This window comes from Diceros bicornis, chromosome 5, assembly GCF_020826845.1.
Source record: "Diceros bicornis minor isolate mBicDic1 chromosome 5, mDicBic1.mat.cur, whole genome shotgun sequence".
In the NCBI taxonomy this organism is placed as follows: Eukaryota; Metazoa; Chordata; class Mammalia; order Perissodactyla; family Rhinocerotidae; genus Diceros; species Diceros bicornis.
Genome location: NC_080744.1, coordinates 18,176,943 through 18,321,121, shown reverse-complemented (window position 1 = coordinate 18,321,121; position 144,179 = coordinate 18,176,943).

The following is a 144,179-nucleotide window of genomic DNA, read 5'->3' as shown; positions in this document are numbered from 1 at the left end:
TGCATGCCTTCTGAGTTGAAGTATATAATATAGGCCAGCATATACACAACACTTATTTTCATGATTGTGTTTGGGGAGGCATGAATTATTTCAAACTCTGTACTTATTATTATAAAATCATAAGTGTGCTGATTTAGGTTTATTTTACTTTCTGGGTGAGTTCAAAATTGTTACTTTCATTCCAAAATTACAAGTATCTTTTATGTTATAGGCAATGTACTAGGTTTTGCGGATCTAAAGGTAAAAGGATCCAAACCCATCTTAAAGAAGTTTACAATCACATGAATGAACAAACTCTCCCAACCAACAACAGAAGAGGTAAATGCAGCAGTGGAGGATATACAAGTTGCCACCCGTACCCCAGGGGCTAACAGGGCAGGCTTCAGAGAGATGTGGAAGTCAGAGACCGGATGTAAATGATGAGCATCTCACCAAGCTGACAATGAAGAAAATGTCATCACCCAAGGAATAACAGTACTAAAAACAAGAGCAGTGAGAAAATTCAGGAAATGTCCAGTGGTCTGGTTTGCCTAAAATAAAGGGTGTATGATGTGGTGATAAGGAGGTGGCTTTCCAGGAGATAAGACTTGAAAATTATGCAGGGCGAAGGGGTAGTTTATGATGTACTTTGTACATTATATTAAAGATTTTAAATTGTATATGATAGACGTTGGGCTGCCACTGCCTTTTTTTAAGCAGAAGAGTGACAGATTATATTTGCTTATGAGAGAGATCACCTGGAAGTCTTATGAAAGATAAGTAGAAGAAGGACACAGCTGGAGGCGAGGGTGGTTAGGTGACTGCTGCAATTGTGATGATGAGAGAGCAAGGCAAAAAGCTCGGGGCCAAACATGAAGGGATGGATGGGACACTTAGAAGAGAGACAAGCTAAAGTTCGAATTTTAAACATAGATAGTGGACTGTGCCCATTCAGTGTGTATCAGCTAAAAGAAATGTGCAGACAAAACATCTGTCCCAGAGCTTTCTCATGTATCTGGTATGTTCCAATTAAGCAATAAGGATTCCTAGAACATTATTGAAATGTCATAGTCTAGAAATGTCATTATTTCACAACAAAAAGGAGAATTGGAGTCTAGCAGGTTCTTCTCTTGTCTCAGAACCAAACTTTGTTTCAGAGTTTATTTATACATAGAATAAGAATTGGGTTATTCACACTCATGTAGCAAGAGGAAAGTAGAGAAGAAGGAAACCTGATGACAAGAGATGTGGTGACATATGTTGGGACGAGCCCTGCATTCTAATGACATCTTTTAATAGTGCACTTTTATAGCAGCACACTTGTACCAGCTGTTGAGAGATTTTACTTACATCCGTTTTAGCCTGTGCATTTAGATGGCACATACCACCAAGTGTCCTATCTTTAGAATACTATTTGGGCCTGTAAGTTATACAATATTCTGAAGTACGTTATCTTCAACATCAAGAGCAAAGACCAATGGATGGAAACTATTTCTTGCAGCTAGTGATTTAGTAAGTCTCTACCCAGCTCTTGAATTGAATGCAGCACTGAAATCCAGATAATATAACAAAACCATGCCTGATTCTCAGACATGTGAGCTTAGGGAACACGCAATCTAATAAAAAGACAACTCACGCATCTGCATTTCCTATAGGTGGCTTGACAATAAACATGGATATATTTTCCCCCCAACTCTTTACCTATCCCTATCCAAAAATACATTTTAAAATGTTTTTTCTTATTTCTTCTTAACACATTTCTTTGTGGCCCTGTAGAACTAAGGGGTAAAGATGATACGTAAGTGAGGAGAATGCGAGTTAGGCAGGAAAGACTAGCAGTGAAAGTGCCGAGGGAGGTGGAAAAATAAAGAGAAAAGACTATGTGTCTCTCCTTGAACAAATAAGGGTGCTTACAGGCCAATGCCCACAAGTTCAACATCTATATAGAAAAATTTCCAAAGAAGAGACCAATCAATGAGTCACTACACTGGAAAATATTTGTGGAAAGTCAGCCAGAATAAATAAAATGCCTATTACCTTAAAAGGAGACAAATGAAATGGAATTCGAAGTACTTGCTCTGTGTGGTAAGCCTCCAGGAGAGCATGAAAGAAAAAGGTTTGGGGGCCACAGAGGCCTGGATTTGAAACTTCCAGTCTTCCTCTTACCAGCAGGGTGATTTTAAGCAAGTCATTTAGTCCTCTAAGCCCTGGGTGTTTCATCTTTTACATAGATATAAGAATACCTAACTCGGGGCTGCGGAGAGAACTAGATTATATAATGTTTAGGAAGCGTTTTGTATGTCACTAGTGTACTACTAAATGGTCACTGTTAGGCAATAGGTGCTGGTGCTGACTTAGCCTCCCCTGTAAACTCAATAAGACATGAGCAAGCTGTCTTTGCAGGAGTTGTTCTAGGACAGAAACCCAAATGGAAAAGGCCATAAATGTCTATGATTGGATTAAAACATGAAAACAAAGAGAAAGTTTATGCTTAGGATAAAAAAGAGAAGCATGACATCTGGTTAGTAAAAGCAAAGTCAGTATTGTTTTGTGAGGATAAACGCTCATTATTCCTCTAAAGCTGTATGAAAAAGGTGTTTTGCCCAGTTGTTCTGGACAATGTCAGATATTGATATGGATGGTTTCTCCATCATGACCTGCTAGACATTTCTAGAGAAGTTAAACTACCCAAGCCATTTTCACCCATCTGTCTTTTTCCCTTACTCAATAAATATGTTAGGTGAATGAATGGATCAATCAATCAATCAATCAATGGATCAATCAACTAATCAATCAATTCCTACATTAGGAACCCAAAGCACCGCCCCCTCTTAATGCATAGAATAAAGTACAGTGTTACTTTATCAATAAAACCACTGGACAAAGAAAGTCACACCTATTAGGCATGGCATTTTTCAACAAGCTACTCTGAATTAAATGAGTTCTATTTTACTTTGGCCTGTTATTCAAATAAGCCATAAACATATGCTGCAAAGTGCCCAAAAGGCAAATAACTTTCACTCTGTGTCTAATGGTTACCATTCATTTTCTAAAGCTATGCCAACAGCAGAGATAATCACCCAGCCCTTGGTGACTTGGAAGCCCTCCAGGAATCAATTTGCATTAGCAAAGCGTTGCCTCAGGTAGTCCGCTTCTTCTCAAGAAGATATTGCCCTGATTAGCAATCCACTTCCCCACTTCTTTTGGTATAAATCTGATCCCAACTTTCACATTTCTTCTACTCCCTCCCCCAAAACACATAAAATGACTCTATCTGAAACATGATGAAATGTTGTTAGAAGACTCTTCACAATGCCAAATTTGGTTACATTGAATGTCAAGTCACAGTATGTCAGGATGGGAAAAGCATTGTTAGGCATGCCATCCTGTTCCCTCCCACCCGTGTTTTAATGAGGTCACTAGCTAATGCGCTGATGATCTAAAAGATCTCAAAATAGCTCCCTGTAGTCCAGAATTAATCAAGACACTGTCATTTTGTGAGCAGGTGGCCTCCATGTTTGATCACCAAATACATTCCTAAACTCAGGCTCCCTTCTGCCTAACACTAATCCATAATGGTAGTACTAGAGACCAACTCTGCCACTTACTAGCTGGGTCAATGTAGCAAAGCTATTTGGCCTCTTTGTGCCTCAGTTTCTTCATTTATAAAACAGAGATAATAAGACTACCTACCTCTGAGGGTTGCGGTGAGGATTCAATGAGTTGATACTTACGAAACCTTATAACAGGGCTTGGCACATAGTAAGAATTCTAGAGGAAAACAGCTGTGAGGAATTTTGAGTTCTATCTAGTTGGAGAGCCACATTTGGTTGTAGGGCTACTGCCACTCACGCTTAATGAATTCTTTGGCTCTGAAGTTCAGCTTACTTAGAAAGATGCATGAATCAAACCATGTCATCTGCAGCCTAAAAAGAATGTGGTAGGGTGGAGAGCGACATGTATTTCGAGCAGAATCTGTAAGTATTTATTATCTGCCAGGAAGTTGTATGCCACCAGGGAGCACTGACATTCTTTCTCTTCATTGACGTTGGCAGAGCTTGAACTTTCAAACCGCTGGCCATTTTGTACCTTGGTATTGATGTCACAGCCCAGAGCTGTGAAACTATTTATTGTTGAAGGTGGGTTTGCATGAGCCTTAGGTATGGTTCCCAAAGCCTTGCAACTGGCTACATGAGAGTCATTTGCAGCTCTTGCTCAACATATAGATCCTGAGCCCCATTTCTCTCTTGGGAACTACCAGGACAGAGTTATCTCTGTCCCACCAAAAATGAACGATGAAGCATTTAACACAAGACTGGATGCTGTTGACAGGAGTCGTGAAATTTTGAGGGAAGCCAGCTTTACAATGAAGCCAATACTGTAGAAAATCAAATGCAGAGATAGAAACAACTCATGTCCCAGGTGACATCACTTAGCAACTGGATCAAGTCACACCTGAAGCTCACCTTACCATTGAACATTTTAGATATGTGAACCAAAAGATTTCCTCTATTGTTGAAGCTGGTTTGAGTTGCATTTTCTAGTCTTTGAAGCCAAAAGCATCTTTACTGATTCATAGCCCATAACAAATAGTTCAAAGCTTCATAATGTTGGTCTTGCTCTAAACATCACAGTCAACCCAAAAGCCCTTATAGTGAAGAATATTAGCACATGTTATTATTTTTTTATTGATGTCATAATAGTTTATAATATTGTGAAATTTCAGTTGTACATTATTATTTGTCAGTCACCATATAAAGGCGCCCCTTCACCCCTTGTGCCCACTGCCCAATCCCTTTTCCCCTGGTAACCACCAAACTGTTCTCTCTGTCCATGTATTTGTTTATCTTCCACATATGAGTGAAATCATATAGTGTTTGTCTTTCTCTGTCTGGCTTATTTCGCTTAACATAATACCCTTCAGGTCCATCCATGTTGTTGCAAATGGGACAATTTTATCTTTTTTTAAGGCTGAGTAGTATCTCATTGTATATCTATACCACGTCTTCTTTATCCAATCATCTGTTGCTGGACACTTGGGTTGCTTCCATGTCTTGGCTATAGTGAATGATGCTGCAATGAACATAGGGGTGCATAAGCCTCTTTGGATAGTTGATTTCAAGTTCTTTGGATAAATACTCAGTAGTGGGAGAGCTGGATCATAAGGTACTTCTATTTTTAATTTTTTGAGGAATCTCCATACTGTTTTCCATAGAGGCTGCACCAGTTTGCGTTCCCACCAGTCGTGAATGAGGGTTCTCTTTTCACGACAACCTCTCCAAGATTTGTTATTTTTTGTCTTGGTGATTGTAGCCATTCTAACGGGTGTAAGGTGATATCTTAGTGTAGTTTTGATTTACATTTCCCTGATGATTAGTGATGTTGAACATCTTTTCATGTGCCTTTTGTATCTGTATATCTTCCTTGGAAAAATGTCTGTTCATATCCTGTGCCCATTTTTTGATCGGGTTATTTGTTTTTTTGCTGTTCAGTTGTATGAGTTCTTCATATAGTACGGAGATTAACCCCTTGTTGGATATATGATTTGCAAATATTTTCTCCCAGCTGGTGGGTTGTCTTTTCATTTTGATCTTCGTTTCCTTTGCCTTGCAGAAGCTCTTTAGTCTGATGAAGTCCCACATGTTTTTCTTTTATTTCCCTTCTCCAAGTAGACAGGGAATTCAAAAAGATCCCTCTAAGGCTGATGTCAAAGAGAGTACTGCCTATATTTTCTTCTAGGTGTTTTATAGTTTCACATCTTACCTTCAAGTCTTTGATCCATTTTGTGTTAATTGTTGTGTATGGAGAAAGATAATGGTCTACTTTCACTCTTTTGCATGTGGCTGTCCAATTTTCCAAGCACCATTTATTGAAGAGACTTTCCTTTCTCCATCGTATGTTCTTAGCTCCTTTGTCAAAGATTAGCTGTCCAGCCCATCTTATTCTTATAATTCATACTGAGGTCTGCAACTCTGATCTTTCCAACGCCTTAGGTTAGGGTTGTCTATTGCCTCCTCAGAGACAGTTAGGGTACCACATTTAGTTTTCCTCCTACCTTACTGGTTACTCCTTCTTGGGCTTCTTTGCCAGTTCTTCCTCTTCCTCTCATGACCCCCAAGGTTCAGTCCATAGATCAATTCTCCCCTCTGTCATCACTCACTTCCTCAGTGATCTCATTCAGCCCCATTTACATGCTGATGACTCCTAAATGTATAACTCCAATCTAGATTGCTTTCCTGAACTCCACACTCATACATCAAATTGCCTACTTGACATACATGCTTGGATGTCTAATAGACACCTCAAACTCAATGATACAAAACTACTGAACACCTGATCTCCTTCTCCCCTCCACTCCTGGAAATATGCTCCATTTGAAGCCTTCTCCATCTCAGTTGATTGCAATTCCAGTTTTCAAGTTGCTCAGGTCAAAACTTTGGAGGCATCCTAGACTTCTATCTTTTTCTCATACTCTACACTTAGTGAAGTGAGTTCTGTATGTCCTACCTTCAAAATCAATACAGAATTCACTTCTCACTACCTCCACCGCCACCACCCTGAAATGAGCCAATGGGGAATCCTCTAGCTAAAGTTGCCAGTCAGAGGAGTCCTGTATCTTCCAGGAACTGGCCTATCAGGAATAGACTTACTTTAGTTATTGTGCTGTACTTTTTGTTGCCTGGAAATAGCCTGTCCAAAAGGTGGTGTTGGGGAGAAAGTAGCAAAGGATTTTAGAATGTGTAGCTGAGGCAGTCAACTATGCTCCCTGCATCCAGAGACTGGAGAGGTGCATTTTTTATGGCCACCACACCATTTTTCTTTTTGTCTTTTCATTTGTTCTAGCGTTATAGACTTATTGTCATCTATATACCTTACCTGGTTTATTACCTTGATCATACATTAGCCTCAGAGGCCTGTTGACCTGGATGAGAACTTCCTTCTCTGGTTTCCAGCCTGGCCAAACCTCGCTCTGTGACCAGTGAACATGAGGGTGAAGTTGAAAGGAATAAGGCTTAGCTCTCTTCTACACATGAGGAAATAGGGGCCCAGTGTCAGGGGAAGAACACTGAACTAGATGTTAGTAAACCTGCCTCATTTCTTACCTACCTGGTCTAGTTCAGATAAATAATTTAACCTATATAAGCCCCAGTTTCCTCACCTGTAAAATGAGGGTAATAATATCTTTTTGTAAAATAATAATAATAAAATGACATTTACCAAAACAAATGGATTGCTACCAAGATCAAAACAGCTGCTATAATAAAATGAAAAATGTTACACAGATGTAAAAAAGAACTATTCAAAAATGCTGTATAAATAGAAGAAAGGACTCTTTTGTTCTAATGATAGAGTTAAAAAAATATTTTTAGAATTCATGTCTTCATTCTTAATTTTGCTCCCCAAATTACTTAGTATCTTGTACTTTTATTTAAGCATATCTGAGAGAAGATGTCAAAATCATATGTTCATATTTATCTGTTTCACTTTGGAGAAGAATTCCATTATGGGTATACCAAGGTATATGTGTACCACATGTTTTTCTAAACTAAATTTAAACTGAAAAAGTTTGCTTACAATTAAATTTTGCAAAGAATAAATAAATGGTCACTATTGTTATTTCTAAATGATCACCACCAAAGCCTATCAGTTGTTTTCAACTGTAGTATGCATATGTGCAAGAATGCATGTGTGTGTGAATTTCCATTTGTCCAGGAAAGCAGAACATCTGCTGTTTGTAAGACAGAAAATCAGCCAGAACTCTGACTTTTGAGATCAGCCATATAGTCCTTGTGGTTTGTGGGTTTTAACTCTTTAACACAAATTGCAGCTGTTCATATTTGGTGCCGTATATCAAAATATATATTTATGTGATCAAATATGATCGTTGAGATGTTTTTGAACTTTGATAAGGCACTGAGTGGATTCTCAAGATTTTATATGCGGGAGACACAATTCTAAATGACTAGAAAATGGTCCCCAAACTAGATATGGACAGAATTCAGATTTCCGACCTCTCTCTCCAGTTAGTTTTATCTCATAACTTGGTAGTTAAATCATCCATTAGAAAATATGAGAAGCATATTTTCTAGAAAATCAAGAGATACTTTATTTTCTAATTATTTATTTATAACTTGCCTTGTTCCAAAAAGTAATACGTGATGACTCTGAGAGGATCACTCTGCTTATGCCCTCAGATTAGTATATTTGGCATTTACGGCGGATAATATTATAGCCTATGTGCAAGTTATTTTGAAAGGAGAGGTGAAATAATTTGTTTTAAAGGAATTTATGTTACAAAATAATTCACCTCAAACAAATTGAAATTTTGATTATTTACACAAAAATTTCTTTATACATAATTATCCAGAGATTGGTCAGACGCAGAATTAGAATTCTACTCTCGGAAAATATATCTATTAGTCAGGGCTTAATTAGGAAAACTGAAGCCACCCTAGGTATTTTGATTAGATAGAAATTCAATACAGAGAATCACACACTTCACAACTATTGAAAGGGCTGGGGGAGTGAAGGTGAAAAGGTTGTTTTCAGAAATTCTAGAAGTGACATGATCACAGGGAAGCTGGAGCTGTCTGCAACAAAAATGAGGGATTCTTAGGAGAAGATCTGAAGTCAAAGAAAACCATCACTGATTCTCATGCTTAACTGCTCATAGCTCTCTACTGAGCTGAGCACAAACCAACACAGAAGGGAATTGAAAGGTGGTTACGGGTGCACTTTTAGCCACTTTGCTTAGGAAATCAAACGGTAATGCTAACAGATAAAATTACGCATTTTCTAGGACTATGGCCTCACTTGCCATGGATGCTTTTTGAAGTTCTGCATCCCATGGAAAACTGTACAACTTGATGTGACCTTGGCAACAAATGAGCTTGTATTGTACTAAGCGGAAAATCCTGTCTTAATCAGATCTGAGCCAGATGATCTTGTTGTCTCATCATGATCATTTGGATTCAATTTATTCGCCTCCTGTCAACATGTGCTCAATATTTCCAAAGCTAGCTTATGTCAACCTCACTTCAGGATCCTTTCTCACTTCAGGATCTGTTTTTCCCACATTTCATGATCCCTTTAATATCTCTGTAGCTGGACCTTTTTGCCTTACTCCAAGCTTGACTTTGCTGTCTGTTCCCATGTGCATGAGGATAAAAAAAAAATGCTGATGGCTCAATATTTTGTGTATGCCGTGCAAATTTATGTGTGACAAATCCATCAGGGACTGCAGGCAGGGGATGTGATAAAAATTCTCATTCCTTGAATCTACTAAAGCGGAAAAAGTACCAGAATGTGGCAAATAAGAGAAGCCACAATAGTTAATTATCATGACACACAGCTCATCTGTAATTAATCCTTTTCTTCAGCAGGATTCTGCAACTGTAGCATAAAAAAAAAAAAACAGGTCAGATGATGCTTTAATTAAGGCTGTACAGTGTTGTTGCTTCTACAGCAACAAGAACTGTTTTTTGTCTATAGGTGTGTGTGAAGCACTACAAATATTTTCTTAACATCTTTAGAGAGTGCTGTTTAAGCATCTTTGTTAGCATTATGTCTGGAGACAGAATGATTACAATTCAAAGGAGATTTTCCGTTCTCCTCACACCCATCTTAGGAGCCACTAAAACAATCTAAATGTCATGCCAGTGGGAGGAGACACTCTCACCAAGGAGCTAGAAATGAAACATGGGGTGCCATTGCAATTGGGAATGGCACTGTCTTGAAATTTACAACCCTCTTAAATAGCTACCCAGGCTCAGATCAAGGGCCTGTGGTGTATGCTCACTTGACAAGATCTGACTGGTAGTGAATCCACTACTAGAATATTGATCCCCAGCTGTGATATGCAGTGGTAGAAGTATATTGTGAGAAGGTAATACAAAAGGAAAATTTTACAGTCACCCTATTGTGTCTGCAATTCTTTTACAAATTATTACATAAAGTAAGCCTGGCAGTATGCCCTAGCTAGATAGCATAATAAAAAAAAAAAGGCTTGTCCTATGTTTACAAAGATATTACTATTGTCAAAGCAGAGAATTGCACTGCGATGGACAGCTAGTGCTCACCATTATCCGTGTTCTTTTCTTTGGTGAATAGTCGCTCACATTTCCAGACCCACTGCAATTAGACAGGGTCATGTGACTTGTTCTCACAATAAAACCTGAGAAGAAGCAATATGTGTCACCTCCATAGCAAGGCAGTTTAAAATGCTTGTGCCTTCCATGTTCTCTTTCTTCGTTAGTTGGCTGATTTGAGAGGATCCCATGGAGTACTGCAAGGCCCTAGAAGACATGAGAAGCTTCTGTGGAAGACCCCCATCCACTCCACCGACTTGCATTAGACTATGACTTGCACAAGTAATAAGTCTTCATTGTGTTAAGTCACTGAGATTTGGGAGTTTTTGTTATAGCACTGCACCTTGGCTAACTGATACATATACTGGATTATTACATGTATTTGTATTAATCCCCTAGTTCCTTCTGTGATTAGTAGTATGTATTTGCAAGACACTTGGTTAAATACCAGGATCTGCTGTGACTTTTGTAGCATAATTTGTGTGAATACCCTTTTTCTCTGCACTATGGCAAGCTAATTACATTGGTCTTAAACACCTTAGGTTTCCCTTGACCAAGGTAATCAATTTGAAGAATCTAACCAAAAAGTGACCAAGACCTGTCATTCAGCAGTCTATTTCTAAATCCTAGGAAAAATACCTAACTCAGCCCTGTAAACTTCAATACATTTACAGGTAAACTATGCTGCTCCATCCAGGATTGTGAAGCAGCCAGAAAAAGTCCTCCTTTGTTTGGAGAGCTCGGGAGATGGTCGTTGTGGGCCTGTCACCCTATATTGCCTACAGACGGTGGGCAGTCATTCTCCCAAGAAAAACTGAATTGTAAATTGCATAAATTATAAAATGCATATGACTTCTACCTGCTTTCTTTGGTGGGATGATGTATCTATAAATCATAAACCACTTGACAAGCAATGAGAGAGGAATTCTTTGTAAATTATGCTCAGTATAGCCTATAAGCAAAGGAATTGGCCTTCTGCTTGCCCCAAGAATATGATACTCTTCTCCTTAGTGGAGATCTCTGAGGTTCTGGTGAATGACTCTCTGAGATGGTATTTTTGAAGCTCTCAAACAGGTCTGAATACTTCTGTACACACAAATACATTGTAAATATCAACTTTCTGGAGAGGCAAGGGTGAGGGGTAAGGCACTGGAGGGACGGGAAGGATGAGGAATAGACATTAAAGCCTTGATCTTTTCCATCTTATCTCCAAAAAAACTGAATTTAGCTAAGGTAATCCTTACCAGATTAGTTCTATTTTTGTACCGTTTATGGTACATGGTGATCACCCCCTCGATGCTGTTACTTTCCTTCAAAAGCATTTGGAGCCCTGGGATATAGAAATTTTCGCCAGCCTCTTTTAGTTCTTTGCGTCAGATCTCATAATAATAGGGAGGCTGCTCTGAGAATCATCAGAGAAGCAGAAACCACAAGAAGTCCTTCTCCTCTCTACCCACTCCACCCCTCTAGGCCCTGCACCTGGGCAGAAGTTGATGCAGGCATATGACAACCGGCTTCCCCACTGAAAGTACACGATGTTATGTTTCTTAGAAGACTTACTGCATCAATTTAAAATCAGAGCCATTTTGGGGCTGGCCCCGTGGCGTAGTGTTTAAGAGCGTGCACTCCGCTCGCTGCTGGTGGCCCGGGTTCGGATCCCAGGCGCACACCAACGCACCGTTTGTCAGGCTGTGCTGTGGCGGCATCCCATATAAAGCAGAGGAAGATGGGCACGGATGTTAGCCCAGGGACAGTCTTCCTCAGCAAAAAGAGGAGGATTGGCGTGGATGCTAGCTCAGAGCTGATCTTCTTCACACACACAAAAATAATAAAATAAAATCAGAGCGATTTTACCATTCATCCCATGGTGGGTATGTGATCTGCTTAGTATGCACAAAACAGCAAGGGCCCTGAGACTTTGCCTCTTAGCCTTTGATCCCCCTCTTAATGGACTCTGAAAGAGTAACATAAGTGGGATGCACAAACTAGAAAGGAAAGCCCTGTTGTTAGTGTTAAACTGTTTCAGGCCCTGGAAATTGACTTATTTAACTTTCTGTGAATGTATGTAAGGTCATCAATGTTTTGGCAAAGCCCACATTTCTGCCATGCTGTGCCATATGGGAAATGTGCCCACAGCACTCAGGCTGTCTGCTGTTGGTAAACAGAAGCTATATCATAGCACTTTCTATAGTGTGTGGACTGGCCCGTGGTACTCCAGTGTTAGGACAGTGTGATGTTAGTAGCTGCTGAAATGGAGGCGTGGGAGCCGTAAGGAATGTTTTCTCAGTTGTCATCATGACAGAGACTAGCAGAACTGGCCCACTTGTGACATACACACCTCTTCCCAACTCCTCCTCTTATCCCCCACCCCGAATTACTTTTAGCAAAGGAAGGAAGCACTGAACTGGTTCCACCAATTGGATAGTCTTGATTTTCTTTTTTCCTTCTCCTTTTTGTTATTAACAATAATAAAGCAAGTTCCTAAACTTGGAATTAGTTATGCAAATATTTTGTGCTACTTTGTTTAAAAATTCTCAGCAGCTGCTACTAGGATGGCAGCATATAAGTAGTATCAGGTGTGTATTATTATACCCAGCTGAACAGCTGCAGTATTTACATTTGTTATAATTCCATATGTTTACATAACACTTACCTCCCTATAATGATAGTAGTTCTTGTGTCAAGTTTTCATGAGGTTCTCTCCCAGAGCCCTTGCCAATAGTAATAAAGAATGCATGGGTAATTGAAAAACCACAGAGACCTCAAAAATCTCATTCTAGGCAATGATTTCTCAAATTCACTTTCATCAAAGAATGGACCAAGAGACCAGGTGATCTTTTCTCTGTCTGTCCATTGCCTGATGGGGAGACTTGGAGCTATAAAATAAGTAAAGTGGTAGAGAAAGAAGAAAAAGCAAGAGATCCAAATACAGTAGTCCACATTTTAGATAATTACTCCCTAGATGATAAAATCACCAATGTCATCCACCAATCAATAAACATTTTCATTGTAGAATACACTACAGAAAAAATATGGCATGGACCATGCACACTTAGAGCTGAATATCTGGTTGGAGAGATGTTATTAACATGGAAGAAGTTATTTCGGAACATGTAACTTTGATGGCAGTCAAAATTCACAAAGGTGAGAGATGGTTGTGTGCCAGCATAGACATTTAAGTTAGGAGTTTGAAGGGTAATTTTTATGTTAGTATAAAGAAAATAGTGAGTTAGAGTTCCTGCAAGTCTTCCTCCAAGTCATGTGATTACTCCATGGAACCGTAAGTCTAGAGCCTAGAATTTAAAGTCCCCACAGTGGACATAAGGAAATATTTCCTCAACTCAGAGAATATGCTATTTGGGGCCATCTTGTCTTGTCTTAGCCTTATTTGGAAAACAAAGCAAGTTTTTTGGGAGGATGGCAAAAAGGAGGTTAAATTATGGCTTCTAAAGTAAGAAGAACAAAAGGAAAAGGCTTAGTCATCGTTTCTGCTCAATAAGCCAGGTAGAAAAAGAAGGTCCATTTGTTGGACGCCTGCTAAATGAGAGGCCACATGCTGAGAACTTTTCTTGAGATGCCTAGTTTTTTCCCTCATAACAACCATCTGAGATAGTTACATAGTTAGGATGTATCTAGGCCAGAATACCAGTCCCCAAAGCCTGAGCCCCTTCTAGAACCCCATGCTGTCTTGTCTGGACCACATATTGGTCTATCAACATTTGAGCTGCCTGGTAGAACTAAACAACAGAGTAAATTAACTGAGGGTACAGTTTAGTCCAGCTTTCCTTTGGCCCAGCTGCAGATACTTGGAAATGCCAATAGTATAAATGAACAATTTGCCTAAAACCCATTTTATTATATATTAATATTATTCCCATTAAATTTATGAAGCTATAGCACATAAGGCTCATCATCCACACATATATGCACAGACACACACACACACACTCATATACTCCGCACACACACCATCACTGCCACCTCGACCACACCACACTATACACACACAATCCTTTGATTCTCACTCTTCCCTAAAACTGTTCAGCTCCAGGTACATTGCCAAAGATGAAGCTGATTATTTGGAAATTGAGGTAGTTTAGCTGAGTCACTTTAAGGGATCTGATGCCTTAGAAATTGTCTACTTAATTGGCCCCACTGACTTCTTAATTCTGTAGGTGGTGCCTACAAAGAAATGATCAGGTTTTCCACGGCTGTTTTACAAACACAAAATGATAAAATACAGGCAAACATCACAAAGATCATAAGAACCTGGGACACTGGACCCACGCTGCAGGCCCCCCTCACTCCCACTCTGGTTGCTGTGTTCTCTCCTGGGCTTAGTTCCCATGCAAACATGTGATTTCCCTGGGCCTCTGGCAGGGTGAGGGGTAAGTCATCATGGGCCTTGAGAGAGGCGCATCCTTGAAAGTAAGGGCAGGTATAGAAGGGTTTGGGGGGATTTGATAGGTGGGTTGTTGTTACGTGCTGATCAGACCCAAGATCAAGCAAACTTATACCTCAAACTTCAGACCAACCTGCCTGGACATTGACTGAGAATGTGGAATTGGGATCCTACCTCTCCTTTCTTCCCTAGAACCCCACAAAATAAAAAAATAATACACTCTGGTGCCTTTAGACTTTTGACCCTTTCAGCTCTGGTTTCAAAAAGTTTTCTTCGTTTATAAAAGCAAGTACTAAATCTAAGTGTGAGCTTCAGGCACAACCTTTTTTCAGCCTAATTAATTTGCACTGCCGGATTTGATCTCACTCATTCTGTGTGAGACTCCCTCTGCCCCTCTCCTGAGGGCAGGTGCACACTCGCTCTCCCTCTTCCGCTCTCAGGGGCTCACTTGCAGAGATGCTTTTGTCATCTGCTGGAATTTGAGGTTTAAAAGGGTCCCTGAGATTGAAAAAGGACACTTAGGGGCAGTTCTTGCACACACCTTACTGGGGACGGGCTATAGGAATCCTGCATCCCTGAGCTGGGAGCACCGACGCTTGGCCTGGATCTCTGGACCTCTCATCACTGACTTGGATCTCTAAGTCTCTGATCACGTGGAAAGTGGATATTTCCACCTTCTTGTGGCCATCCATAGAGGCTTAGGAGGAATCTGAATCATTTCCTGATGAGAATTATAACACTAACATAGGAGAGGGAAAACTAATATTTAAAATATTCTCACAATAAAATCAGAGTTTTCCTTTTGGTGTTTCCAGATTTCTGTTGACCTCTAACTTTAATTGTAAACTGAATAAAAATTGTTTTAGAATTTCCTGCCCCTGAGTGATGAGTTTTTCCCTTTTTGTCATTCTACTTATTCTATGTGGGGGGAATGGGAGTTGGGGGGAGTGGTGGTGCTGATGCTGAGTGAAAATTAAGTGGCCTAATGAATTGCTCTGTTAGTAATGTCTAAGGTCTCTGCCAGGTAATATCCATTTTCATAGAAATTTTCTAGAGGCAATGCCTTAACCAAAATAAATGATTCCAAAGATTGTACTACAGTAGGCCAGCGGGGGAGAAATTTGGGGACTTTGTAGTGTACTTCAAATCCTACCATATAGATGGCAACATATTGCCTATGGATAAGCCAACTGTGTGCTTATGCACACAGAAACAGAGGAGGGAAAAAATTTCATTAATCTCCATGTTGAAAGCTTGTTAAAAAAAATCACTGAGTATTTAAATGATTCATTCCACTGAATGCTAAGTAAGAGGAAATCAACCTAGGTTTTTATGGTCTTTGCTTTTGATTTACATCACAGGCTGTAAGTTTCAAGCCCTTCACACCCTAACTGAGGCTATACTTGGCGTTCGCTCATCTCCTGGGTAATGTGATCCAATTTAGGCAGCGGCTGTTTACAACTGGCCCTTTGTGACAAGCTAAAAAAGAGACGATGGACCTAGATCACTAAAACGGGCAATCAGCAGGCTCCAGGAATAAAGCAACACGGCCTCTTTGTTGGTTTGAAAGCCCACATTGAAATAGGATGATTTCACCTGGTGCAGCAGCCCCCAAAAGATAGCATCTCTGCCTCCCTGCTCACGCTCAAGTGTCTGTAGATGGGATTAGACTGGAATGTGCCAACACAGAAAGGCATGACCACACAGAATTTACAGATTTCAATAGATGAAATGTTGTGAGAAGCAAGTAAACTGATACTATGTGATGACAAGCACTGCCCACCTAGACCTGATACTCTGGTTGGGGAAACATGACTCACTCACATGCAACAACTGGGGAACAACGCAAGAAAATCTAAAAACAAGTAAGAGCATTGTATGGCAATCGACTACACACTATTAGAGAAATTTAGGGACAGCTTTGATAAGTAGATAAGATTTGAGGTAAGTTCTGATCTTGAAAATGGAGAGATCCTCTGGAAAGAGGCAGAAGGCCGGCTTGGGCTGGACCAAGTGAGGCCGATAGTTGAAGATGCTTTATTTTCAGTCATTCTATTCATTCAACAAATAAATAAGAGAGCACTACATATCAGGCAGTGTGCAAGGTGCTGAGCATACTGTATGGAGCAAAACATAGAAACCCAGGGGAAACAAAGAGGGAAATGAGAGAAATTTAGGTGTATGAAGTAAAGAAAAGATATCCGGAAAACACTCTTTCCTTCACCAGTAGAAGTCTCTATGCCCACTCTATAAAAAGAAGATTGCTACTGAAAAGAACATTTGTCCCAGTTGTAAACAAGCAACAGAACAACGAACCAAGGTGGAATTTTCTTCCTTAGCACCTTACATTTTTTTATTCCACAGTTAACAGAACACTTCTTTATTTCTAAAGTTATTTACTAAGTAAATAATCACACAGCACTTGAATTCAAATCTTTGATCTAAATTTCACACATTTCTGAGATAAAAATGTTTTCAAGAGGAGAAGAGCTTGAAATGGCATATAATATGAAGCATTTTGTTTATAAGTGTATGGTGTAGTGGAGAGAGTTCAAGAATCGGAGTCAAGGGGGCTGGCCCCATGGTCTAGTGGTTAAGCTCGGAGTGCTCCACTTCAGTGGCCCAGGTTTGGTTCCCGGGCATGGACCTATACCACTCGGTGGCGGCCACACTGTGGCGGCAACCCATATACAAAAAATAGGAAGATTGGCACAGATGTTAGCTCAGAGCGAATCTTCCTCAAGCAAGAATAAAAAAAGACGAAGTTTGGCAACAGATGTTAGCTCAAGGTGAATCTTCCTCAGCAAAAGAAAAAGAATTGAAGTCAAAAGACTAGCTTCACATTCCATTGGTACCACTTACTGGCTGTGATCTTGGGTAAATTACTAATTATTTCTGAACTTGAGCTTCCTCACCTTTAAAAAGATCCAAACGACAGGGTTATTGTGAGACCCAAACAAGATATTGTGGGTCTGTGTGTCATGAACTACAAACCACTATACCAGTAGTAATTATTATTATTGTTTTCTTTGTAATAAAGAAGATGTATATTTTGTTATATCCTGTTTTGGGTTTTTCATCTTTTTGTTTTTTAAAGATCTCTTTCATTGCCCTGCACAATGCTTGGCACATAGTAGATAATAAATGTTTGATGAATGAAAGAAAAAATAAAAAGATAATGCTTCTGACCATCTTCTTTACTTTTAATTAAAGTTGACGTATACCATTATATTAGTTTCAGGTGTACAATATAATGATTTGATATTTGTATACATTGTGAAGTGATCACCAATATAAGTCTAGTTGCCAACTGTCATCATACAAAGTTATCAGTTTTTTTCTTGTAATGATAACTTTCAAGATCTACTCTCTTAGTAACTTTCTAACATGCAATACAATATTATTGACTATAGTCATCATGCTGTGCATTACATCCCCACAACTTATTTATTTTATAACTGGAAGTTTGTATCTCTAAGTCTCCTTCACCTATTTCACCTGCCCCCTGACCCCTCCCCAGTCTAGTATCCACCAGTTCGTTTCCTATGAGTCTGTCTCCATTTAGGTTTGTTTGTTCATTTGTTTTGTTTTTTAGATTCCACACATAAATGAAATCATACAGTATTTGTCTTTGTCTGACTTATTTCACTTAGCATAATACCCTCAAGGTCCATCCACGTCATTGCAAATGGCAAGATTTCATTATTTTTTATGGGTAAGTAGTATTCCATTGTATATGTGTGTGTGTATATTCATATATATATACCACATCTTCTTTATCCATTCATCCATCCATGGACATTTAGGCTGTTTCCATACCTTGGCTATTGTAAATAATGCTGCAATGAACATAGGGATGCACATATCTTTTCAAATTAGTGTTTTCCTTTTCTTCCAATAAATACTTAAAGGTGGAATTGCTCTATCATGTGGTAGTTATATTTTTAATTTTTTGAGGAACCTCCATACTGTTTTCCATAGTATGTTTTCCATAATGGCTGTACCAATTTACATTCTCACCAACAGTTCACGAGGGTTCCCTTTTCTCCACATCCTCACCAACACTTGTTATTTCTTGTCTTTTTGATAATAGCCATTCTGACAGGTGTGAGATGATAGCTCATTGTGGTTTTGATTTGCGTTTCCCTGATGATTAGTGATGTTGAGGATCTTTTCATGTGCCTGTTGGCCATTTGTATGTCTTCTTTGGAAAAATATCTATTCAGATCCTCTGCCCAGTTTTTAATCAGACCATTTTTTTGGTTATTGAGTTGTATGAATTCTTTATATATTTTAGATATTATCCCCTTATCAGATATATGATTTGCAAATATCTTCTCCCATTCAGTAGGTTGCCTTTTTATTTTGTTGATAGTATCCCTCACTGTACAGAAGCTTTTTAGTTTGATGTAGTCCCAATTGTTCACTTTTGCTTTTGTTGCCATTGCCTTTGGGGTCAGATCCAAAAAACTGTTTCCAAGAGCAATGTCAAGGAGATTATTGCCTATGTTTTCTTTTAGGAGTTTTATGATTTCTGGTCTTACATTCAAGTCTGTAATCCTTTTTTAATTGATTTTTGTATATGGTGTAAGATAGTGGTCAAGTTTCATTCTTTTGCATGTGGCTGTCCAGTTTCCCTACCACCATTTACTGAAGAAACTGCCCTTTCTCCATTGTATATTCTTGCCTCCTTTGTCATAAGTAATTGACCATATATGCCTGAGTTTATATCTGGGCTCTCTGTTCTGTTCCATTGATCTATGTGTCTGTTTTTATGCCAATACTATATTGTTTTGATTACTCTAGCTTTGTAGTATAGTTTGAAATCAGGGAGCCTGATGCCTCCAGCTTTGTTCTTCTTTCTCAAGATTGCTTTGGATATTCAGGATCTTTTGTTGTTCTGTACAAATTTCATGATTGTTTGTTCTATTTCTGTGAAAAATGCCACTGGAATTTTCATAAGGATTGCACTGAACCTGTAGATTTCTTTGTGGTAATATGGACGTTTTAATAATATTGATTCTTCCAGTCCAAGAGCACAGAATATCTTTCCATTTATTTGTGTTTTCTTCAGTTTCCTTCATCAATGTCTCATAGTTTTCAGTGTACAAGTCTTTCGCCTCCTTCGTTAAATTTATTCCTAGGTATTTAACTCTTTTTGATGCAATTGTAAATGGGATTGTTTTCTAGTTTCTCTTTCTGATACTTTGTTGTTAATGTATTAAAGTGCAACAGATTTTCGTATCTTGATTTTACACCCTGCAACTTTATTGAATTTGCTTATTAGTTCTAACAGTTTTTTGGTGGAGTCTTTAGGGTTTTTTATAATATAAAATCATGCCCACAAATAGGAACAGTTTTACCTCTTCCTTTTTGATTTAGATGCCTTTTATTTCTTTTTCCCACTTAATTGCTCTGGTTAGGACTTCCAATACTAAGTTGAATAAAAATCATGAGAGTGGGCATCTCTAGCTTGTTCCTGATCTTCAAGGAAGAGCTTTCAGCTTTTCACTGTTGAATACGATGTTAGCTGTGGGCTTGTCATATACAGCCTTTATTATGTTTAGGTACATTTCCTTTATACCCATTTTGTTGAAAGTTTTTATCATAAATGGATGTTGAATTTTGTCAAAAGCTTTTTCTGCATTTATTGAGATAATCATATGATTTTTATCCTTCATTTTGTTAATGTGGTGTATCACATTGATTGATTTATGGATGTTGGACCATCCTTGCATCCCTGGGAAAAAAATCCCATTTGATCATGGGGTATGATCCTTTTAAAGTATCATTGAATTCGGTTTGCTAATATTTTGTTGAGGATTTTTGTATCTATATTCCTTAGGGATATTGGCCTGTAATTTTCTTTTTTTGTGTGGTGTCCTTGCCTGGCTTTGGTATCAGGGTAGTGCTGGCCTTGTAAAATGAGTTTGGAGGTGTTTCCTCCTTTTCTATTTTTTGGAAGAGTTTAAGAAGGATAGATATTAAATCTTTGAATGTTTGGTAGAATTCACCAGTTGTCCCTTTAGGTCTGTTAATATTTGTTTTATGTATTTAGGTGCTCCTATGTTGGGGGCATAAATATTTACAAATGTTTTATCTTCTTGTTGGATTGACCCCTTTACCATTATGTAATGCCCATCTTTGTCTTTTATTACAGTCTTTGTTTTAAAGTCTATTTTGTCTGATATAAGTATAGTTACCCCAGCTTTCTTTTGGTTTACATTTGCATGAAACGTCTTTTCCCACCCCTTCACTTTTAGTCTGTGTGTGTCCTCACATCTGAAGTGAGTCTCTTGTAGGCAGCATAGAGTTTGGTCTTGTTATTTTATCCATTCAGCTACTCTATGTCTTTTGATTGGAGAATTTAGTCCATTTACATTTAAAGTAATTATTGATAGGTATGTGCTTATTGCCATTTTTTTTATTGTTTTCTGTCTGTTTTGTAGTTCTTCTCTGTTCCCTTCTTCTTCTCTTGGTCTCTTCTCCTGTGGTTTGATGATTTTCTGTAGCGTTATGCTTAGATTCCTTTCTCATTATCTTTTGTGTATCTACTATAGGTGTTTGCTTTGTAGTTACCACGAGGCTCACATATAAGAGCCTATATATATAACAGTTTGTTCTAAGTTGACAGCAAGTTAAGTTTGAAGACATTCTAAAACTCTGCAGTTTTACTCCCTTCCCCCATGTTTTATGTTTTTGATGTCACATTTTACATCTTTTGATTTTGTGTATCCCTTAACTAATTATTGCATAGTTATTTTTACTACTTTTGTCTTTTAACCTTCATACTAGCTTTACAAGTGATTAATCCACTATCTTTACTATATATTTACCTTTACCTTTACCAGTGAGATTTTTACTTTCATATGTTTTCTTGTTACTAATTAGTGCCCTTTCTTTTCAGCTTAAAGAAGTCCCTTTAACCTTTCTTCTAAGGCTGGTTTAGTGATGATGAACTCCTTTAACTTTTGCTTGTCTAGAAAACTCTATCCATCCTTCAATTCTGAATGATAACTTTGCCAAGTAGAGTATTCTTCATTGGAAGTTTTTTCCTTTCAGCATTTTGAATATATCATGCTACTCCCTTCTGACCTGCAAAGTTTCTGCTGAGAAATCTGACAGTCTTATCAGGGTTCCCTTGTATGTAACAAGTTGTTTTCTCTTGCTGCTTTTAAGATTCTCTCTTTAACTTTTGACATTTTAATAATAACATGTCTTAGTGTGGGTCTCTTTGGGTTCATTGTATTTGGAACTCTCTGGACTTCCTGGATCTGGACGTCTGTTTGCTTCTCCAGGTTAGGGATGTTTTCAGCCATTATTTCTTTAGATAAATTTTCTGCCCTTTTGCTTCTCTCTTCTCCTTCTGGTACCCTTATAATGCAAATATTATTCCACTTAATGTTGTCCCATAGATCCCTTAAGCTATCTTCACTTTTTAAAATTCTTTTTTCTTTTTGCAGCTCTGTTTGGGTGAGTTCCACTGCCTTGCCTTCCAGATCGCTGATTCTTTCTTTAGCTTCATCTAGTCTGCTGCTGAACCTCTCTAGGGTATTTTTCAGTTCAGTTATTGTATTCTTCAGCTCTGTGACTTCTATTTGGTACTTTCTTGTATTTTCTACCTCTCTGTTGAAATTCTCACTGTGTTCATCCATTCTTCTGAGTTCACTGAGCATCTTTATGACCATTACTTTGAACTCTTTATCAAGTAAATTACGTATTGCCATTTCATCAGTGTTTTTTTCTAGGGTTTTATCTTGTTCTTTTGTTTGGAACATATTCCTCCATTTCCTCATTTTTGCTTGACTCTCCGCATTTGTTTCTATATATTAGGTGAAATAGTTATCTCTCCCAGTCTTGAAGTAGTGGCCTTGTGTAGCAGATGAACCTTGGGGTTTAACCTTGCCCTAGCTCTTGGCTGTCTCTTGAACTGTCTCTCCAATTGTTTCAGAACCATGGGTTCCAGAAACACAGTCCCCCCTGACCACCAGATCCAGGTGCACAAGGAACATCTCATGTGGCCTAAGCTCACGCACCAGCTTTGGCAGGGCCGTAGGAGAGGCACAGGGGACAAGGCACTCACCCACCAGCACTAGCAGGTTAGAGTGAGAGTGCAAAAATGATGCACACCTGCACTAGTGCTAATAAGGTAAAAGGAAAAGACAAAAATGGCACCTATCTGTGCCTCCGCCCCTGGAGAGAGTCCCAACAGGCTTCTGCCCCTCCAGCAAATGCTTTAAGATTAGCAAATGAATCTCCTTCACAATGCTCTAGGCACTTTCCAAACTGCTATTCTGGCGCTGAGTCTCAGAGCAAGTGAGTTTGCGCAGGAGCCCTTTAAGAGCGAAATCTCCATTCCCTACAGCCCTATGGTTCTCCAAAGCCCCGTTGTTTTTCAAAGCCCGATGTTTTGGGGACTCATCTCTCCAGTGCAGGTCCCAAGGGCTGGGGTACCTGATGTGGAGCACAAACCTCTCGCTCCTCAGGGAGAAGCTCTGTGCTTGTGAGATCCCTCCCAATTGTGGGTTGTCAAGCCAAGGGTGGGGTTTTTGGCAAGACTGCATCTCCGCCTCTCCTACTCATCTTGGTGTGGCTCTCTTATCCTTTACTGTGGAGTTGCTGTTTAGCTAGTTTTCAGGGTTTTTTTCAGAGGGAATTGTTGCATACGTAGCTGTAGATGTATTGTGTCCACGGAAGCAGAGAAGTTCAGGATCTTCCTACACTGCCATCCCAAACCGCCTTCTCCACATCTGACCATCTTGATAGAACTTATGCTCTGAATTATTTTTCAGGAGTGGTAAAGAATATTTATTACAGCTGGCTGAGTGAGGTTTACCATGTACAGCCTTGGAACAGTGTTTGGTTTTTTCCTGTCTGCAGCAAGCCAACTGGCTCTTACTGGAATCAAATCCACACTCTTGGCATCTCAGACTACAGCTTGTTCTAACCAAGAAAATGAATCAGCCTAGATGACAGAGAAAAGATGACCGTGTGTACTGAGCCCAGTCCTATAGGCTAGGATGTGTGCAGGCTTAAGAGGCCCATTTTCTAAATGATGAGCAAATCTAAGATAACGGAGAGGCATGATTTGTGTCCCTTTTAAGGTAAACAGATATAATGAGCTCACACTTTCATCTTCCACCCATCCAAACAATGAGTTAAGGAACCACAGAACAGTGCTTCCTTCTAGAATCCCTTGTAATCAGACTTTCAACTACATTGTACCCCACACTTTCCTAGATTTTCACCTCTGTGTAATGCATACAGACATATGGGTAAAGCAACAACAACTCTCAAGGAAGCTATAACCACCCAGCATGTACATTTTGCAACTCCTTCAACTTGCTTCCCATCCTGCCCAGACCCTGCAAAAATCAGGTTTGAATGCCCAAGCTTGTCACCTGGTATACAAAAATGCAGCCTAACACTGTATTTATTAGCAACCCCTTTCCCTTATGTTTAATTTATTGTTACATTTTTTAAATGTACAAACAGTTATACCAGTTTTATACACAAAACCACAGGTACCGTTTTGTATCTGTCAAAATTCCAGCAGCCTGTGGAGAGAGACAGTTGAATAGATGTCCTATGCTGCCATCTAGTGCTTTTGTTAAGACATAAGTTTGTTCGTTTTTCTGGAAATGAGGAAACAAAGGCAGCTCAAGGCACCCACATTCTGGAACAGCTACTGATATGCATTATTAAACAGATGCATTTATGACACTTGGACCATATTCCCTGGAACCAAGCATCTTAACTTGTTTTCACACAACGGCAGCTTACATCTCTGGTCTTGACTGGCAAAGCTCTGGCCTTCTACCCTGGAGGCACCTGGTTTAAATCCAAACTGACTGGGCAACAAAGTGCCCCCCTGAGCCTCTTTCTACAGCTCCCATCTGGCCAAGGTTCTGCTGGCATGTGTCATCCTCCAGGAGGGACGGTTTGATCTGATGCCTTGCCTATTACTTCAGTTTTGGGAGAAGGTACAAAGGAGTCAGACAGCTTTTTTTTAAATCATTTTCTTTAAAACTGACTAAAACGGCAGCCATTTTCTTTTCAGGGGCCCAAAATGATGCTTCTGAATTTTCTCTTGCTCCTCAGCTCACACTATTTATATCACTAGTTAGATCCTAGATCGGCTTTTGAATCCCTCCCTTTATTTTTTCCTGGATCTCAAAAAAATCTTTCTCCTCAGTTAATCAATCAGCCAGTCTCTCTACTGCACACATACTATACTAAAAACACTGTAGTAGGCACTGGTTAGTGGGTAGATAAAATAAAGAAAACAACCTTCCCATCTGTGTCTCTGATCATTTCGTGCCTCTGGCCTCAAAGAGGCTTTATCATCCCTCTCTTTCTGCACTCTTTATCCCTTTCCTCTCTAATGCTTCTTTTTCTTTTTTTCTTTTTTTGTGAGGAAGATCAGCCCTGAGCTAACATCTGTTGCTAATCCTCCTCTTTTTGCTGAGGAAGATTGGCCCTGGGCTAACATCCCTGTCCATCTTCCTCTACTTTATATGGGATGTGGCCACAGTGTGGCTTGACAAGCGGTGCGTTGGTCCACGCCCAGGATTGAACCCTGAGCCACCAAAGCAGGGTGCTTGAACTTAACCGCTACGCCACTGGGCCGGCCCTAGTGTTTCTTGTTCTTGTCCTTTAATTTTGTACAAGCCCCTCTGCTGGTTATAATAAATATAGGGATGGGGCCAGCCCAGTGGTGTAGTGGTTGAGTTCACACACTCCACTTCAGTGGCCTGGGGTTCGCAGGTTTGGATCCCAGGCACGGACCTATACCACTCATCAAGCCATGCTGTGGCAGCGACCCACATACCAAACAGAGGAAGACTGGCACGGATGTTAGCTCAGGGACAATCTTCCTCAAGCAAAAAGGAGAGGAAGATTGGCAATGGATGTTAGCTCATGGCCAATCTTCCTCACCAAAATAAATAAATAAATAAAATAAAATAAATATCAGGGTTTCACTTGATCCCTCTGTATTTTCCTGCTACCAGCAAATTTCTACTTTCTGTAGTTGTATCTTTTCATATTTTATTTCAGTGAAATGAAAAATTCACTGACTCAGTCCAAATATGGAATCAACTGCCTGACAAATTAGGGAGTGCACTTCCAACAAGGTGAAGTGAATATCTGTTAGGGCTGCAGATCCTGAAAGTGATTCCTGAAATGGAGAAGTTACAATAGATGACCTCTAAGTTCCTTCCAACTTTGTCTTTTTTAAACTTAGTTCTATTATAATCTCCATTTCTTCTCCAGCCACTCCCTACTTAACGCTGCCTATAAACTCATTACTTCCTAAAAAAGGAAGTCAGCCTTTCTGGAAGGTCAAATTCTTGAATTCATTGCTTCATTGTGGCATGCTGACTGCACCTCTTTCTTGAAGCACACTTCTCTCTTCTCTACTTTGCTTATTCCTTTTTTTTAAGTACCTCGTTTTCAGTTTTTCACTGATTTCTTATCTTCTCTTACGGGGAATTTATCAAACTTGGATTTTGTCCATACATGTTTGTGACTTTACAAATTTATTTACTCACCCCTACTGGATCCTTATACAATGCTTCACGATGGTGATGATGGTAATGATGATGATGATGGTGATAATGATGATTTGCTCATGTGATTTTAGTTACCACTTCTACAAAGACAGTTTCCAAATCCTCCCTTTCTGTTGTGATTTTTCAAGCTCTTTCCAGACCCATACCACCATTTACCTTTGCAATAGAATAGTTCTTCTAGATTGTGCCATCAACACTATGATAAGTAAACTATGGCCTCTGACTCTTACCCCAAACAGACATGCTTCCCAAGTCTGTCCACTGCTGTCAATGACAACATGTCCAATCTTCAACTCAGCTCAGTACCTTAGGTTCACCTTGGATTTATCCTTCTTTTACCCCTAATATTAAATCTTTTCTAAAAATTGCCAATTCGTTCTTCTTGATTTCTTTCAAATATGCATCTTCATTTCCATTTCTGCAGCCATTGCAAAATGAGTTTAAATACTCACTGCCTTATATCTGGGTTGTAGAGTAACTTCAGGGTAGCTCCTCTGACTTCTAATTCCACTCCTGTACCAGTTCATCTCACAGAGAAACTTGGGTAGTCTTTCAACCACTTTGCTATTATGTAACTTACCTGTTAAAAGCCATAATAGCTTCTTATTGCCTCTCAATACCACATCAAATTTCTGTAGCTTCACATACTCAAGGCCCTTTGCCAGTTACAACGCATTTTCTTCAAACACATGCTCCCTGAACACATGTCCCAAGTTCCAGTCAAACTCGTCTCTTTGACATCCTCTATGCAGGAACATTTTGTGCACAATGGACTTTCCCCTTGGAATGCTTCATTCACTCTTTCCAAAAACTAGGTCTTATTAACCTCTCAAAATATGCCCCTAATCACAATCTAAGTTGGATCACACCTGTATCTGATCTCTCCTCTACTCTGAGAGCCTCTCTCAGCGGTATCAGTTTCAGGGAAATATAGATGCTCATTAAAAGCTTGAAGACAAGCCACGGCTTGATGGCCTCATCACCCCAGTATCTGGTCCCTGCTCTCTGACATAGGTGCACAGTGTTATGCCTCAGCAAGAAAGCTGCATGATGTCTGATTTGTGTGGTTTCTTGCTGAGGCTGGATGCTCAGCCTCTAGGTAAATAGGTAAATTTACTCTGTAATTTTCAGAGTAAAGAGTTTCCTGGAATAGGCCCCTTCCATCATGCCCTAGACGAGTAATGAAGACAAAGAGGACAATCCAAGAACTTTTGTCATTGTGATTTGATGCACCCACTTTGACATAATCATGTTGATGTAGCTGTTTTGACATCAAAATGGCACTCCCAATGTATAAAATCACTGTTTTCTTTGTTGTGTCATTACTAATTAACTTATGAAACTAACATCCCTGACTCGTACTACACCTTTAACTCACCATGATGCATAATTTTAAAACACTGAAAATCAGAAGTTGAATATTATGTCAAAGCCATGTTTCCATGTTTTATCTTGGAAAGTTCCTGGCATCAAAATGGCTGTGCCAAAGCAGCCAGGTCTCAATTGGCACAATTGGCAACTTTGAGGTGAGCTGGTGATCATGGCATGAGAGCTGACAACAGAACTGGAGGGGAAGGCACTAGCATATTCATGGGTCTCAAACTGGTAGAACAGACACCCTAGAGAAATCATGGCCAGTAGGTATGGTTCCCAATGAAGAAATCATTAAGGGTAAACTTGTAAGTCACTGGTCCCTCTAGCAGGGAGTGTTCTTCATGAGCATAAAATGGATGGGTAATTGGGTTGGGCCCCTAAGCAAGTGCTTAAGTTGTCTAATGCTCCCGCATTTGTCACAGGCCAAAATCTGGAGATGAGTGTTTATTACTTCTTTCCTGCAGAGCTAAAAGCAAAGTTGTAATGGGAGAGAGCATGGCCTAGAAAGTCCCAGCAGTATGATCTTCAGTTTTATCAAGAGTGTGGTTTATATTTCTTCAGAGGAAAGTTCCTTGCAGACAGCTAGTTTATTTTTCACCCTGTGGTATTCCATCATTTCTGAATCTAGTGCGGTATTCTGTGCTCCATAATTGCTTTGTGTTAACTGTTCACACGTGAGTGATTTGGCCCTGGCAATTCAAAAAAGGTTGCTATAGTCTGAAGAGAGAGATCTCCTTTCTCTCTAATAGAAAAAGCAGTGTATGAAGGTGGGGAGGGAACCTTGTGTATCCAAGGTTCTCATTCATTTATTTGTTTACTCGTTTATTGTCTACCCCCCTGCACCCCACCCCTCACTAGAATGTAGGCTCCATGAGAGCCGGAACATTGCCTAGATTCATTGATGTTGCCCTCGTGCTTTGCACAGTGATTGACACATAGGAGACACCCAGTAAATATTTATTAAAGAAATAATTACTTTTTTTTGTTAGGAAAATAGGACAAACAGTTCCTTTGGACTAACAGTTCCAAAAAGGAGTGGTTTGGTCCGTTCCAAAACAGCTTTGTGATTAGCTATGTTTTTCTCTGGGCCTTTTACTGCTCAGAATCGCTGCCAAGGAAGAAATGCTAAAGCTCCCATCTTTTAAATATGTAGATCCCTGACATTTGGTTGCTTCATGAATTTTGCATTGCATAATGACAAGTGTTTAATTTTATAAACTGCTCCTGTAATAGATCATTTTCAAGGAGAGGCATAATCTGGAAATGCAGTGTAAAGTGCTGTTGCCGAATTAGACAAATGTCTTCCACGAGCCAGCGATCCTTTCCGTAGTAAATGTTTTCAAGCATTGACGGATTGGAAGCCATGGAAATAGTCTCAACACCCAGCTGGCTGACTGAGTCAGAAATGAGACGGTCCATGGATCTTTCTCTCTTCCAGGCTGGTGTGTACCAACCCTCAGAATATCTCTGGAGTGAAGGAAACACAAACAACTGATTTGTTTCCTGAGGCCCAAATGGCCTCACTAGGCCTGCTTTCTAATTCTGTCTCCATTGCCACAAAAATGGGAGAGAGGTATAAAAAAGAAGTCATTATTTCTGGGTTCTAAAAAAGGGAGTTTAGTGCTTTATGGTCTACCTTAAGCATCTACACAACGCCATCAGGCCTCTAGATCAGCTAACGCTGGTTTGAGATTTTAAAAAGAAGAGAAGCCACACTAATGTGTCAAGTTGTGGATAATCCATGCTTCATGCCCCACATTTCTGTCACTGTTTATCCTTAGGAAATTCACTGACCCTCTCTGTTCCTTGGTTTCCTTGTCCAAAAAATATGCTCAATAGTGTTCCCTTTTTAACAGAATTCTCATTAAGAAAATTGAGATTAGTCTTCAAAAGTGAGTGGTTATAAAAGCTATATGGCTGAAAGAAATAAGACTGGTTTCATAAATTATATACAAAGATTATTCATTACAAGTATTTCAAGCAAGATCATCCTTATTTTGAAAGCACTGTGTAAATTCAACAGGAATATTGAAAAGAAAATTTGGTGTGTCAAGGGTTAAGGATGCAAATTCATAAGAAACATGGGCCCAACATATTTAATATGGTTTAAAAAGAAAAGAGTTACACCAAAAGAGACTTACAGTCAGTTACCCACAGTCAATCCTCAGAGAAGTCTGTCAGTCAACAAGGCAGCCTATGTGCCAGACAGAACAATGGACAAGCATCAGGAGACCTGAGTGTAGAGAACATTTATGGAGTGATTATTGCATCTCACGCAGGTAAATTTTATACAGGCTAAGAAACTTGCCCAAGGTCACACAGCTGGATTCAAACCCCAGAAGTCAGCTTCTAGTGCCACTCTCTTAACCATCATACCACACTGCCTTCTAGTAAAATAATTTCTGGCAAGTCACACTCAGTTCCCACACCTAAGTTTGGGTTGAACTAGATAACCTCTAAAGTCATTTCCAGATAGAACAAAATACCAGATTGGGCAAGCTATTCTGCTTCTGTGCTAGTCTAATGCCATGCAAAGCACTGACAAGTGCTCCCTAAACGGAAGTGACCGGTAGTACTTTGGACTCACGCTTTTTGATGTCTTGTTGATTGTGTCAACAGCAAACTCATGCTATCCAGGCTTTACTGACATTCCTTACTTCTGAGCAATCCTTCTTCTCTTGTATTGTTGATTCCCTGCCCCCATACCCATAGCAGCTGTTCCATATATTATTTACTCTCTTCCAGGAGCCAACCCCGTTGACATCCCCTCTCCATCCCTCACCTCCAGAAAATAATCTTTCTTCCAACTTTTCTGAGATTGGTATTTAAAGGGAAGTAGTATCTGTCTTTCTTTTCAAAAACCGTTCCTCTGCCTGCTCCATCTCGTGGAAACTTGTTCTATAATTTCTCCTTTCTTGTATGTTTTCCTTCTCGTAATCTTCTCCCTATTTGTGTAGGAACGTGCTCAAGTTAGGGGGCTGGAGCAGGCCCGGACATGAATTAACATTGTTGAAGCTCTCCTCTGTGCCAGACATTGTGTTAGACAATTTGCACATAATGTTTCATTTAGTCCTCACAGCAACCTCAAAAGGTTGATTTTATTATTGGCATGTTAACATGATGGAAAATAATGCTTAAAAACATCAAGTGACTAGGCCAAGGTCAGGTAGAAAATAAATAGGTAGTGCCAGGATTTAAACCAAGTTTGACTCCTACTTGGATGTTCTTTCTACCGTGTCTCACTTGTTTCTTAACATAAATAAATAAACCCTTTCCTGCAACCCTGCTGTTCAAGCTTTCCTTTTTCTCTCATTGCCAAACTTGAGTTAAATATGGCAAGTATTTACTAAATACTAGTTATGTGCAAGTGACTGAGCTACATGCTTCCTCCCGAGGGAAGACAAAGATGAATAGCAAAACCCTCATCTGCCAGAAGCTTGCAACAGAAGAAGAGTATCAGATATGTAAATAACAGTTAAGTGAGGCAGAAAGAAGTGCTAAATAAAGTTATCAGAATCTTCTGAGAATACAGATAAAGAGCAATTAACTCTAACTAAAGAAGGGTCAGAGCAGAAAATTTCATAAAATATGAGTTTTTGAGTCCTCCTTGAAACATTTAAGCCACTTCCAATTGACCTGCAATTCTATTTTAGGAATGTGTCTTCTCCCCATCTCTGTCTTCCTGTTCTTTCATTCTCAACATACACTCCCACTGTAGCCTCAGAATTGGTCTCCCCAACTCCAGCTTTTCCCACTCCAATCCAGCCTACAGAAGATCCTTCCTGCTAGGCTGTCTTTCATTATGCCCAATTCAAATTCATCACTCCCTGAAGAAATACCTTCTGTGGCTCCCTGCTGCCCGGTGAGTAGGAATAAATTTATTAACTTGGTCCTTAACAATCATAGGCCCACTCTGCGGAGCTGTTATAAAGATCAAATGTGATAACATATGGGGGAAAAATGTGAAAACCGTAAAACATTCTGAAGATAACTGTTACATACCCTACACTTGGGCCAGTGTCTGTTCCCTGAACTTGCCCTTGGCCTTAGCTCATGTCACCCCTGTTCCTATAATGCTCTCCCTCCTCATTTCTAACTCTAAAATTCTATGCTGTATGTCACTCAAGGTCTGGTCATAAAAGGTACATTCTTCAGAAAATATTTTCTGACCTCTCAATGAAAATTTCCTCCGGCTTCTCTGAACATCCAGAAAGCTTTACTTTCAACTTCTCCAATGCATGTGTTACAACAAGTCTAGTATCATAGATAGTTGAATATATGTCAAAGCTTACCTGTTAAATTGTAAGGCAAAGACCACTCTATTCATGTTGTAAGGTTCGTGTGACTAGCACAGTGTTTTGTGTAAAGTAGGTACTGAGATACTATTGAATGGAAGACTATAAAATGGGAGGTTATGTTAGTCTGTATTGAAATAATTTTAACAGAAGCTAGGGGAGAAATTTTTCATATTTCCCTTGCTGGGGCTTAAAGGCAGGGCATGAGAATGCAGAACATACACACCTATACAAAATAGCACCATTGTGGTGGCCATCAGGGGAGAAGAAAAACCCAAATTGATCCAGCCCCAATCCTGTGTCTGCCCTTCCAATTCTTATTTTCCAGCACCAATGAGCCACTGGAAAACCTAAATGACAATCATTAGATTTGCCATCTTTCTCCCAGAAATTCAGAATTCAGAAATGGGGGCTATTTTGAAAATCAAAATGAGTAGCTGAAAGTCTCAGCTAAAAGCACACATTTTTCTATTACTCTCCCTCAGTTCTCTCTCTCCCTCTGTGCTGTTTATCTCAAGTAACTAGGGGAGCTAGTTTAAGTGACATCTTGTTATAAACAGTTACGTCGAATGACGCTGCTAGAAGGCTGGGCCCAAGGAGATCTGGGACCATGGTCAAAACCAAGGGCCTCCTTTGTCTGGGGTAGTCCAGAGAACTGAGTCTCGTTGGCCTCTCCAAGTTGGCTGTGACTCAAAAATCAGGCAGGAAGCCAAAGAATCTCTGAGCTCTGACTCATGTAAACAGAGGACAGTGCCAAGGGCCTCCAGCCAGCCCCAGGTGTGCAGACTACAGACCTGCATTCACCTCTCACTGACCCTCAGCTGGCACGACATTATCTACGGGCTGCGCCATTACTACTGCCATGACTGCACAGTGTTTGGAGAGCAGGTGACTCTTCTCCCTGCTGTCTCTTGGAATTCTCCCAAGGACTGAAAAGTATGGCTGATCGGGCAAGGCAGTAGGATCCTCAATTCTAGCCAGACTTTCTAGATTGATCTCAGCTTTTATTACCTTATTGTCTTCTCTCAGAAAATTCAAAATGTTTCTCATATGTCCCAATCCCACTTACTCTACTTCCTGGGTAATCTCTAGCAAATCACTCATATCTATAAAATGTTCTATCCTTTACGTCTGCAGAAGCTGATAAGAGAATCAGGGATGGTGTGCAGTTCTCTTCTTTTTCTGTCCATATTTTTAAAGTAAAATTAGATCTTAAAGATGGACGAAACTTCACACCTGGGAACAGAGTCAATGTAAGGAAATAAAACTTTTGTCTAGGCTCCTTTTTGCTTACCTGGACTGTCTCCCATTTTCTATACGCCAAAAAAAATAAATAATTCGCAATCAGCTTCTTGCCAGAACCCTAGTACAGGGCAGGAATTAGGACATGAGCAGTGCCAGAGCAACTTTCTGGGCCCATGTTTGCAATTTGGTGGCATTATTCTTGCCTTCCCAACAGGGCAACAATTGCATATATAGTATTATTGCAAAAGGCTTAAATGTTTGCCAAGCATGCAAGGGAGGAGCTGGAATCATTTCACTGAATCCTGGGTCAGTGATCCTAAAACTGATAGACCTGCCAACTACCTGAGAACCCTGCCCTCTAAAACGCCCTGACCTAGGTTGCTGGTCCCTGACTCACATACACTTCTTGGGTCTCTGATACTTCTGGGAACCCTGATGGCAACTGTTTTGCCTAAACCATGAAGAAGAGTCCCTAAAGACAGTATCGTGACCATCCAACTCTCTCTTCCATCAGCCAGCCCACAACTCACTCTCCCAATTTGGGGACTATTCCAACCTCATGCAGGCATCTAGTGTCTGACTCTACCTTCTCTCTCCTGCTTGAGCATTTCCTTCCATATGGAACACCCGAGCCATAAGCCATGGAGACCACGCCGTTCTGAGCTTCCTGTGATCTCTTCGTTGGAGGATTTCTGGAGTTGGAATTTACTCCAAATATCCTATTACATTCCTTAAGAATTTTGGTATCCAACACAGGGAGGGGAGAAGACTGGAATTCACCTACTTGGGCCCAGAACACCTTTTCCTCTTGGAGACCTGAGTAGAATATCCTTTCACAATGTCTGAAGCCCCAGGTCTCCAGGGATGAGGCGTGTGGATGCCACACAGCTTGGCAGCACCAACTGAGAGCACTCTGTCTTGGCTGTATGTGAAATCATTCAGGCAGCCCTAGGGATCCACAGAACTCTTTTCCTTGCTATTTATTTGCTCTCTTATATCTACTGGTCTCTATTTTGAAAAGAATATGAGATAGACTCAAAAATGCACTCAGTAAATCATGTTAAAATAATAAGAAGTGGGGGAAAAAAGAGTAGACAAATAAAATAAAACCAGGAGAAAGATTAGCACAGAGAAACGCAGGCTATAAAGTTTGCACAGCTCCTAGAAGTGGGCTGCAAATTTGGCTGTAAGCTTGTGAGCAGCTAAATAAAGAAAAATATGATATGATTGGTGGTGTCTAGAAGTAAAAATAACACAGTTGCTATAAAGAAGCCAAGTCTTTCCTAGCACTGAGACCGGAGAGGAATCTCTCTCTCAGATCCACATAAAGAGAACATTGTGTGATGCCATAGACTTTGTAGTAACACTCCTGTGACAAATAGAGCAAGTTTCATGTGACCTTGTCTCCCAACTTCCTTCAATTGAGAGGATGACACAACAGCAAAGCACAGTTCAATAAAAGCGGCTGTCCAACATCATTCTTGAATAAGAAAAATAAACTAGTAAATAAAATTCAAAAAAAACAAAATCTCCTGAGAGAGTGAAATAATAAACTGCCCAGCTCTCTTGTGGTTTGAATTGATCTTAAGGGTAAATATTTAAATATCTAGAGAAATGAGTAATTTGGAAATCCTTCAAGCCGTTCTGTGTGACTACTATTTCTTTCAGCTCAGAGTTTGGTAAGAGTTGGGTAACAAAAAGCTTGAGATTATGTTTTCAGCAAGAACTTGAAAAACCAATAGTCGCTAATTTAGAGCAAAGCCATAAATTCTGGCTGTCATCTAAGCAGGGGGAAGGATCAGCTCACCTTATTAAAGAAGAAGGAGGAGGAGTAAAAGGAGGAGAAGAAAACGGAGGGGAGGGAGGACTGGAAAGGGGCGGAGGGAGAGTAGACTCTTTTCTAGGATGTGTGGTAGACTAGATGGCCATAAGGAGGTGAGCCAAGCAAGAGGAGGGCTGGGACCAGAATAATCACAAATTAGATCTCTATCTCCTTAAACAAGCTCTTTAAATCCAAAATCTTTGATTAATTCCAACTCCAACCAAGGAGATAATACTTTCCATTTTCTATGGCTATGTTTCAAGAATGACTGTATTTTAATTACAGGCAAGATGATATTTCAGGACATTTAAGGAAAGATATCTGTAGCTCTCACATCTATTCATGGGAATTTTGAAGTATTTTGGGATCCTTTAGTATGAAAGTATCGAAGGTGCTATGTAAATGTAGGTTATTATTACAATTTGATGACATTCCCCTCAATCAAAAACTGCTACAATCCACAAAGTGCAGAATGAAGCACACAGTATTCTTATTATTTGGGGGCAATTAATTAACTAGCACATAAACAATTTACTCAGTCACAAGAAGACAGAGTAATTCTACTTACTAAACATGTGGGCCTAGAGATCCAATGCCATTAGCTATCTTATCTGCCCCAATGCAGGGGAGAAAATATAGAACTGATGCCCTCGGCTCCTCGAGGGATCATTTCTCCCTCCACACCCACAACAGACACAGACACAGGCCCACACACCTCACAACACACACCCCAAAGACTAGACAGCAGACTCTTTAGGGGCTGACACTTCCCTCTAGAACAGCTGGAGTCCATGTCAAACCATGAATTCAATCTTTCCAGAAACGTGCTTTGTCTGTGAAACTACTGAAACAAAATTGCACATGCTGCACGCTAGTCACCGGCCACTATCTCTTCTAAGGGTGCAAGGCGACGGCAGACTGTAAATAAAAACAACAACAAAAGTTTTTTTTGAATGTATCAACTTGTATTTGACTTTGGAATGCAAGAGTTTTAGAGGTTAGTTTAGAATTATTTTATCCTAGACACAGTATGTAATTGGGAAAGACAAACTGGAATTACAGTAAACAGAGCAAAATAACCATACTTAGATGAACCGTTTGCCGTAGTTAATCTACATAGTAGATAATCAACCTTGGTAAAAAATGGAGAGCTCCCTCTTACCAACCCCGGCAAAGTGATACAAAGACCTGCAGTTGTATAGGTATAAATGGCAGTCAGTTACATATGGCTCCATTTGAGTTTGTCTCTAAAATTGCAATGTCTTTCTCCAAATCTAGTTTTTCAAATATGCTCATCACTGGTAACTTTTTTCCCCCTCTATTTTGAATGTGTCTATAATAACCGGAACTGATTTAATGGTCACCACATTAATCCAAGAATAAGAAACAAAAAGAATGCTTCATTTCCTATTCTACAATTTTAAATACAAATTAACAAAGAAAAAGCTTCTCTAAATCTCCCTTATGGATTTCGATGGTTTAGAAATATGCAGAGCGCTTGAAAGCAATAAAAGAAATAACCTAAGAAAATTAAGCAAAATGAATTTGCAATTAGTTTGTGAAATTGCGATAAATGCATTTTGAAAGCAAAGAGTAAAATGTAACTTTGTTCAGTATAATTTGAAATTGCCTTTTGTGCTTAATATAGTTCACTTATAATTAGATGAAGACTTTGTTCTGGTTTGAAACATTCAAAGTTCCATCTTGAGATTGCTATGTACTATGTACACAGAACTTTTCAGCAAGCAAGTCTGCGGCTGCTGCTGCCGCGTTTGCTTTGACAGCCTTTATCCCAGTTTTATAGAAATGAAAGAGGGAAAGAACACAGCTGGTTTGAACAATGGAGCATGTTCAACATGAGGCCAAACACTTTAGATATTGCAAAATATTGCAGGCTATATTTATAGCTCTTAGCAGGTTTTTGAAATTCATGCTGATACTGCCTTACTCCTGCTTATTGGACCAAATTGCCATTTAATGATTAAATTATCTTTTGGTTAAAAAAAATTGCTTTCCAAGGCAATGACACTTAGACTAACCTCTTGGCAATATCAAAACAGTGATAACTTGAAACCGTTTCTTAAGTATTTCAAGATGTCTTAAAAATTCAAGATCATTCTAGTTACAGAGAGAGTTTGAAAGACTTTTATGTTGATCTGCCTTATTTTTTCCCTGAAGAAAAGGAATATCCTGCCTCTGATAACCTCTCTCTCAGTCATGAAATTGTGCACTGACTCATATGCTGGCACCTTCCAGAAAACTGCCCAAGGGAAATCAGGCAACAGGCCTTCAGGTAATTGCTTATACTCTATTTAAACTTTCTTTTTCTGTGGCAGTTGTTTTTAATAGAATTCTCTTGTTTTTTAATAGAATTCTGTGGCTTTGGGGAGTGCTAGCAGGGGCTCATGTTCTTTCACATTAATAACATGAGAAGTAATAAAAAGAAGCGGGCAGTTGTTATAAGTTTAGTGACCATAAGCTGAGGCAGACAAAGTTTTGCAGGACAATGGGGTTTCTACAGGTTTATCAAATGCCCGCAAGCTTCAAGGGGTAGCGCCAATGCTACACTATCCTTCCAGCCCAAAGTGAATGTCCCCTAAATTCCCACAGCATGTGTATGTTTAACCCATTGCCATTTATCATCATTGCCATTAGGGAGATCTTTGAGTACATATGCTCTGCCTCCAGATCTAATAATAATAACGATAATCAGAATGACCAATTAATGAACACCTACTGTGTGCCAAGCAATATACTATGTATTTCATACACACTTTCTAGAAAAGTGGTTAAAAGCAAGAGCTTTGGTCTCTGTTACAGTTATGTGTTGACGCATAATAACAAACCATCCAAAACTCAGTGGCTCATTTCTCACAATTCTGGGGCTTGGGTGGGTGGTTCTTCTGCTGGTCTCATTGGGGATCACTCAGATGACTGCAGTCACCTGACAGCTTGACTGCCGCTGGTGGGTCCAAACTAGTTTCATTCACATGTATTGAAATTGGTGCTGGCTGTCAGTTAAGGAATCTTGGTTCCCCTCTACATGGCCTCTAATTCCCCAGCGGGCTAGACTGCATTTCTTCACAGCACAGTAATCTCAAGGGTCCAAGACCATGAGAGTGGAAGCTGCATGGTTTGTTAAAACCTAGGCTCCAGAGCTCAGACAATGTCATGTCCACCATATGGTCAGCTCAGACCCAAGGAGACCAAGAAACAGACCTCATCTCTTGGGAGGAGTAGCAACTTCACATTGCAAAGGTGTGTGGACACAGGAAGGTGTGATTCATTGGGGGGCATTATTATAATGATCTACCACATTATCAGACAAATGCTCCCTTTGCAACTTTCTACATGTGTGACTATGAACACTCTGTTTAATCTCTCTGAGTCTCAATTTCCTCATCTGTAAATGAATTATCTTGGAGATTTAACAAAAAAAGTACATACAACATTTTGCTTAGTGTCTACTATATAGTAAGCAGATGTTTGGTAAGTGGATATTTACGTGTGTGTGAGTGTGAGCATGTGTGTGTATATGACTTTTAGTCCTAACGCACAGCACCACAAAACATGTATTAACGTCTCAATTTTATAGACATGATATCTGAGGCCTGGGTGGGGGGATCGATGTTGTTGAAGTTAATTTTTGAAAAGTCACACAACAAGGTAAATAGTGGAGTCAAAACTCAAAGGATTTTCTGATTCTGAAGCCTGTGTTCTTTCTACCATACTATGTAGCTTCTTGTTAACAGAAGAGTCTTTCTCACGGTTACATCCCGTCGACCTTGAACAATGGCTGCCATAACACCTACCCAAGAAATATGTGTCAACTGAAGCATCGAGGGAACCTGACAAACTGCCATTGACTTGTGATTAACATATTTACATAATATTTTACATTGATCCCCAAATATTCTAACTGAGTCTCCCTAGAATAGTAGGGCTTGGTAAAGTCATGCTTCCCACCCTAGAAGAGTAGTCAAACTCTCTCAGAACCAGAGAGGAAGGGCTCCCAGAACCCAGAGGCTTCCCTGGAGAGCATTTTATAGTTCTCACGCTTGCCTCCCTATAAGAATCACCTAGTAGCGTTTAAAAATCTCTTGCCCAGGCCAGCTGAAAAAGAATCTCTAAGGGTGTGGCCAAGACTCCTAGACCTGTAAACTTCCTTCAGGAGACCCTGAGGCTGACCTGCAATGTCAGCTGGATCCCTGGAACCTCTGAAACAGCTAGGAAGCCAGCCCTATTGAAGAGATTCAAGTTCGCAGTTTAATCATCACTCAAAGCACGTGAGTTGGAACCAAGTTGTGGTCTTATATGTGAACCACAAAAGCTGCTCCACTGCATTTACTCCCAGGAGTCATAGCAGTGAGTCAAATAGGAACTGGGTACCACCAATACACTTGGTGGTGGGTAGCAGGTGCTAGAGATGAGCTGGCAGCAGTGTGCTAATAAGAGATGTAACTGATCTCAAAAGAGGAGAGGACCATCAAGTTGTCTGCTCCCAAATACTGGAGTCTCAGACAAGAGGAACAATTGCCCTGAGTTCTGAGCTCAAGCAGAGGGTAGGAAAGACTTATCAAACACAATACTCACTTCACTAAGCCTTTCAAGGCATAAGATGATGCTTTATAACAAGTAAATTGAAGATTTACATGATCCAGTTGAATAAAAAATATTGAGTAAATCTCATTTTTGCTGTTTTATTTCTATGACGATTTTGAGACCCATGTCCTCTGCCTTGTTATTTCCCGTAGTATCTGATACGTAGAAGGTTCTCAGTACTATTTTTTCTGATGCTTTGAGAGACTATTGCTTTCACTCATAGCTTTCTGATTTCCTTCTTCCCTGATTCTTAACTTACTCTACCTAGAGTAGTTATCTGAGTACTTCTCTAACTCCCAACCTACTCCCATATTTCCCATCCCAAAAAAGCACCTGGAGGGCAGGGGCTATGTCTTTTTCATCTCACAATCCTCCAACGTAACTGGCAAGGTAACAGGTACACAGGAAGCAATTGATAAATGTTTGTTGAATTCAAGCCTTCTGAAAGTGTCCATAAAAAAACTCTGTTGGAAAAACATCAGAATATACGTAGAGATCCAGGAACAGAAGGTGAACACAATATAAATTTTTCAGATGCACACACTAAGTCCTTGGGTGCAATGAGGTATCTGTTACCAACATGCAACAAGGCAAGTAGCTAAAAGGAGAACTTAATTCTTTGGGAATTCTATTGAACTTTAATAATCAGAATCACAAATTTTAGTTGTTGATTCTTTTTGTTTTTCATTTGGGTAAATTTTATCTCTCTTCCTGGTCTGCAAATTCCTGGGAGCCAGAATATTCCTCATGATATATAATTTTAGACTTGACACATAAAACATATTAAACAATATTTGATTAGTTAAAGCAGGGAACATATGTGACAGAGTCTAGGAAATCTTGTTTGTCTTATTTTTTATAAATACATTACAACAAGATATCAGAATGCTGATACCTTAAGACTGAGTTCTAGACTATAGTCTGTGAAGGCTGAAAGGAGGAAGACTGAAAACATGCATATTTATGGCTCTTCAGTGATCCAGTTTATTGAAAAAAATTAATAGTAATTTTTAAAACCTAATTTAGTCCACACTTACTCATTCCAAAACTAAGGTCTTTAAATATTCTCAGGGTTTCCTCATCAGTATTGATGCTGTTGTTCACATAAGAGCATCATTACATCATTCACTCACTGATTGAGGGAATAACTTTAGTTGAACTATTTTCCATTTCATTTAAGTGGGGGAAATTATGCACACCATTTCTATTTATTTTATCCTCAAAGCATAATAATACAGTAATCCTAAATGCTATGAAATAGAGCCATATTTTCAAGAGTGAATGTCTTTTTTTAAGAATTAAAAAAAAAATCCCCATGTGATAATCCATACTAAAATAAAGCTCAACACCACTGTCTTAAAAGGATGTCCTTCTTTAAGAGCTCAAAATAAAGGACAGATTCATTTTAATACCCACGTGCCTTCACAAAGGCCATTCCCTTTACCTCAGTTGTTTCTCACCTACTATCTGCCTTCAAGGCCCAGATTAAATGCCACCTTCTCTGATAAATATTATCTGACTTTGTACCCTCCACTCAAAAATAGTTCATTGTTTTCTCAATGGTCCTATATCATGTTTTACGTATTTTTATTATAGAACTTCATTAATTAATTTATCCATTTATTCAACAAGCATAAAGTGGCTTACTATTTGTCTTGGCATCAGGAATACAGAGAGAAGCATGATGCTAGCTCATCCAATGGCATAATTATTTCTCTCTGTCTGTCTCTCCCACACCATAAGCTCCATGAGATATGAAGTGTATGTTTAATCAGTTGGGCAAGCCAAGGGCTGCAGGTGGCAAGAGCCTTCAAAAGCATTGCGACACCCACAGCCTTGCTGATAAGGCCTCCACCTTCTCTTGTTGGGTTCTTTTTTCTCCCTCTGCAATAAAGTCAACATTCCCCCCCTCCCTCTCCTCCTCTCTTGTGACCATTCCTGCGGTACTTTCATGCAGCATGCACAGAATTGAGCCCATTATATTCTCTACCCAAACATCTACCATCTCCCCAGTTTCCCAAGACAGAAACCTAAGAGTCATGTTCAACTTCCCTCTTTCCCTGACCTTCCGCGTGTATAAGACAACTAAACCGTGGTATTTCTATGCCCTGAATTATTCTTGGGGTCATCGCCCTCTTTGCATCTTCACTGGTCCTACTTTAGTTTCCTTTTCATCTTCTACCTGGACTATTTCCACAGCATCTTAACTGGTCACCACTGACTGTGGGCTGTCCCCATACCCATTTGTTTTCTACTTTATGCCAGAGTTTTCTTTCTAAAGTACAAATCAGATAATTTCTTTCTCATCACCTCTCCTTTCATTAAAACTTATTGATGGCTTTTCATCACCTTCCTAATAAGGTGCTGAGATGTCCAAGCCTCTCTCTTGTGGAGTAAAAGACTCTTCATGAGCCGGCCTTGCTTTTTGCCGAGCTCTCTAAACTCACTGGGGCTCACTCCCTCTGCTCAAGAACACACACTAAGGTGATCAGTGTTGCCCTTAGAGAAACATGATTGTGAAATGTAGAAAGCTAAAATCTTCTCACACATCGTGTACTGTGCTGCTTAGGGAACTCATCTAAAGGATAAGAACTTTATCAAGCTCTGTCTAAGGGAGAGCGATTCCGTTCTTCATAGATATGGATATTCCAAACACTACACCAGGACAAGGAAAATAATAAACATCATAAATTAAGTTGGATCATCTTCTGAAAACTTTGCTTCCTCCCAAGGCATTCAGCTCTTCTGTAGAATGTTTCTATCATTTCTAGGACTGAATCACGGAATCTCAAAACTAGAGGAGATACTAAAATAATCTAATCCAACCTCAAAGATGACAAAACTCAAGCCCAGAACATTAAGAGATTGGTCCATAAGCTCACACAACTAGTAAATATCCATTCCCTTCCCTCCTTCCCCAAAATATCAAAGCAGACGATTTTATAATGTTAAACAATAGGTTTGTTTATGCATTTTTTTGAAGAGCAAACTCATTTATATGCCAGATCTTCTGTTCCAATGTGGTTTCATCTCTAAAACTCACTTCTTATTTTGCATTTTCAATTAGACACAAGGTGAAATGTCTCTTTATGGAAATCTTGACTCACTTTTACCTGTCGCTGTGGGTGTATTAAAGTATATGAAGTTATAAAAAGATATGAAATATGAATATAATCTAGTTTAATTATTTCTATCCTCCAAAGACTATGATTGCACTTAGATGTCAGTGAAATCTCCAGTGGTTGAACTTCCTGCTTAGAAAAGTAGTGAATAGCAAAAAAAGCTAGAGGAAAGGGAGCTGAGTGAAGTGTACCAAAAAAAAACATTTATCTCCACCAAAAGAACACGTACCCATGATGGAAAAACTGCAGCTTCATATAGCATCAGTGAGTCCAAGATGATGACAATATTTGGCAAAGTTAAACCAAGCCAAGTTCAGTCAATTTATAGATCGCTGAGCTATTTTTTAAGCAAAAAAGCACCTGAAAAATTTTTATTTTATAACTTACTTGTACTTCCTGTCTGTTCCTTTCCATTAGCCAGGGGCTAAATCTCTTGGCAAATGAGTTACAATTGTACTTGAGACAAACTGGCCGCTGAGATACAATTCTTGAACAGGCTGGTGTCAGCAGCCCTCTCTAACTTTCAGGATGATTAATCTGCATCAATATAATAATGTACACCTGAGTTTTAAACATCTGTGTTTGCATTCATCATTTTTATCATGCTGATACATTTTGATCCCTGGCTTTTCCATGCTAGGCAACGGGAAGCCAAGATTTTCCAAAACTCTTAATGAGCCCATACTGTGGGTAGTACCTTCTACATCTCTCAGACTGCTAAGGAGTTGCGTTTGATCTGGAAAGGAAAAGAAGACTTTTTATCTATTTCTCCTGGCAAACAATTCTCCTGACCAAATATTTCTTAGGAATCCACCTGACTGTCATAAGGGTCTTTTCTAGTTCTACTTCCTGTGGTATTTCCCTTTCCTACGCTGCATGCCTACTCTTTCTTCTCTTTCAATTGCATCTTCTGGCCTTGAGAATTTTTCCACACATGCACACACACTTACCACCATCTCCACCCTCCTGTCCAAGGCACATGCCTGGAGAGATGGCTTTATATACCATCTCATATAAGCCTTATCTGCTAACACAAGTCTCCACTCACAGCCTTGTCCCCATGTCCTGACCAAGGAAGAAACTTGGCATGTAGATCTATCTGTGTCCAAAGCATACAGTTGAGGAAGGGGAGGAGGGTGCTCACCTGTTATCTGAGCTCCAAACTTTGGAGGGAGCCTCATCTATCAGAACTTATTACTGACTCACGGAGGCACCTGGTTGGGGGTAAAAGAGGGAGTTTATCCATAGATATTAAAATGATTTAAGACTCAAATGCATACCCACAATTGACCCACCGCATCCTTTTTCATCACCAAGACAAAATGATAGTACTTTCATATTTCCCTTTCATTGCCATCCTCTTAAATTATTTATTGATTGACTACTTTTGACTTATTTTTCCCTTCAAGTCTTCCCTCCTTGGTTACTTTAGTCATTTCATGTACATACAAAATGTTGAAAGGTTGGCAATAAGTAGCATAACTTTCCTGGATCATGTACCTTTTTATGGATGATCTTGGCAAGTAGAATAGCTGGACTGTCCCTCTCTGTATTCTTCTGTGGCACCAACATGACACAGCTCCTCTAAGTGGGAGCTTAGTGAATGCAAACAGGGTCTAAATTCTGTCACTGTGGCCTCAAGCCAGTATGAGGTGTTAGGAAATGGAAGACTCAAGATAAAGAATCCTAAGCCCACCAAGGGCTAAATTCTCCTGAATGACCTCAGCATTCCAGATCTTCAGGCTGGTTTTCTAAATTCACTTTTTACTGTGAAGAATTTTTGCAACCAAAGCAATAGCGGTGCATGCCAAGACCCTATTACTTGATAAGTTTTCTAATAGAAATTCCTTAGGCTTACTATTAACCACAGTATAAAAGAACATTTATTTTTATTAAATATATAATCCAAAATTTTAATTCAGCAATTTAAGCAATTTTTAAAAAGATAAATATGCTTTTGATTCCTCATTTCTGAAATGGAAAAATAGTAGTTGCCCTCACAGGATTGTTGTGAAGGTTAAATAAGATAATATATTTAAAGTGCTAGTGCTTAGCATTGGGTCTGGCATATAAATGGTACTCATTAAATATTATGTATTACTATTAGATCAGAGATCTTGATAGTATTTGTTGTCTATACATACCACAAACAATGGATTCTCATGGTTTATTGCCTAATACTCAGAATGGACACATTGATGACGTTTCATTGGTTATCAAAATAGCTAGGTGATTGACCTAATTTTTCATTTTTCAATGAGTCGATGCAGCATTACGTAGACCCAGCCCAAGTGGAACACTAATTCCAAAATAACTGAAGGATGAGCCCACACACTTGACCTGCTTTCAGCCTCCCTGTTAAGAGTGACAGCAGAAAGTTTAGAGTTGAGTCCATTTGGCATCTAGGCACGCATAAATGCTAAAGAACTGCAAACCATCACTTCTCAGCTTGTAAGTGAGTCTGTGGGATTATTAGCTCTGCTCTCAGTGATACAGAAGTTGCTTGGAAATTAAAGGGCTGCAAAGTCCCTCATTCTAATGGGGCTCAGATCCTCTATATTATACAATGCTACAACTTATCTCACAGGGTTGCTCTCTAAGGAGAATTTATTCTACAAAATAAGCTCTGTGAAGCAAAAACTATTAACATTAATTAATAAAAATGTTAAGGCCTGGCATTACAAAAATTGTACTCTCTATGATACCAAAAAAGCTTATAGAATCTTGGCAAGGCACTTACCTTTCCTCCCTTCCTTCCTCCCTCCCTCCCTCTGTTCCTTTCCTTCTCTCTCTCCCTCCCTCCTTCCCTCCTTCCCTCTCTCCCTCTCTCTCTCTTTCTTTCTACCATTTAGAAAGGAGATCAGGCTAGATCTGGGTGGCAAATAGGCTTCATATTTCTTACCAACTCTGACCAATTGTGAGTGTATTTCTGGACTGATACATTGGGAAGGATTGCAAGGTTGAATAGGAGTTCATTAAGAAAGAGTTCTATGATTGATTGGTGATGTGTGACATGGGAGAGGAAATGGACATCACTTTGAAGTCTATTTGCTAGCCCTGGATTGGATAATCTCTAAATCTCTCCCAACTCAAAATCTCTATCAACCACTCATGCAAAGAGCCACTAAAGTTGAGAAGCCCTGGCTTGTAACTTGCTTATAGAACCACTTTAATTTTGATGCTTATAGAAGCACTTCAGAAATGATGACGGTGGGTAGGACTAGAACCCTTCTTGGGAAACTGGATGGTTAGCTTTATTGTCAAAGAAACGGATGTAAGGAGACCTTTTGTGTTTCAAGAATTGAGAAGGAAGAATTACCTAACAACTGGAGGATAGATCCACATAATGGACAGACAGGTATTTCAGGCCCTTGGCAGTAGGCACTGACTAGATTTTCTCTGATTCAGTGTGCCTGGGGTTGTGGGTACCTTGGAGGACAAGTGTGCGTGGTATTGAAAGAGCTGAGCTCTAAGAACAATGAATCTGGGATGATCCAAGATGATCCTGGGCATTCTAGGCTAAGCTTAGCCATTCTGCCTCCATCTTCCCTTCATCCTCTCTCCAAGATGACCACCCTCCCTCCAAGGACCATGGGGGATGGTAAAAAAAACTTGGCCAATAGGTATCAGCACTACTGTAGTCTGTGTGAGACTTGTTTGCAACCACACTGTGTAGCATCACAGGAACCAAATTCCAGATTTATCCTCATTGGATATAGAATTCAGATCTACACCTCAATTAGGCTGTGTAAATTCCCAGGAGTGAACACAAAAGAGAAAGGTAGGGCTTACTGAAGAAAAATAAGAGATACAGCCATTTTTCTCCCCTGAGTTTTTGGAATAGTTCCTATGGGTTACACTAGAACCATAACTTAGAGATAGCTCCTGGTATATCTTATAGTACTGTTTCAATAGGTACTGTGGAATTAGCCCCCAAATGACTCTTAATGTGCTTCAATTACATGTGGGTAATATCCTACCTCCAATTCTCTTTTTCTGTCATTGTAGGTGAAGGCCCCATTTAATCAGTTCTTCAAGTCAGGAACCTTGGTGTTGCAGCAATCAATCTCCTCTCCCAAAGCCACCCACCTCATTCATTCTGTCACCACATTTCCTACCTCCCATCCGCACATTATCTCTTAGATCCCTCTCTATCAGCCAAGTCCTGTGTAGCACAGGATGAGGTTCTGGGTTCAGGTCTGTTGCATGGAAGTTCAATGGAAGGTGTAGAGCCCAGTGCTAACAACAATTAGACATAGTAGGATATGCACAGGTTCATAAGTGAAGAGTAAAGGAACTGTACCGAAGATGGTGATGGGGTTCAGGACATGCTACCCCAAAATACGGCACCTTGGCACATTGAATATTTCATGCTGAAGGAATTTGAGAAACAGCAGGTACAGGAAGGATTTTCTGACCTTCCTCTGAAGCGGGTCAGAAGCCCCTCATGTGAGAGTTGCCCTCCTTGTACGCGGAGGAAAAGAGCATCCTTATTTCCAAAGAGAGAGGGACACTGAGAGGAATCTGAGTGAACAGGCCTTGCTGTTACCCCCATTTTACTACTCTTAGCTCATAGCCCTTTTTTTGGTGCTATCATATTTTTCCATGACTCTCCATTCTTCATCAAATGTGGCATAAAAACACTGAGGTTTAAGTGCTTCTTTGGGTCTTCATTTCCTTATGAAGGCTCATTTGTCACATAAAACTTATATTAAATAAATATGTATGCTTTTCTCTTGTTAATACGTCTTTTGCTAACAGAGGCCGCAGCTGAGAACTTAGAAGGATAGAGGAAAAGGCGTTTTTCCTCCCTTATGGTGGCAACCATTCTCTGTGTAGGGGAGAGAGTTCTGACATCTGCGAGGTCCTTAAATCCACTGAAAAGAGCATTGCTTTCATTCAATTCTGGATACAGAGCTCCTGGGCCTGTTTGTCAGGGTAGTGAAATTGTCTGAGTAGACTTAAGAGAAATTGTTTAGCAACATTTCAGTTTCAATTCAATCCAACAAATATTTACTAAGTCTCCATGCTTCATGCACATCTTTGACGATATTAATGGAAAAAAAGGAAAAGATGCCAACAAAGAAATTGGATGATTTTAAAGCAAAAGGATTGACTTCTACCCGCACTACTAACCAGAAGTTTACTATGATGGCATCAACTTCTTTCCTCCTTTAGTGTCTGCTCTACAAAAATCATCATCTCTTTTCTGCCCAGTGCTTGCAGTTAAAGCAAATCAATCATTTGTCTTACCAGTCTCTCACTAGTTTCTGACTCCTGGACACACTCCTCCCTCCCATTCCTCTTCTCTTCCCCTTCCCTCTCCCCTTTCCTCTCGGTCACTCTCTTCCCTTCTCTCCTAAAGTCCTTGAATTCTCATAACCTTTACTGACTACAAGAAGTGATTCCAGCAAATCCAGGCTCCCTTCCTTCTTACTTTCCTCCTGTTGTTGGCACCTCTACCCGCCCTGACACCATCCCCTCCTCTTAGCATTTTCACCAGCTTCTATCAAAGCCTGTGCTTAGGATAAATCTGGTCAGCTTTCTCATTCAAAGGTTTATTTCATTCATGAGGCTTAATATGCTGACTCTCCCAAGGTTATCTGCATTTTTACAGGTGGTAAAATCTTAAGTAAAAGGAATAAAGCTGTGATGGTAAATTTTCAATCACTGCAGAAATTAATTCCAATGGAAGGAATGGAGGAAGTCATTGAAATATCAGAGGAATCTTCCCAAAGCCCCTGAAAAACAGCTATATCTTCAATTCCATGATACAAAGCACTTCTTAATTTTCTAAGAAGTGCCTGCTAGAATTTCTTGGACCTAATTTGGATCCTACCCTGTAATTTTTCTGGGGTGTTCTCTCATCAGAACCAGAGCTGCTGGTGCCCAGGACTCTGAGTAGCAGTAATTCTCCGGGCACATTCAAAAACTCTAGTGCCTGGAAGGCTTGGGAATGAAAGAGTTAATCCTCCTAAGTGCCCATCAAGGCAGAGTTAATGGGTCTTAACAGAAACCTGAGCAAGAGACCAACCACCTGCATTCAGACTGACCACTTTTCTGTGGATTCCTGGGTGGTCTGCCTAAGCAGGTTTCCCCATGCCCTAGGGGGCCAGAGGCTCTGAGAAGAATTCAGTTCAACAGTGAGCAAAAGAATGATTAATAGTGCTTCCTGCCCTTGGTTAGAGATGGGGTGGGCAGCAGGGTGCTGGAAGAAAAGCAAACAGCTGGATATTAGATTGCAGTGTGGACAGAAACCACTTATCTTGTAGATTCGATATCATTCTAGTGATTGAGGAATGGAATGGAAGCCCACTCGACTTAGCATGGCAAAGAGTAAGCTGCTGTGCCATTTTTATTAAATTTTTATTAATCTGTTCATTTATCACTAAAGACCTTTTTAAATCTCAGTTGTATTACCTTCTCTATTATCTGAAAAGGTAGAGTAACTCTTCAGTAGCACATTTATACTTTCAAAGAAGGAGATCGCACGTGTGGGCCTTCTCACTGGATGTATATATGCTCTCTATATATGCACATCTCTCTCATATATAGAGAATATATATACATGTGTGCATACACGTAATATACAGATTATAAAACAATAGTGAATTCATACTATCAAGTGCATCTGCACAGCCCTGTTTCTCAACATAAGGGTTTGGAATGGTGCAAAGTGTAAAAACAGTGTGGGTTCTGTGAGAGAGACTGAGGAGGTGGGGAGAGATGGAGGCTTGATGAGTGAGATTCAAAGTCATTTCTCTAGTTCCTCCTCCGGTGCCCTCCCATGAATCAAGGTCGCTTGTGACATTACAGTTGACAGTTTAAACAATCATAAAAGAAATCAGAGGAGAAACAAAGTTGATATTCCAGGAGTAAAATTTAAACTGGAAATCAAATTTAAGCACACAGAGGACTCTCAATATATACAGAGACCATATATGCATAGTGAATGTTTGTGCTGGTTATCTGCATATCTGTGCACACACATACACAGCAGGAGACAGGAGTAGGAGCCAGTTTATTATTAAAGGAGTACATGCGTGGGAGACAGAATTCCTGGATTCAGACCTGGCTCCACTGCTAACAGGCTAGTGAAGTAATTAGGCAATTCATGTCAACTCTAAATCTCCATTTACTCATCAATAAAATGAAGGAGTTAGATATCCTCATGGTCCTTTACAACTTTAAGATTTCCAAACATTGGTGTATAGAAGGTCATTATTAAGCAATCAGGAGAAACTCTTCTCCTCTGATCTGACCCCTAACCCCACTCCTGTGTGCGCAGCTGTGGAGGAACATCCTGGACACTGGGGTTAGTGGAGGCCATACAGCTGTGTAAAGAAGAGGCTGGAATGCAGTGAGTAGAAAGGAGACACCCACAGGAGGGTACAAATGCAGGTGAGGTCCTTCAGGAGAGTCCCCTTTGGGGCACATGGTGGGTAGGGAAGCAGAGTCTTTCTCTCTCCCTGACTCAAAAATGGTGGCAGAAAGCACAGACTTCAAAGTCTGATGGGTTTATGTTCAAGCAATACCAGTCACCAGCTATGTATTCTTTGGCCAATTACTACATTGTGCTAATCCTGTTTTCCTCCCCCGGAAAATGAAGATCATAATGCCCACCTCCACAAGCTCTTTTAAGTCTTACATGAGAACGTGGAGGACATCTTTAGCATGGTGCCCAGCACATAATAAGTATTCAAAAAGATTGCATGTGTATTTCACATATATATGTGTATCGATGTATATTTCACGTATTACATATTTATTATTAAATCTCTGGTAAGCCGGATTTATAGAGATTTATGGAAGAAGGACCATTGTTATTCAGCAGTGGGAAAATAGAAACTAATGATTCATGAAAGATAGTATTCTCATTTTCTAAAGAAAAGAGCATTTAGAAATCAGAAAAAATAAGTATGGTGAGAAAAAATGAATAGAGAACCTAACACTATATTTTAGATACATGGTCAAGCACTGAGAATTGTTCCCTGGAACTCCCTTATTTATGTCATGTTGACTGCCTATAATATGGATGGTGGAGCTGCCCTTTGATGATTCCAATGATAAAGTCTCAAAGATTAAGCACCCTATCTATGTCTTCATGGATTTACTAAATACTTCCTTAGGATTCCTCCAGAATGAAAGCTCCAGGAGAGCAGGGGCCATGCCTATCTTGCTCAGTGCTGGATCTTGAAAGCCTATAACAGTGCCTGGCACATAGTAGGTGCTCAAAAAATATCGTACTGTAGACGTCCTATGTAATTGTTCTGTTAATTGTTTCTTGTCTGTTTCCTCCCACTAAGATGTAAGCTCCACGAGGCAGTGAACATTGCTTTGTTCTCCGAGGTGTTCCATGTGCCTAGAGCGGTGTCCAGAACATTGTGGGTGCTTCTTAAATGTTTTTACAATGATGACTGAAGGGGATAGTGAGAGTGATTTAGAAACACTCAAGTCTGAATAATCCGAGCTGCTCAAGAAGCTTCTTAACCTTTAGTTTCAAATGGAGGTTTCAAGGAAAATGGCTTCCATTGCCCCTTAACTGCAGAGCATTCAGCTAAATAACCAGAACTTTCAGGAGTTTCTGAGAAGATGAAGACAAGGGAAAAAAGTCAGTTCCATATCCAAGGTTGCAAAGGCTGTTCCACATTCATCCAAACTCACGCTCTCCTACACTGGTTTGTCAAATCCTTTATTTAAATATCTCATTATCTAAGACAATTTTGTACTTACTGTCATGAAGGCTTATGAAACCTGCAAACCTGTCTTGCTGGAGCAGGTACAATTTAAGCCAGTGATTGTTCAAAAGACAAAGGAAAGGTGAAGAATGGCACCATTGTGAAGATTTAGAGCAGGAAGGTAGACAGCCCTCAGAGCTAACCTCTGTTCTCCGGGGTGTTTGTTTAGGCTCCTTAGACAATGCATGTAGCCTAAAGATAGAGGGGGAAAAATTGTAAGTCTTCATGTATAATTTTTGTTGTTATATCTAAACTGATAGTTGAGGGCTAGGAGCTGAAACAATATTTTATAGAAGTATCATGTTGAAGTTTTTGCAGGTTTCAAAATATTTAAATATGTAAATTTCAATGGAGAGATGTTCAGATTTTTTGATAGTCTAATGATTTTAAGCATCTCATTTCTAGTCACACACTGACAAAAGATGTTCAGATTGCAGTGTGAGATGGTTTCTATGGTTACAGTTGTTTCCTAGCATTTTAGTGACATCTTTTGTGAGCATTGGCTGCTTCACTTATTTGTCACTAATGTATGTGTAGAACTATAGTTAATAGCCTGGGGCGGACAAAATTTTTTTTTCTGAATGGCTGTATTGTTTTTTAGCAGCATTTTTCAATAAGGTGACAATGCATTAGAATACTAATGGTATGTATGGTATTTTAAGATGTCAAGTTTTCAATAAAATGATAATGAAAATTTTGCATTTCATTTAATAGTTAAATATTCATGAATTTTCACAGCATGATGAACTGAGTGAAAAATAAAGAAACTGTATAATGTATAATACTAAACATCAAAAATTAAGTTTCTTTTCATAGAAGCTATTCAAGAGTGTTTAATATATGGTTCTTCATGGATTTAGACCAATCTGAGCTAAATTAAAGGCATCTAAAAAGGAAACTTGTTTAAACCAATTTAACATATTTTAACACAGCATGTTTACAATGTAACAATATAAAGTAAAATGACACATTACAAACAATATATACATTATATAAAAATTATGATGACTAAGTGGGCTATGTAATCATCAGGCAAGAATATTTTGAAGAAAGTAATTATGAAATGGGAAATGGAGGCATGCTTGTGGGTAGAGCCAGGTGGCATAACCATGAGTAATAGGATGCAAGTCAGCAGTAGAAATTGAGAATCTAAAAGTTCTGTGCAATGATGATCTGTTCTGAGCATTAGGTTAATTTCTGGAGAACCTAGGGGTGAACATCATGTCTTTCCTCTGGCCCTGGACTGATCCAGTCCTAAAGCAAATGTTTAGAGTAAGGAAAAAACTTTGCCCCAATATTAGAGGTTAAAAGACTTTTTCTCCAAATGATTCAAAGATCATTTGTTGTCTTGCAGCAGCATCCACCCCAGTTACCTGTTACAAAGGATGCATCTATGGTGAGTATTTGGAGATGCTGTGTATAAAGTTGAGGTACCAGAGAGGAAGTGACTAATGGAATTCTAATTACTGATCGCTGTGATGTGAAAGACTGAGAAAAAAGCCGTTACTTGACTTCTCATCAGAGAAATATTGTCAATCACTGAATAACCCACAACATCTTCTGCCAACCTCTGGGCTGAGAATCGTCAGGCTACACTCTCTTGACTGACCAGGTATTCCATTGACTCACCCTATTAAGACTGTTAGATAGGACTGAGAGAACCATAAGACTGAACCACAGAAGACAGACTTGGCTTCTACTGAAGAGCAAATCAAGACTAGAACCAATATAAAGTAAATAGAAAATCCTAACCTGATAGGTGCTGCTGATCTGTTGAAGATTGTGGATTTAAGCTGCAAAACTTTAAATTCCTGTAGGTTAAAAGCATCATCAGAGTATTGTTCTACCTAGATTGGTGGTTAACTTGGTGTGACCCTTCTCTCATAGGTATTATTGTCACTAATTTCTTTAATGCCCAACATATACATGTACATGTAATAATACTTACAGTATATATATGTAGATGGAAATCAAAGCTAGCTCTTTTTAAAAGTATTTTATACATGAGAATGTTACTGCAAACTCTATTATTTAACCAATTTAACAATATCCTTGATCATGCTAAATGGGTGATCATTTTATGTATTAAGGAATTGAATTGCCAATGAAAATAAAATAATTGACAAAAGTAAAAAACAGAAATTTCATATAAGGTTTCCTTAATTTTAATATACTGCCCAAACCCAGTTCATTTTAATATACTGATTTTTATTTATTAAATATCAACCAGGTAGTGTTATTCAGTGTCCGTATTATCCACAACCTAGTAGAGCCAACTTCATCTTTCGTTCCTCAGTTTCTTCATCTGTAAATGGGGATAATTGGAGTATCTACCTTATAAACTGTTGTATAGACTAAATGAGATCAATACATATATAACACTTAGCATTAAGCTTGTGAAATAGTAAGTACACAATAAATATCAGCTATCTTCATCATCATTATAATTAATGTTAATTCATTTAGAGAAAGCTAGATATAGGATCAGTAGAGAGATGATGGGTGAGAGATGTTAAAGACTTTCTTAGCACAAATGTCATGAAAGTGAATATAAGTACAAAAAGTGTTTTAATGGAGTATCTTAAACTGGATAAAATGCTCTGGGCTAGAAGTCAACAGAGTTAGCTAATTTTCTAGTAATCAGCTCCCGTATCCATGAATGTATGTTGGCATTATTGATTTCTTCCTGGTCTACACTGCAATGACTGTGTGATTTTATGAAACCAGATGCTTAAAAAAGAATTCGTATCACAAAAGGAGAAATATTGTATGATTCCATTTATACCAGGTACCTAGAACAGTCAAATTCATAGAGACAGAAAGTAGAATAGTGGTTACCAGGGACTGAGGAGAGAAGAGTGGGAAGTTATCATTTAATGAGTACAGAGTTTCAGTTTGGGATGATGAAACTGTTCTGGAGATGTATCAGTGGTGATGCACAACAATGTACTTAATGTCACAGAACTGTAAACTTAAAAATGATTAAAATGGTAAACCTTATGTGATGTATATTTTACCACAATAGAAAAAGACAACTATAAACGGCCAACAAACATTTGGGGGAATGGGAGTGCTAAAAAAAAAAAAAAAAAGGAATATATGGAGTTAATCCAACATATTGAGGTAAAAAATGACCCTTGTCCATAGTTTTGGGCACTTAGTTGAATAACATATTATGATTTTAGTCTCAGTTTGCATGATGCCCAAGACTCTAAGCCTTTGATTTTAAATATTATTTTATCAAAAAGTCTCTCATTAATTTTAGACAAACTCTTTTGGCTTCAGACTTGAGAATAAAACAATTACATCACATCACTATCAGAAGTGCCCAGTGCCTCAGGAAGTCTAAAGAGACCATTGTTATCAGCACTCCTAGCAAGACGATCTTCTTCTTTAGAATACATCAGTGTCTTGTACTAGAATAAGTGAAGAGCGCATTATCAAGACAAATTGTGGTTAATGTATTCTCCCTTAGGCATTTCTGGGCTGATGACCAGCCCCATTAAATATCACCCCAAATGGATTGGGAATGCTACTAAACAGAAAAAAGAAGACATTTTCCTCCTGCATAAGTACAGCCAACACAAACATCACCCAACATGAGTGCTGCTCTGGCGTTTTCTTCATTCTGAGGTGTTTCTTGTACGTCTCAGGGGACGGGGAACTAATATCCTGTCTGCAGAGATTGCAAACAAGAAAATGCTCTTCATTATTAGCTAGGATTAGACTAACAGCAAATTTAATCTTTGGTTTTGAGGCCATATCCTTTCACCCAAAAGTTACCCTGATTTCAAATAGCCCCATTTCTCTGTTTTATCAAGAAGTAGCAACAATCTCCTACCACCACTGTTATTACTGCATTTCAATCAACTCATTTCATTGCGGTTTGAGAAAACACTTTGTTGAAATCCAAAGGAAAATCTGCCACATTTCCATTCAGACATATGGCAGGAAAAAAATGCTTAATAACCAGTAATCAGAGTCTGCCTTCTTTGGGTGGAATCCACTGTGGACAAAAACAATTTATGCTGCATTGGACGAAAATAGTTCATCGATGTTATTCTCCAAGAGATAGTAAAATAACTCCTTCTCACCTGATATCCTAAAACTAGGAGGGAAAGAATTCAGACAATGTTGGGATCGATAAAGTCACAAAAGCAGAGTCATGTAGGAAATACATCTTGAAATTACTATCTTGCTCTTTTCATCACAGAACTAGCCAAAGAATAGTCAGGGCCATTATGAAGGGTAGTATTACAACAAGTTTTAGTTCAGGGAATCATCAAAATTAAAGACAACAAAGATATAATATGTATCTACCTAGAGTAGTGATTGCAATGATCAACAATCTGAAGTGTTTTTCGCTTTCAGAAAATAGACCTCTGATTATTCCCCAAAGCTTAAATAATTCAGAATAGTGAATCATCAAAATTTATCTTTTAAAATATTTTGAAGTGACATGTGAATATGAATATATATTTTATAGAAAATTAATGTAAGCAAATTAACAAGGCCTCGTTAAAGTCCAAACTCAGACGAAATGGAGAAATATACCTTTTCTTCATTATGTAGCAGACCCTTTAACTCTTTCCATGCTCAGAATATTCTCCTTTTAGTCCATGTCTTATCATCCCCTCAGGCAAAATTGCCCCTCTATACAAACTACTCTTTCTGCAAAGGGCATAAATTTCAATATCAAAAGGTTTCTCTGTCTGCACAGGGAATAGTGGGAATTCTTATGTCAATAAAACAAAAAATAGGTAATACTTGGTTTCACTGGCAATGCAGCGGGTCCTAAACTTTGCTGCACATTAGAATGACCTAGAAAGCTTTTTAAAAATCTGATACTCAGGTCATCCCCCATGCCAATAAAATCAGAATGTCTGGGGGTGGGAGCCAAACACCATATTTTTTAAAGATCTCCATGTAATTCCAATGTGCAGCAAAGTTTGGGAAACATTATAGTATATATTGGAAGTCAAAATTTGTTGTTAAGTATAAGCCATCTCTCCACACCACTAATCAATAGTTGGCAATGTTTTGATTTCTTAGCATTATTTAATATTTAATAACCCCAGGAAAGTCTATTAAAAGTGAAGCTGTCAGGATAAATAATAAAAAGCATCTCTTCTTTTTTTATCATTATTAAATCAATACTTCACTAAACATTTTCTCATTAAATACTTTATTTTTATGTTTTTATTTCTACTATCATTTTCCTAACAGGGCTGGTGTAGACTCTACTCATGGGGAAATTCACTCTCTACAAGGGATGGATTTTTCCAGGAAGGACGCACTTTGTAAATATGGTTTGGTTTTGCAATATGATTTAAGTTCTGTAATATAAGAGAGGAAGACTCAAGGTACAATCATTGTAATCTCTTACTTTTTGTCCTCAGACTCCAAAAACCTCACTCCCACCTAGAAACATTGTGTTAAATCCTTATTTTGCACCTTCCATTTGTAGATAATACAAACATCTTTCCATTCAAAACTGTTGTTCTCTATATTTTCATTAGTGATTTATATCAGCAGAGCATTTTAAAATCTATTTCCATCACGTATTAATTTTTCTAAGAAAAGCAATTTCTGTATTCTGATTGGAAAAATTGAAGAAATTACCAGATAATCCACACTTATTTTGACCGTCTTCCTTACAATACTGCTTAACTAGCCCATTTCCTTTGCCTAAATGCCACTGTGCCTTCTAACATATGTATAATACTCAACCATCTAGCTCCCTTCAGGCTTTTTGGGCTAAAACAAATTTTGGAAACAGTCAACTTCATTAAAAAATATTTTTGTCTTGTAGAATCTAGATGGCTTTATTACCTGAATGTTTCCTTCTTTTCTCTTCACTTTTTCTTGTCTAATAATTGACACATTCACAAATAAGAATACAAACAGAAGGAAAATTAAATAGCCCCCTTCAACAATTCCTTTGGTGTCATGAGAGCTAATCAACAACAGACATGAGTTTTTTTAATATTAAGCCAATCAAGTTAATTCTTGCTCACATTGTAATTTCTGAATACATTTCTTAGTCTCCTTAAGAGATTTTGGAAGTCTCCTTGGAGCTCAGAATATTATAGTTTCCAAGTCCTTCTATAGAGCCTTATTCACAAACCAACCTACCGTGATTCTAACTCAAGTTAACAATCAGTCAACAAATATTTACTAAAGGTCTACTATGTGCCTGGCACTATGCAGGTCATTATAAACTATGCAGAGGAAAAGGGGCCTGAGAATCACCCCTGGAATTTATAACCTGGTTGAGGTGGGGAAATGTTATTGGTTATAAAAACAGTTATTTTTTGAACCGCTAAGAAATGAAAAACATACAACTGATTAAATTTTGATATGTCTTCATGTATGTCAAGATGCACTGACATTTTAAGATGCATTCTGATTTTAGAGATGCTAAAATGCAAAAAAAAAAAAAAAAAATGGAAGTGCATCTTAGTATCAACGCCATAGGGTATATACCTGTAACAACTAGGAAATAATATGCAACAGTTCTAAATACGGGAGAGATTGTATACACAGTGGTGCGCAGAGAGCTGCTGCAATAGATAACGACTGCATCCACTTGGAGGGTTTGCAAAATGACTAAAGCTAAATGGAAACAAAAAGTCAAAAGCACTAGTAAAGTCCCTGAAGTTTCATATCACATCAAGGTGGCAAATTCCTACTTATTCACTTTTATGAGAAAGGTACATTGAATACCACACTGACATCTGATCTACTGTTAGCTCCTACTTATCCAACATCCAAAATATCTTTCACATCCATCCCCTCTTCTCCTGTCACACTTGCCACTACACTATTTCCTCTCACTATTTTCTCTCCCAAATCTCTCTAGGCAGTATCTGAATTAATCTTCCCTATCTACAGCTCTAAGCACAATGATTTCAACGTTGCAGAGATGGCAACAATGGCTAATCAACGATGACTAAACCACTTACGTTGGCATTCAAGGCCCTAGAAGATCTGACCCTAAGCTATGTTATCTCTTATTTTTCCACTGCAGCAGCAGTTCTCCTAACACATTTCTATTTAATTGACTCATCAGATCAATGCTTTCCATTCCTTCTGTAAAACATGGCCTCTGTAAAACATGGATGATTAAATACTCTGGGCTAGCAAGTTATATAGTATGCCTGTGCCCTTCTCCCACCAATTAGCTGTATGCTTGTCCAAACCTATTTATGCCAGTCTTACTTGTTCTTGCAATTATGTTTTAATTAAATATGAAAACTGATAAAATACGAGTACAGAAAGAAAATGGTTTCTATGAAAACTAAGTTATGTAATTGATTAAAAAAACCAAGAAGCCAATAAAAAAATGATGTCAAATTAGGAAGGCAAGACAGCTATAACAGATTGAGAAAACAAATAGTAAAAATCCAGAAGGATACCACACTCAGATTGTCCTCTAGTGTCTTCCAGTTTCACTCCACTTTAAATAAACCAAACTGGTTTATATCAAATCAGGGATAAAAGGGTGTATTACAGGCGGGGACTCCATTCAGCAGACTCATACTCCAAGAAAATGATTTGGTTCCTCAAGAAAAGATTGACAAATAAACGTATGCCTGTACATTTTATGTTAAAGTAAAAGGCCTACATGTATTGTTTTTTAATGATTTTCCCACTTTTACCGAGTTTCCAATTTACGAACTAGCTATAAGTCTCAACTTAATAAATAGAGAAACTCTGCTCCCACCCTGGGCTCCAACCGAACTTTAACCCTTTGCCCCACACTATTTCTTCTTCATAAAATAAGCTTTTCCACACATCTCACTGTTCTAATCTACCTAATCCTCAAGAATCTGTGCAAATGCCCCATCTCTGTGAAGTATTCCCTAAAGCCTTCCTGCCAGCAAACAGAGTCAGAGGCCCCTGAGGGTTCTCATATCAGCCCTACCATCTTTTTGTGGGAACCTAATCAAACGTATTAACCTGTAAGTCTCAATTTCTTCATCTGTAAAATGGGAATAATACTTACAACACAGGGCTGTTAAGGGATTTAATGTATAAAACACTAAGATTAATGACCATAACGTAGATGGATTCAAAAAATGAGACACGAATCTCCATCCATGTATCCTTCCTTTGGACGCTTACAGCCCCTCGATCTACTTCCATGATGCCTCTTATTTTCCATCCTGTGTCAGAACAGTTTCAGCACATGTCTCTTCCCCTCCACTAGACTATATTTTCCTTGACTGCTAAGCTGTGCAGCCAATACTTTTTTGCAGTCACTTGCCTTGCTCTTAAATAAATAAACCATTACATGAAAAGCTGAATGATGATGAACTTTTGTTCCAGTCAGATAAATAGAGGCCTGGCAAATGAATAAGGAAAAGAGAAACAATCTAGAGTATTTTATATGTTTTGCACTTGACTTTCTACAAAACTTTATTCAATAGAATAGATAAAACGCTTACTTACAGCAGCTTAAAGATGGGTGCTTCTATATCTCCATTTTGAATGGCTTCATCTTTTGTTTTTGTGTTGATTCTGCTTTTCTCCTAAAATGCTGACGGGCTAGATTACACCTAACATCAGTCTTGGCAGTCCCCGGAGAATTCCAGTCTTTGCAATGCAACATTGTTTAGGAGAAGAGACAACTTTGCCTGTTTTTCTCCCCCCAAAAGGATTGAAATTCTGCATTCTTTTTAGTTGACAATTGACTGGAACATTTTGCAAATAAGTGCCAGGCCTCAATGAGGTGCAAAATACTGACTGTATTAGCTAGTTATTTAGAGAGATGTGAAGACGCTCTTGCCAACATACATTCAATTTAGGCTTTGGATGCTTTGCGTGATCTCCCAGGCAGCACTTGTTTGAAAATGTTGGAATTTAATTTAAAATTTTTCACATTTGTTTTTCCGTTCTTATTTTATTTTATTATTATTTGTTTTTTTGGTGAGGGAGATCAGCCCTGAGCTAACATCCGTGCTAATCCTCCTCTTTTTACTGAGGAAGACCAGCTCCGAGCTAACATCTATTGCCAATCATCATCCTTTTTTTTTCCCCCAAAGCCCCAGTAGATAGTTGTATGTCATAGTTGCACATCCTTCTAGTTGCTGTATGTGGGACGCTGCCTCAGTGTGGCCGGGGAACCGGTGTGCCGGTGCGCGCCCGGGATCCGAACCCGGCCCGCCAGTAGCGGAGCACGCGCACTCAACTGATAAGCCACTAGGCTGGCCCTCTGTTCTTATTTTAAAGAGCAACAATAACTTTGTTGTTTTAGAGCAGACTCTAGAGTTAATTGTTATATATGTGTGTATGTTTACACATAGACATGTAAAATACGAAAAAAAATTTTACCATGCTTTTCTATTCTTTTGCTCTCGTCTATTTTTTGTCATTGAACTTCAACTTTCTCAGTCTCAGAATACTGAGGATGCAACAGCAATGCTATTTGTGTAGAGATGACCTGTTTAGGTCCACACCCTTCATGGGTTAACTACACAGATTCATACATAATTTTATAATCACAGACTACAAGGTTGTTAAGGGGCAATGAAAGGTCTTTTATCTACCTACCATAGGAGGCATGTGACCGAACCCACTTAAGTCACATATGACCAAGACTTTCTCCTCAACCAGGGTATAACACTATGTTCCTTGATACAGCCCATTCCAAACTGTCACAAATTAATATTTATAATAGTAACAATAACTTATATTTGTATAGGTAGGAAACATTCATCATTTCTACTCTCCTGGTGGGAAATTCAGACATGTCTGGGCATGTTTAGCAAACTAGTGGGTTAGGCTTAACTAAGATTTTGCCATACATTGCACAGGTTACGCACTTCACAGCTCTAGGGGAACCATTCACAGGGACTATTTCCTTATGACAAGCAGGGAACCTTGACCTAGGGTGAAACATGGGCTCTCGGGGGAGAAAAACATCAGCAATGGGGACAGAAGCTTGAGGAAGGACAACGGTAGCATTGGAGGTCCAGCTATAGTATTCACCAAAAGAGCATAAAAAGCAAACTGCGCTTGCTGATTCACAAGCAAATGAGACTTCCCCTGGGGACTCCCAGAAATGCTTGGAAGAGAGAAAGTTTTTGAAGGAGTATAGCTCCGACATAAGAAGGAAATGAGGTTCAAAAATGTTAAGTGACTTTCCCAAGGTGACCCAGGTAGACAAATCAGGATTAGAAGTTACTGGGAGTTTCATAGTGACATTATGACCATGAATAGTCTGTGAACCATGACTTTCTGAATGATATGCTTTGCATTCAATAGAAGACTGGGAGAGAGTGCCGCCTTTGAGAGTGTGCCATGATGTTAGCAATATTATCTTCATAAGACTGGTCTGAAAATGACTTAATAGTCATGTTCTTTGAGATATCAATAAACAAGAAAAAAATACAAACTTGTATCCAGTCCTGATACAATTATTTCATTGAAAGACCCTTTTGTTATGACAATGACTGAGTGCTGTCAGATGTAGTTCACCACCCATCCACCTTACACCAAAGTTGTAAGTCTTCTTAGAGAACAGCATTGAAAGAGAAGTTTCAGAACTATTTTTGATATTCCCCAGTGCAAGCTGCTGGAATGACTAATAGCTGTACTTAGGTCCAGTGCTTGCAAGTTTTAAAACCTAATATTGCTACATATGCCTTCTACTGTTTACTTACAGTTGCACGGGCTTTGAAATCAACAGACCTGGGGGGAAATCCCAGCTTGACACCTACAAACTGTGTGGCCTTGGACCAGTCATTGAGCTTTTCTGAGGCCATTTGCACATCTGCAAAATGACGATTATAACACCCACCTTGCAGAATTATACTAAGGCATAGAGATGTCATCTGATACAATATTTCACAGATGGTATTGGTAACTATCATTATTTTTGTTATAAGATGACTAAAGTCCTCTTAATGTTCAGTAATCTTTGATATAGAAATCCACTTCTTTACTCCCTAAGAACTAAAAATTAAGTAGACCGCAACAGAATAAAGAACATAAGATCTTCATAAAGAAGATAAGATCATAAGAAGATAAGATCTTCTAAATCTGTTCACATACTGACATTTATGTAAACCTGTCAGTATGTCACAGGATATGAAACCAATTTTGCCTTTTCCCTAGTATATATAAAATAATTTTATTAGGTCTTTTAAAATTTTATCAATGTAATACTTACAAAAAATGACAATTCAATCAAGGGAGGAGTTTATAAACAACAAATTCATAGTCTGCCATTTTCTACCACTCAATCCCCTTCTCCTGAGAAAATCAGTGCTCCCTATCTGATATATGTCATTTCCTATATTTTCCTATGATTATACCAAAATATATCAACATCTAAACTTGTCAACCATACCACCATCACTTCAGCAACAAAGCACCTGGAAATGTCGACTTTTGTTGTTCTCTTGTGTGTGAGCACTCTCTCTACCCTCACCTAAACTATGATATGCCATGACTGGATAGAGAGCCTTCTCCTAAGAAAAGATCTTCAATGTTCACAGGAACCCATTAAGTCCTTGTGAATGGTGGCTCCATTCACTGAAGAGATGGCTGACATAGGCCACTAATTAGGATGATCTTGACTGTCCAAATCAAGACTCCTGTGAGAGTGAAAGGGGACACTATTACTTGTTATAGCTGGATAATAGGCCCAAACCAGGACTGTCCAAAGCTAACTGGGATATATTGTCTCCCTACATTTAATTTGCACTGACACCTCTGCCTTCTTCTCAATCTCCCTCAAAACATGGCTTTAATGATGTTATATCCATCTCAGAATTCTTCAATGACTCCCCACTTTCCAGAACAGCATTTCTAAAACTCTTTGTCTCAGAATATTAATGCCCCTAGTGGCAATTTTTTTTTAACTCAGAAGCACAAATTGGCAGCCTGCAGATGCCACCTCTCCCTATCATCTTCCCACTACACTACATTCATATGACTAGCTGGCCTCTGAAGGTATTTGAGTTCAGGATCCCTGCTACCTTAATATTCCCAAACTTATTTAATAACAAAGTCCTTCTCTCCCACACCCTGACACCTATCCTAGTATTACCGGGTGGGCTGGCTGGGTTTTCCAGGTTCTTGTTCGGCATGGCAAAAGAGTTTGTGAGTGAACACACGAAGTAAAGTTCAAAGCAAGAAGGAATTTATTTGCAAAGCAAAAGTACACTCCAAAAGAGGGAGCTGGCAGGCTTGAGGTGAGCAACTGTGCCAGGGCTTGAGGAATTTTTAGGTTATACAGGTTGTGGAGGGGTAGAGGAGAGGATTGAAGGGGGTCTGTCCAATTGGCATGTTGCCCCCTCCCTCACGTCGGGGGGGAGTTTTTTCCCTTAGATGGTCCTTGGCAGAACTGTCATGGCTTCTATCCCTCACAAGGGGGGTGAAAACTGCAATGTAAATTTATTATGATTTAAGCATAATAAGGGTGAGGTTAGGGCGCTGCAGGTGGAAGCTAGCCCTGTGCATCTCAGGTTGCAGAAAGGGGTGTCGTGGGTGTTGGAGGGGGGCCCTCTGAGGAGGCTTTTCTACTGTGGTTTGTCAGCTTTTACTCCTTCCCCTGCTCATGTCTGACTCACTACCTGCCTACAACACCAGTGTGTATGACTTGTCTCCCAACTAGCTGGTTAGCTCCCTATCCTCTTCACACTATGCTATGCTCAGAATAGATTCTCAGTGAATATGTACTGAGAGGAGGGAAGGTAACAAGGAAGGAAAAGAAGGAAGGAGGGAGGGAGGGAAGGAGGGAGGAAGGGAGATTTATTTGATTAAGACAATGGGTGCCTCTCATGCATTCCTGCTTAGTCTGTTTTTTTCCAGTTTTATTCAGATATAATTGACATATAACATTGTATAAGTTTAAGTGTACAACATAATGATTTGATATATGTATATATTATAAAATGATTACCACAATAATTTAGTTAACATCCATCACCTCACATAGTTATAAATTTTTTTCCTTGCAATGAGAATTTTTAAGATCTACTCTCTTAGCAACTTTCAAATATACAATACAGCAGTGTTAACTACAGTCATCATGTTGTACATCACATCCCCAGAACTTATTTAACTTACAACTGGAAGTTTGTACCATTTAACCATCTTTACCCAATTCCCCCACCACCCCCATTAATCTGTTGTCTGAAGTCAGCCTATCATTTTGGCAGATCAGTGGATACCAGTGATACAAAGAGTACACAAATTTCTGTCTATCCTTATATGTTTCCCTCACTGGAGTCACAAATGGAGAAAATAATAAAAGCGTAAGTGTTCTGTCGTTAGAAAGTGACCCTGATTTGAGTAGGAAAGTACAGGCCCGGATTTGGGTAGGAAAGCCTTTTCCGCTAGCCCTTTTCCATGACTACTAGTTAGTTAGTTAGTTGTAGAATGATAAGCAGAGCCTGAAGCTATGCCATAGAAAGTGGGTAAGCCCAGTGGCTGGGAAGTTGCGCAGAAGCGTAGAGGGCACTATGAGATACAGTATCAAGGTGTGAGCGAGAGTACTCCTTGAAAAATCACCAAAGGCAGGACTATAGTTACTTAAGACCAATTATTTTGAGATGCTAATTTTGCCATCAAAATTTTCATTGCTATACATCGGACCAAAAAATGTCAGCAATTTCTTCAGATAGTCTAGGAAGCGTGGTTTGAGGACACACTAAATGTCAATGCTTCTGTTACTGCTATTGAGTAGTTAATGGTAGGATAGGGTCCCTAAAACATAGTTAGGTGTGGTCATATTTCCTGCAACCTTATAGCTAAATTCATTAGGCAACCAAGAGGCAAGTTTGGGGAATATAAAGGCAGTACATGGGGGTAACGGTACAATGAGACAGATGCTGTTATACATCGAGATCTGCTGGTCTAGGAAAAGTTACAATAGTCAGAAAAAGAAAGTGATGACGATAATGATGATGACGATGGTGGTGATGGTGGTGGTAATGATGATGATTATAATGATGTGATGATGATTCAGTGGGGTGAAAGGAGCACATAACTAAGTGTGAGAAGGCCTGGGTACTAGCTCAGCCCTGCTATGTACCCACTCCAGGACTTTGAGCCATCACTTAATTACTCTTAGACATTGCTTTCTCATCTCTATGACAGGAAAATTAATACTTTCCCACGTACCTCTTAAGGTTGTTACATGGGCAAAGCAAGAAATAGATGGAATCACTCTGTAATCAGCAACGCACTGAAATAATTAAAGATGCATATTTGCTCTATTGCCTTTGTCAATTATTATGGCAAGATGCTAGCCAGGTTGCTAGCTTTTAGATGGGATCATCTGAGGTGAAAAAAACCACATGCAGAGGCTGTTGGACTTTGGAAGCTTTGTGTGAAAAATGCAACCAAATATGTGAGGTTTTAATATGCGTAAGGTTTGTAGTCCTAATTCAATGTAACTCTTCTTATAAAAAATTTTTTTAAATAACACATTTTATGGCATTTATATTTTTAAAGCACTTTCTAAAATAGCTAACTCATAATAAAAAAGAAGTATTCCGTTACATACTTAAGGATGAAAGGGGAAATGCTATAGCTTAAAAGGAAGTGTTGGCCTGGCACTTAGAAATATCTAAATTCTAGTCTATTATTATTGTAGGGCTCTGAGCAAGGACTTGCTTCTTTCTGTTTACACTTTGCATGCAATTTTCAGGATGTAAATGTTGAAGCAAAAGCTTGATAAAGTTAACACACAAGTAGTTGGGTTAAACCGAGAACCAGACATGAACTGGTCACCACTAGTGAACAGGCTACCATACACAGGCTGGAACTGAGCCCTCCAGATCACAAATGGCTGAAGACAATCTGTAAGACAGGGATAGTACTGGAAGTCAGCACCTATCACTGAAGACCAACTAAATGTCCGTCATGATTTAGGCCTTCTTCAGTGCATGGTGTCCTGACCTGAGTGATTTCTTGTTTCTGAAGGTTGCAAGGATAGCGTGTTAGAATTTACTGTAAATTGTTCAAATGTTTTAAGGTTATTAAATAATTCTAGCCCATTATGCCACAATCATTATCTTTTTTTGTGTATGTGTGAGGAAGACTAGCCCTGAGCTAACATCGGTTGCCTATCCTCCTATTTTTGCTGAGGAAGATTGGCCCTGGGCTAACATCCATACCCATCTTCCCCTGCTTTATATGGGATGCTGCCACAGCATGGCTTGACAAGCGGTGCGTCGGTCCAACCCCGGGCCCCCAAAGCAGAGCACGTGAACTTAACCACTACAACACCGGGCAGCCCCCACCATCATTATCTTGACACTGAAATGCCTCTATATAAGATCCTATAATGTCTGCCTGCCCCTACTGTTTTGTAGCACTTTGCAATTGCATTCCACGCAGTGCCCTTCCCCTTCGTTAATATTTCCCATTCCTTTTAGTCTGTTTTGGAAACAAAGAGAAATCCCAAAGTTGAAAGAGCTCTTGATTAGTTTCCTTACTTTATACACCTTTCAGAGAAGGAAATTTCTTAATCTTCTCCCATAACTTCCTCTAGGGTCTAACCAGTTTTGTACCAGGAACTGCTTTATATGTAATCTGATTTTGTCTTGCCCTGAAACAAGAACCTTACCTCTTAGTTTTCAATATCCTATTATCAATAAAGACCCAAGCAGGGACCACTGAACAAGAGACTTGGCAGTTCTTGGTTTCCATGTCTCCACCATATCTCCCAGCACTATCTACACCATGTACTCCCTGAGCGTCCCTTTCATGAATAGGAGCTTTTGCACACATGGTTCTTTCCAAGTAGAATGCTCACTTATCCACCCACTCACCCATTCCTCTGACTCATCCTTACTTACCCTGCAATATTTAATTCAACTGTCCCCTTCTCCTGGAAGCTTTCTTTGACCAACACTACCCTTCTCACACACACGCACACACGCACATGCACACGCACACACACGCACACACACACATGCACACACACACGTGCCCGCATACACACACACAGTTAGATGCTCTTTATCTTAGCTCCCAAAAGCAACCTTTACTTAATTCCTACTGTATATCACCACAGCACACCATCATTGTTGGCTTATTTCCCTCTCCAAATGTAGATAATAACCCTTTGGAGGACAGAGACTATCTTATTCGTGTCTGTATCTCTGTCACCTAGCACAGTACCTGGGCTACAGAAAGCAGTCAAGAAATTTCTAATAAATGAACAAATGCATCCATCTCAAGCACTGGTCCCTCCTACTACTTCTCTAAAGCAATCTTTTTTGCTTCCATATTAAAATTATGAAAATTTAACAAGCTCTTAATGACAATTTGGAAGCCTCACTAGGACCTCTCAGACGGCATTTCTCTTATGTTTCAGAATGTGTCTGCTTTGCATGACAGTCCAGATGTCAGCCTTTCCACATTTCCCCAGAATTACCTTGAGTCGAATATGTCCCTCCCGTGTAGTTCCAAACCTTCTATCTGGGCAGGCAGCTTTGTTGTTAGCTAACTGTCGGCATTACACTGCTGTATTCATAAAGGATTGTCAGCACGGTGCGGTATTATTATGCGAGATCATTTGCTCCTGTAAAGACACATTAAACCTAGCAGTTGCTTTGTCTCTTGTCAAGGGAATTGTGCGCTGTTACATTAGAGATGAGAGTTTGCAACATCAACCTGCTACTGCTGTTTTTGCTACCCACTTTGGAAGAATCAGCAATTCATGCGCGTTTCCTTGTTTTTCTTCTCTTTTTTCCTTCTCTGGTAACAATTTAGCCACTGTCCACACAAGAATCTTATCAATGCCAGGAAAACAATATCCGTTGGAGCAAGGGTCATTTCATGCAAGTTTCTCTGCTGAGGGCTGAGTCCTGTGCTTTACCCTCAGTCCAGTGACTGGAGCACTGCCACTCCCTAACAGGCTTCTCACCACCTACCATATGGGCTTCCAAACTGGCATTCAGGACTTCCCGTTATCTCTTTTTACCATGCTCTCACCAGGCTTCATATTGAATGCTCTCTCCAACACTGACTTCTTACTTGAATTTCCTCCTCTTCGTTACCAAAATTTTCAGAAACTTGCTCTGCTGGCCAGGCTAAATCATTACCAACACACGCAGCAGGATTCCTCCCCAGAACCACACATACCCAATGGGCAGTCTAATTCCAAAGTCCTGTTCCTTCTAGTCTGCCCCTTTCTGTAGATGTGAACTGTGCCCTATCTGCCATATCCTGAAACGCGACACGACAGGATTTGGTATACAGGATATTTCCATTAAAAAAAAGAAGATTACCAAAAGTAAAATCCAATTTCTTGCCTCTGTTTCCACAAGATTTTCTTCCCCTCTTCACTCCTTGTTTGTTTCCAAAATACCCACCAGAAAACGAAATATCCAAACCAAGCAAAAACAACAAGAAGCAAAAGTTTAAAGAACCAGAGGCTCTTGGGGAAAGTTGGAGTCTCTGCAAGTAGGAGAAGGTGTTAATGTTAGCTTAATCATTGGCCAGGCTCACTTTTTTTAAGGCTCACTTTGGTAGACTCTATTATTATTAAGAAACAGCACATTTCAACACTACATTTTGCCTCAGCAGGCCCCTTTCAACAATGTATTATGGCTCTGTTATAGACTGGCCAAATTGCATTAATCACTTTCTTCAAGATGTAGGTTGCAGCAGATAATACATTTTAAAGTTTGCTTTGCTGCAAGAGCTTTCTGAAAAAGGAGTAACCTGTAAAAAGTCACCCCTTTCCATTCTGAGCATAACAACAGAGCGCCTTCCCCTTACCTTTAACTGTCTCATGCTCCCTGTTGTACACCTCCTTAGCGCTGTCTCGTCTTGCCCTTAGTCTCAGATTCCTTGAGGATTCAGTCAGTATAATAATCTGATTGTCTGACTGGCCGTCTTTCTGTCTGTCTACATTTTTAATGTATCAAATAAACACTGTGATATAATTCATTCCTTTTCGGTTAAACTCCTGGGAAGCTAGAGTTTTACAGATAAGAAACTCTTTCCTCCACAAGGACATGTCTGGCAGCAGGTGACTTTCAAAGAGAAAAAAGGTGAAGCATGAGCCTGTTTTTCTTAATGAAGTCAAGTGAATGTTACCTCTGTCCCTCCTCCAAAGTATGTCTCAATTAGAAAAATCTTAAGCAATATGTGTTCATTTCTAGAAACAAAAGTGTGTATAAGTGATTATATGCATCTTGATCTAACGCTGAAGTACAAATTCATCATTTCAAATATCTGCACTCTATTAATCCTGTAGTTTTAATGAAGTTCTAGGTACAACAGGTTTATATTTTCTGAAGAATTTTTAAAATTTTTATTTAACAAAATTATTTGAACGTCTATTTTTTTAACGTTATTTTTCTTAGTTTTCCTCTTGGGCCCTCTGATCTCTTTTAAAAATATTGTGCTGTTTTTTTAAAAGTCACTTCTTCTCTCTTTCTGCAACTACTATTTTTGTGTGTGTGAGGAAGATTAGCCCTTAGCTAACATCCGATGCCAATCCTCCTCTTTTTGCTAAGGAAGACTGGCCCTGGGCTAACATCCGTGCCCATCTTCCTCTACTTTATATGGGACGCCGCCACAGCAGGCTTGACAAGCGTTGCATCTGTGCGTGCCTGGGATCCGAACCTGCGAACCCCAGGCCGCCCAAGCAGAGGCCACACACTTGACCGCTACGCCACTGGGCCAGCCCCAGCACAACTGGTATCATTTTTATGAGGAAAAGTCAACTTTAAATGGTCTATTCCCCTTCTTTTCTTGTCAGTTACCTTGTCCACGTCCTGTGATCTTGACTGATTATTGAATTGAATAATTGGAGCTTGTTGGTAGCATGGTACCTGGTTATATTCAGCCCAGAAAGGAACTCCAAAGGGTGTTGGGGATAGAAACAAAACAAGGAGTTTGTATATATATGATGATACAGAAAATGAACAATGTATTACAATGAAAAACAAAAAACTGGGAATTTTATGCAATTTCTCTAAAACAAAGAGATTATAGCCATGTAAGGCATAATTCAACAGCTGATGACAAAAATGATATTTAAATATATACATTTATGAAATTGTTAAAGAAATGCAAATTGAAACAACACTAGGATATAATTATTTTGCCTATCATATTAGGGAAAAAAAGACGACACTACACAATGTTGGCAAGAGTATGGAGAAACTCGTGCTCTTATTTTCTACAACAGGGAGTGCTAATTGGCAAATCCTTTTGGAGGGCAATTTGAAAATACATGTGTAAGTTCGAATATTGAATATCCTTTGACTGAGCAATTTTATCTTTATAAATGTACCATGTATGTATACTAACACAAGTATACAAAATGTATGTACAAAAATACTTGCTCGCTGAGTATTGAGCTCTAACTCTGGAATCAGACAGCCCCGGGTTGAAATCACAGCTCCATTACTTTCTAGACATGTGAGCCTGGGCAAGTTACACAGAGTGTCTAGATTTCACTGTCCTCATCTGTAGGGTTATTTTGAGAATTAAATAAAATGATGTCTATAAAGTGTATAACAAAGTGCCTGGCACCTCATAAGTACTTAAGAGGTGTTTATTACTCTTTGTAGTAGAGATGATAATATTATTATAAATATTATGCAGCATCATTTATAACAGCAAAGATCCAAAAACAACCCAACTATCTGTCAATTGAGGTATTGGTTAAATAAACTTAGGTTCATTCAATCGAATACAATATAGTCATTAAAAAGAATGAAATCAATCTACATGGAAGTAGAGCCAAGACATACTTTGAAAAAATCAAGTTTTAGTATTAATAGTATTATTCCATAAGTGTGAAAAGACACAATAATATATTTTTACTAGTATATGTAGAGAGAGAGAGAGAAATATGAACTGAAATATTAATAGTGATTATCTCTGGGAAGTGGAATAATGGGATACTAATTTTTTTCTCTATCATAAATTTCTGGAATACTTTATTTTTTTACCTTGAGCATGTATTACTTTTGTAATTTATAAAAAGATTATTTTTGAAAGAGTCAAAATGAATTCAATATGTGATATAATTTTTCATACTGAATCCTCAATTCAGTATGAATTGATAATAAGTCAATTCATCAATCCTCAAATAAAAGAAAATAAGTTGTGTACTCTTGCCAGCTCTTAGGAAAGAGAGCTGTCTCAAAATGAAATGCTCAGGTATAAAAGGGAGCTGTACTTTCTTTCCTCCGCCTTAGTTTAGGCCTGCTTGCTTCTTTCAGTGTATTGAATATGCAGAGCATGGAAAGAAAAACCCAGCGAAGACAGATCTATATAAAATACATAGGAATATTTTTACGTAACTCAATATGAGTAGAGAGATCTAATCTATTAAGCTGGCTACCTGTTTTCTACTTTTCAATTACATGTATGAAGGATTCTCCAGATCACTTTCACCCTCAGATTCCCAGAACCTAGTTTATAGAAAGTGTTCAATAAATGTTTGTTGAATGAATGAGTGAGGACAGAGTCACTGGCTCTCACTTAATCACACCTCTTTTAACTTCCAAGCAGCTGGATTTATAGATCCTCTATCACCAAAGCCAGACAGCAAAGATATGGGATGGGTAGGGTGAAAAAAATGAAACCAGAGGATTTCCTGGAAGGGCATAAAGGAGATCATAGAATCAGAGAACTTTAGAGCTAGAAGACAACCATGAAACTACCCAATCTGACTCCTATTTCTATGAGGAAGTTGATTCCCAGAGAAGGTGAATCGCCCCAGGAGGTCAGATTGCTGGTTAGCGGCAGAGTCAGGATTTCACCCAGGTCTTCACTACCATTCAGTTTCCCTTCCTAACCAGGTTGTTACTCCCCACAAGAGTGTTTCCCCACAGAGAAACCGGCATAGATTATGCCTTGCCTATCGAGGAGGGGCCGTGGTGGTGAGAGGGAAAGGTTTGCTCCAGTAAAGCTACATACCTTTATGAGTTAATTTCATCTTAACTTACATTGTTGTTTTCTTCCAGTGACTACTTACAATGTAAAGAATAGACAATTGGAGTGGCTCAACTCTATTACTGTGTCCCTTTAAAGATGTTTCTGCCTTTCTATCTTTCTTCTGATTGCATGATCAAAAATTAGGATAAACCAAGGTTGTTTGATGTCTTTGGGTTAACTTTGCCTAGGAAAAAAATGAAAAAGTAAGGCAGAATACTTTCTCAAAATATAAACTAGATGAGAATACCATTATGAATTTGGAAGCATGGTCCCCTTCTTTGAATGCGTTCTTTAGTTACCTTCTTCTGCCCATTCAAACAAATTCCTTCTTAGTCATTATTCAATAGCACTCCTCCTGCCTTAGCTATGGCAGCGCTTATCAGAGGGGAGATAACATGTCAAAGCTAAAGAAAGATAAATGGCTTGAAATGAAAGATCCAAGCAGAGGGGATAGATAGGCAATGCCAACCAAGGAGAAAGTGAACTCCGAGCAGTGGTAAGGATTTTACTTAGCTGAATTTATTTAATGTGGTGGCAAATGTGAGCCTGGCATAATACATGAGATTTTTAGGAAATTGTATCAAACAGCTGATGTTTTATGAGACTTGATGTTTTCCCCTAGATTCTAGTCCATCCAAATTTAAGCAGGCAAGAGGGTGATTGATTCAACAGTATATCTTTTACTTAATCCAGCCCGAGTTAAGTTTTCCCCCTATTACCATGTTATGCAAGGGCAACCCCACACTGGCAGTTGGTTGTTAATTACATTTGATGTGCAGTAACACAAGAGAGCTAATTAACTTGCATCAAAAAAGCTTTATTTACTGTGACAAATTAAACAAACTCATAAAGTGTTCAGCCACAATGGCTCTCAATTATCATGCAGTCCAAGTAATGTGGTGCAAACATATTCCCAGGCCTCTCTCAGGTATCATTTCAGTCTCGCAGCCCTTCTGCACATGTACAATTATAAATGGATCTTTTTAATGAATAGAACTGAAAGTCAAATGCTCTTTGTTTTGCTTTGTTTTGTGTATGTGTGTGCATGTGTGTATTGAGTGTGTATGTATTCTCTAAGGTACAGCTGGATACGTTGGTCATACTCAATTTCTTAATCCTTGCTTACTTCACAGGTCATCAGAGTTTTCCTGGACTTTAAACAGAGAACTGTCATAAAGCAAAAAGGGAAAAATGCTTATTGTTCCAAAGCCCATGTTCTGTGTTAAGCATGATTGTCTAAAACTGGTCATCTTCAGACTCTCCTTCTAGACAGTGGCAACTCTTTAACAGAAATATCACTGCTCCATGATGACTCAAATGCTGGTGGTATAAAACAGTGCCTTTCTCTTTTGATAGAGTAAAAAGATAAGGTGTGCTCCCTCAGCCAACAGAAAGCAGCAGAAGAACTGAGTGTTTTTAGAGCAAGTGTTCTTGCTTTGGAAAAACTAGTTATAATTTCCACCATTCTTTGGAAAACAGGGTCTAAAATTCATTACCTGTGGTAAGTATTTAGGAAAATACATTCCCTTTCTTTCTATTAATTTGTAAGGTAATGATTTGAGGTTGGTAGCACAGTAAAACGGAAGAAACACTGAACTTGAAACCAGATGAAGAGTAGTAACAGCAACTGGCTCATGCAGCTAAGTGACAGAACCAAGATTGTTGAACACATCAGCTTTCTCTCAAATATTGTCAACAAAGTGGCTTTTGGCAAGTTATTGAGCTTGCATTTCCTTATCTGCAAAATGTAGACAACATCTGAGAATATTTATAAATGGGACTCACAATAAACGAAACTGTAAATTGTTGATGTCATTATGAATATTTTTGATTGTCCTCACCAAAAAAGTTCATAACGAAATTCTCCCAATGCCATCATTCAATAGTAGAGCTCTATACCTGTAGGCCAATAAATGACTAGGAAAAGAACTTTCTTGAAGGACAAAATGTTTCCTTATCTACATGACAACTTAGAATACCAGCATCTCTTGAAGAGATTGTTATTCTGAGCACTTTGAGTAAAGAGGAGAAGTACTGAGAAATAGGAACAAGGTTTAGGGAAACTGCCTACTCTTTAACAACCCCACCAGTATTTCTGAAAGTGAGCCATCCTTGAGTCCCTCATAGAACCCTCCAAGAGAAATAAAGGCAAAAGATTGCCTTAGAATTGATTCTTTTTTAAAACTGAACCAGCATGGCCTCTACAAATTTAGCCTAGGGGTCATGTTTGGTCATTTCCCATTAAACCCCAATCCATAAGGAAGTCATGCTTCCCCGGAGACGGATGGGAAGGCACGCTCAAGACAGGATGTCCTGGTCCCCTCCTCTTGATTCTTGACATTTATGAATAAGCTGTAGTTTGTAGCTAAGGTCCAGAGTCACTCTGTTCCTGAAGGACCTCTATCCTCCTTCTACCTAATCAGTGTTTTTGTCTTCTGGACAGACATCAAGTTCAGGCAAAAAAGGCTCACCAATAATGCATTGTATTTGGCAATAGGTCACAGCAGGGTCTGGTAAAGAAATCACAGTAGGAAATGCAGCTGAGTGTGGGCATAACAAAATGTCTTTTATTTACAGGAGCATAATCTGTAATATGCAATTTCAACACTGAGGTACACCATAGTGAGTCTAAAACACTGCTGATTCTCTAATGAAAACTTTGAGTGAATCCAAAGGTCTAGGGTCTTGTGCACTGGGTGATTATTATGTACTAACAAGGCAATGTGATTATTCCACCTCAGAATATTCATATAAATCAATGGCACACTTCTACCTCTGACAACATTTCCTGTCCAGGGCATTATAGTTCACAACTATCACACAGGTTTCCTAATTGAAAGGATGACAAAAGACTGGGCAATTTTGTTTTTCACTTACTGGCTTCTTCATAAACTACATCTCACTTAAATGGTTCCCAAAAACCTATGCATACTTCACAAGTAGAATCCATTTGCCTCTCCCTCCCCCAGGACAATTATGAGATAAAATGAAAACAAAGACTCGAAACAGAAATAAAGCGTGGAATAAATCATTTGTGCAAATGGAGAAATACAGCTAGTAATATCGAAAATCTTACAGCCTAGTCTACAAGGAACAATTGTATAGTTCTCTATCCCATCAGGAAAGATAGGCACATAAGAGGCTGGCCAATTTATTATAAACAGGACTTTTTATGCTAGACTGATTGCAGAGATGTTACTATAACGGAGAATTCTGAAGAGGACATTAAAATACAGCTACAATGCCAAATGGAGTAGTTGATTTTTTAGATCTTTATGCAGACTGAATGTGACACTCCCTTCTGCGTATGGAAGTGTCCCTGGGTGGCCATTAAATCAAACTGAGCATCTTACAAGCCTATTCATATTGACCAGAGTATGGTGGCTCATTTAACCAATTCTGCAAGTGCATATTACAGGAAGCTAGAGGGGATGCAAAGACCCTTGTAACACTGTTCAGAGCTCTCTTTGATTACAAGGCTCCCTGTGGGACCACAGGAGTTACTCACTACCCCCCACCCACCATTTTGAATGTTAAGAAATTCTGAACCAAGCAAATGACAGTGCATTCCTTTCTGCTCAGATCATTTCAGTGAGATTCAAAGAAGTCAGTCAAATCAATACCAGTTTGTAATTTCCCCCTTGTATTTTAGGGGAGAAAACGGCAAGGAGACCCACAAATCTCTCTGATTCTGTCCCTGCTTCTTGGTACGAAACTTGCTGTGATTCTGTTGTGAAGATATGCTTTAAGCTGCGGTGGAAATCCCAACTTCTCAGGGCCAGGGACTTGAAAAGGACCACGTGACTTTGGCTTTTTTGACCATAAGAGTCTATAACCCTTTCCACTATTGATGAAGCAGGGGTTCTTTTCCTTACAAAATTCCAAGTTAGGTGATTCTCCTAGTCTGAGACATCCTTGAGGATCAGAATAGGGCTCTTATCACTCTCATTTTCTCATCTTAATAGGCTATATTGTATTAGTCTGCAATTACCATTGCAATTGTATTTTGAGAGAAGTCTATGGAGTAGACAAGGAAATGGAATAGCTTGTTTATTTTAAGTACATTCTAGAACTTAGAAGTTTAACAGATTATTGGAATAAGTCTCCATCAAAGAACCACAGTGAAAGAATACAAACGCACTCCATGACTGCTGTCACTTTTGAATTCATTTTGGGAGATGCCTTTGAATATTTTCAGTGATAGCCAAGTTTTCATACTTAGAGGATGGACTTCTGAAAATACTTTTAATTCACTGATTATCAATTTAATGAACTGATTGTCCTGCAGAATATCATTTTCATTTGGGAAAAAAAGAGATAGGACTATAATATTCTAATACTACTTTTCTTATGAGGGTCTAGAACTGATTCTGAAAGCAGAAAATATCTGCCTTTCTAAAAAATACTCACTTAAAGTCTTACATACTTATTAAAAATTGGCCAGTGACCAGATTGCAGAATAGTTTACAACAAACAGCCGCTTGCTTTTGCAAGAGATATTGATTGAGCACCTACTACATGGCAGCCAGACATTCTATTAGGCTGTGGATCCAAAGATGATCAGCATATATCCTCAAGAGGATTATAGTATAGTGACAAGAAAGCCATGGAAACAATATCATAATGTGGTTGATATGGGAGAGAGTTGTACAAAGTGTAGAGGCAGCATAGGAAAGGGAGCACTTAATAATAACAGTTAACATTTACATAGTGCCTTCTATGTGCCAGGTTCATGCTACATTAATTAACTTATTTACTCCTCATAGCAACGTTATAAAGTCAGCACTACGCATCTTAAAGAGGCAAGAAGATTTGTTTGAGGAGGAACATTCAAGCTGAGGCATGGTGACTTGAGTTAGTGGGACATAATTGAGAATTACAAGTAGTGCATCATAAATGTCGAGTAAAGTGCTAGGTAGAGATGGAATGGGAGTGAGAATGAGGCTGGGTATATTTATGAAGGGGCCAAGTCATTGAGAGCCTTGGGGGACACCCAAAGGAGTTTAGGATTATCCTATAGATAATGGGGAACTCAGAGAATTCTGAACACTTATTTGACCTAAATCCCACCTAATACAGCCAATCTAGTGGGGAAGGCTTACAAAGACAAAGGTAAGAATTAAGTGCTGAAATTGTCCATCAAGGCCTCAGCAAAATGGAGTAAGCTGCAAGACCTCGGAAAACAAGTGTTTTGCTTGGAAGGGCACGATGAATATCTGGAGTCTTGGCTCTCCTGGGAATCTGAGATAGTCCATTTAATTCTCCTAAGAGGTCCAGGCAATATGGCCTTTGACTCAGCCTCAGCACTCTGCTGAGGGCCCTTGGCCTAACCATGAGAACTAGTTCCAGCAGGAACCAAAGCTTGTTTGTACAGTTAAATGAATAAACGTGTTTAAACCTAAGTTCTGACTTCTTACCAGCCTGCGTTGCTAAAATACCAAAGAGTAATTATAATAGGATTTCTAGTTAACAATTTTTTGTCTGCTATAACATTTAGATTAGACTAAATTCAGCTGTTTGAGTGCCCTCTGACAATATTGTTTCTCTCAGCTCTATGACTGTTTTATCAGTCTTTACTCACTTGACCTAATCGGCACCATTCTGCACTCGAAAATGTTTATACTGTTAAATGAATTTTTAATCTAACTTTTACAGCATTCAATTTCAGTTTCATCAGCCATCCACAGCGTAAGATCTAACATTTTAAAATAATCTAGACAGTTAAAAAAAGCGGGGTGAGGGGGAAGAATTGCCGTGTTATGAAGCAAATGATTAATTAAAGCAAATTAGATTCTGGCAGCTTTTGCCATCATTATCATGTGTTCCCCGATCAGACTAATAAATCTTTGTTGAGAATATGTGCTTTCACAAGGTTCAAGAGTCACCTGGAGAAGGACATTATTGACTAATATTTTTCTCTTGCTGTTAGTTTTATATTCTATTACCCTACAGAATAACAACCAATATTTTTCAAACATTTAGAGATAGTCTGACTTTGATCAATGTTTAGAGGTAGGTTTGAGAAGGGGGACACCCAGCAATTTCTCTATATACTCGATAAATTACAATTAACCAATACAGCTAATATGTCGGCAAATGCTAGAAAATCCAAAATACGCGACACCGTGAGCGCCCGCTGCATAATACCGTCCTCGCTGTGGCACAGTCCCGGGATTTCAGCAGCTGCAAACGTTCTCTAAACCACACAGCACAGCGCAGTGAGAACGGCACAGCTCTCCTCTATTTCAAAGGTTTGTCCTCCTTCCTTTCCTAGGATTTGGCACTTCCACGTTGAGGAAAGTTAACAATGCCGAGGCAAACAAATCTCTTTAAATCCAACCAAAGCTGCTGCCATGCAAACCAGACAGTCTTTGCGTTGTTTCTGAAGGCACAGAAGGGAGATACTGACAGCTATCTCAAGAAAGGGACCACAGACTTGCCTTTATTTGGACTGCTCAAAGTGCTGTGGCTTTAATCAACCTTTAATAATGTTTTTCTAAAATCAACTGTTGCATTTTGCAAACTCCTACTGTTTATTGCCCTATTCTTATGTTTTAAAGTATATTTCTTACAACTTTTCCATTTGCTTTACCTCAAGCTTAGCCAGCTATGTCCTTTTTGCCCAAATCCAGGCAAATTCCAGTGTGAACTGGAAACTCAGTTCTCTGCAGTCTCTCAGTCATCGCATGTCACGTTGTCTTAAAACTTATCATGAGAAGGCACGAATTTATTTAAAGTCTGTGCTATTGTGACAGAGAAAAACAGTTTTATAAGAATAATATAAATACCAGGAATAAATTTATATTGAGGTTTATTAAATAAGGGGGAGGGATTAAACATAATTCCCAACAGTGAAATTTTAGATTGTAATAAATAACCACATGCTATTAAATATTTGTACTGGTTTTGAAATAGTGTGACCCGTAAAACTCTGAGATATAATCAAATGAATTAATGTTGCTCCAGACAATTCTGTATGTTTAACCTCTACTCCTTGCCGTAGCTCTGTTAATTTTCATTTGTAAGTGAGTCGGGTATGCCCACAAAAAACTAACTATACATTTAAATATGTACATATAGATATTCCTTTTTTGCTCCTTTTCACTGCAGATTATGAAGTGAGCTGTGATTACCCATCAAAGTAATTTCCTCTACCCACTCCCTCTATCATCCTCCCACTCTCCACATTTGAACACGTTTCTCTTTCCGTTGGGGCTCCTTTTCATCTTTCTGCAGCACAGCTCCCTGCGCCTCGGCAGACTGGAAAACAGCCTGCAGCGCTGCTGAGTATGGCAGCACATCCCCACAGCCTGGGTGTTTTTCAGACAGTTTTAAAATGATCCAGTATTCCATGAGTTAAAAAAAATTCCCCCTGGAAAAGCTAATTATTGCATGCAGATACTTCTTTGTGTGATCAAGGAGGGGACAATTTAATAGGCTCTGTAATACAACCAAGAACAAAATTGCTTTAAAGGAAGTCTCTTGTTGAGTGACAACTCTGTTGCCTGAGCCAATTAGGTCCCAATAAAGAGTGTTGAATTGGCTCCTGCTTTCTCATTAATTATGTTCTGTCACAGACATGGGGCTTGATTTAGCAATTTTGTATTACATTAAGATACTGAAAGGCCGGGAACAAATGGCTCACTCTGATAATAGGCATTCTCTACACGGTGTGACATTTACTATCCAGCTGTCCGTAAGGCAGCCTAGCACTTCAGTTCAGGGGTTTATTTGTCATTGCTTCAAAGGGACACTCAGCTTTTCACAAAAAAAGAAACAGAGAGGCTAATAGATAGGACAAAATGTACTGCTGATATATGCTTTATTAGAGATAGGATGCTAGGGTTTTGCTAACAAGCTCATCCGTTGGGACTCAGCCGAGTTTGCTGCCAATCATCCTACACACAAAGGCACACTAGTTAACAAGGAGAAATGAATTACAGACACTTATTCTGCCGGTGGGATCACAAATACACCAATCTGTGAAAGAGGCACAAACTCCAGAGACAAACTACACATATTTGTCAATAACCTCCTAGAAAGAACCCTAGTAATTCTTTGAAGACCTTTGATTTAGCTTCCCTCTAAAATACATGTATAGGAAATGTTTTCGTTACCATGACATTCTTTCTTTGTTATTTGCACAAATTTTCATCACATTAAAAACAGAAAACTGAGGAGGTCTGCAAATGTTTTAGTAGGTATCTATACACTACTTTTCATATCCCGCCACAGGGAGCTGCTGCTTTAGTTATTTCATTAAGAACAACAGAAAATTAAATCTTTAAACTTTAGGTTTGAGCTGTAATCTACCAATGCAATAGGAAATAATCTATAACTCGGAATCTATCACGCATACCAATTAAAAGAACAGCTTAGGGACTAAATGAAAACCAAATCCCTCTGGTTAAATAATTAGGTGACTTGTCATCATAAATATATGCATATATGTACCACTACGTATACACACACATATCTATAAAATCTTTATATAATATGCATATATATTCATACATATATGATTTTTTAATACATGAACATGAACCTAAATCAATGTCTCTCTATATTAAATATAGTGAAACATTTTAAATATTCTATTTATGAAACTGAGTCAAATTTCTGGCCATTGATCAACATTCTGCCACTTCTACTATTTAAACATTCTCCTGCAAATGTATCATAGAGAAGGGCCTATTGCTGATTATAAGAAACAATAACCTTCAACTCAAGCTTACCTACTGACCACATGAGATTAATCAAATCTGAATATGTCATTTGCAGGTTAATTACAAAACAGCTCTCCAAAATAGTTCCTAGAGATAGTACACTGTTCCTCTGATTGCAGGCTGCATCAATTCACTTAATTTATTCTTCCCACCATCTTGGATTATAGCAAATCAAGGCTCAACTATGGGAGGGTTGAAAGGAGATTTACCAGATTCCCTTTCCTTAGACAGAAGCTCAAAGAATGTGAAGATCTGTTGAGCTCAGTTTCAACCTCCGGGAGAATAGTCCATCCCTCAGTCTCTCCTGCTTTTACTCTTTCATGTGGCTCAAAGAGTCCTCTACCAATTGGTAAAGGCATCAATGATGCAGCATGGTGTGCCCATAAGGAAGCTTCGTTCATCTTTTCCCACATGGATCCTCTGTCTCCTCTATTCACCTCTTACTCTCTTTAATGCCTCTGAATCTGAGATCCTAAATAATTCTCTATCTTTGTTGACCCACTAATAATTCCATGGAAAGGAGTCATGAAGCAAATGGATGACTATATGCTCCAGTTGTATGTGTGAAACATCCCTTTCTTCTTTTATCCTTCATCGGCAGAAAGGGACGGGTGAAAATAATTCATTTAAAGAAGCAAGTCTTACCTAATATAATCTCTAAACATCTTTTTTCCAATTTCTAAGTATTAAAAAAAATTATCTCCTTCATTTTAAAATAATGCCTTAAAATGGAAGAGGAGAAAAGAAGAAAACCATGTGAAAATACGGTGTTGATTTTTTTTCCATCTCTCCACTCCCCCAAGAAAACATCATATGCAAAAAAGCACTTGCACCTTATTTCCCAATACCAATAATACCCATGAATTATATATATTTTTAAAAGCATATATTGAACACAGACCTAGTTGAAAGAGCTTACAATCTAAGAGAACCATGAAATACTTTTTTTCTCTCTAAAATTTGCCATGTTTCTATTTTAGAAAAGCTTTTGCAACAAATAATATACATAATATAGGCAAAGAATCATTTTATCCTCACGTAGCAGGAGATTTATCTTTGCTATTCAGGTACTCCATAAGTTTGAAATCTTTCAAAAGCCTGAGCCCCACTCAGGCTGAAGCAAAGGTATTTATATAGACATTAAGTATTTATGCAGCAATTTATATTTTCAAAGCCCTTTGTAACCACTCATTAGTTCATCCAAATAACTTCCTTGTGAAATATGTAAGTGCTTTGTTTCCCAGGCACAGAGAGTCGAGTTCAGGGAGGACACTGACACATGACACGGAGGACTTAGGTCACACATAAAGAACAATTGTATCTCAGAATGGGCTTCCTAAGGGTTTTGTGGAAACGTCTCTTTTTTAAAACTAGCCTTTAAAAATAGGTTGGACCCCTACTGAAACGCTTTAGTTATGACTTTGTTATGGTTTATCTGCAGACAGAGAAACTGAGTAGGTGATTCTGACTCTTGCAGCCCTAGCTTTACATACTCTTGGGATATTTATGCCCACAGGATAGCTCAGGAGCAAGCTGCAAATCAGAGGATAAAACTAGTACCTCCACCTATGGGATACATGAAGTATTATGAAGGCATAGTTGGGGGAACTGTGTCTTTAAAAAGGTTTTCTTGGGAATTTACTTCCATGGCTATGCCAAGGAAGATGTGGAGAGCAGACCCTATAAATAAGACTGTTCATCTCAAGAGACCCTACTCTGTCACATCCATTAGTTTCCTACTAATATGCTGATTCTACTTCTACTTCCCCGCTTAACACTCTGGTAGCTTGATTCCAAAGACGGCCTCTATAATTCCTTTCTTCCTCCTACACTCATGTGGTCTCTATCATCTGGGCTGCCTGTGACTGCTTTGACCACTAGATGTGGAATAAGTGATGCTGTGCCAGTTCCACTTAGCCTTTAGAAGGACTGGCAACTTCGTCTTCCTCTCTCTTGGAACGCTCACTCTTGCGGCACTCCCTCGTGGAGCCCTGAGCCTCCATGTAAGAAGTCCAGGCTCCTCTGCTGGAGAGAGAAACCACATGGAAAAGCACTGAGGCACCAGATATGTGAGTGAAGAAACCACTTTGGACGTTCAACTCTGTCAAGCCTTCAGAAGACTCCATCCCCAGCTACTATCTGTTGGCAATCACATGAGAGATAACCAAGTTAGACCCCAGCTGAGCCAAATCAATTCCCAGAACTATGAGACCATAATAAATTGTTATTGTAAGCCACTAAGTTTTGGAGTGATTGGAATTAGAGAGCCAGAATAACCACTGTCAATGTTGTCTTCTCCATTTCTCTGTGTCCTCACAAAGCTATGAGAGAAAGCTAGAGGCTGGGCTGAGCTAGGCTAAGCTAGAAGGATAGGGCTATTGAGAATTGGCAGCATGGCACAGGGCACTAGAGTCAGTCTTGTGAAATCCTGGGCAAGTTATTTAACCTTTCCAAGTATCAATTACCTCATCTATAAAATGGGACTAATGATACAACCTCAAAAGATTATGAGGATTTAATGAGCTAACGGATGTTAAGCACCCAACACAGTGTTAAGATACGCAGGTCTTCAATAACCTGACCTATTATCATTATTGTTATCACTATTAGTATTGTGTAAGCATGCTAGACTCCCTTTCAAATATCTGCTCAACCCACAAGCCATTGCCCTTTCCCTCAGAACTGCCATCAGACTCATTAAATGGGCATACAGAAGACATTTATGTATGATCCCACTCCAAGACCATAGCTAATTAGACTAGAAGGAGACAACTGACCTGAGTTAGGCCAATCAGATAGAGTCTTGATCCTTTCAAATTGGAAATGAGACAGAGAAGTCAGTTCATTTCTGTGTGTAGCTGCAATGAGAGTGGGTAAGAAGGGAGCTTGCAGATGCCCAAATTCCACACTGTGGGCTGAGAACAGAGAAAATCATGCTAGAGAGAGATATATAGAGAGAGAGAGAGGAGGAAGAGTATTTCCTAGAACTCTGATGGCTTTCCAAATTCTGTTTGTTGGCTTTTTCTGAGACCCAGTTGTAATCCTTCTCTAGGGTACTGTAAGATGCACTTATATCCTTATAATATTGTCCCCTTTTCTCTTGAGCTAATTTAAGTTGGTTTCTGGCATGCATCCAAAGAATCCAAACAAAAGAAGAAGAATTGAAAGAGGAAGCTTCAGACAGGACACTGTCAGTGGTCTCCCTATGCCAAAAAGCCATCAGGATCCAGAAACCTCATACTCATTAGCGGTCACTTTCCATTTTTCTCCCACCACTAATCTCAGTCTTAGGCTATCACTAATCTACTTTCTGTCTCTATAGATTTGCCTATTCTGGACGTTTCACACAAATGGAATTATACAATATGTGGTCTTTTGTGACTGGTTCTTTTCACTTAGCATAACGTTTTCAAGGTTCATCCATGTTGTAACATGTATCAGCACTTCACTCATTTTTGTTGATGAATAATATTCCTTTGTATGGGTATACCTCATTTTATTTATCCATTCATCAGTTGACGGACATTTGGGTTGTTTCCACTTATTGGTTATTATGAATAATGATGCTATGAGCATTCATGTACAAGTTTTTGTGTGGATATATGTTTTCATTTCTCCAGTATATATCTAGGAATAGAATTGCTGGGTCATAAGGTAACTCTTGTTTAACAGCCAGACTGCTTTCCAAAGTGGAGGCACCATTTTATATTCCCTCCAGCAACTTATGTAGAGGGTTCCAATTTCTCCATATCCTCGCCAACATTTGTTATTCTTTGTTTTTAAAGTATAACCATCCTAATGTGTGTGAAGTGGTATCTCAGTGGGTTTATTTGCATTTCCCTGATGACTAATGATGTTGGGAATCTTCTGATGTGCTTGTTGGCCATTTGTACATCTTCTTTGGAGAAATGTCTATTCAGATCTTTTGCCCATTTTTTAATTGGGTTGTTTGTCTTTTTGTTGTTGAGTTGTAAGAATTCCTTATATATTATGTCTACAAATCCCTTATCAGATGTATGATTTATCAATATTTTCTCCCAATCATTGGGTTGCCGTTTCATTCTTGATGGTGTCCTTTGAAGCAAAAAAATTAACTTTGATGAAGTCCAATTTATCTACATTTTGGCTTGCTTGTGCTTTTGGTGTCTTATCTAAGAAACCATTGCCAAAACCAAGGTCATGAAGATTTACCTCTGTTTTCTTCTAAGAGTTTTATAGTTTTAGCTCTTACATCTAGGTCTTGGATCCATTTTGAGTTAACTTTTTTATATGGAGGTAGGGATGCAATTTCATTCTTTTGCACGTGGATATCCAGTTGTCCCAAAACTACTTGTTGAGAAGACTATTCTTTCCCATGTTGAATTGTTTTGGCACCCCTGTCAAAAATCAGTTGACCGGGGCCTGCGTGGCGTAGTGGTTAAGTGCGTGCACTCCGCTGCTGGCGGCCCAGGTTCAGATCCCGGGCGTGCACCGACGCACCGATTGTCAGGCCATGTTGTGGTGGTGTCCCACATAAAGTGGAGGAAGATGGGCACGGATGTTAGCCCAGGGCCAGTCTTCCTCAGCAAAAAGAGGAGGATTGGCATAGATGTTAGCTCAGGGCTGTATCTTCCTCACAAAAATAAATAAATAAATAAATTAATTAATTAATAGATTAAATTTAATTTAAATTAATATAAATACATTAATTTAAATTAATTTAATTTATAAATTAATTTAATTTATAAATTAATTTAAATTAATGTATTTATATTAATTTAATTTAATTTATAAATTAAATTAAATTAATTGAATTAATTAATAAATAAAATAAAAAATCAGTTGACCATAAATGTGAGTGTTTATTTCTGGATTCTTAATTCTATTCCATTGATTTATAGGTCTAGCCTTATGCCCGTATCACACTATCTTGATTTCTGTAGCTTTGTAGTAAGTTTTTGAAATTGAGAAGTGTTAATACTGCGCTTTGATCTTCTTTTTTAAGAGTGTTTGGCTACTGTAGGTTCCTTGAATTTCCATATGAATTTTAGGATCAGTTTATCAATTTCTGTGAAGAAGTTAAGAAGTTAACTGGGATTTTGATAGTGATTGTGTTGAATCTGTAAATCAATTTAGAGAGTATTGCCATCTTAACAATATTAAATCTTCCAATCTATGAAAATGGGATGTCTTTCCATTCATTTACGTCTTCTTCAATTTCTTTCAACAATGTTTTGTGGTTTTCAGAATTTAGTTTTGCTTTTATTTTATTAAATTTATTCCCAAATATTTATTCCTTTCTGATGCTATTGTAAATGGAATTGTTTTCTTAATTTCATGTTCAGATTATTTATTGCAAGTGTATAGAAATACAATTGATTTTTGTATATTGCTCTTCTATTCTGCAACCTTACTGAGCTTGTTTGTTTGTTCTAATAGTTTTCAGGGAATTCCTTAGGATTTTCCATATACAAGATCACATCATCTGAAAATAGAGATAGTTTTACCTTTTCCTTTCTGATCTGTATGCCTTTTATTTCATTTTCTTGCCTAATTGCCCTGGCTAGAACCTCTGGTACAATGTTGAATAGAAGTAATGAGAGCAGACGTCTTTGTCTTGTCCCTGATCTCCGAGGAAAGCATTCAGTTTTTCACAGTTAAGTATGATGTTAGCTGTTGGTTTCCAATGTTTTCTTGGTCACTAAATATTCTGGTCACAATACACATTTTTGAGATCTTGATATCAAATCTTCATGTTTATAACTAAACATTGTTCACTTCTAATAGAGTCTTAAAAAAAAACCTGTTAGCATCCTATATTCCACTATACTCATACAGATATAACAGCAGCAGTTTACATTGGGTTGTGGGGAAAAGTATACCGGAATGAGTCTCATAATACAGTCCTGGATGTTCCCTTAACTCTTGGGCCTATTCTGAACCTCATTCTTCTACAAATTGAAGATACTGGGCCTGGCTCCTGCTACCTCTCTGTGAGAATCATGTGAACAAATGTAAGAAACGCTTTAGAAAATGCAACACTTTATGCAAAGAGATAATTGCTTATTAGTCCTAAAATATATGAAGCTTTTTCTCATGTATACCCACCAAATATTGTTGAAGAAATCAACTCCTTGCCTCCCTTATATGTACAATTGATGATTCTGCATTGTGATTAATGTAGAAAAGTTATTTTTTTAATTTCCAAGCTAGATAAAAGAAAATTTTCTTTAAAACTAACTCAATTTATTTTTAATGCAGAACTAGAACTCAGACTCAACCTCTAAACATTTTTCTGTATATTTTAAAAGATGAGAGTTTTTATGTAAATCAGGGATATATTTTTAAATAACTCACCAAGTAATCTTCTTGAAATATTTTTAGACTTGTGTTTTTGCTGGAATCATGTCAGTTAAAATCTTTGCTCCTCAATTTCATCATTTGTAAATTGAGAGGATTAAAGAGCATGACTATAAAATCCCTTTCAATGATAAAATTCCTAACTTTCAGATTCTGTGACCAAAGCTACATAAGGTTTTAAGCTGATGTGAAATTTTTCTGAGGACTGATTCAAGTAGCTGTCTGCTTTATTATATTGCCTTTTATTTCAAATTCAAATTTTTTTTGAATTCTCTCTTAAATAGTGTTTTCGCTATTTAAAGATCAGAGATCAGCACAATTTTTTCCCTTGATGTTAAACAGATTACTTGCTTTCCAACATTTAATTATCTCTATCATAAGAAAAACTTTCCACTTAATGGAATTATTTAAACAGTGTTATATTAATGAAAAACAATATTCTCAGGATTAATTCCTAGATATCTTTGATATGCACTTATTTGCGTTTACCAAGTTGCACACTATTGTCTTATAGCACTATGATTTACAGAGCAATTATCAAAATGTGGATTTATGTCAAATATTTGCATAAATTAAGAAATGTCAACATCGCTGTCTCTGAGAAGCCTTCCCTGATTCATCAGCCTAGATCTGATCCCTCTGATATATGTTTACATAGCTGCATATTTTTCCTTCACAGTATTATCTAATATCATATTTCTTTGGATAATAATTATTAAATCTGTCCACTAGATTACAGGCCCATTGTTTCTCCAGTGCTTGGTATGAATGAATCAATGAAGTAATGCATCATTACTGGAGTGTATTTCCATTTATTTCCTTTTTTTTCATAAATAATAAAAATCTATAAGCTTCTCAATGATAGAGGTTAGATCTTACTTCTCTTTGGGCCCAACACAGCGCCTAGCACTTAAGGATTAACTGGAGAGAATGAAAGGAAGAGAGAGGGGGACATGGCCTTAGGTGAAAAGTCTCTGTCAGAGCACAAGGCCCCTGGAACAAGGCTATTGAAGGTTGGGCAGGGTCTCAGGCAGGGAGTCCTGAGACATTGCCACAAAAGTGTTCACCTGGCCTCCAGAGTCAGCAACAGTTTTCACTTCCACATCTGTCCTCCTTCCTTGTTTCTGTCTTGATTTCTAGGATCCAGCCCACCTTGGTTTAGGAACATTTTGGTGACACCTTTCCCCAGACTCTGCTTCCTCTCACCTCTCTACTTTTGGCCCTTGTGGCTTACTAACCTTCCCATGGGAGGTTTTCCCCAGCCTCTCGGGGTCTAACTCTCTGCTGCCCCCACAGGCAGTAATCATTGTGGTCACCAGAGAAACCCGCCTGCTCAAACTTAGCCATTCTGATTTGGCTCAAGATAGTCTTCAATGCTTCCAACTTGTTTGTGTGTATAAAAATCATATTTAACTCGAATTCTACATGTCATTTTTAAAGTCAGTTTAAGCAGAATAACACGGGTTAGAAAGGGGCCCATTGTGACTTTATGTCCACTGAATGGTCTAGATTTACAAGGCAAGCACTGAAGATAATTATTTCCTCCTGAGACTATTCTTCCAACCCAAGTAATAGCATGCAGGCAATAGTCAATTAAAATAACTTATGTCCATCGACAGATTTGCCTGTCATTCTAGCTAGAGTCATAAAAATTAAAATGAACACTTTAATTTTGAACATATTTTATTTGCCTGGAAAAAAGTTCTTTATTAAAATAACAGAATCCATATTATTGAAACACAAATTACACATGTTGTACATTATTATTTAAAGTAAATCAAGGAATCACAAAAAATTAACAATAGTTAATTTTGGGAGAAATGATTATGGTTCGGGTAGAGGAAGTAGGGAAACGATGTCATTTTTTATTTTGTGCCTTTCAGATCACTTTGAAATTTCTAAACATGTACATCTACAATTTCTATTTTTCTTGTGGAGATACTCAAATATACTCAAATTTGTGGAGTATATTTTCAATATCTTCTTTATATTTTTTTATTGAAGAAACTAATATTCCTTTTAATAAAGAAGTAAGGCACAGATTATTTTTTTTTTGCTTTGTGAGGAAGATCAGCCCTGAGCTAACATCTGATGCCAATCCTCCTCTTTGTGCTGAGGAAGATTGGCCCTGGGCTAACATCCATGCCCATCTTCCTCTACTTTATATGGGACGCTGCCACAGCATGGCTTGACAAGTGGTGCATCAGTGCGCACCCAGGATCCAAACCTGCAAATCCTCGGGCCGCCGATGCGGAGCACATGCACTTAATGCTACGCCACCGGGACGGCCCCAAGGTACAGATTTTTTAAATTAAGAAAATGACCATTTAAAGGAATAATGAAGTAATAAAACCACCTAGGTATAGATCATGTATGACCCGGCTAATTTAAAATGTGTTTATTCACTGCCTAACAATCAAACCTTGAAGACCTAGCTCACACAGTCTCCCACTGAAATCCTGCAAAGCAGCCCCAGGCCTCAGTCAGCACAGAGGTCTCACTGAGAGCGAGCTGCCTCATCCCTCGCTCTCTTGCTTCAGAGAAGCAGTTGTTTACCCAACAGTAAGCATTGGGCCAAGTGCTTGTTATATGCTATTTACACAAATATGACTCGGTGGTAGTTCTTGCCCCCAAGTCACCTACGGTCTAGTGGAGAAGAAATATATATGTAAAACAAATAAGTAAAATATCCTATGACAATTCTATATCATTCTATACAATTAAAATATTCTGTGTACAACATGCCAAGGGTGCACAGAAGAAGGAAGAGCTATCTTCAGGGGAAAGGATAGAAGACATTTCCTTGAAAAGATGCCCAACATCTTATGATGAGGCTGGAAATCAAACTACTTAACCAAGAAACAATTCAAAATGTGCTAATGTAAGAGCATGACACTCAAAATCTTCCCCACACTAGCCCCAAGCTCTGTTTCCAATCTCATCTCCTACTGCATGTGCCCGTAAATACGACGTTCCTGCTACATGAAAAACCAAGAGTGACCCAACACACCGCGAATTTTCATGGGATTATTCTGCTGGTGCTCTTTCCTGTGGGTTGAATGTTCTTCTTTTTTCCAGTCTGTCAAAATCCTAATTATTCTTTAATTGATTTCATCTAAATGCCACCCTACCTGATGCTGCCAATTAGTTTTTCCCATCTTCCTCTAATACGTATTGCATTTACTACACGCCAGGCAATGTTCTAAATCCTTTACATGTATTGACACATTTAATTCTCAAAACAACCACTTTAGATAAGTATCAATATTGGTCCTATTTTACAGATGAAGTAAGTGACACATGGCAAGGTTAAATAACTTGCTCTAGGTCATACAACAATAAAGGCTCCAATTTGTTAAGAACCAACTGCTTTACAGAGTTGGTTTACTTACTACTCAAAACAACTTTGTGAAGGAGTTATTGCTATATCCTATAGAGGCGAGGGAATGGGGGGGTAAATAGATTAATAACAAGCCCCCACTGCAATAAGTGGGGGGGCCAGGAGACAAAACCATTCGGCTCAACAATCCCAACCCCATCACCTACCTCACTCCCACCACTGCCATGACATTCTCTTCCTAATCAAGTTTGAAGACCTCTTGGAACAACGACCCCCTTATTATATGGATGTGGACACTGGGGCCCAGAGACTTGCTCAGGTCTCATTCCCAGACCATGTTTCCTGCTATCATATTGCCTTGTTTCCCTCAAAACCTAGGAGGAACTGATAACAAGTCACTCTAATTGTGGACCACCTGCTGTTACCTCCATGTCCTGGGTGACTGCACTCCAGCTGTTCTTCATGGCAAGACAGAGCCTCCTGGAAAAAAAGGCAGCAGATTCTACAGCAGATGGCCAAGAATCTGAGACTTGCCATTTAGACATGCTCACACGAGTGCACATACAGGTACCAAATTAATCTGTGGGCTACCAGGACAATTAAGTTTAATGCATGAATAAAATAACATACAGATTTATAATAAAAATGAGTAAATAACACTATTGCTGAGCCAACATAAAATCAAGAATATGCCCAACACAATGAAAGAGATAAGAAGTTATCACCTGCATATGCCTCAGTTTCATGTGAGTTGAGTTGCAAATCTTACTGATTCTGTCACCCTGTAGAAATCATTTTAATTTTTTACCTCTCATTCCTCTAACATAATGCCTTATTTTTAAAATGGAAATTCTTTTATGATTTCCAAAAAAAGGTACACTTTATTTAAGATCATTTTATACATGTAAATAGCTTAGTAGAATATCAGTGTTAAACTCTCAGTTCCTTAAATCTCTTTTCATCAGACTTTGCATGGATTTATTGTACCTTATGTTGCATAGGAGTGGTATTTCACTATTTGTCAGGCGGGTTGCTTGACACCTTGTTGTCATGAACTTGTTGTTTTAAAATGAACATATGATAAAGTGAGAATGGTTGAATCTTAGCTTCTCAAATACTATCTAATATCACATTCCAGTTACACAAATATGAATGTGTGGTTAGGAGAATAAATGTAAAATTTTAATAGCATCTTAATTTTGCAAAACACTTCACAGTTTATGAAATACTTTCATAAATGTTATTTCAATTTGATTATCACAACAACCCTATAAGGTAGAGGGAGTAGGATTCATATTCCAATATTATGTGTGTTTGTGCATGTGTGTATTTGTACAGTGATTGCCCGGATTTACACAGCTAATAAAGTGGCAAAGCCACTTAAAACTGCTTTAAGCAAAGCTTGTTTCCACAGGATGTTTATCTTTCTAATGGCCATGAGGAATTTTAGAAAAATCATCTAATCCAATTCCTACACATCACAGATGAAGAAACAGCTCCACAGAGGTACAGTGACTAATCCAAGGTTATTGACCAGTTAGTCGTAAAGTCACAGAAATCAAAGTTTCCTGCCTTTGGAACATTTTGTCACTAGACCATATTAACTCATGTTGAGGGCATCCTATTATGAGAGAAAGTATAAAATGCTGCTAATTTGGTAATTCATTGCCTTAGAGTTCCACCCTGAGGGACAAGTGTTTGGGTGTGAACATGTCTCACCCTCAGTCCTATGACATCTTTTTGGGCTTCTCCCAATGACGCTAAAGATGCAAGTGTATTAGGAAAGAACTAGTACTACAACCAGCACCCTCTCTGCCACTACCACCCCCATGAAATGTTAGTCCCTAGCAGCACCTCCACAGCCCTACATTAACGCAGAGGGAGCCACCACTTGAAGACGTATGGCAAGAAGAAAAGGTATAGCAAGGCTGCGAGGAGGTTAAAAAAAAACGCAACTGTCTTCCTCGTGCTCATGTCTCCATGCAAACCTGAGCGCCCACGATGAGCCCTGCTCTTCAGCAAATGTGCCTGGACTCACCACCCCCACCACAACTCCTCTGCTCCCCAGTTAAATTTACACTCCTGTCCAGGACTGTGGGAAGGAGACCGCAGCCTGTCCTGTCTGACCAGATGGGTTGAGAGTCTCTGTCAACACCAACACTATTTTGTACCACTGACTAAAATACTTTCAACATTATTCTTAGTAATTTTTTCAGTCTAGAAGTAAAACTTTGAAAACTTAATAAACTGTTTCTTCAAAGTTATTGGCCTTTTAAAGAGAGTTTTAACCACTATTCTGTGTAGCAGTCAAGAGAATGGGCTTTGGAGTTTGACAACCCTGGATTTAAATCCTAAATCTTCCATTTATTTGCTATGGGATCTTAGACAAGTTACTGGACTTTGCTAAACCTCATCATCTGGAAAATAACATCTGCCTTTCAGGGTTATTGTGAAGATTAAATAAGACCATACATGTAAAGCTATTAGCATAGTGCCTGGCATTGGATGAACACCAAATTAATAATAACTATTGTGTTTATTTTTCTATAAAGAGTGCCAGGGTTCACAAAGATATGACAATTTTTGGTTTTACAAATGACTGAGGCTAAATATGTCCACTAGGTAGTTAATTGACATTTATTCATTCTTTCATTTGGCAAACACTGATTGAGAACCTGCCATGTACTAAACCTTATATTTGCTACAATGATAACTAAAATCCCCTCCACGTCAAGGGGTTCAGAGACTCATGGATATTTAATTCAATTATATACAATGATAACAAATTCTTGGTGCATCACTCCTACGCTTTACAAATGTTTGCCTCTCTCCCTACTGCACAGTTGCTGATGGCAGAGACTACACCTCATTTGCTCAGCATCACAGTACTACTTAATACACTGTCTGGCACTTAGTCAGAACTCAATAAATATGTGCTAAATTGACTTGAATGAAATGGAATCATTGTTCTTAGGAAGCATTAGTATTTATGATTAAAATATTTAGGTAATCTTTTGGATCCACATAACTTTTTTTTAAGACGCACCATCTTCTTATGATATTTCATTTATTCCAACAAATACCCTTTTAGGAAAGATAGGAGTTGACATTATAATTAACTAATAAAGTACATTAGTAAAGAAACTAACACATTTAATTTGATAATGTAGAATACCATGAAGTTCCGTTGTAGGGTACTGGAGTGTTCAAATATTATAATGGCATACAGACCATCAACCAAGTGGCATTCTGAACTGGGTATGACATCTGTTACTTACTGATGATCTAATTTGATTCTACTGATCTAGCTGGCCAAGGAGTCCTTTATCCAGAATTAAATGCATATCACACTGCAGTCTATGGACTCCATTGTAAAGGATGATTTCCCCAGACAGGCGGATTAGTCAACAAAGAACTATTCCTGGCCATAAACTTACCCCTCACTTTGATCTCTTACAGGTCTTAATTTTTAAAGGTCTCTTCCCCTTCTCCCCCCAATATCAGAGATTGGTGCAACTTCAGCCAAAAAATTCTGTGGCTGAAAGACTATAAAATAATATTCGATTTTAAAACTATAGGTCAATAACACAACTTCGAGGAAGTAGACTCACCCTCTATAATGAATGTTACCTGGTTCATTATAACCAGAGTTCACATACATACTCCACTATGAAAAGGAATTAGAAAAATTATAAATTAAAATCTATTGATAAAAGAATAAAATTCCACTAGATACCCCGAGCCTATAGCAATTGATTTCAAGTAGATGCTGCCTGATTGCCTCTCACTTTATTTATATGCAGAAATCTCAACTTCAACTTGTGTTAATGGCAATCTTATTAGTATGACTACACATCCTACATTAGTGACTGTCTTCTCTGCTCACTGTGCATCTAAGGCTAACTTCGTGATCCACAGAGTGCAGCATGGGACTGGGGAAACGACCTCACTTATTCTGGCAACATTCCAAATGTTTGCCACTTTCATTGTAGATAGTGTGACAAACAGACATATACGTATTCTGGTTACCTGGAAAAACAGTCCCAGGAAGAAAATCCACAGCTGAATATTAATTTTTGTAATAAGAGAAATGCAGGGAAGACATGGAGAGACAGGATGAAGACCTGATTGGGGCAAATCCCACAAAACGAAGGCTTACCGTTTGGGAGATTAGGCATTCTCTTCTGAGAAACTATGATTCTTGTTTCTCTGCCATTTTTTATCTTTGTCTCAGAGTGAGGGCTTAAATTGAACCTGAAGATTTGGGGCCCACACTGGTAATGGGTTTGTAGGAGTTCATTATGTGAATGGTGACACCTGATGTAGAAAAATGAATTTTAAAACCTTTGGGTTTGTTCTATATTCAAACAAGTACAAATACTTGCTTTACTAGATCCCTCTAAAAAACAGTGTGTCTCAAGGAACTAGAAGATATGAACAAGAGCTTAGGTAAGTATTATAAAGTAAAGGAATGGAATACCTTGAAGCAATGAACAAATCAAATACTTAATCCATTCTCGACCCTTTCCTCGAAGGGGTTCCAAGATGCTTTATTTGAAGTACATGTGAAGGTGCAAAGTTGAGCAAGCTTTAGCAAAAACCATAGTAAATCCACCCTTGTTATTTTATTCATAATTTTGAACTGCTATATAACTCTGGTATGGAATTAAAAATCAAAACATGCGATGAAGTTCAATATAAAGTAATGCTAAAAGGCTGACTATCTTTTTTTTTTTCTTTTGGTGAGTAAGATAGGCCCTGAGCTAACGTCTGTTGCCAATCTTCCTCTTTTTGCTTGAGGAAGATTGTCCCCGAGCTAACATCCACGCCAATCTTCCTCCATTTTGTATATGGGAGGCAGCAACAGCATGGCTTGATGAGCAGTGCATATGTCTGCATCTGGGATCCCCACGAATCCTGGGCCGCCAAAGCAGAGCACGCAAACTTAACCACTATGCCACCGGGCTGGCCCCAAAGGCTGCCTTTCTTAAACAGATGGCAACTATGCTCTATTACAAATAATTTCAGAATTTTTTAAAAAGTGCATTAAACATTTTAGTTTATCTGACTTGATTTCTGGGTTTGGGAATGAGTCTGTTATTGATTTCAATAATATTAATTCCAATAAACATTAATTAAATATTGGACATCTCTTTGCTAGATGCTTCAAGACACAGGACTGTGACCTCCTTGAGAGAAAGAACAGGGCCTTATTTAGTTAGTTGAGGAATAAAAGAATAGAGAAACTAAATTACCATGCGTGGTATATATACTAGGAGAAATGTAGAAAACAAATTGCTATGCTGTTCAAAGCAGGGGAAAATCACCACTATTTGTGAAGACCAAAATAGGCATCATTGAAGGCAGCACTTACATGGGTCCTGATGGATGGTGAGGATTTTGATGGGCCCTGAGGTATGGTTAGGAATTTGTCAAGAAGAGAAGCAAAAAAAAGATAGTGACTAAGAGCATGGACTCTGACTGGATTCCAATTCAGTTTCTACTGTCAGTCAGCTGTGCAATTTATGATATCCTTATTATAAAGTGGAGTTAGTAATAATACACACCTCTTAGGATAGTTGTAATAATTAAATAAATTACTATACATGAAGTGCTTAGATTACTGTCTGGAACACAGTAAATTCTGTAAAGGAATTAGCTATTGTCATTCTGTGTAGAGTGAAGGCATGGTTAAAGGAAAATGTGTATAGAATGATGAACAATTGGCTGGAGGGGAAGGCATAAACAGGGGAGTAGTAAAAGACAACATTAGAAGGATAAATTGGATAGTCTACTATAGAGAGCATCAGAGAGGAATTTATTCTAAATATATAGGAAGTAGGGAGTCAATGGAGTTTTGTTTTTGTTTTTGTTTTTGCTTTTAACCTGAGGACCTGGTTAAATTAGAGTTGCACATTAGGAGGATTAATCTGGCCTTGGTGCAAAGGATGGATTGGTGGTGGGAAAGACATGATGTGAGGAAAAGCTATTGCAGAAAGCAGACTAGAAGTAATGAGAGACTAAGCTAGGGGAGCAGCAGTAGGCACGGAAAAGAGAAGACAGATTCTCTCATCTGCTCATGATAAAAAATAACTTAGAAATCAAGGAGAATTTCTAAAATGTTACTGATGACTCTGTTTAAGGTCTAGGAGACTTTGATGTCATTAAATAAAATAGACAAGTCAGGATAAGAAACTCTCATGCAGTGATGATGAGCAGCTTGCCTTTGGATATGTTGAGTTTAAGGAGTCTAGATGACATCTTACCAGCACTGAAAACCATGTTCCTGGAGACAAAACTCTGAAATTATCTGCATAGAGATAATAATTGAAGAAACAAGAATCATAAGGTCTCTGGGAAAGAGAAGGAGAGAAAGGGAAATGACTCCAAGAATGAAATCTGTAAGAAATCCCATTGTGTAAGAAGCACCAACACCTAGAAAGTCAGCAGGGACCAATGGCACGAGAAGTGGACAAGATCATGTGTGGGGTCACCCAAGCATGATAGGCATCAATTCTTCATCACCACCTTAATTCCTGTGGAAACCATCCCACCTCACTGAAAATTCCACAGCTTTAAAAAAAGAGAAATATTCTTCCCTAAGTTGCTATGCTTTCCAGGACTTTTTTTCACTATGGAGAAGTCATGAATACCCTCCGTGAATGGGGGACTTAACTTGGTCTCAAGTTCACACTCTGAACCTCTGAAAACCAAATTATAGACGCATCTCTTACATTTATGCTTAAGAACATAGAGATCGCTCTCTCTGCTCTGACTGAAGTTTTTTTGTTTTTTTTTTTTTTGTGAGGAAGATCAGCCCTGAGCTAACATCCGTGCTAATCCTCCTCTTTTTGCTGAGGAAGACCGGCTCTGAGCTAACATCTATTGCCAATCTTCCTCCTTTTTTTTTTTTCTCCCCCCAAAGCCCCAGTAGATAGTTGCATGTCATAGCTGCACATCCTTCTAGTTGCTGTATGTGGGACGCGGCCTCAGCATGGCCGGAGAAGCGGTGCGTCGGTGCAGGCCTGGGATCTGAACCCGGGCCGCCAGTAGCTGAGCGCACGCACTTAACTGCTAAGCCACGGGGCCGGCCCTGACTGAAGTTTATTAATAATGATGATGATGATGATAATAGTATCTAGAGAGATAACTATCTGTGGCTTGCATGCATCACTTTTCATAGTCACTGTATAGTACCTTTCAAGAAAATACTTCCTATACTTTAATATTCTGCCTTTTAATATGAAGAAAGTTCCCACATCCCCAAAGTAGAGTCTGTAGAACTAAGGGAACATGAAATTGATAAAAATCCTTTCTTCAAGGAAACCAAATTGGACATGTCAACTCCAAACTGGCATTGATAGCCCCTGCATTCCCTCTATCTCCCTCGCTCCACATATTCAACTTTTTTCCTGACACTAAAATTGATCCTAATACCTGGGGCTTCCTATTAACCTCTCTCCAGATCCCACCAATGCCTATCTGCCATCCCAGACCACTTGTTTTCATTGCCTCGTTACCTCTAGCATCTCTGAAGCACTCAACCCACAGCCCCAGAATTTATGCTGAAATAACCATAAGTTTTGTTTTTTTCCCTTTCCTTTTCTCCTTTTTACTATCAGAAAGAGACTTTTCATTTTAATGTGTCCCTTGGATCATCTGATAAACTAAATCCTTGCTCATACCCCATTACCTTTGATCAATTCCTATTTGTGTAATTTGTTATTTACTTTTCTATGTTTACTCTTTCATTTTTATTCAACCGGAATTTATTAAGCACCTATTGTAGTAGACATTTATTGTTTTTATATCTATTTCTTCTCTTTTGTGCCCCCTAATTTTGCTCTCAGAGAACCACTTCATTCCCACTCTTAGTAGAGGCAGTTTGGATAGTGTCCCAGGGGTGGAATATGTGACCTGGGCATAAGGCAATCGATATTTCATAACCTGGAACCACAATCATTGGTACAGGGATGAGCAAATGAACCAATTCAGGCCAATGAGAGTGGATCCAAGAACTTCTGTGGGAGCTACAAAGAGAGTCTCTCTCTTCTTAGGGGTTGGATGCTGTGATGATAGTAGTCTAAAGTTTCTTAGAGTCATCCCTGAGATTTTCACGTAAACCAATCAATATATTCCTTTAAAAAAAATGAATCTAGCTTGAGTTGGTTTTCTGTCACTTACAACCACTGCTACTGATGCATCTACTATGGGTCAAGCACCTTCTTAGGTGCTAGAGAAATAGAAATGAAATAGAAGTATTTCTGCCCACAAAGAATTCACAATGTAGTTGATAAAATAGACGTATATAAAGATCATAAATTACCACAAAGCAAGGACTAAAAGACACTTTGGACTCCAAGGTTTAAAGAACTGGTTGAACTATTTTGTTTTCCAGGTGAAGAGCTTGGGGTGTATTCACATGCAAGGGAGTTTTCCCAATTGATCCCATTCCATCAAAAATGTAAAAATAAATAAACAAACCCCAAACTGGACAGGAGAATGCATAAACTGTAATACAGACGTAAAATGAACTATAATTCAGCATAGAATTCACAACTATGTAAATAACACTGAATGAAAAAAGTAGATGATCACAAAAGAATATGTACAGTATGATACCATTTATAACAAAGTTCAAAAACAAGCAAACTCTAAAAATAAGTAAGTTATGGATAAATATATATGTATTAAAATTATTTTTTCAAGTACAATTCAAGATAATGGTTACCTGAGTGATGGGTGGAGAGCAACCAGGGGTTTGTAACGAACAAGTGACCTAGAGAGAGCCTCAATAACATAGGTAATATTCCACTGCTTAAGTGTAATGGTGGCCTCTTGGGTGTCCAGTTTATAGTTATGCTTTATCACTTACACATAATATATACTTTTATGTAGCAAATACTTTTTAAAAATATGCTTTTAAAAACTGTGTCCCGGGAGGCGGAGTCAAGATGGCGGCATAGGCAGACTCTGAACTCACCTCCTCCCGTGGACACAGCCAATTTACAACTACTCGTGGAAAAATTACCCGTGAGACAGAACTGAAAACTGGATGAGAGGAACTCCTACAACAACGGACAATCCTAACTGAGGTGGAAGAGGCAGAGACTCCCTTCTGGAGAGGAAAAACGCCGCCTTCACAAGCCGCCAGCTTCACGGCCGCCGGGAGCAGCTCACAGGTACGCAGCCTCCCTGGAGGCGCGGGGTCCTGAGCCGGGGAGCGCCCCCGCTGTGGGCATTTTGTGGACCCAGCACAATCGAGACCAGAGGCATAATATCTGACTTTGCCTGCTGCTAAAGCACTGGGGAGGACCCCCAGAAAACCCGGTTCACAAAGAAACTAAAACTGGCTCTTAAAGGGCCCGCGCGCAAACTCACCCGTTCCAGAAAGCATCCTAAAATCACCAGAAAGAAAGGTGCACAGTGCTTTGGTGACAAGAGACTCACCTAATAGGCCCTGAGTGCATCTCGGTGAGGGGTGAGACCTCTCCAGGGACTGGGACATTGGCGGCAGCCATTGTTGTGGCCTGGTGTGAGCGTGCTGACACAGACGCCATTGGAGTTCTCCCTGAGGCCTGCTAGCCCAGGGTCTGCTCCACCCGCTAGAGCACCGATTTAATCCAGCTCAGCCAGGGCAGGGAGCCCACCCTAGAGACTGGCCCCACCCAACAACAAGCCCTCAGGCAACGTGTGGGCCTGCATAGATTGGTGACTGGATTCTCTGCAGCCTGGCAACTGAGCCGACTTGAGCGGGGCAGGGTGTGCACAAGGAGCGGGTGGAGAGTGTAGGGTGGTGGCGGAGTGTGTGGGGCTCCCGCCGTGGAGAGACTGGGTCCACTTGGGGGTCGGGGCGCTCACACGGGGCAGGACTGTGTTGACTGTGTGTGTGTGGACCTGTGGGCAACAGGGCTTGTCAGCTGCAGAAGACTTGTGCTTCTCAAAGACCCACATAGGAGGTTTGCCCCACCTTCCAAAGCCTGAAACAATTGGGTGCTCCTGTGCCTGAGGCCAGCCCCACCCAGCTGCAATCCTCAGCGAGCTGACAAGAGACCTAATAGGCTAGAGGCTTACAGCAATTGTAAGGCCCTGAGCCTAACAACCTGCCACGCTGGGGGCCTACTCAGTTAAAAGAAATACTGCAACACAAATGTGGTATTAGAACTTACAGCCAACTGTGCTGGGGCTCCCCACACCTGATAAAGAGACTGAAGGGCCCACAACAACTACAAACAGCTGAGCATTACAACAGCTGGCCAGGAGCATAACTCAGCCTCCGTGGGCGCCTATAGGGAGAGCTAACAGGCCACAATAGAAGGACACACGTAGCCCACATAGGGGTCACCCCTGGAACATTGAGAACTGAGGGAAGCACACTGGAAACCTCCTAAGGCATCACTTACATAAGGTCACCTATCCAAGAGCAGGAGACATAGCTGACCTACCTAATACGTAGACACAAGCACAGGGAAAGAGGCAAAATGAGGAGGCAAAAGAATACATTCCAAGTAAGGGAACAGGACAAAACCCCAGAAAAGGAACTAAGTGAAACAGAAATGAGCAACCTACCCGACAGAGAGTTCAAACTAAGAGTGTTAAGGATGCTCACTGATCTGGGGAGAAGAATAGATGAACTCAGTGAGAATGTCAACAAAGAAATGGAAGATATAAAAAAGAACCAATCAGAAATGAAGAATACAATACTGGAAATGAAAAATTCATTAGAGGGACTCAAAAGCAGAGTAGAGGATACAGAAGAACGGATCTGTGAGCTGGAAGAAAGACTAGAAGAAATTACCCAAGGTGAACAGGTAAAAGAGAAAAGAATTTAAAAGAGTGAGGGCAGTCTAAGGGACCTCTGGGACAACATCAAGCGCACTAACATCCGTGTTATAGGTGTCCCGGAAGGAGAAGAGCGAGACAAGGGGGCAGAGAATCTATTTCAAGAAATAATAGATGAAAACTTCCCTAACCTAAGGAAGGAAACAGACATCCAGGTACAGGAGGCACAGAGAGCCCCAAACAAGATAAACCCAAAGAGGCCCACACCAAGACACATCATAACCAAAATGTCCAGAATTAAAGATAAAGAGAGAATCCTAAAAGCCACAAGAGAATGTCAAGTTACATACAAAGGAAACCCCATAAGTCTATCAGCTGACTTCTCAGCAGAAACCTTACAGGCTAGAAGAGAATGGCACGATATATTTAAAGTACTAAAAGAAAAAAACTTACAGCCAAGAATACTCTACCCAGCAAGGTTATCATTCAAAATGGAAGGAGAGATCAAAATTTTCCCAGATAAGCAAAAATTAAAGGAGTTTGTCACCAAGAAACCAGTGCTACAAGAAATGTTAAAGGGACTGATTTAAGGGGAAAAGAGAAGACCACAAATAGGAAAAATTATCTATTTCCATGATTAGAACGTAATGAATACAAATGCACAAAAAAGAGGTTAGATATGATATCAAAAACATAAAAGGAGGGAGGAGAGGAGTTAAAGAGTACAGCTTTCAGACAGAGGTCAAACTAAAGTGACCATCAATTCTGTATAGAAGAAGTAAGGAACAGAGAAGGACTACTACAACACTGAGGAAAAAAAAAAAATTTTAAAAATGGCAGTAAGTACATACTTATCAATAGCTACTTTAAACGTCAATGGACTAAATGCTCCAATTAAAAGGCATAGGTGGCTGACTGAATAAAAAACAAGACCCATATATATGCTGCATACAAGAGACACACTTCAGACCTAAAGACACTCACAAACTGAAAGTGAAGGGATGGAAAAAGATACTCCACGCAAATGGCAATGAAAAGAAAGCTGGGGTAGCAGTACTCATATCAGACAAAATAGACTTTAAAACAAAAACTGTAAACAGAGACAAAGAAGGGCATTACATAATGATCAAGGGAACAATCCAACAAGAGGATATAACACTTGTAAATATCTACGCACCCAATGTAGGTGCACCTAAATATATAAAGCAATTATTAATAGACATAAAAACAGAAATAGACAGTAAAACAATAATAGTAGGGGACTTTAACACTCCACTTACACCAACGGATAGATCATCCAAACAGAAGATCAATAAGGAAACATTGGCCTTAAACGACACACTAGAACAGATGGACCTAGTAGATATATACAGAGCATTCCATCCAAAAACCGAAGAATACACGTTCTTTTCAAATGCACATGGAACATTCTCCAGGATTGATCACATATTAGGCCACAAAACAAGTCTCCATAAATTTAAGAAGATTGAAATAATACCAAGCATCTTTTCTGACCACAACGGTATGAAACTAGAAATCAACTATAGGAAGAAAATCAGAAAAGCCACAAATACATGGAGATCAAACAAAATGCTACTGAACAACGACTGGGTTAACGAAGAAATCAAAGAAGAAATCAAAAAATACCTGGAGACAAATGAAAATGAAAATACGACATGCCAGAATTTATGGGATACAGCAAAAGCGGTTCTAAGAGGGAAGTTTTTAGCGATACAGGCCTATCTCAACAAACAAGAAAAATCTCAAATAAACAATCTAACAATGCACCTAAAGGAATTGGAAAAAGAAGAACAAACAAAGCCCAAAATCAGTAGAAGAAGGGAAATAATAAAAATCAGAGCAGAAATTAATGAAATAGAGACCAAAAAAACAATAGAAAAAATTAATAAAACCAAGAGCTGGTTCTTTGAAAAGATCAAAAAAATTGACAAACCTTTAGCTAGACTCACCAAGAAAAAAAGAGAGAAGGCACAAATAAGTAAAATCAGAAATGAAAGAGGAGAGGTTACAACAGACACCTCAGAAATACAAAAGACTATAAGAGAATACTATGAAAGGCTATATGCCAACCAATTCGACAATCTGGAAGAAATGGATAAATTCTTAGAATCATACAACCTTCCAAAACTGGATCAAGAAGAAGTAGAGAATTTGAATAGACCAATCACCAGTAAGGAGATCGAAACAGTAATCACAAACCTCCCCAAAAATAAAAGTCCAGGACCAGACGGCTTCCCTGGTGAATTCTACCAAACATTCAAAGAAGACTTAATACCTATCCTTCTCAAACTCTTCCAAAAAATTGAGGAGGGGGGGAAGCTCCCTAACTCATTCTACGAAGCTGACATTACCCTGATACCAAAACCAGACAACGACAACACAAAAAAAGAAAATTACAGGCCAATATCACTGATGAACATCGATGCAAAAATCCTCAACAAAATACTAGCAAATCGCATACAACAATACGTTAAAAAGATTATACACCATGATCAAGTGGGATTTATTCCAGGTATGCAGGGATGCTTTAACATTTGCAAATCAATCAACGTAATACACCACATTAATAAAATGAAGAACAAAAATCACATGATCATCTCAATAGATGCAGAGAAAGCATTTGACCAGATACAGCATCCATTTATGATAAAAACTCTGAATAAAATGGAGATAGAAGGAAAGTACCTCAACATAATAAAGACCATATATGAGAAACCCACAGCTAATATCATCCTCAATGGTGAAAAACTGAAAGCTATCCCTCTAAGAACAGGAACCAGACAAGGATGCCCACTGTCACCACTCCTATTTAACATAGTACTGGAAGTCCTAGCCAGAGCAATCAGGCAAGAGAAAGAAATAAAAGGGATCCAAATTGGAAAGGAAGAAGTGAAACTGTCACTATTTGCAGATGACATGATTTTATATATAGAAAATCCTAAAGAATCCACCAGAAAACTTTTAGAAGTAATAAACGAATATGGTAAAGTTGCAGGATACAAAATCAACATACAAAAATCAGTTGCATTTCTGCACACTAACAACGAAGTAGCAGAAAGAGAAATTAAGAATACCATCCCATTTACAATTGCAACAAAAAGAATAAAATACCTAGGAATAAACTTAACCAAAGAGGTGAAAGATCTGTACACCGAAAACTATAAAACATTTCTGAAAGAAATTGAAGAAGACGCAAAGAAATGGAAAGATATTCCGTGCTCTTGGATTGGAAGAATTAACATAGTTAAGATGTCCATACTTCCTAAAGCCATCTATAGATTCAATGCAATCCCTATCAAAGTTCCAACAACAGTTTTCACAGAAATGGAATAAAGAATCCTAAAATTTATATGGAACAACAAAAGACCCCGAATAGCTAAAGGAATCCTGAGAAAAAAGAACAAAGCTGGAGGTATCACACTTCCTGATTTCAAAATATACTACAAAGCTATAGTAACCAAAACAGCATGGTACTGGCACAAAAACAGACACACAGATCAATGGAATAGAATCGAAAGCCCAGAAATAAACCCACACATCTATGGACAGCTAATCTTTGACAAAAGAGCCAAGAACATACAATGGGGAAAAGAAAGTCTCTTCAACAAATGGTGTTGGGAAAACTGGATAGCCACATGCAAAAAAATGAAAGTAGACCCTTGCCTTACACCATGCACAAAAATTAACTTCAAATGGATTAAAGACTTGAATGTAAGACCTGAAACTGTGAAACTTCTAGAAGAAAACATAGGCAGTACGCTCTTCGACATCGGTCTTAGCAACATCTTTTCAAACACCACATCTGACCGGGCAAGAGAAACAATAGAAAAAATAAACAAATGGGACTACATCAAACTAAAAAGCTTCTGCACAGCAAAGGAAACCATCAACAAAACGAAAAGACAACCTAACAATTGGGAGAAGATATTTGCAAACCATACTTCTGATAAGGGCTTAATCTCCAAAATATATAAAGAACTCATGCATCTCAACAACAAAAAAACTACCAACCCAATTAAAAAATGGGCAAAAGACCTGAACAGACATTTCTCCAAAGAAGATATACAGGTGGCCAACAGACACATGAAAAGATGTTCAAAATCACTAACTATCAGGGAAATGCAAATCAAAACTACAATGAGATATCACCTCACGCCCGTCAGAATGGCTATAATTAACAAGACAGGAAACAACGTGTTGGAGAGGATGTGGAGAGAAGGGAACTCTCATACACTGCTGGTGGGAGTGCAAACTGGTGCAGCCACTATGGAAAACAGTATGGAGATTCCTCAAAAAAGCAAGGATAGAACTACCATATGATCCAGCTATTCCACTGTTGGGTATTTATCCAAAGAACTTGAAAACACCAATTTGCAAAGGTACATGCACCCCTGTGTTCATTGCAGCGTTATTCACAATAGCCAAGACTTGGAAGCAACCTAAGTGCCCATCAAGGGAGGAATGGATAAAGAAGCTGTGGTATATACACACTATGGAATACTACTCAGCCATAAGAAACGATGAAATCCAGCCATTTGTGACAACATGGATGGACATTGAGGGTATAATGCAAAGTGAAATAAGTCAGAGGGAGAAGGTCAAATACCGTATGATTTCCTTCATTAAGTAGTAGATAATAACAACAATAAACAAACACATAGGGACAGAGATTGGATTGGTGGTTACCAGAGGGGAAGGGGGGAGGGAGGAGGGTGAAAGGGATAATTTGGTACATGTGTGTGGTGATGGGTTATAATTAGTATTTTGGTGGTGCACATGATGTAATCTATGCAGAAAGAGAAGTACAATGATGTACACCTGAAATTTTTACAATGTTATAAACCAATAAAAAAATAAAATAAATAAAATAAAAAATAAAAACTGTGTCCCAAATACATATACTGACTCTCTCGTATTTACTTTCCACGTGTATAATTTAAAAACTATCACTAGATCTGTTGACCCACATATTGCTGGGGTTTTAACAAGTCTTACCATGAGTAATTATCTGAATCCCCCTTCTAGATTTATGCAACTATAGTAGGGGATGACTTTAAGTTCAAATTAATATGTTTTCTTCTTGGTTCCATATTTATATAATGTGATTTATATTTTCAGGGTGATTCAATTTTGAACACTGAAAAGGAGACTCAGAAAATGACATTTACATCATTAATCCAAATATATATACAAAGATCCCCAAAACACTTGCCCATGAGTTTCAGAATCCCTCCAATAAAAACAATAGAGGAATGATTTGATGACAGCCACAGCTGCGGTTGTGTTGCACTCCTGGGTTTGTTTCATTTGAGCGTAATTATTTCTAATGAAACCTCTCCCTCTGTTTGGCCCTAACTAAGGTGTAGGATCACTTGAGCTGTGCCGGCAGGTCTCAACTTGTAAGCACAAGTGGCCTCTTTAGCCCACAGGCGTCCTGCCTTACACCTGGTACAGGCAGACAGAGAGAGATTAGGGCCCGTGGGTGTAACTCAGTTGTGTCTGTCAACATCAGTCAGTGCCAAGCTGCGGGGACAACTGTCGAAAACATAGGATCAGGTCCTGCTCATGAATTCGCTTTTCATTCCATTCAGTCATGTTACCAAGTACCTACCACATACAAGGCACTCAACCAGGTGTTTAGAATAATTAAAAGGATGAGACCCAGTTCCCACGTTGAGGAATTGTTCCCGAGGTATATGTTAGAGTAGTGGTTCTCAAACTTTAGCTTGCATCAGAATCACCTAGAAAGTTTACTAAAACACAGTTTCCTGGGCCCCACCATCAGCGTTTCTGGTTCAATAGATCTGGGATGGGGCTCAAGAATTTGCATTTCTCATGTGTTCCCAAGTGATGTTGATACCGCAGGTCCAGGACCATATCGTGAGAACCACTGTGACGGATCGTTTCAGAGGTCCAGGAAGTCTCTCCAGTTGCTGGCATACTTGATTAAATAGTTATTGAAAAATTGATTTGAAAGAATTTTTCTTCCAAGTGTATGGCAAATGTATTTTTAAAATATTTTTGGCACTATTAATTATAACAATAATGATTATTGCTGACATTAGTGAGTCTTTATTACGTGCCCGGCAGTGGTAGCTGCTTGACATGCATTACTTCAACGGATCCTCTCAGAAACTCAATTAGGTTGGTATTATTATTTCCATTTTACAATCCTTGGGAAACCAAGGATTAGAGATGTTAAGAACTTGCCTTAGCCAAGTTTTCTCAATCCAAGCACTTGACATTTGGGGCTGGATAATTCTTTGCTGGGGGAACTGTCCTGTGTATTGTAGGATAGTTAGCAGCATCCCTGGCCTCTATCCATTAGAGACCATATCATTAGCACTCTCCCTCAGTGTGACAATCAAAAATGTGTCCATTGCCAACTGTTCCCACCTCTGGTTGAGAACTGCTGCCCTAGACATACAGTTTAGGAAATGCCTAACCATTTAGCATCCTCATTTATCAGGAGTCATGCATAATTTTACTTCAGTAGCACATAATGTTAAAGCTGGAAAGAAAGAGATTATCCAAATGAATTTGCTCACTTTCAGATAAGGAACCCACAGCCCATAGAGGTGTTTCAGCACTCCACCAGGAACCAGGGGGAATTCAGATCAATACCAACTTCTTCTACAATGCACAAACTTTTCCTCATTTTGCTGCCCCATTTATTCTCAAGAAATATTCCCAGCCCATGTGCATTCATGACAAGTGTGTTTTACTCTCTGCCAGCAAACGCTCAAAAAGCAAATGGCCTGGCTCCTTCTCATTGCATGCCACAGAATGGATGAGAAAACGTATTGGGATCCCTGGGGAAGTTTTGTAAAAGGGCAGGTCCAAACAGAACAAATTGATGAGAGCTGAAGACACTCATGTAAACCTGCCTGGGTCTGCCTTTCAAAAAGACGGCTCTGTCGGTGAAAATACAGTTTGCCCAACATAAAGAAATCTGGTAATCGTACACAATTACAAAACCTATAAATGTTAGCAAGTTGAATCACTCATCCAAGTAGTTTTCCTTGTCCAGAGTGCAAATTGCAATAATTGGATGAAGACATCTGCACTATTTTAACCTGTCATGTTAAATATCTGTATTTTGTAACTCATCTTGATAGCTAATTTTCATGGAAGTATGTGTTAATTGAGCAAAAAAGACATCTTTAAGATGGTTATCATAAGATAATCACACCCTAGGGCATTGTGAGGCAAGAGGTACTACTCTGGAAATGCGATTCTCCAAGGATATGATTATCACATGATAGCTGCCACACCTCCTAAAGCGCTATACCTCTCTGGGCTGCGCTCCCTCTCTGGCTGGTATGGAGTCCCTCCGCTTCTCACATCACATTCATCTTTTCCCTGGAGGTTGTGAGGTTTCTCAAAAATAAGACCTCGGGGTAAGATACAGTCAAGAAAATAGTGCCCTTCAGAACAAGATGATCACAGGGAAAATTAAACTCGGTTTTTCGGAAAATACACGCACACACACACATTCAGATCCTATTTCAGTGACCATCCTTTCCAAACCCCAGATGGACACTTTTACTCTATATGCCTTCATTCCTCCTTAATTTTTACCACGTCATTGCCACCCAATCACCTTCAGATGTTTTATTTCTCCCCTCCTACAACCAGCCAATTCGTATACAAAAGATTTTGAGGCGTTAACAGGTTATTGGGTTATACACTCTGACAAGTATCAACAGAAGATCTGTTTCACTCATAGCAACACTAGCCTTAGGAGTTCTAAAATTAATAAGTAAGCCTTAGCAATCTTTCTTAAAGGTGGTGCTACAGAAGTCAATATGGAATGAAAACTATATTTTCTTTACTTAAGCCTTTCATTTTTTCAAATGAAGAGTTGCTATTATTATAATGTTTACTTTGGAAGACATCAACTGTGAAATGATGGCAAAAACACTTGAAAAGTAGCCAGAAGATAAGAGGAATAACTCCTTATCACTGTATGCCAGATTTAAAAAGAAATGTGAAGTGCTTAAAGGCTGTTCTTTAAAACTCCTGGTAGAGAAAGGAAGGAGGGTGTCAATCCGCAGTAATGTATAAAGATTTGAGGCGCTGATGCATTTCCCTGCTTTGAGTGCATGAAGTCTTCTTTGTTTCGGGTTTCCTTGGCAACCCTTCTCAAAGTGTGTACAGGAAGAGCAGGTCCTAAATGGAGTCTGGTCTGAAGAGGGCCTTTAAAAAAAAAAAGAGTCTAAGTTCTCTATTTTCATTCCTCCAGAAGTGCGTGTGTGTAATAAAGGATGTACAAGAAAGGAGAACACACCATTTCCCACTGTCATGGCTACCGATGTGAGAGTGAGATAACAATGGTTTTTGAAAGCCTGTGTTGTTTTCCTGGCTATGAGACATCTGAGGAGACGTGGACTCCCTAGAAAGTTCCCTTTAAAGACCATTTTCATCTCAGAGCTGCCTCAATAGCCAAAGATGAGAGGGAGCTATTTGCTTCTAGGTGATGCTCTAACTCCAAGTGAGTTCTCTTCACAGAAATTTTCATGATGTCATCCTCAAGGACAAAAGCTTATTGGAATTGTTAACAATTCACTTTCTCATTTACAAAAGCAATACCTTGCTTACTTGTTGTCTCTATCTGTGGCCTCTGCTTCCTGACCTCCCATTTAGACTTCACCTCAACTAGAGTACTGCAACTGGTACCAGAGCTTGCTTAGCACCAGACCCAGTGAACTCTGCTCAGACCTTATCCTACGCTACCTTTGTTGATGTCCTTCTTAAACCTTTCTTTTCACTTGGCTTTGTGACTCTGCTGTTTCCTCTTCTTCTGTTTCCTTATTTTTGCTGGTAGGCCTGGGACTAGGGTAAGGCAAATGAGGCACTTGCCTTGGGCACAAAGTTTAAGGGAGTGCCAAAAACTCGGTAATCAACATAAATGATATTTTAATGCAATATATTTTAAAAATCAAAATTAAATGATGAACAAAATGTCAAAATTATAAATAAAACAGGATCCACGCTGATTAGATGAAGTCATTATCCATTAGAACATTTTTACTTCCCTCTTTCCCCACCCCACCATGCCATGCCCAAATCCTAAAGTTTGCATCATTAGTTCTATTACTTCTATTTCCAGAATCTTTATTTAGCACATATATTACATGTCCCCACCTTGCTATCCTTTCCATACACGCATACACATACACACACACACATGCTTATGCATATACATTCATCATCCTTTCTCATTCAATTATTGTTTGTTAGAGGTTTTCTTGAATATTCTCTTGAATATGGTGTGTAGATAATACATTCTCTGAATTCTTATGCATCCTCAGATACTTTTCTTTTGCCCAAACAAGTGAAGGGTATCTCAGCTGGATGTAGGATTCTTGAATTGCCTTCTTTTTCTCTTGGTAGCCTTTAGATTTCATTCTGTTGTCTTCTATTTTCCAGTGTTATAGACGAGAGGTCTGATTGCCAGTTTGATTCTTATTTTTTAAAAAAACAGTTTGTTGCCTCTTTCTGGGAGTCTATACACTATTCCTTTTATCCTTTGAGTTCATAGAGATTCTCAGGCTAGGCCTAGGTTGCTTTTTCTTGACAATCATGCTGGAACTCAGTGAGCCCTTTGAATCTCTGGCTCAAATCTTCCTTCAATGCAGGAAAACTGCCTTCTATTATTTGTCTAGTTATTGACTCTTCTCCATTAATTCCTAGTTCTCCTATTATTTCTATCTTGAGGACCCCGTATCTGTCCTCCAAAATCACTTATCTTTTCCCTCCTGTTTTCTCTCTTCCTTTTTCTATTCTGAGGTGGGTTCTTTTCCCATTTAATTTTCCAAGCCACTGATTCAGAATTTAATAGTAACTATCTTCTCCTTCAATTCGTGTACTGATTTTTTTAATTCAAAAGTTATGAGTTCTTTAGTTCCAAGAATTTGAGAGATTTTATACTGTATTTGAACCTCAAGCTCTCTCATTAATTTTTGTTCAGCTCATTTTCGGTCTCCACTAGCAGTTCTCTTTCTTTTAGGAACTATATATTCTGGATACTGTTCTTCTCCTATCATTGCTAGATCCCCTAGTTTTCTTTGCCAACTTCTGACTCATTCTCTGACCTCACATCTAAAGTTTGGGGTACCCTGGAGAGAAGCACTCCAGTTCCACAGACTATCTCCAGCAGTCAATTTGTCAGTTTGCTACCTGGGCGTTGGAAGGAAGACCCTCATTTCCCCACTCTCTCCTGCAGTGAAGGTTAGAGTTCCTCTAGCCTCCTGAGTAGGGGGCCTACATTCACCTGCTCGGCTTCCTTCAGCTCCTGGGAGCCAGTGCGACCACTTCCTTGGGGATACTGCTCTTCCTTGGGAGGTGGGTGAGGTGACCCAAGGATGTCCACAAGCCGAGCCCTCTCTGGGACACACAGCATTCTGGTCCTCAGACCTGAGTGTCTGCTGCAGTCTGCAGGCTCAGACTCTCCTCAGGCCCAGAGAGCACAAGATTTTGTCTTGCTCCCCTCTAACTCTGGTAGAGGCCTTGTTCACAGCTTCCATATCCCGCATGTAGCCAAGCAACTCCTCAGTGTGGCAGAGGTGACTGGGACTTAGAGTGGAGGTGGACAAGGAGGGCAGTGCCTATTGATTCAAGCTCCACCCTTCCAGAATTGGATAGGTGTTCAATTTCTTCAAGCCCTGAAACTTTCTTTTCCTTTTTTTTACTTATGTCAGTTCATGTCATTAGGATCTCATATTGTTCTGGTATAAAATGTCAGTCATTTTTGATAGCTCTTCCTCATCACCTTCTTTCAATGGGCCTACAAATATTTTTTAAATGTATCCCTATGTTATCTCTTGAATCCATTTCTTCCTTTACATTTCCAGCTGCTATACCATTTTTCAAGCTTTTATTACCTCCAGCCTAAATTTTTGCATTAGCTTCATAACTGATTTCCCTCTCTAATTTATTTGGTGTACTGCTGGCAGGTACTATACTAAAGCACAACTGTGACTGAGTCATTCTCATTATTTACTGAAATCAAATCATCTAAGCTTTTCTCCCATATATCCTCAAGAATTTATCACACATACACACTCACACACATGTGCACATGTGCACACACACACACACCCCTCCTCCCCCAGGACACTTTTTAATTATGGCCTAGCACTTTCCTAAGTCCTGGCTAGGCTCATCTTATTCCTTTCTCCTCTTTCCCAACTCCATCTCCTCTCCAACTCCTATTCATCCTTCAAGGCTCAGCTCAGATGTCTCCTCCATGAAACCTTCCCCTGTCCTCTGTCTGATTTAATACCTACCATTTTCATTCTCCTGCAGCATTTCCTTCAAACCTTTATTATAATTTGCATTTCACTCACTAGCATTTGTAAACCCCTTGAACACAATGACTAGGTCTGGCTTACCTTTGCTTCCTCCCCACTACCTGGAACATAGTAGGTACTTCTTTATCAGTGAATTGAATAAAACTGTTCAGATCAACATTTATTTGGCCTCTCCAGTGTGCCAGGCAGTGAGCTAGTACTTGAGATAAAAGATGAAATAAACACAGACCCTGTCCTCAAGGGTTCACATGCCAACTTCTACATTGCAATTAAATAATCTGATATGTATCAGTGTGTGTGTGTGTATATATATCAGAACATATATAGATATTTCCATCTAAATGCAGAAATCTTCTGGAAAGTGCTGCCTTACTGTTTTGCCTTGCCTCCTAATCTGCCTTTGGAGAGCAGTTGTTATACCAAGTCCAGAGATTACATTAGGGCAGCAGATCCACAGAGCAAATTAACATTCAAGACAATGTTGAAATTGCAAATCAGGTAAGCAACACATTTCAAGTTAATGTAAATAATTAGGCTTTAGGATGCCTAATTTAGGAAGAGAGGGCAGGGAAGAAGCAAGTAAGATGAAAATAGGCTAAGGCATCTTGTTGGTGTACCTGTGGCTCCCTTGATTTGGTTCTTACCTAATTGTAAAAAATTCTGTTTGGAGCTTCCCTAGAGAATTGTGGGGGATGGAGACAAACAACAGGTATATGGTGAACATAAGGCTGAGGATTAGACAAAGGCATTTCTCAAAGAGCAAACTGCTAAACTGAATTGCTCTATCACCTCCCACCCCCCCCCCTTGTCCCCTGAAAACCTATGAAGGACAGTTTATCTTTGGTCAATTTTTCCTTCTGCCACTGTCCTTTTAGAATCACCATCAGACACTGTCTCAGCATCCTTAAGGTTCAGGTACTTCAACTACCTCAACTCAGCAGCCATGGATCTGAACACCACTCAAAGGTTGCTTCTCTCTATCCCATCAACACATTTATCTGCTATTCCCTTGAAATCCTGCACCTCTAGATTTCAATTCTCTTACTTGAATGAGCAAAATATTTGAATCCAGATAATGCAAAAGATTCTTTCTAACAAATTTTCTTATTACATATCATAATGCCTTAAGCCTGTTAACTGTACAAAAAGAGCTTTAAGAATGATTGTTAACATTAGAAATTTCACATTTCAGGGTTGCACAGCAGTTGGGAGGTTTATTGTTTATCTTAGCCTCACAAATCCCAACACAAGGCATGGTCCAACACTAGCCCTGCATGTGCCTCTGCCCAGCCCACATTTCCAGGCAATGACCAATGTTTCCTTCAGTCTCTTCAAACTGAGAAATTGAAGATGTCTTGGGATCAACGCCAATCTCCCATCAGTTCCTATCTGTTACCCTGATCCACAATCTTTTGCTCTAAATCTATGGCTGGTACCCAGGTACATAGGATGCACCTCTCTGTGGATCATCATTGCTCTGAGTTGGCAGGCTCACAGAAGATCTGTATTGGTTCCTGATTCTGAAGCCACACTGCTAGCCTGACAAAACCACGCATATTATGAGATGGACAGGCCAACAAGCATTAAGTTTCTGAGAGCTCAATGAAAATCAGGCTTTGAAGACATGGGAGTCAGGACAAATTACCTCTTACTGACATGGGTGAAGACAAACTGCAAGCCTCACCCTTAGATCTGACCCAATAAAGGAGCATTATATTAGAGCTTGTTCAAAAAGTAATAGCAGGGAAGTCATAAATTCCTGCTTGAAAGGACTTAATGATGTGCTGGGTTCTACATTATGTGGTATGAGTTAAAATCACTTTCTACTGAGCCATCTGATTTGGGGCAAAATATTTAAACTCTCTGGTTTCAGTTTCGCATTTTGTAAGATGGAGGACTAGAACTACTGACTTTTTAGCTCTGTAGGCTGTGGTTCTATAATATGTTCCAGAATTAGAAATTGTTGGTTAAACATGAATCTGCTGAGGACAAAAGAAGCGAAGGACAAAGTCAAAATTCCATTTCAGAGATTTGGGAGAAACTGAACTACAAGACAGCTTGTTAACCGCTGACTATCCAGTCACAGAAGACAGAATTCTGGATTCTTTTACTTACTATCCACTGCCTAGTGCACCAGGCTGTTTTGTTGAACATACATTGATTATTCTTCTAAATTCACTCAAGCAGACATGATAGAGGATGATTCCAAAAGTACCATCACTGCATTTGTCAAGAAAGAAATGGGTTAATGTCAAGAAGCCACTGACTCTTTTGAATTCCAGTATCTAAATGGCTATTGCTCCTCTCAGCATAGAATTTTCTAGAAGACAAAACACATACTACAGCTCTAAAAAAGAAAATATCCATTAAAGATACAAAGAGACTGGGGCTCCACTAATGTAATATGAAAATTCAACTTGCAAGTAAGATGCCAGAGTTGGATTGATTGCTGTGTACAACAGTGACATGAATATAAAGACTCCCTAAGGTTAAATTGGGCTCCTGCATTGAAATTCTAATTAGAAATATGAGTGCCCCAACTCTGAGAAAGTACATGTGTGTTTAATTATTCTCCTTTTTCACCTTATCTCTTCCATTATTTTATACTCTTTTCCCTCCTCCTTTCTTGCCATTCTCAAGCAACCCGTACTCCTCACTTAATCTAAGTGTAGGGTCTTTCTTTAAGTTGGCATTAATTGACAGGCAGTGTTTAATTATTATTTTTCATGTCTGAAGAGGGCAAAAATTAACTCTCCATGGGCCTGAAGGCGACCTCGGCCCCCTTGTTTCTGGTGGCACTGCTCTGCCTTCATCACTAGCATTTCTCTAGTCAGAAAGACATGCCACATATTCTTCATCTTAATGGTATGTACCTATACTTGTGCTAATTAAGGCTGCTGGGCACCGCACTTGTCTTCTACCACTGCATTTATAAAATTAGCACTTTGGACAACTGAAGATTAAGTCATCTTTACACAACCCAAAAGGCACATGGAAAAAACATAGCCTTGAGGACTATTAACCTGGAGTCTTCTTAACGCCAAGAAGGTGCCCTGTCAGAATGGCATCCTCAGCTGGCACCCGGCACCTGATATTGCTCCGTGTTTGATTGACCAATAATTAACATTTCAAAGGACCTGAAAACCACACGTTTATGCATTCGTGCTCCAGATTAAGAGTGGGGCCCTTGCATATTCGTGATGATCTGGCTTTTCCCTTTGCCATAATCATGATGATCTGGCTTTTCACTGAATTCATCAGTCACACCAGAAATCTGCCTAGGCCACCAGCATAATGGTCAACCTTCTGAATGAAAGCTGGAGAAGCTCCTGTTGATATGAAGTATGAGATAATCTGCTCTTCAAGAAGAGACATTTTATTCAGTCTTCCTTATCATTCTATGTTGAGCTTGAAATCTCAAGAATAGATTTATCCAGGGTATTTTCTGACTCAGAAAATAAAAGGTAAAGAAGCTCATAGCCTGAAATCTGTGTCTTCTCCTAAACACGTCTTGATTTACAACAGGACCTGAATTGCCAGATAGAAAGGGCAAATGCAAGTTACCCTAGGGAGTTAGAGGTCAAATCCAATAAGGACGGCTAAAGTAGAAAAGTGTCATAGATTAGGTATAAAGGAACAAGTAGGAACTCTGGGTCCAAGATCAGTGGGTGCTAAGCCAGGAAATTCAGGTAAGAAGGGTCAAAAACTATACTTAGGCTCCCGGGTTGGGGCTTCCAGGCACAGTCATCCGTCCCCAGAGTCTCAAGGTCCTAGGTGACACTTAGAAGTAGCATGACAGGGCCGGCCCCATGGCTTAGCGGTTAAGTGCGCACACTCCGCTACTGGCGGCCCAGGTTCGGATCCCAGGCGCGCACCGACGCACCGCTTCTCCGGCCATGCTGAGGCCGCGTCCCACATACAGCAACTAGAAGGATGTGCAGCAATGACATACAACCATCTACTGGGGCTTTGGGGGAGAAAAAGAAAAAGGAGGAGGATTGGCAATAGATGTTAGCTCAGAGCCGGTCTTCCTCAGCAAAAAGAGGAGGATTGGCATGGATGTTAGCTCAGAGCTGATCTTCCTCACACACAAAAAAAAATTCTTAAAAAAAAAAAGAAACTTTAAAAAAAAAAAGGAAGAAGTAGCATGACAAGTGGAAAGGGCACAGGCGCTAGAGTCAAAGAGCCTGGATTCAATCCTGACTCCATCATAAATTGACTGCGTGATCTTAGGCAGAACATATCTTTAAAGTTACTATATAATGAAGATCTTTCGTGTAGGCTATTTGTGAGGATTAAATGAGATAATACTTATGAAAGCACTTTGGACATTTTAAATTACTTTACAAATTTTAATTGTTATTAACTTGAGACACATATTTCCTTAGAAGTATTGGAAAATAAGAGTTGGACTGATACTGTGGTTCAGCTACATATGGATTTAAAAGGCTTTTTTTTTTTCTTTTGGTACTTAGTTCTGCCATCTGTGGAACATTCAAAAAGAAACAACAAACTGTGGAAAATAAGCCATTCATAAATCAGGAACTGCCCACATATGCATTGTGATGGAAAGCCTTCAACCTATTAATGTCCATACAGGGCAGAAACTTGGAAGGGATCCTATGTTGAATGTTCTTCTTTCAATCTAGACCTATTAACTTGCCTTATTAGTAATCAAGTAAATAAATCACAAACTCAATTTATCTCTGCCATGCTCTGCAAATACTAATTTGTGTATTAATAACGTCAAAGAAAACAGTAACTGTATTTCCAGAAAAAAATCCATCCATGGTTCTCAAAGTGTGGTCCCAGACCTGTAACAGCAACATCATCTAGAAACTTGTTAGTTTCTTGCCAATTCCTGAGCCCCACCCAGATCAACTGAATCAGAACCTTGGGATGGCTCCCAGGACTCTGTGTTTGAACAAACCCTCCAGGAGATGCTGATGCTCCTTGAAGTTTGAGAGCCACTGCATAGATTGAGAACAGAAGCAGCAACACAAGCACAGTATTCTTATTTGTAGATTATTGAGGGGCCTTAACTAGTTTCAACATGTTTTAATATGGCCAAAGTTTCAATGAAATATTTGCAATTAAAAATCACAACTAGCAAATGCATGACCAAGACAACATAGATCTTTAATTTGTATTTATAGGCTTATTGTTTAAGGAAGTTCATTTTCCATCCTTAGTCTCAATAGATAAATGTCTTGGTCAAGTCTAATTTCCTGTACTTGAGCAATTCAAACACTCTCAAAAAATTTGAGCATATGTTTATTTACTAAAGACTCTAATCAAGGTGGAAGCTCTTACAACTAGTCTTGGTAATAGAAATGTAAATTAAACTCAGTTCATTAATCTTAGCAGTGTCCTTCCTTGTTTGGCTTTTAATAGTATTTAAGTCTAGCTATTATGTTAATACTTTGCCTTGTAAAGTTTACAATATACTTTAATAATATAGATAATAAAATCACAATTTAATATAGTAAGGCAAGAACAAAATTGATTTTCAGGAAAAATAGAGGCTGGGAGCCAACCCTGATGGCCTAGTGGTTAAAGTTCGGTGCTCTCACCTCTTCAGCAGCCCAGGTTTGTTTCTTGGTCATGGAACCACACACCCCCATCTCTCAGTTGCCATGCTGTGGTGGTGGCTCTCGTAGAAGAACTAGAAGGACTTACAACTAAGATATACAACCATGCAGTGGGGTTTTGGGGAGGGGGAAAAAAATAGAGCCTGGGATTTTTTTCTACATAATTATTAAAAGAAAAATCTTATTTGACTAATGATTGCAGGTGAAAGGTCAACTTTTCTCCTCTTACTCATTTTAATAAAGTCAGCTACACAAGTATCAACAAGAGTATAAAAATCTCCTAAAAACCAGTCAGCCATTTCTTCTTTCATAAATATAATTTTTGTGTTATGCAAAAATAAAGTTTTATTGCACATATTACTGCAACGTTTATTCTGCATCATGTTTAGAAGTGAAGGTAAGGACATAGAGCTCTCTGCTCTAGAGTTCCACCAGCTTCCATTATACTTCTGGGTCACTGGAAATGATGCCCAGATAGTTTCAGAGGAAGCACTGTATAAATATTTGTGGAATGAGATGGATTTTCCTGAAAGTTCCTCATCAACAATTGCCAATATTAAATGCAAACCAGAGTTTGTGAAGTTGAAAATAAAAGCAGACTAAAGCAATCCCTCCTTTAACTTACTCTCACCCACCCTCCTTATGATATCTGGAACCCACATCGGGGCTTCCTTCTGTTTTCCTATTCCTCAGTGCCCAGTAGCATCCACCCGGGAGAGCCCAGCCACATCCTCCAGCCTGACCACTCTGTCTCCAGTAACACTGCAGTAGAATTCCTAGCCCTTCTCTATTCCCCCTTATTTAAAATGCTGCTCCACACAGCTTGACATGACACTTCTTGCTTAAGAGAAAGTTCACTTTCTTCCCAAATGAAAACTGAAAACCACAAAATAACATTTCCAACCTTAGGGAGCCTACTGATGAGAAAAATGGAGATTGGGATTTAACATGTAAATCGTGGAATTATGGTATTGAGCAAAGAAGAGTGAGCTGCTAAATTTATGAGAACACCATATATCATGAATTATGTAGGTATAAAACTTAACATATCTAAATATTTTTTAAATAACCCTTTATAATAGCATTTTATAATTACAGTGGGAGCCTCTGGTGGGTGAATTATGGTGTATTCATGTTTAGTTGCATTGATTGCATTCAGCTTTTAGCCATGTGCCTAGCAACACACTGGGTATGAATTAATGTGCAATAATTCATGGCCTGTTGTGCCTTATTAAATATAGCATTGATTCAATTTTAGAACTGCAACATAATGACTCAAATATTTTTCAGAATGCTAAGTGCCCCATACGATTTTCATTTGAGAGCCTGTTTTCACATTTGCAACCCTCACTTACAATAGTAATATTTTCCTACTGCAGAGAGAAAAAAAAAAATGCAATTGCCCACCAAAATATAAAATAAAATACCAAAGGAATTACCTTCTGAATGGCCCTATTTCCCCCAATAAATATGAATCTCCAAAAATCTGTTCTAAATGGGAAAAAAAACCACTCTTTTTATCTTTCAGGCCATTTGAAAAACTACTTTAAAAGACTTTCAATGTCTTTGTTCTCCATTATTCTGTGATTCAAAACAAAATAATAATATGTCACATTTAGAGGGGAAAGTGTCTGGCAGCAAGTCAGGAGAGCTGTGGTCCAGTTCTGATTCTGCTAATTTACTCTATAACTACAAATAAGTCACCTTATCACTTTGTGTCTCAGCTTCCTCACCTGTAAAACAGGTTTGATATGGTCTCTTTTCCTATTTCAGGAGTTGTTGTGAGAATAAAACAACATAAATCTGTGAAGTTGCTATATAAATATAAATTAGTATACGCAATGTGCCTAGCCCTATACTACGTACGCTTTTAGCTCATTAGAGAGTTTCACATCCACTAACTCACTGAAAACTCCCAACAACACCCTGAGTGGACAGGACTATTATTCCCATTTCACAGCTGAGCTTTGGCCACCTTGGGACAGGATGCTCTTCCTCTCAGTGACAGATACACATGAAGCAGCGAAAGACGTAAGCTGAATAGACCGTGCTTTCCAACGTCACAGTTGTGCGCTCACATCCATTGGATAGAGGAAGAAACAGAGAAAAACTGACAAATGAAACTTCATGGCAAAGTTAAAACCCAAATCCTGGTCTACTGACTTCCAGGCAGACCAGAGACTATCTTTGTGTTGAAAAGGTTGAGTAACTACTTCACCTCGTAATTTCTGCTTGAGCAAGTGAGAAGCCTCTCGCCATAACCTCATACAGCATTGGACACAACTAAATTACTGTTTTACAACCGATAGTGTTCAGTCAGTATGAGATGAATATCCACATCTCATACTACAATATTTTTCCAGTGGACATCTTTCCATGTCTTCATGTTCAGAATTGCTTTTTTTAAATGACTCGATTTGTTTTAAACATATTAGAAGATCTATATTTTAGTAACTAACAGAGGTTATGGAACTTATCTTTAGTTACTATTTAGCTACTATATTGCTTGCTATATGTCCTACTTCCTCCAGAATTCCAATGTTCTGAAAGGATAAGCTGTAAAAACCAATAGCAAATGCTGGCCCAGTGGCGTAGTGGTTTGCGCACTCGGCTTTGGCGGCCCAGGGTTCACAGGTTCAGATCCTGGGCGAGGACATATGCACCGCTTATCAAACCATGCTGTGGCAGGCGTCCCACATATGAAGTAGAGGAAGATGGGCATGGATGTTAGCCCAGGGCCAATCTTCCTCAGCAAGAAGAAGAGGATTAGCAACAAGTGTTAGCTCAGGGCTAATCTTTCTCACCAAAAAAAAAAAAAAAAACAAACAATGGCAAAACCAGTATCTCATATCACGTTCATGCCTCTGACACTGCCGTTTCAAGCATGAAACCACCTCTGGCACCAATATGTACTGCAAAAATTTTAAAATATTGGCCCAAGACAATTTCATTATTTCTTCTGTGATATGAGGAAACCTGAGGAAAAATAGTTTGAGGTCACGACTCTGACCAGCCTCACCGGGACAGAAGTGTTATACATATATATATATGTTATGCATATAACTTCAGTGTACCTTGGTGCATCCATTCCAAATATGCAGACATGGAACATAGTAACCAGGGGTTCTTTTAGAGTAAGTCAAACCCAGTTTCTAACTCTAGCTTCATCATTACTAATACATGGCATTGGAAAACTAACCTAATCTCTCTAAGCATGTCATTCAATTGTAAATGGAGTTAATAACAGTTTCTATCTCATAAAGGATGAAGATTCAATGGAATATTCTATGTAAGCCTCTGAGGACAGCGCCTGACACATAGTAAGCACTCAAAAGGGCCAGCTAATACTAGGTTAGAGAAACAATTGTGATCCAGATTTCAGATAAGATAGGGATCCAATGCTAGTTATTATGGGACAAATATATCTCAAGCCTCGTCTTTGGTCCCATGTTATAGGTCAATCATCACAGAATTTTATTAAATATATGAGTGTTCCTAGCTCTCTCGTGTTATCACTACACATAATTCTCATTGCACTTGGCATGTACCTATGTCACAGTTCATTCTGCCATATACCAAAATTACTTGTACGTTTGTCTCCTCTCCTACATAGTAAGTGTGGGAGAGCAGAAAGCACAACTGACTCCCCCTCTATCCTCTTCAAGGACTAAGACAGTGCCGTGCATCTATCTAGCTAGAGTTCAATGAAGGTCAGTTGAACAGTACTGAAGACAACTAGTCTAAGTGAGATATTTGCTGCAAGATTTGCTGTTGGGACACCATACAGGAAGGCATCCACCAGCCAGCAACTTGCTCATCATATCAAAGCAGATGCTTTTGGGTAATGCAATTATTGCTTTCTGTTATGAGTAGTACCAGAGATGCAAGTGAAGACCGTCTATGAACATAAGAAACATGGGGAATATTAGACAGCCCAGTTCAACTCTCAGTGAATAGTGAATGTTATTTTGGGGTCAGGCTTTTTAGAATTCCAAAAGAGTCTTCTGCACACTGGAAGACAAAGGGTTAGACTCTCCGTGATTCTGAAAAACCAATGACTTTTTCACTCTTTAATGCAAAATAAAAGCCCATTTAGAGTTTCTTTTGCAATTATCACCTATTTGGATTCTGGTAACACTTATTTAGTTAGCAACCTAGCTCTTTTCCCTGTTTTAAAAAAATAAATAGCTGAGTGGTTTTTTTCTTTCGTACATTGATATGAGGCAACCATGATTTTGATCCTCTTTAATATAACAATAGAGCCTTGTCTGGCTGCAACAAGCCTTCTGAGGCCTGATCTCCTTGCTCCACAAGCTGACTGAGCGGAGAAGAAGAGAAAGCAGGCAGACCTCCTGGCATCAGGCCCGAGGAAGCGGGCCTTGCTTCTGAGAGCACAGACGGGTGGACTCTATCCTCCCCGCCCAGTCACAGTGAGAGAGAATAGCAAGGTGGACAATTGCACGAGGGGAGATGCCAACCTCGTAACAAGTGGGTGTCTCTGGTTTCTCCATTACACAGAACTCCCTGTTATTCCTCCAGCTCTTTCCTATCAATCTTATCAACCTGCTGATTGGATACTTACATTAAAATATAACTGCACAGGTTCATTTCTGTGAACCATGCTTAGAGATTTTCGGAAGAAAGCAAGATGGACCAAGCTGTCAGTATTACCCCTGTCTCAGAGAAACCCGTATGTATGTAACATGGAAATTCAGCTGTCATCACCCTGCTTTTTTAGAGAAGTCTGTACCCTATTCTTCAAAGCATTGGAGCACATATTAGGCAGAGCAGCTAATAGCATTGCTAAAACACCCTGACAGGTGTGTATAGACGATACTGCTTTCCCCTCACCACACACACACACACACACACACACACCACTCACCCCTTCAGAGATCTCTATCATTGCAAAGATTTTCCAGTCTTCTCTGTCATCAAATCTCAGAGATCTTGCTCCCACCTCCATTGCAGCTGTCACCATTCTCCTGACCTTCAGCTGGGCCCCCAAGTCAATACCATTTCATGCTGCTATTGGAGGTTGTCCCATGGGATTACCAGAGACAACGGCACATAATGGTTATGCATGTGGACTCTGGAGCCAGACAGCTAGATCTAAATCCTGGCTCAATCACTTACCAGCTATTTGGTTTGGAACAAGTTTCTTAATCTGTCACTGCTACAGTTCCCTCATTTGGGATGACAATAATATCGCCTATGTCAGGTAATTGTAAATATTAAATTAATACATGCTAAGTACTTAGAAAGTGGCTGGACATAGTTAGTGCTCACTAAATGTTCTCTCCTGACCATGTTCTATCCTCTCTCATCCCCATATTCTACTTGATATGACTCTGTTCTTGGTTTTTTACTTAATTTAAAATTCTGAACTTCAGATTTCTTTCCCTCGTGTGATATATTTCTAGGAGGAGCCTCTCTTGTTTCTTTTAAGTTCAAGGTCCTTAAGTTGCATAGACTTCTTATGATGGAATAGGAGCCAGAGAGAGACACAAGAAAAACTGCCCTGAAAGCTTGATTTTCAGACTTAACTTAGAGAATTATAATTTCGAGGGTTAAATAGTGCCTGCTACATAACAGGCTGTCAATAAATGCTAAAACAAATTTGCTCTCCTTTCTCATTACTTACAGGTGGCTAATCCCAGAAGGGGGAAGAATCTTCTCTTCCTTCTCTTCTTTCCCAGTCAGTTTCTCCACCACAACTCTCAAGGTATATTCCACACGGTCAAATGTGATTGACTCATCTCCCCAAATAGGCCCAGGAACACAATACCACATGTTAACATTCTTTGGGTTATTTGAGTGCTTCATAGACTATGAGGCTGAATTCACTCACTCAGCTGCAAACAGAGATGCTCTCTCCCTATTTTTTGGAATACTTTCTTCCCTGGGCTCTTAGCCACCAAACTCTCCTGCTATTCCTCCTACCTCCAGCCACTCCCTTTCAGTCTCTTTTTCAGATGGTCCTCCTCTATTCAAATCCTAAACAATGATGTGCCCAAGAGCACATTTTCTCCCTTGGCACTTTTCTCTTCATATCCTTGCATGCTTCCTGCATGATCGCCTCCCATCCCATGGCTCCAAAGGCAGTCCACACCTCCAAGTCAGGCCTCTCCCTTGAGATCTGGACTTCCATATTCAACCGCCCTCTTACCCGCTCCATTCAGATATCAAGCACAAATTTCAAACTCAACACAACCAAAACAGTCTTGATATCCTACTCAAACCTGCTCCTCCCCTAAGCTTCCCACTTAGTAAATGGGAACACCATTCTCATCGTTACTTGGACCCAAAACTTAGGCATTGTTGCTGATTTCTCTCTCACATATACTCCACATCCACATCAATCAGCAAGTTCTATTATCTCCACCTTCAGTATTTGTCCCAAATCTAAACGCTCCTCACTGCCTCCTCACCTAACAACCTAGTCCAAGCCACCACCACATCTCACATAAACTGATGCAATGGCTTCCTAACTGGTCTCCGCTCCCACCCTTCTCTCCACTCCCACTCTCATAGTCCATTTAACATAGCAGCCAAAGTGATATTTTTAAAACAAAAATCAGATCAGATAACCTCCCTGTTTAAACACCTGAACTTTTAGGTCTTCCTACTTGAGTGGAAGCTCCAAGAGGGCAGAGATTTTGTCTGTCTTGTTCACTGCTTATCCTTGGCAACTACAGCAGTACTTAGCACATGATAGGTACATAATAAGTATTTGTTGAAGGAATAATGACTTAATTAAATATTCAGTGAGTGTCTACTTTGTGTTTGGCCACGTGCAGAGTTCTGCAAACATATCAAAAACATAACAAACATAGTCCATGTCCTCATGCCTAATGAGGAATGTAAACATTCACATATGTAAACATTAACAGGTATGACAGTGTTACATGGGTGTGATGGTTAATTTTGTGTGTCAGCTTGGCGGGGCCACAGTACACACATAATTGATCAAACATTATTCAGGATGTTTCTGTGGGGGTATGTTTTAGATGAGATTAAGATTTAAATTGGTGGACTTTGAGCAAATCTGATTATCTTCCATAATTTACATGGGCCTCATCCAATCAGTTGAAGGCCTTAATAGAACAAAGATTGATCTCCTCCAAACAAGGAGGAATTCTGCCAACATACGACCTTTGAACTTGAACTGTGACACTGGCAGTTCGCTTGTGTGAACTCCAGCCTGCCAGCCCACCTCATCAGATTTTGGACTTTCCAAGCCTCCATAATCCTGTGAGCCAATTTCCTTAAATCTCTCTCTCTCTCACTACACACACACACACACACACACACACACACACACACACACATCCTGTTGGTCTTATTTCTCCAGAGAACCCTGACAAATACAATGGGGAAATGAAGGGTGCTATAGGGTCATATATCAAGGGGAGTCCTCCTAAGTTAGTCTGGGAAGTCAGTGAAGGTGTCTTGGGGAAACGACATTTGGGCCAAGATTTACACTGTGAGTAGACATCAGACAGGACTAGTTTTATGCTGGTTTTGGGGGAGCCAAAACTATTCTGGGCAAAGGAAACTGCATTTTCAGTGGCCCTATGGTAAAAGAAGTGCTTTCCAGGCACTAAGAAGTTCAGCATTGGTTGGTTGATTATCCGTATATGAGAGGTACAACCTAGATGCTTTATTTGGCAGCCCTCATGCTATGAAAGTCAAGCATACTATCATACAATCCCTCTCAGCAGAGGTCGCAGTCAGCCTGATCCAAAGAAAAACACCATACATATTCATCCCTCCCATTGGCAAAGTTCATGCCCTCCCTCTCCACACAGGGATATAATCAGTGAAGTCTGACACAACTCCAGGCTGCAGACACCCAAAAAAATAGCAAAGCCCTTACAAGGAGAGACCTAATTCAGCCTCGGAGTAGTCCAGTCAGCAGTCACTCCGTTCTGAAACCTGTCAGACTGCGATGCTGCTCAAGGCTGTTGTTTTGACATTAGCTTGACACATTCACATGTCGCCCTCATTGTGTGAACTCCTACTCAGTGTTTTGTAATAACAGCAAAGGCATCAATATTTAAAAACAATCAAATGTATGTTTGGTTTAAATAGGCAGTTGAGCCACAATCACTTACAAAATGTCTTCTGTGTGTATTTGCCCATTATATATATTTTTTAAATGAACCATTCATATGGGAAGTCTCTTATCTGCGTTAATTAACTACAAAAGGTCAGTAATTTAATGGATGCAGGATTCTACTTTCCTCTTAAAAATATGATAAACCAAGTTACTTCCTCAATTTATACCCTGCTTCCATCATCACTTTAAAGACGATATAAGATTCTGTAGGTATATACTTGTAGATACACGCCCTCAAAGCTGCTCGTAAGACACAAATACCTTAACAGACATCTCCTTCATGAAGACAAACTGCTGAACTCATTCATTTTATTTTCTCTCTTCTATTTGGCGATTGGAGATGAGGACATACTCCAGGTGCCTATGGACGCAGCTCAAGTGCCACTCCTGCTCCAACACATATTTCCTTAGGCTCCTACATTTCATTAAACGGTGTATTTCAAGAATAGATGAATAACGACTTGTCTGGAAGTTGCCACACAGGCTGAATTTGCCCACCCAGCTCACTGATGTTGGGTAGAACCATTTTAATCCAATATTCTCTCTGTGGTGTCAAGGCGGGAAATGTAAGTGAAATGGGCAAGTCAGAGAGTGAACTAAACAACCAGTGTCATTGTTGGCTTGAAAACAGACTTTGGATCTTTGGACAGAACTTTTGAACTAGAATATACCCAAGGAGTAGGTATATTCCCTGTCATTCACCCTGAGATGTGGACTGAAGTCCAAAAGCCCCTCTAGAAGAGTCTCCAAAGGTGTGATGTGGCTCTCCATATATCCTGAACCCTGGTAGACCCTAGAAAGTTTTTCTACCCTGCACTCCTAAATTTTGGCATGCTTTAAAGATGGAGTAAAGGCAGTAACAGGCATTTGTGAATTATATTTAATATTTTGAAAGCCTAATAAAAAACATACATACAACTAAAATAAACATAAATATACACACCAGGTTTCCTTTCATTTTGTTTTGTTTAATTTTTATGGAATTATATCAAATCAATAATACGGGTTATCATATGTCAATCAAAAACTCTGATTGGCAGTTATTCCTAGCTTATCTTAATAAACAAGAAAAATAAAGCAATTATTACTTCATAAATGCTATGCAGTAAATAAAATTGTTAAAGTGTGAAGTCTCTGAGAGAAGAAAAACAATTTTTAAAAAGACCTTGAAGATGACAAAGGGAGGAAGCCTTGCCCAGTCAGTACTTACGTCTCTGTTTGTACTACCTCCCTGGATTCACTTCATTGGAAATGGTCCAGAGTTAGGCCAAGCGACTGAGTGAGGCACATTCCAGGCTTGAACAAGTCCTTCCTGGTCCCCATGTGCCTCCTCCCCACCATGCCCTACCAAGTCCAAGTCTAGAGCAGAAGCAGCCTGGACATCAGAGAAAGAGATTTCAGAGAATGACCACAGTATTTTCTTTAGAGTCAAAATTGTAGGAATCCTTTGCAGGTCTCCTCAGAAACACACCTTGAGACAAGAAGTGTAGCATGAAAGGTGGATATGTATGACTTGTCTTTGAGAGGACACTGCTCGTAATCAGCAAATGAGTAGTAATCAGTCTCTGACTAGGGATTTCCACCTCAATTTTTCAAAGAGGTCTTGACTCAAGAAAGTCTTGATTCAGACCCCATGTTAGAAATGCCAAATATTGAAGCAGAACACACACAGTGGCTGACATGTGAGAATACTCAAACTTAATTTTCTTTTCAGTATTTGGTCTACTTTAGCTACAGTTACCTCATTCCTGGCTTGTCTTGAATTTTGCTAATAGCAATAGTACACAGGGCCATCTTAGAGTGCAACTGTGAAGTCATCAAAACTAGTTTTAATACCCTCAATATTTTGCCCTTTCACCCCAATCCTTTCCATCGCAGATAACCCATATTCTCCAGCTCCTCTCCTATCAAGCGTGCTCCTAGAAAAATATCTTAGAAACTCATTCGCATGAAGGTATAAATGATAGGTATCTATATTATTTGGCTTTTCATCCTAGGGATACTCTCCTCTAGACTGGAGCCAGGATCCAGATGCTTTTCATAAATGGAGCTGGGTGACCCTCTCCACTTTGCCAATGTTTATTTGCATGAGTAATATTCGCAGGGGCTTTGTAGAGGGTCCCTGGGAGAAGTCAGATGAGGTCGATGCAGGGAATGGCATGGGTTCTATCCTACGTGCCTTCCTGCCACATACATACAAAACCCAGTCTGATGGCCTGATTTTGAGCTCCTATAAGACAGAGGTTATTGTAAGAAACAGGGAGATCTATATTTATGAAAGACTGTGTGATAGAGAACTACTATGCCAGCTCTGCCACAGATCACAGCCTATGTGGTCAAGACAGCCCCCCAGGGGAAGAGGAGTTGTACTGGCAAGGCAGCACTCTTATAGAGGCCACCAGGACAGAGGCAATATTAAGATCCTTTGACTAGGAGACCAAAACATGAGGAGGCTCATTCTAGGGGACATATGAGACACCACTTGGCCTGAGGGCTCCAGAAATAACTAAAGAGTGATTTTGGGAATGAGGGTAGGGCGAATGTTGAAGCTTAATTAAAAATTGCACCCGATGAAATTTTCCCCATAAATGTATAAATTGGTCGAAGTATTTGGGAGCCACATTGGCCCATCTTGCAGCTTAAGTTCACCCCTTATAGGTCAATATCTTTCAGGGAAATCTCCCTTCACTAATTGTGCCTTCCAAATAAAGTGTATTATTAGTAGCATCATCATTATCATCTAGTTAGCATTTATACTTTCATCCTATTTTTCATATCTTCTTTCTATTTATCAGCTATTAGATGGTATGGCAGTAAGTACCTTTGAAATTGGCATATCACTTTCCTTCTGCAGCAATTTAGTTGCCTGGTACCAAAGCTTGAATTTAAATAAAATAACTATGACTCTCCATTGGCCCCATCCATTAATGCCAAATGAAGGCACTGCTGTATCAGTAAATAGCAAATTCGTTATGGAGGGTTACTTGAGCTCTTACAAATGAGCCACTGGAGTCAGATCGTTCCTCAATCTCTGTGCTTGCCTTTGCAAGTCATCTACCTAGGAAAGTGATGCTTTGAAATCATGTTAAGAATTTTAATCATGGATATTCTCTGCACATTGTGTAGATAGCAAAAAGAGTCGGCTCCTGCTTCCCCAGACTCCTGTTCAACCCCTGCAGTTTTCCTCACCTTGGATGATGTAGTCAAGACTTTGATTCATTTTTCCATATCATAACCATCTCTCTCACAGCTGGGGTGAAGGGAAGTAGAGACTGTTAGATAGTTACAGGGAAAGTCATAATTTAAGGGTCAGAAACCTTTTAAAAGCGGTGTACTGAGGTTTGGGGTTCTTTCCTTCTACTGTGTCTGAGAGGGGCTATGCTGCCGCCACCAACCCCTTCAGTCCATCATGCCAAGCAAAATCTGGCCACGTGCTGGCACAGCTTGGCTAAAACTGAGCTCTCCCTCTGGCCTTATAACTATCATTATTCATTCAAAAATTATTGAACACTAATGAGAATTATTTCATTTAATCCTTTCAGCAAGCATTAAGAAACGCAGGCACTATTATTAGCCCCCATTTTACACAGGAGAAAATGGGAGCTGGGAGAGCATAAATAACCTCATCTATGGTCGCACTGGCAGTAAGGAGACCTTCAAACCCGAGTCTGTGTGCCTCCACGCCAAAGTGCTAAACACGGTGCTGCTCAGCTGCCCAGCAGCTCTAGCGAGGGCAATGAAATCCAAGACCCTCCTAATCACCGGAGCATCACGCGGATTGACTGTGCTGCAGATATGACTCTCTCCTCCAAACTGGGGGCCTGTTTTGCATGTCTTCAGTTCACATTCTTAAAGAAGGAGTCCCAAGACTTGTACTTGGCCTATGGATTGGCTCTCAAAACCTGAACCTTCACCTGGTGTTCCTGAGACCTACTATTCCTCAGTCTCTCAAGGGAGGTTGATTTAAACCATTCCTTCTCTCTCATTCCTATTTATTCTCTATGAAAACCTCTGCGTTGTTATGGCTTTACAAAGGTAGAGATTTACTGGTGGTAAAATGCCTTTCCAAGGGTTAAACCTATAGGAAACATAAAAATTATGACAATGGTTGTCAAATATAGGTACTATTCCATTTAGCCTCATAATACGCCTATGTAAGTGTACTTACTATGAGTACCATTAGTGTCTGTACCAATGATACTCAAAACCTAGTCCACATACTGGTGTCAGTCCACGAATTGTTACTGGTCTATAATAAAGTACTACAGAAATTGTGAGTGTTCAGAAACTTTAAAAGCAATTTGCCAGAGTAATTTTATGTCTGTTGAATTTAACTATTTCTAGGAATTCATTTTTATTGTATTATACAAAAGTATCAGTCTATACACTGACTGGACGTTTCAAAAAAGAAATCTGGTTCTTCGGCACAGACAGTTTGAGAAACACTGGAATTTACTTTACAGCTGAGGGAACCAAAGTTTCATTAGAGGGGTTAAGTAATTGGCCCAAAGACACACAGTCTCAGGAAAGTGGAGCCACAGTCACCTTCCTCTTAAACCATGGGGAATTGTAGAACTCTGCTGTGGGTTTCTCTCTTTGAGTGCCTCATTAGGGGCCTAGCTTATTTCTAGGTTTTAACCCAGCTACTTTGCATAGCACAGAGCCAGGAGGTGAAGAACCAGCAGCCCTGCTCATTATTTACATTCAGCAGCTCCTCTGTAGTTCCCTCCCTCTGTCAATCAGGTCTCATGCACTCAGGCCAGTTTGGAGCATCAGTACCAAGCAATTTCTGTCTACCTTGAGGTCTGGGGTCATCACACTATGCAGCATTTCCAGTTTTACTCCTAGAGTGGGACGATTTCTGGCAGTTGGATTCTAAAACCCAGACGTCAATTAAAGGACACCAGAGGAAATCTCTGCACAAGTCGCATCAACGTTTTATAGGGCATGAGGCAAAGGTTGTGCCGTGGTGACATTACCCCATCCCCTGCCTCATTGAGGGCAATTTATCAGGAGCAAAACAACCTTTTCTAACCAGATGAGATACACTGCAGAGAGTCTGTGTTCTTTCTAAGAGCACTCAAGTTCCCATCCCACCCCTGCTTTGACATTGTACTTTGACAAAGGAAAGTACCAACATGGCCAATGTTATCAAACATCAGTAGAGCTACTTTTTAAGACGGTAGTACCTGTCCTCTTGATTCGAAAGTCATTAGATAAAATCTGCCAAGTCAACCAGGAGAAACTTCACCACCAACAGAATTCAAACTTGCAGACAGACCTGTCTGTATTCAGAATCCCTACTCCCCAATACTGGGCAAAGCAGAGAGAACTGAGCTGTGAGGGTATAAACATGTCTGTCTCCTGCCTACTCAAGTTGACAGGATTAATGCTCTATTCACAGAAGACTGCCTTTTATCTTTCTTTTTTTTTTTTTTTGAACACGACCAATAGATGATATCAAAAGAACAGCTAGACCATTGGATCCCCAATTGTGTTTCTGGGAGGTCCAGGGGTTCTGGTAGGCTGTCATATGAATCTGGGAGATGGAGGGAAGGAAGGGGAAGCTAGGAGGGTGAAGGGTAGGCCTCCCTCTTCCTTCTTTCACTAGAGTAGCCTTGCTTTTATCCATTTCTCATTTTAGACTTCTCTGCAAGATTCAATTTGAAGAAAAGATTCCACTCCAAATTTTTTTGCAAACTACTTATTTAACTATAGTTTTCTTCCTAAACATTTTGGTTTGATTTAAATCAGCAAGTTTTAAGCCTATTTTAGAATTGAACTGGATTTTGATTTTTTTTATTTTTGTAACTCCAAACTTTTATTTCAGAAATATTTGGCTGTAGAAATGAGTCAGACATCTCATTTTAACTGAGACATCTTTGCCAAACAAAATGAAAAGAAAATATGAATATTCTCTCCTCTTGAAAGAGAGATGTTGCTACAGGGTCTGATTTTCTTTTATTATCAAAATTTCGTGAAGACTTCTTGGGGGAAATTTAATGCTAAAAATGGGGAAGAGAGTAATGTTTTGTCTCTATTAAAATTTTTATTTGCATTTTAAAAGATGTATTTAAATATTTCACAACTGAAACTACTCTCTAAGATCTTGGTTTGTAGATAAGGAAAAACTTCTAACCATGGAAGTGATGTTCCATTGGGCTCTCTAGATAACCAACGTCTTATGTTGATAACACTAGGAGTCCTATAAAATCCATTCAGAGATACAAGTGGGGCAAACTAACCTATGATAGTCTAGGTCCACAACCTACAAATCAATAAATCCAGATGTGATAGAGCCATGCCCAGAGATATCTGCCATCTTGAAAAATTCCCAAGCTGCAATTTGGAATTTTGTCAGTTTTAAAATGTAAGCATTAGTACCACATTAAACTTATTGTCATCTTTGTAGAAGAATCTGAACCCCATTAAAAGGCTGTTATCCTAAGATTCCTGCCCCCAATAATCATGATCATTGCTCTAAATTCTTTACGCACATTATCTCTAATATTTATGGTAACCTGATAACATAAGTATTATTATACTCTCTTTACAAAGGAAGTCAGGACTCTACCAGTTAAATGACTTGCCTTGGTCAAGGCAAGCCAAATAAAAGGCAGAACATGGCTCCAAGTCCTTCTAATACATCACACTGCACCCCATGAAATTAGAATTCATACCTTGAGAGTATGAAGGAGGGTATGAGTTGGCATCACTTTTATTGAGTACATACTATATTATACGCCAGGCACCAGGCAAAGCACTTTACATACACTACCCTCTTTAATCTTCACAATGTCGGGAGGGAGATACTATAATTATCTCCATTTTACAAATGATGAAACTAATTGAGTTAGGCTTAACATGGTTAAGTAACTCAGGTCACATACCTCGAAATATATATGAAGTCAGATTTAAAGCCCAGATCTGCCTAATTCCAAAACACAAGCAAACCAGACCAAATTTATACTTCCAAATGAAGACTCCTTCCCAAGGGATTACATACCTAGTCTCCTGATGCTTCCATTGTGTACAATTTTTCTAAAGCCGTCTTTTTAAATTGACTTCTGGGAATCAGTTTGTGAACCACTTAGGAAAAATCACCTCCATAAACCCACTTTGTGGCAAGACTACATTCCAGATGACTTTTGGATTTTTCCAAAAATCAAATTTTCTCTCAAATAAAGATTTGACATCACTGAGAATTTCCAAAAAAAAGTGCCCTTGACGTCAAAGTAACTCCAAGAATGTTCTGAATAATTATAGCACCATTGGATTAAGTTTATAGTTTCCCTGGGTGCCCATTATGAAGGAGCAATGCTCATTCAGAGGCATAATTTCTATACGTTCTTTTAAAAAATAAAGCAGTTTCCCACAGCTTATGATTATCTCTCAGTCACACTGTTCAACCAGCCTTCAGCCCCATTCCCACACTGAGTCTTTTCTCAGACATATGTTCTATGCTTCTTCTCATATAATGACTTGTTGAAGAAAGTCAGACATCTCTATATGAAAGGAGCATCAACCTATGGAAAGGAATCAGGGGCAGTGATTCTTTGGGAGAATTCCTAATCGCCCAGAATTCTCCCCATGACAACTCAGAACCTTTCCTTTCCTATTCCCATTGAGGAAAAGTCTAACCTGGCAAAATGGTCCCACATTCCCCTGGAAATGACACATCACTATCAATATTAGCCTCCATTTTGTGGAAACCTTCTCAAAGGGGCAGATAAAGCCTGTATACCTGTAGCCATTGAGCGTTTTGATTAAAATCAGTTTAACTTTGAAATTCCAAATCACTCATAGGATATCACTTTTGAGCTAAAATCCTACTAAGTTAGGGAGAGATTGGCATTTAAACAGATGTCAGCAGTGTTTTGGGAAATGTAAATTGAGGTACAGATGGTGACTGCTAGGGAGTTAAGAGCATCTGTGTTCTATGAAAAAAAAAAACTATATTTGTGAAAAAAATTTTAAATAATAACTGAAACTCCCAACTCAATTTTGAAAGAAGACAAGAAAATATCCTCGTTGGATGGCACTGTTTGATAAGCTTCTTATATCAAAGATGACTTGAATCTCTGGTCCCTGGATATTAATTAGATTCACGATGGGGAATTATACCCTATGTCTTCAGTAAGCCAAAATTAGAACTTCTACTCCAAAAGAACAACTACATAACCTTAGGAAAGATTGCTGATTCTTCTATTTCAGCCAGTTTAGTACCTCAGTGAAGCTCTAAGGCAAATATCAGTTATCTGCCAGACAGTCATAAAGAATGGGGGGTCTGGAGGCAGAGAGCCTGAGTTCAAATTCTGGTACTGCTGTTTTGTAGCTGTGTGACCTTAGGACACGTTACTTAACTTCTCTAAGCCTCAGTTTCCTCATTTGTAAAATGAGATAAAAAATAGTCCCTGCCCTCATAGGATTGTTGTGAGGATTAGAGTTATACGTAAAGTGCTTAAAGCCTATTGTAAACATCAATAAATATTAACTATTATTATTATAGGCTGTCTTCCTAGTCCCGGGAGATCAATACAGGTCTGGGTATCACTGACCTGCTATCTCCCCAGGTGTGACATCCCCACCCCCGTCTTGACCTAGCAGGAACAGTGACCTACAAATCTGGATCTCATGAACTGGTAAATCCATAGTCCATGCAGATCATCAATGCTCTAACAAAGGACCTTTGTTCTCCTTTCTAGCAGGCTTCTAGACATTTCTCATCAAAGAAGCAGCCACTCCAAATAGGAACACTTGCAGTTTTTAGGTTAGGCCCTTTTGCAAGGTGCAGAAACCTTTTCAGGTCACTAGGATAATTCAGAAAGTTACATTCTCATTAATATGCTTAGTGTTCTAGGAACCTGAGTGAGCCAAAACAGTTTTCCTCTGAAAACCTAATCTACAACCAGGAAGAGAATGACTTAACATCTCTCTATTCTGTGTGGTTATTTATTTGTTGTTTGTTTGTTTGCCTTTAAGGATTCTTATGCTCAGCTGCTCGTATTAATCTAATTTTTCAATGAGTTTTCTCCTTCAGGGAAAATCAAGAAACCAAAGGTTAATCAATTCAGTCATATTAGGAAACCATGTAGGAACCATATAGGAATCCAGACTCCCAGGTTAGAGTTTAATGTGCTATACACCCTGCCTGATTGGAGTGAGTTTATGAATTAGATCCCATACACAAATGGATGCATTTAGCTTCGTTCACAGCACATCCGCAAACTCATTTACCGGATCCATAAGCACTTGTAAACATTGCTAATGGAGTTTGCTAAATGAATATTATAAACGTAATCCAAATGAGCTCTCTATGGAAATTGCAAATCATATGAAAAATATAGTGCATTTGGTTATAGCACATTTCAGGAACGGTATATTTTAGTTAATTGTGTTAGTATATTATACATGGCTAAATGGCAGTATCAGCACTGGGAAAAAAATTAGCTCTTTCTGCTTGCTGAATACCATTCAACCTAGGATATTGAATATTATATAATCCATCAATTACAGGTTATTTATTGCTAAAACAGATCTTCCTGGTTCACACTGTATCACTGAGAGGAAGCTATAGGGCACCTGAGAAGCTTTGTAAGCTCCTTCAGCCCATTAGAATAGCAATAGGATTTCTGAAACAGTTTCAAAATGGTGGCCTGGGGGCCTAAAATAGTTATTGCAACTTTCAAGACAGCCTTATTCACATTGGGACTTGACTCGAAAGCTATGCTGTCAATTAATAAAAATAAAAGTACAGAGAAAGTTTTAAACATATAGTAGTCTTTTTTCTTTTTTTCAAATACAGTCATATTTTCAACTACATATTCTATAATTTAGAGTTACTTTATTTGAACGAAAATTCTGTACTCAAGTCACTTCTTGCCCAAAGCACAAGTATGCCATAATCTGAGATTCCCAAAGGTTTCTTGTCTTGGTGATGATTTATTTCAAGCACTGGAAAACTAAAAATGCTATTCCAAATGGAGGTGTGATGCTTTCAAAAGTTCAATTCTCTCAAAATGTGAACTTCATTTTTTGTTTTATGAATTAAGAGACTGAATATACAAATGGACAATAGCCAGACCATATACAAAAATAGAATTCTGACCCACAACCTGAAGCAACTTGTCCAGGAAACCAACACATTATCTATAATAGCCAGCCTCCTACAAGTCAGACTCGTAGGAAGTCCGACTGCTATCTCTAGTAGCAATCCAGGAAGCCACACACTAACCCCTGTAACAGTCAGCTCCAAACATCCAGGTCTTGAATAGTAACTGACAGCTTCTCTAATTTTTGTCCCTGCTTCCAACTAAGACCAACTAGAGAAAGACAAACATGTATTCCTAACCAATCCTCTAGGATGCCCTGCTTCTAGTTAGCCCCCCACAGCTTCTCCACGCCGACAGCCTCCAATCAGAGCACATCTGAAGCCTTCCCTTTTTTCCACTATAAACCTTTCCCATTCCCCTGCCTGCCTTTAAATCTCTGCCAAAACACACATGACACAAGTGGCTGACTCCCTTACTATAGCAAGCGCTGAATAAATGGCCTCTGCTTGTTCTCATTTGATTAGTCTTCATTGTTTCTGCAAGAACAACCCAGATGATGTTTTAGAGACAAAAACAAATGTTTAAATACATTTCAACTAGTTTATGGAAAGGATTGTTATCTATCTATCTATCTATCTATCTACCTATCTATCTATCTATCCATCTTGGTAGAGATTATCCTTTGAAGCATTAAAAGGTCTATGTCATTCTGGAAGAAACCATTCCCAAGATGCCACTTGTCATATAAATAAACAGACTTCCCAAGAAAAGAAGTATGAGCCAAGCTAGTGTAGACAGTCACAAAATTGATTTCTCAGAAGCTAATGTTTCTTGAGTCAATACTTAGCCCAACTTGATTATTACTCTTGCTACCAAGTACTAGATTTAGTTCTTTTTGAGCTCATTTTGCACATTATTTCTCAGTCCCTCCTTAAAAGCAAATTCTAACAGTCAGGGGCTGTGTGTGTACATATAAAGATAATAATGGAAATAGAAACCCTCCTTCCTCCACCTCCATCCCCCACCTGCAAGTTCCCAGGCAACAAGAGAGAAGGGCCTTAGTGTCTGACATTTTCTTTTTTCAGTTTCCTGTGTTGTTTTATCTTTATCTCATTTTAATTCTTTGTTAACTTGGATGGAGTTCTCAGACTAAAAAGAGACTGGAAAACAACTATAATAACTTATCTTTGGTGGCCAAGGATGGAATATGTTGAGTAAACATTATGGTTAGTAAATTAGTATACTGACCCAAAAAATCATTGCCCAAGTTTTAGGAAAATAGGTCAAATTTTATTTATATAGGTTACACTGAACAAAATTTGTTTGTGTTTGTGCTTTTGTTTGTTTGTTTAGGTTTTTTTCTGATTTTGAAAGTGTTTTAAGAATCATTCAGTGACTTGGAATTATCATTATTAACACCAATTATCACTATAAAAGTGAAACACAGACAAGCATCAGATCTGGCCGAGATAAAGGGGGTTTTCCAAGGAGATGTTCTTAATTTTTTTCTCAAAAGATGCCACCAACTTATACTACCTTCAATGGACTCAAGACACTATGTGAGGATAAAAATGTCTTGATTACTCAAGTCTAGAAACTACAGTGCAAAATGTGAGTGCTTATTTTCTCTTTGATGGGCATACCTCAGATGGTATTGAGAGTCATAAATGTTTGTCTTTTATATCACTTTTATATAAGATTCTTGCAACAGGAGGTCTTTAAATGTGGCATAAAATATTCCCTTCATAATGAAGCTTACCTTATATTTCTAATCAGTTTAGCTGGCCTTCAGCACATTTTCGTTTCTTCCGTTCCACTTTTATGATGAGGTGACAAAAACTCAAAAACTCAAATAATATTCTAGACAAGAATACGCTGTCAATTTATATAATAGTACCTTAATATTTTTCACATTATTCTCACTCCTCTTCCAGTGACTTATTTTTAGCACTGTTGCACATCAAGCAAAGCTCATGATCTTTTTCCTGGAAGGTTATGGCTAATTCAATATCCATCACTGTGTATGATTAGCTTAAATTGTTCTTTCCAATGTGCATCGCCTCACATTTGCTTGTTTCAGATTTCATCTTCATCATATTGTCCAATTACCTAGTTTTGTTAAGTCTTGCTGGAATCCCTTATGGTCCTTACTGGACTGAAAATTTAGGGTCATTGAATAATATACTTCCTTTATTCACCTCATCTTATAAATGGTTAATAAATATATTCAACAGCAAAAATCTTTTCCGGTACAGATCTCCAGGGCATTCTGCTATTAACCTCATTCTGCATCCACAACTGGACCCGACCTCCATTCTCTCATGGCTCTTTCCTGGCCTTTTTAGTTCCTGGTCTGGCTTTTACCTCTAAGGCCACAATGACAAAGTTTTCATATCAGATGCTTGGAAGGTAATTTATCAAAATGCCTGTGTGAGTCAAAAAAGCTCATACTCACTCCTGGCAGTGTTCTTGTGATCACAACTTAAGTAGTAGCTACAGTACACAATACTGTAGCCAAAGTTATGCTGATGAACAATTTCGTATTCTGCTCCCTTTACTCTTTCTTTCTTCTTTTTTCTGTTATATGAATAAAATACTTAGTTTCCTTAGTCATTTATAAGCCCTCTGGGCTCCTTTTATTAAAGCTTTTATAGCCTTTGGACCTACCATCTGCCTACCCCATCTCCTTATCTGTTTAGAAGAGTAACTGGATTTGACCTGAAACTCACATGGCTTTGAATTGGTTTATAATTCATACAGAGTGCAGTATTTACATTCTTCTATGGAAACTACACACCCTAGAGAAAAAAAATCAAGTCTCAATGTCATTTTGAGAAAAGGAAAGGTTTTACACTGTTGAATGATTCTATTCTAGGAGTCAATCCGAAACGTATTCTTATGCACATTGACTAAGCAAGGGAATAAAATGTCTCTTAAGTAATTGGTTATTCACTATCAAGGCATAGTTTGACTTATATGTAATTTTCTAGTAGGATGCCCCTAATACAGAGAACCAGAGGCATCTCTCTGTATGTGTTTGGCTCTTTATAGATGTGAACTCTTAATTCAGATTCACTGGCATTACAACCTTGTCATTCTGACTGTGCAGAATTTTGCAATGTAGCCATACCTAATGTAACCTCCTTCTGAGTCCTCCCAGATAAATTCCCAAATGCCCCCTCGGAGCTCTAAGCTAAGTAGTATCTCACTTAATCACGTAACTCACAGTTTGAAATCATATAAATAAAGAGTGGTAGATTCCACTTATCTTTGAGAGTCTAGCAGCGGTTAAAAGAACTGAGAGGAGGAAGCAGCTACCTGGACAGAGCATCCATTTCAAAATATGTATTACACCTTCAAAGATCCTAAAATAGCTAATGATAAGTCACTTAGTGGCACAAACTCTCTCTTCACCAAGGAACATTTCCTTTGTCTCCCTAGTTTGTGGTCCTATGAAACAAAATGCTCGGAAGGTTGCCCTTTTAAATTAGGAAAATAATGTAGGGCAAGAGCAGATGGAATAATAATGCTTCCTTGGGAAAAGATATATCCCATGGTTCTCAAATCCCCTTCCAAACCTAAAACTGAGAGTTCAGTTCCACACCCAGATAATGTGTAGATTCAGGCTAATGTGTGCCTGCTATTTCAAAGCTGTGATATGTTGTGAAATATTCCTTAGTATCTTAATAAATATATTTGTGGGTGGTTTTAGAGAAATGGTCGTTTAGGACTAGCATTACTACTGCTAGCATAAATCAAGTACTTTTAGATTGTGCAAAGCGGGGAGAAAATCAAATCAAGTTAAGAGAGCAGACCCCAAAATGAAGATGAACTCCTCAGAGGAGGATAAAAACTTGAGGGAAGATGCCATGTCTTATGCTTATTTCCTTCACTTCCCCACAGTTCCAGGTATTTGGTTGAACGAACAGCTGCTTTAGTGAGTTAGACAAGCTTGTGTCTTGGATTGGTCATTCATTTATTCATTCAACAAAGATTACTGACTGCCATTATATGGCATTACTCATGATGTGTATGAATATAAAAGTTTAAACAGAGGTCAGAACTGAAGAAAGGTCAACCTCAGGCCCCCCATTTTCTGGGTTTCCTCACCCTAATTTTGCTTTGATGTTTCTATGATTCTAGATAACCTGAAGATTGTTACCATACAGAGCATAGTGGTCACATACTTTATTTTCCTTTGTTGGGTTTTCCCTTGCCTTCTCCACCTCTTTTATAGAGTATGTTGTCATGCTAACCAAAGCACCCAGAATATAAAATGCAACAGCATGGAGAACATGTTTTGGCTTTGGCTAAACCCCAAAAGCTTGAACAGTCATTGAAAATATTCACACAAAAACCTGGCTGATGTCACCCATTCTTGGCATCAGGATCCCTGAAATTATCAGTTTTAGTGAATTTCTATTTTCAAATCTATTTAGTGAAATGAAAAGTATTTCACTATCAGTAAATTATTCTTTAATTATAAAGTCCTACTGAGTTTCAGGTGCCATCTCAAAGAGATGGGGGAAAGGAAGAAGAAGCAAAGTTCTAAGTTAATACCGTCCATGTTGCTGGAGGGCCAGAAATGAGGAAGTAAATTCATTTTCCCTTTGTGATGATATATTTTAACAGAAATGCTTCATTTTATTTTTGTTTTTAATTTGAATTGACAGCATAAGAAATAGGTTGGATTATTGACCCTACTAAGCTATTTCTTTTTTGTGAGACTTATGTTGTTATATTAAGGGCCTTTAATTTTTTTTCTGATTACTCAATAAATCTCTGGTACTTATGTTATGATAGACTTCATGCCATTTATTCCTATATATTAGAGATGATTTGATTGCATTCTGTCATATTAACATATTATCACTTCATGATACTTTAGTATTTTAATTTTTATGAAAAATATTTCCAATGATTTCCAAGCATTAAAGGTATTGCTATCCCCAAAGTCCTAACTAAAATTGCTCTACCTTGTGAAGCCACTGTTTCCTCCCTGATGAGGACTCTCTGAAAATCTAAGAGAGATTCATCAATTGTGTTTCTTCTAGCTATCTCTTTCCTAACCTCTGGCCATTCTTTTCATTCCCTCTCTCTGGATAATTCACCTTGCTGGGTTTTTTAACCCTTTCCAACTCAAGCAACCTGTAGATTAGCCAGAACAGGATAGGGAAAATAAAGAATACCGGCCAGAAAATGAGGAACGGAGAGAAAGAGGAAAAGAAGCAAGAATGGAAGAAAGGTTTGAAAGCTTGTTTCTGGTGGCTTTGATGAGTAGTTAAGAAAAACCGGCTTTGTGCTTTTGGACTTGCTGGAGTTGCTTGAGAGGAATGGCTGGGGTCCTGGGAAGTAGCCATAGGGCCTCTGGCTCTCTGCTTGTCTATTATTGTATTTATGCACAGCGCTGAAGCAATGTTGTGAACACTTAGTCACAATCCTTCTCTTATTCTGCTTGTTCCACTGCCTCAATTTGGCCTCAAAAAAGTAGGGGGAAGGAGGGATTGGGAAATACAGCATGGACGGAAAAACACATTAAATAGACCTTTGCCATTTAAAAGCATCATAAAATAGGTTCTGGTTATGATATCTTGAAGTCCATGATTCACTCCTTCAGAAGTTTATTTTCAAATAAAAATATAAACCAGTAAAGGAACATTCCACCTGTTTCCTAGAACTTAGCACAAATCCTGGCACAATCCAACCTTGGAAAAAAATAATATAAGGAAGCAAATAAAGTTTCAAATATAATATGAAATCGTAATAATATAAACTATGTCAACAAGTTCTCCATGCTAAGTGATGCAGAAATAGATCATCTTTTTTCCAAAGCTCTACGAAACTGATGCAAAATTCTTCCCCAAAACAACAGAAAAAATAAATGATGACTATCTAGAGTCATTTGCTCCCAATTTTCTGACCAACCTGTGCTGTGTTGGAGTCCCGCCCCACCCCCATCTCAGGTGTTGGAATCAAGAATGACTCTCTGCAGGCAGCCGCTGTTACCTAGAAACCACGTCAAGGTGTGGAGTGTCACATGCAGACCAGCTTGTATTCCCGCATTTGTCTCTCCAACATCCTCGGTTTTATCATCCGTGGAAATCATCTCATGCCAGCAAAGTGAAGAGAAATGAAGTAAAGGTTTTTTTTTATCAGGCAGCATTGAATGAGCTAAACACTGAACAGTTAAGCAGCAAAAATCAGTGACAATATGCACAATAACAACAAAAACAACTGCAAAAAAGTGTTTTTGTTAAATGATCCTACTCTAAATAACCCGACTCTAAAGATGCAAGAAAAGAATAAACAAAACTATTTATAATGTTTTCCTTTATTCCTAACACAGTCCAGAACAGATAAATTGTACTCTCTTAAAGCTGCGTCACTTACTAAAGAAGCCGAAAGTCTCAGTGTCGGATTGATGGTAAGCACGTGAAATAAGGGGTTGATTGATACCTCGTAAAGACATAGTGAGCTGAGCCATTAAGTTACCTTATTTCAAAGACTCCCAAATATCTGGTATATCCTCAAAAAATTTTTTTTCAGAACAAGAATTGTATAACATATACACAGAACATGAATAAGTTTGACCAGGGAAAAACAATAGTGACATTAATTAAGCCCATCAGCTCAGACACTTATCCACAGGACTAGAATCATCTGAGCTCATTTCTTAATGAATGCAAGAATTTTCATTCAAGTTTCAATATATCATCAAATATTCATTGTCTTTCAGGTTTTTAGGAACTAATTTCTAACATGTTCTTCTCCTGAAATATTGTGCTTTTAAATCAAAACAAACAAAAATCTGTACAACGTAAGCTGGTTTGGTGGAGGTTATTTCAAGGCTCTGGAATTCTTGATCATTTGCTTTGGCTACACAGGTGGTGACCCAATGCCCTGATTTTGGTCATCATTTCACAAAAAGCCAATTTAATTACTTGATTAAAAAAAAACATTCGGGTACGGAGTCTGAATAGTAAATATTTCTATTCAAAGTGTGAACACAAACATGTTTTCTTAACAGTTTATCCACTGGGAAATATTTTTAGAGACGGGTGACGCTGTTCTTGCTCTAAGTGCTCCTAGAGAAAAAATGTGTGTGATTCCTTTCAAAACTCAAGGAACAGCATTAATTGAAAAACCAGGTGTCAAGAACCTGACAGAATTAAACTGTGCTTTCAGTGCCCTTTGTTTCCTATGTTTTATCTTCCATGAGCTGTCCTGGTCTGTGCTGAGTCCCTTAGGGCTCTCTGTTGTCTGTTGCTTTCACTGTATGTTATACCATAGATAAGCCCAGATCTGTGTCCACATAAGCCCACAGCAATTTTAATTAATAAAAAAGAACATTCAAAAGTTGAAAATCAGGACTTTAAAATGCACAGAGTAGTAATACGAAAAGAAGTATCCTTTCCCACTGTTGCTGGATTCCAGGTGAAGTAGATTATTGTGGTGGGTTGGCGCTTTGCAACTTGGAAGGTGAAAATGTTAGACATCAAAACATCAAGTGTTCATTTAAAATGACAAGTTGGGAAAAAACTAGCCAGAGGAAGAAAGAAGTGTAAAAGTGGAGGTCTATCATTTATTAAGAAAACTATAAGGGAATCTAAAATCTAAATGGGAAAATCTTGAACGAAACAAAGAAATGTACCTCATTAGCTATAAACCTAAAACAATCTTCTCAGGCCCTAAATATATGGTCCTTATGATGACAGGGTTGGGG